General features: G+C 43.2%; 6 protein-coding genes across 6 annotated transcripts in view; 1 reads left to right on the top strand and 5 right to left on the bottom strand.

Annotated features, from left to right (window-relative positions):
- Positions 1 to 2,272, top strand: part of JTB (jumping translocation breakpoint) — a 4,380-nt gene extending 2,108 nt beyond the window's left edge. The window contains exons 2-5 of the mRNA XM_073609214.1: positions 669 to 718; positions 805 to 887; positions 1,102 to 1,181; positions 1,732 to 2,272. Of these exons, the coding sequence (XP_073465315.1) occupies positions 669 to 718; positions 805 to 887; positions 1,102 to 1,181; positions 1,732 to 1,888 (370 nt within the window). The 3' untranslated portion in view covers positions 1,889 to 2,272. The remainder of the gene's footprint in view (positions 1 to 668; positions 719 to 804; positions 888 to 1,101; positions 1,182 to 1,731) is intronic.
- Positions 2,273 to 2,656: 384 nt separating this feature from the next.
- Positions 2,657 to 11,757, bottom strand: LOC141116786 (cocaine- and amphetamine-regulated transcript protein-like). The gene is made up of 4 exons (XM_073609215.1): positions 10,964 to 11,757; positions 7,898 to 7,981; positions 7,838 to 7,841; positions 2,657 to 5,638 (listed from the first exon to the last, which is right to left on the bottom strand). Exons 1-4 carry the CDS (start codon positions 11,075 to 11,077, stop codon positions 5,532 to 5,534), a joined length of 309 nt encoding a protein of 102 aa, XP_073465316.1. The 5' UTR covers positions 11,078 to 11,757; the 3' UTR covers positions 2,657 to 5,531.
- A 2,959-nt stretch (positions 11,758 to 14,716) lies between these two features.
- LOC141116783 (cocaine- and amphetamine-regulated transcript protein-like) lies at positions 14,717 to 19,763 on the bottom strand. The gene is made up of 3 exons (XM_073609213.1): positions 18,677 to 19,763; positions 17,886 to 17,966; positions 14,717 to 16,932 (listed from the first exon to the last, which is right to left on the bottom strand). The coding sequence occupies exons 1-3, from the start codon at positions 18,836 to 18,838 to the stop codon at positions 16,825 to 16,827; spliced, it is 351 nt and encodes a 116-aa protein (XP_073465314.1). The 5' UTR covers positions 18,839 to 19,763; the 3' UTR covers positions 14,717 to 16,824.
- A 5,709-nt stretch (positions 19,764 to 25,472) lies between these two features.
- Positions 25,473 to 44,044, bottom strand: CREB3L4 (cAMP responsive element binding protein 3 like 4). The gene is made up of 10 exons (XM_073609212.1): positions 43,795 to 44,044; positions 39,351 to 39,550; positions 35,467 to 35,734; positions 34,200 to 34,330; positions 34,038 to 34,124; positions 29,574 to 29,680; positions 29,424 to 29,492; positions 29,225 to 29,309; positions 29,037 to 29,136; positions 25,473 to 26,369 (listed from the first exon to the last, which is right to left on the bottom strand). The coding sequence occupies exons 2-10, from the start codon at positions 39,519 to 39,521 to the stop codon at positions 26,050 to 26,052; spliced, it is 1,338 nt and encodes a 445-aa protein (XP_073465313.1). The 5' UTR covers positions 39,522 to 39,550; positions 43,795 to 44,044; the 3' UTR covers positions 25,473 to 26,049.
- Positions 44,045 to 54,647: 10,603 nt separating this feature from the next.
- On the bottom strand, positions 54,648 to 63,337 carry LOC141116677 (leucine-rich repeat and immunoglobulin-like domain-containing nogo receptor-interacting protein 4). The gene is made up of 2 exons (XM_073609068.1): positions 62,933 to 63,337; positions 54,648 to 56,783 (listed from the first exon to the last, which is right to left on the bottom strand). The coding sequence occupies exons 1-2, from the start codon at positions 63,335 to 63,337 to the stop codon at positions 54,876 to 54,878; spliced, it is 2,313 nt and encodes a 770-aa protein (XP_073465169.1). The 3' UTR covers positions 54,648 to 54,875.
- A 9,668-nt stretch (positions 63,338 to 73,005) lies between these two features.
- Positions 73,006 to 115,302, bottom strand: LOC141116781 (nuclear receptor ROR-gamma-like). Its single transcript, XM_073609211.1, has 10 exons — positions 115,030 to 115,302; positions 84,460 to 84,545; positions 82,666 to 82,807; positions 81,170 to 81,595; positions 80,893 to 81,014; positions 80,558 to 80,690; positions 78,159 to 78,266; positions 77,209 to 77,319; positions 76,953 to 77,062; positions 73,006 to 76,314 (listed from the first exon to the last, which is right to left on the bottom strand). The coding sequence occupies exons 1-10, from the start codon at positions 115,034 to 115,036 to the stop codon at positions 76,168 to 76,170; spliced, it is 1,392 nt and encodes a 463-aa protein (XP_073465312.1). The 5' UTR covers positions 115,037 to 115,302; the 3' UTR covers positions 73,006 to 76,167.
- Between the last annotated feature and the right edge of the window lie 28,877 nt (positions 115,303 to 144,179).

Here is a 144,179-nt window from a genome sequence, read left to right as displayed (position 1 = left end):
TCCCATGTATTAGTGTCCCCCCCGGGGTGTCCCATGTATTGGTGTCCCCCCCCGGGGTGTCCCATGTATTGGTGTCCCCCCCCGGGGTGTCCCATGTATTGGTGTCCCCCCCCGGGGTGTCCCATGTATTGGTGTCCCCCCCCCCCGGGGTGTCCCATGTATTGGTGTCCCCCCCCTGGGGTGTCCCATGTATTGGTGTCCCCCCCCCCCGGGGTGTCCCATGTATTGGTGTCCCCCCCCGGGGTGTCCCATGTATTGGTGTCCCCCCCCCCCGGGGTGTCCCATGTATTGGTGTCCCCCCCCCGGGGTGTCCCATGTATTGGTGTCCCCCCCCCGGGGTGTCCCATGTATTGGTGTCCCCCCCCCGGGGTGTCCCATGTATTGGTGTCCCCCCCCCGGGGTGTCCCATGTATTGGTGTCCCCCCCCCCCCCCGGGGTGTCCCATGTATTGGTGTGTCCCCCCCCCCCCGGGGTGTCCCATGTATTGGTGTCCCTCCCGGGGTGTCCCATGTATTGGTGTCCCATGTATTGGTGTCCCCCCCCCCCCCCAGTGTGTCCCATGCATTAGTGCCCCCCCCCGGTGTGTCCCATTGGTCATCCCCCCCCCAGTGTGTCCCATGTATTAGTGTCCCCTCAGTTTTGGGTAATTATTATTCATTTCCTCTCAGGTGGGCGGAGTCATCTCAGGTTCAGGAAGGAAGCCCGCCGGGGGAATCCGGTAAGTGTTGCGCCATGTGGGGTGTTGGGCGGTCTCCGGTGGCGGCGGGGCGCTCCTCTCACCTCCTCCCATCTTGTGTGTTGCAGAGACCCCGGCGGTGACCCCGTGTTGGAGGACCGAGGAATTCACCGTCTCCAAAGATTGCTACAACTGTAACCAGTTTGATACGGTGAGTGTCCCTCCGAGGCTCCGCCCCCCTGGTGCTTCCTCCACCCTCCCATCTGCACTGTAGATCCCGTATGGGGAGTGTCTTCAGGGCGATGGGCGGGGCTGTGTGTGATCAGCTGACCTGTGGTGGAAGTTTTGCTCAGCGGGCCCCACCTACAGCGCTCCCCCCCCCCCCCATCCCCCACATGTAATGACGGTTTCTCTTTCCCTTCCAGAAAGCGGTCAGTCAATGCGTCGTCACCGGATTCATCGAGCAAGTCAGCTGCAGCCCCTCCAAGAAAGTGGAATACAAGAGGTAAGAGAGTGGGGGATGGGGAGGGGGCGGAGCTTAGAAGGAGCCATTATGGCCTATTGGGAAACGGCTGCAGTTCTGTGTACCAATCCGCTGCAAAGGAGAGTTGGAGGGGGTGGGGCCACCAGCCAAAGGCACTAAGACGGTGGAATATGGGTGGAGCTGTCTATGGCTCCGCCCAGTGCAGTCCCAAAGCTGACATTTAGTGAGGGAACCTTTTTGGAGGTTATTTTAGACTGTCAGCTCTTCTGCCAAGCGGCGCATCCAGAAACAGAATCACGGCTGAGCCGCCAGTCTCGAGGGCGGGATTTCCTGTGGCATTAAAGACAACCTGTCTGGGTAGATGTACAGGAGGAGCCTATGCTGATTCTGGGCGGGGCACTCTGAGCAGGGGTGGGGCACTGTGGGGGCGGGGCATATGTAAATTTAATCCTGATGACACTACTTTTACTCTCGGAAGTGAAGATTAGAGGGGTTGTCGTCCTGGGGGGGGGGGGGGGGGGGCGAGGTATTATTTGATGCTCACTTTGATATTGTCTCCGCCCTCTTTCAGCTGCCGCTCAGTCGCCATGGAGAAGAAGGTCTTCTGGGAGTTTGTGGGGATCATGATGGCGGCCGCCGTGGTCATGGCGTTGGTGGTGGTGATTCGGCAGAGGATGCTGGACCGGAGGGCCCTGGAGAAAGTGCGCAAGCAGATCGAGTCCATCTGATTGTCGGTGCCGGACGCTCGGGCTGCGGACTTTTCCTCGCCGTTATAGAGGAGGGACACGCCCATCTTCTGACCAATCCCATTCCTGGAGCTGCAGCAGTGATATTTCAGTTATGAGTGGAGCCCCCTGCTGGCTTCCTCTATGTCTGAGGACTCCAACGGTGACCCCTCCCACCTTCATCCCCAGGGTTGTCACCAATGAGGGGTGTCTAGGGCCTCTTCACCAGGGGGGGCCCAGACTTCTCCATCAGGACTCCGAGGGGGGAGGGGGGTAAATTGGACACTTGTTCTGTGATATTTGGACTTTCAATGTATTTATTATAGAAACTGATACAGCGTTGAAGTTTTATATTTTTAGGAAAATAAAAAAATACTTTTCATTTTATTATTTATTTCTTAAACACATTTCTTCATGTGATCGTTCCCAGCCAATGTAGTGAAAGCTCCCAGTGTGGGGTCATGTGATCGCTCCCAACCAATATAGTGAAAGCTCCCAGTGTGGGGTCATGTGATCGCTCCCAACCAATGTAGGAAAAGCTCCCAGTGTGAGGTCATGTGATCGCTCCCAGCCAATATAGTGAAAGCTCCCAGTGTGGGGTCATGTGATCGCTCCCAGCCAATGTAGTGAAAGCTCCCAGTGTGGAGTCATGTGATCACTCCCAACCAATGTAGTGAAAGCTCTTAGTTTAGGGTCATATGAACGCTCCCAGCCGATGTGGTGAAAGCTCCCAGTAGTGTGGAGTCATGTGATTGCTCCCAGCCAATGTAGTGAAAGCTCCCAATGTGGGGTCATGTGGTGAAAGCTACCAGTGTGGAGTCATGTGATTGCTCCCAACCAATATAGTGAAAGCTCCCAATGTGGAGTCATGTGATTGCTCCCAACCAATATAGTGAAAGCTCCCAATGTGGAGTCATGTGATCGCTCCCAGCCCATGTACTGAAAGCTCCCAGTGTGGAGTCATGTGATCGCTTCCAGTGTGGGGTCATGTGATCGCTCCCAGCCCATGTAGTGAAAGCTCCCAATGTGGGGTCATGTGATCGCTCCCAACCAATGTAGTAAAAGCTCCCAGTGTGAGGTCATGTGATCGCTCCCAGCCAATATAGTGAAAGCTCCCAGTGTGGGGTCATGTGATCGCTCCCAGCCAATATAGTGAAAGCTCCTAGTTTAGGGTTACGTGATCGCTCCCAGCCCATGTAGTGAAAGCTCCCAGTGTGGGGTCATGTGATCACTCCCAACCAATGTGGTGAAAGCTCCCAGCGTGGAGTCATGTGATCTCCCAGCCAATGTAGTGAAAGCTCCTAGTGTGAGGTCATGTGATCGCTCCCAACCAATGTTGTGAAAGATCCCAGTGTGGGGTCTTGCCTATTTTTGCCTGGGTGCCACAGTCCCACTGACACCAATGATTTGGGGGCTATTCTCACCTCTGGGGGCCACTATTCCACTGACACCAATGATTTGGGGGGGCGGTCTTGTCTGGGTGCCACTAACACCAATGATTTGGTTGCTATTCACCCCTGTCCGACAGACACCAGTGATTTTGGGGCCACTATCCCACTGACACCAGTGATTTGGGGGCCACTATCCCACTGACACCAGTGATTTGGGGGCCATTTGTTATCTATAGTGACTTCCCTTTGATCCGTATTTCCCTTTCCATACTTCTATAACATTTTTTTCCCAGTTGGGCCATAGAAGGTTCTGGAAGAATGTACCGGGCCCCAGTCTCACTAAAGTTGGTGAATAATGATGACACCATGAAAGCGATTGGACTGCCGTGGATAAATTTACCGTCTTGTGTTGGGTTGAGTTATCCAATTGATCATAGTGATAGATTATTGATCATGCAGTGAATAGATACGGTGTATACTGTGGGTGAAATAAGTATTTGATCCCCTATCAATCAGCAAGATTCTGGTTCCCAGGTGTCTTCTATACAGGTAACGAGCTGAGATTAGGAGCACTCTCTCTTAAAGGGAGTGCTCTTAATCTCAGCTTGTTACCTGTATAAAAGACACCAGTCCACAGAAGCAATCAATCAGATTCCAATCTCTCCACCATGGCCAAGACCAAAGAGCTGTCCAAGGACGTCAGGGACAAGACTGTAGACCTACACAAGGCTGGAATGGGCTACAAGACCATCGCCAAGCAGCTTGGTGAGAGGTGACAAAAGTTGGTGTGATTATTCGCAAATGTAAGAAACCCAAAATAACGGTCAATCTCCCTACAAGATCTCACCCCGTGGAGTTTAAATGATCATGAGAACGGTGAGGAATCAGCCCAGAACTACACTGGAGAATCTTGTCAATTACTTAGCTGGGACCATAGTCACCAAGAAAACAATTGGTAACACACCACGCTGCGGAGGACTGAAATCCTGCAGCCCCCGCAAGGTCCTCCTGTTTAGGAAAGCACATGGACAGGACCATCTGAAGTTTGCTAATGAACATCTGAATGATTCCGAGGAGAACTGGGGGAAAGTGTTGTGGTCAGATGAGACCAAAATCAAGCTCTTTGGTTTCAACTCAACTCGCCGTGTTTGGAGGAGGAGGAATGCTGCCTATGACCCAAAGAACACCATCCCCACCATCCAACATGGAGGTGGAAACATTATGCTTTGGGGGTGTTTTTCTGCTAAGAGGACAGGACAACTTCACCGCATCAAAAGGGGCGATGAACGGGGCCATGTACTGCCAAATCTTGGATGAGAACCTCCTTCCCTCAGCCAGGGTATTGAAAATGGGTCATGGATGGGTCTACCAGCATGACAATGACCCAAAACACATGGCCAAGGCAACAAAGGTGTGGCTCAAGGGGAAGCACATTAAGGTCCTGGAGTGGTCTAGCCAGTCTCCAGACCTTAATCCTATAGAAAATACGTGGAGGGAGCTGAAGGTTCGAGTTACCAAACGTCAGCCCGGAAACCTTCATGACTTGGAGAGGATCTGCAACAAGGACAAAATCCCTCCTGAGATGTGTGCAAACCTGGTGGCCAACTCCAAGAAACGTCTGACCTCGGTGATCACCAACAAGGGTTTCTCCACCAAGTACCAAGTCATGTTTTAGGAAGGGGGTCAAATACTTATTTTCCCTCACTGTAGATGGACAGAACCTTCCCGTGTATGGCGGGGATATCATTGGATGGTCCATGTGTCTCCTCTCCCCCCCCCATAATAATCGGCTCTCTGTGCCCCTTTTATCTCAGGTGGATTGTTTATACCACCAATGATAATCCCCTCTTATCACACATTCTACAGATTTATCATCCTCATCTCAGACGTCAATGATACAAAGTATTTATTTCCTCCTCTACAATAATCCCCCCCGCAGGGCGGACACCATCATCGCTCCTCTACAATAATCCCCCCGCAGGGCGGACTTCATCATCGCTCCCATCAGAAGCCTCATCCGTATCAGATTAGCGCTCCGGAGATCAGCTCACCCGGCTGGATTGTCTTCTCATTCATGGCCGCCCCCTGCCCCAGGGCTACGTCTCCGGAGATTGGCGGCTGTTGGGGACGCTGTCTCCGATCGCTGATAAGCGGAGCGTCTCGGTCCGTGCGCTCGTCTCTCTTCCAACATGGCGGAAAGTTCTGTAAACTTCACGCAAGTTGCAGAAGAAGCGTGGGGCCGGCCGCCCCCCGTCTCAGAGGCATCTAAGGAAGAATTGGTTGCAGACGCTTCGTCTGGGGCAGTCGCAGAGCTTTCCGATCCGAAGTCCGCGCTTTACCGCGCATGCGTCTCCATGATGCACTGCGAAAGAGAAGGCGTGCCAGCGAACGTTAGCTGTGTGGTGATGTCATAGGAAGGGCGCTACAATGTTCTCTGTACAGCGCTGTGGTATATGTCAGAGCTATATAAATGTATAATAATAATAGTGTGTGACGGTGGGGGAGGGGACATTAGAGTGTAAGCTCTTCTGGTACAGAGACTGATGTGACTGTGGGGGGAGGGGACATTAGAGTGTAAGCTCTTCTGGTACAGAGACTGATGTGACTGTGGGGGGGGGGGGGACATTAGAGTGTAAGCTCCTCTGTACAGAGACTGATGTGACTGTGGGGGAGGGGACATTAGAGTGTAAGCTCCTCTGTACAGAGACTGATGTGACTGGGGGGGAGGGGACATTAAAGTGTAAGCTCTTCTGGTACAGACTGATGTGACTGTGGGGGGAGGGGACATTAGAGTGTAAGCTCCTCTGTACAGAGACTGATGTGACTGTGGGGGGAGGGGACATTAGAGTGTAAGCTCCTCTGTACAGAGACTGATATGACTGTGGGTGGAGGGGACATTAGAGTGTAAGCTCCTCTGTACAGAGACTGATATGACTGTGGGGGGAGGGGACATTAGAGTGTAAGCTCCTCTGTACAGAGACTGATGTGACTGTGGGGGGAGGGGACATTAGAGTGTAAGCTCCTCTGTACAGAGACTGATGTGACTGTGGGGGAGGGGACATTAGAGTGTAAGCTCCTCTGTACAGAGACTGATATGACTGTGGGGGGGGGGGACATTAGAGTGTAAGCTCCTCTGTACAGAGACTGATATGACTGTGGGGGGAGGGGACATTAGAGTGTAAGCTCCTCTGTACAGAGACTGATGTGACTGTGCGGGGAGGGGACATTAGAGTGTAAGCTCCTCTGTACAGAGACTGATGTGACTGTGGGGGGAGGGGACATTAGAGTGTAAGCTCTTCTGGTACAGACTGATGTGACTGTGGGGGGAGGGGACATTAAAGTGTAAGCTCTTCTGGTACAGACTGATGTGACTGTGGGGGAGGGGACATTAGAGTGTAAGCTCCTCTGTACAGAGACTGATGTGACTGTGGGGGGAGGGGACATTAGAGTGTAAGCTCTTCTGGTACAGACTGATGTGACTGTGGGGGGAGGGGACATTAAAGTGTAAGCTCTTCTGGTACAGACTGATGTGACTGTGGGGGAGGGGACATTAGAGTGTAAGCTCCTCTGGTACAGAGACTGATGTGACTGTGGGGGAGGGGACATTAGAGTGTAAGCTCCTCTGTACAGAGACTGATGTGACTGTGGGGGAGGGGACATTAGAGTGTAAGCTCCTCTGTACAGAGACTGATGTGACTGTGGGGGGAGGGGACATTAGAGTGTAAGCTCTTCTGGTACAGACTGATGTGACTGTGGGGGGAGGGGACATTAAAGTGTAAGCTCTTCTGGTACAGACTGATGTGACTGTGGGGGAGGGGACATTAGAGTGTAAGCTCCTCTGTACAGAGACTGATGTGACTGTGGGGGGAGGGGACATTACAGTGTAAGCTCCTCTGTACAGAGACTGATGTGACTGTGGGGGGAGGGGGGAGGGGACATTAGAGTGTAAGCTCCTCTGGTACAGAGACTGATGTGACTGTGGGGGGAGGGGACATTAGAGTGTAAGCTCCTCTGTACAGAGATTGATGTGACTGTGGGGGAGGGGACATTAGAGTGTAAGCTCTTCTGGTGCAGAGACTGATGTGACTGTGGGGGGAGGGGACATTAGAGTGTAAGCTCCTCTGTACAGAGACTGATGTGACTGTGGGGGGAGGGGACATTAGAGTGTAAGCTCCTCTGTACAGAGACTGATGTGACTGTGGGGGGAGGGGACATTAGAGTGTAAGCTCCTCTGTACAGAGACTGATGTGACTGAGGGGGGAGGGGACATTAGAGTGTAAGCTCCTCTGGTACAGAGACTGATGTGACTGTGGGGGGGGGGGGGGGGGAGGGGACATTAGAGTGTAAGCTCTTCTGGTACAGAGACTGATGTGACTGTGGGGGGAGGGGACATTAGAGTGTAAGCTCCTCTGTACAGAGACTGATGTGACTGTGGGGGGAGAGGACATTAGAGTGTAAGCTCCTCTGTACAGAGACTGATGTGACTGTGGGGGGAGGGGACATTAGAGTGTAAGCTCTTCTAGTACAGAGACTGATGTGACTGGCTCAGTGATCTCTGTACAGCACTGCGGTATATGTCGGAGCTATATACATGTATAATATTTGGGAGGTCTCGGCTCACCTTGGGCATTTGGTTCAGTTTGGACTCCCATAGGATTCCTCTCTTGGATTGGAGTTTTTCCAGGACATCCTGAAGCTCCAGGAGCTGCGGACAGACAGAGGGACATTTATTGATCTGGTACAGAAGGGAGATATCATACAGTATAAATCATATACATGGAACCCGGAATCTGATCAATTCATTCAATATTATAATAATAAACGAACAAGAATTACATGAAATAATACAATGCGGAGGTTCTGATTGGTTCTCTCGTTAGAGGCGGGGTCAGACACTTTGTGAGGCTGTCAAGAACGAGGTTTTTTTAGAGATACATTGATTATTGATGATAGGTGGAACAATTGATATGTGTATAGTAATATAGATTTATAGATATGTTGATTGATTAAAGATAGACTGATTTATAACAGGGAGGTTGATAATTGATTGATAATATGATAATAGATAAATGATATTAGATTGATAATTAATTGATTAAATATAGGTTGAGAGATTATAGATTGATAATACGTTAAATTATGCTGATTGATTAAAGATAGACTGATAGATTTATAATAGTCAAGTTGATAATAGATTGATCCAATATAATAATAATAGATAAACAATATTAAATAAATTATTAATTGATTGATTAAAGATAGAGTGAGAGCAAATAGATTGATAATAAGATACAATTATGCTGATTGGTTAAAAATAGACTGATAAATGTATAATAGGGAGGTTGATAATAGATTGATCCAATATATTGATAATAGATAAACAATATTAGATTGATAATTAATTGATTAAAGATAGATTTGAGAGATTAATAGATTGATAATAAGTTAAATCATGCTGATTGATTAAAGATAGATTGATACATTTATAATAGAGAGGTTGATAATAGATTGATCCAATATATTGATAATAGATAAACAATAATATATAGATTATTAATTGATTGAGTAAAGATAGAGTGAGAGCAAATAGATTGATAATAAGATACAATTGTGCTGTTTGATTAAAAATAGACTGATAAATGTATAATAGGGAGGTTGATAATAGATTGATAATTGATTGATTAAAGATAGACTGATAGATATATAATAGAGAAGTTGATAATAGGTAAACAATATTAGTTTTGATGATTGATTAAAGACAGACTGATATATTTTTAGTAGTGACGTTGATAATAGATTGACAATACAATAATATGATAATAGATAAACAATATTAGATTGATAATTAATTGATTAAAGATAGATTGAGAGATTATAGATTGATAATAAATTAAATTATGCTGACAGATTTATAATAGTCAAGTTGATAATATATTGATTCAATATATTAATAATAGATAAATATTAATCGATTATTATTGATTGATTAAAGATAGAGTGAGAGCAAATAGATTGATAATAAGATAAATTATTCTGATTGATTAAAAATAGACTGATAAATGTATAATAGGGAGGTTGATAATAGATTAATAATTGATTGATTAATGATAGACTAATAGATATATAATAGAGACATTGATAATAGATTGATAATTGATTTATTACAGATAAACCGATAGATTTATAATAGAGAGTTTGATAATAGATTGATAATACAATAAACTGATTAAAGATAAACAATATTAGTTTTGATGATTAATTAAAGATAGATTGAGAGATAATAGATTAATAACAAGATAAATTATGCTGATTGATTAAAGATAGACTGATCTATTTTTAGTAGTGAAGTTGGTAATAGATTGATCCAATAAAGTGACGAGAGGTAAACAATATCAGGTTGATAATTGATTGATTAAAGATAGACTGATAGATTTAGGCAGATAATAGATTGACAAAACAATGAATTGATGACAATATTAGATCGATAACTGATTCATTAAAGACAGATTGAGAGATAATAGATTGATAGTAAGATAAATTATGCTTATTGATGAAAGATAGACTAATAGATTTATAATAGAGAGGTTGATAATAGATTGATAATATAATAAATTGATAATAGATATGCGATATTGGATTGATAATTGATTGATTAAAAATAGAGTGAGAGCTAATAGATTGATAATAATATTGGTTGATGGATATGCTGATTAATTAAAGATAGACTGATATATTTATAATAGAGAGGTTGATAATAGATTGACAATACAATAAATTGATAATGGATAAACAATATTAGATAGATTATTAATTGATTGATTAAAGATAGATTGCGAGCAAATAGATTGATAATAAGATAAATTATGCTGATTAATTAAATCTAGACTGATACATTTATAATAAAGAGGTTGATATTAGATTGATACAATACATTGATAACAGATAAACAATATTAGATTGATAATTGATTGATTAAAGATACCTTTGAAATAATTTGAATAGTGAAGTTGATAAAAGATTGAAACAACAAACTGATAATCGATATACAATATTAGATTGATAAATTGATTGATTAAAGACAGATATTAGCTTGATCATAGGATAGATTGATAATAATAATAAAGATTGATTGATATTAAAAATAGACTGATAGATAACAGGCCTTATAATAAACACATTGATTCTCGATTGACTGTCGATAGATTTCTAGATATTTTGATAACAGTTTGAAAATAGATTGACAAAGTGACGATAGAAAGACCAATTGATAGATTATAGATCGGTAGATAGACTGTAACGGGTTGTCCCATATTTCTGCTGGGTCTCGGTACATATAACCAGTGAAAGTATTTCGTTTTTTTAGGTAGAAACCAATCAGAAAAACAAACAAAATGATAAAAAAAAGTTATTTTTGGGGTCGCCGGGTAATTCTTCTCCACATCCAGATGTTGGCGCTGTGATTGATGAAGGACGGCGGGGTACAGAGACACCCCCAACACACAACGACCACCTATGGAAATCCAGGTCCTCTCTGTTGCTGGGCAGGTTAGTTTGTTTTTTGTTCTGCCCCTCCCCCCCCCCCCCCTGCGTTATTTTGGCTCCAGTTTTCGGGTCGCTCTTCACCATTCGAGAAACACTTGAAAACAAAGTAACATTACAAAGCGATAAATATATAAAATTCTCTCACCAGCTCTTTCTCGCTGCCCCGGGGATTGGCCCGCGTCTTGGCGAACGCCAGGAAGGCGAGCAGAGAGGCGATGAGGCACAAGGACAGGACCGGTGACCGATGCGGGGAGCTCATGGCTGCTGCGGGGACGATGGAGGGGACGGTCCGCGGTGTCGGTGAGCTCGTCCAGTCAGTGACGGAGATTAGGTGGGACGCGGCGGGTGATAAACACTTGGCGCGGGGGGGTGGCACGTCGGGTCACTAAGCCGTAAAAGAAAGAAAACCTAAATGACTTCAGCTGATCTCTGGAGAAAATCCCGGCTCTGATGTCATTGGTGGATCACGTTACAATGTTGCATTTTGTTTTTAAGACTTTCCAAATAGTAACTGCGAGAGATCCGAGGATACGAGATTGATAATATAATATTATCATTCGATCGGCCATTTCGGGGCCAAATTCTAGCCAATGGGAAGAACTCCAAGTTATTGGGGTTTTTTTTCCTGTCTGTGACCCCATCATGGAGATTTTCCCTGTACAAGGAAAGGGTTGTCACCTGGAAGGCACAGACACCAATGAAAACCTTGTCAGAGGTTGTAGCCCCTCCCATCTCTGTCCCCATTGGAAGGATTTCTCCCCCCCTGTCATTTCACATGTCAGGCTGTTTATGGGGCTCCAATTGTGTGAACAGTCATAAACATGTGGAAGGATGGAAAAATGAGGCCCCTCCCCCTCAGCATCTCATTGGTGGAGGCGGGCACAGTCTTAAAGCAGGGCGGAGACAGGCACCGGATTATTTTGGGGGTGTGGCTTAGGAGATCAGCTAGTTTGCATATTAGCTCCTCCCACACTCAGGTTCTTAAATAGTTCAATATTAATGTTTATAAACAATATTACTTTGTATCTCTCCATCTCCTGTCTGATCAATGTTTATAAACAATGTTACTTTGTATCTCTCTATCTCCTGTCTGATCAATGTTTATAAACAATGTTACTTTGTATCTCCTGTCTAAACAATGTTTATAAACAATGTTACTTTGTATCTCTATCTCCCATCTGATCAATGTTTATAAACAATGTTACTTTGTATCTCTATCTCCCATCTGATCAATGTTTATAAACAATGTTACTTTGTATCTCTTTTTTTGGAAATGTTTTTGCTCCAGTTCTTGATGGAATCTCCTGTATATAAATGTTGGCCCCGCCCTCTCATCCCATAATGCAATGCGCCCCCCTGCAGTGTCCTATTGAGGGACGGGAGGCGCATTGCGCTGCAGTTTGAGGCCGAGATTTGCACACTCTTCACCAGCGCCAGCCGGACGCAGAGGGTGAAATGTAATTGGTGGCGCCTTCTTCATTCATCCTGAAATAAATCCCCTGAATTGGGGGGATGATGGTTACAAATTGTATTATCATTTTTATTAAGTTCCCCCCGCCGCCAGTGCGCCCAGACAGCGGTCAGACGCCGCCGCCGCCATCCGCCTTCCATGCAAATAAAGAATAAGATTAAGGAGCGTCTTGGATATCGCCGTATTATGCCGCCCGTCTGAGGAGCCGGTCATCTCCGAGGCGTCCGCGCCATTCATCAATCTGAGAAAATGACATCCTATCGTAACGCAGCAGACGGCGGCGGATAGACGCAGGAAATGTCCTCCCATCACCATCAGTTATTTCTAAATACTTTCACCAGAGACCTTTGTGCGTTTGTTTTTTTTTACGGCGAGACCGCCCGCAAAACTGATAAAACCCGCTTTATGGCAAAATTCAGCAGGCCTTTTCACAGTGCCCCTGGGCAGACCTACAGTTCCTCATCACCTACTTGAGCCGCGAACATTGTGCAGGACGCTGCGAGGGCGTCGTGCGATTGGTTCCTATTTTTTTGTGAATAAAGTCCATCTCTTTTTTTTTTTTTTTTTTTTTTTTTTTACGTAAGCGCCCTCGCAATTTCTATTTATATTTGAACGGCTGCGAAAACACGTGGATTTATTTTTTATTTTTAACCTAATCGCAAAGACAGCGAAATTTCCAACCGAAGAGATCTAATCAGCCTAATAGGCAATTTCACCGGCTGTGAATGGCGGCCGTTTGGCGTCATTGCTCGTAGCGTTCCGAGGTGACGGTTACATAAGAGACTAATTTGCGAGTCGCTCACCTCGCCGCGCTCTCTAATCACTTCCACCGCGGATAAGCCGCAGATTATGTAAACGGATTACAGCCGGCCCACCTACCTGCAGGCCAGGAACCCACAGAGGTCACCTAGCGCCCTCTGGTGGTGGTCTCATTTTAGTTTTCACATTCAGTAATAAAAAAACTAATATATCAGAAAGACACATTGTAATCATTTTATCTTATTAAATCTAATTAAACCATGGCAACAGTATTCACAAGAAAATATTATTATTCTATGTTATAAAATTAATAATAAATAGAATTAAAAACAAAAGAAATAACGATTTATATATATATATATATATATATATATATATATATATATATATATATATATATATATATATATATATATATATATATATATATATATAAAATAAATAAATAAATAATGAATACAACAGGACTTTCTGATATATTGGGGGGAAAAAAATGAATATATCAGAAAAACACATTGTAATAGAGAAGAAGCAGAAGAAAAAAGAGAAAAAATATAAATAATATAAAAATATTATTATTCTATTTTATAAAATTAATAATAAATATAATTAAAAATAAAATAAATAATGATTTTATATATACATATATATATATATATATATATATATATATATATATATATAAATAATGAATACAAAATGTCTTTCTGATATATTGGAGAAAAAAAACTAATATATCAGAAAGACACGTTGTAATCATTTTATCTTATTAAATCTAATCTTCTCCTTTTTACAACCATGGCAACAGTATTCACAAGATAGAAAAGTATATAAAAAATATATTATTCTATTTTATAAAATGAATAATAAATAAAATTATAAATAAAAGAAGTAAATGAAAAATAAGTAGATACAAAATGTATCTATGGAATACAACATGTCTTTCATATATTTTGGAGGAAAAAAACCTTATATATATATATATATATATATATATATATATATATATATTATAGTATTATGTTATTAAAATGTATTAAAATATTATTCTATTTTATAAAATGAATAAAAGAAATGATTATATATCTATAGATCTATCTATAGATAGATCTATAGATCTATCTATATATAGATATAGATATCTATCTATATATATATATATATAGATATCTATATATAAATAAATAAATAAATAAATAATGAATATTTTTAATTCTATTTATTATTCATTTTATGAAATAGAAAAATAATATTTTTTATTATATCTTTCTATCTTGTGAATACTGTTGCCATGGTTGCAGAGAGGAGAATATTAGAATTTAATATATATATATATATATATATATATATATATTTATATATTATTTAATATAATTGATATATATTCTCTTTTTTTTTTTTTACTGAATGTGAAAATGTGGTGCCTCGCACTTCGTCTGCATGTAGATATATTTATATGACACATTGTAATCATTTTATTTTAATAAATCTAATATTCTTTTCTTTGCAACCATGACAATATTATTCATAAACTATATTAGATTGTAAGCTAGCATTATCCTGTGTGATAATAATAAAAATATATATGAAATGAATACAATAATATTGTTTTATCTTATAAAATTAATAATCAAAAAACAAATATATATATAAATAAGACACAAAAGAAGGAGAATGGCGGCACTTCCAGCGTAAAAGATTCTTGCTTTATTATAAATCCATTAAAATCGAGGACAAGACATACACATGCAGCTCATGGAAAAGTCAGCAAACGCATTTCATACACCTGTGATTAATCATTGCCCCGTGTCTTATTTATATATTTGTTTATTTATTTATTTTATTATTCATTTTATGATATATCATATTTATTTATTATATATTTTATATCTTGTTTATACTGTTGCAGTGGTTGCAATGTATCTTTCTCTGCCCTGCAACCATGGCAACAGTATCCACAAGATATAAATGATATAATAAATAAGTAAAATAATATTATTTTACATTATAAAATTATTAATAAAAATAATTAATAATAAAAGAAAGAAAAGAAGTATATAAATAAGACAGATTGTAATCATTTTATCTTATTAAATTTAATTTCTATGCCCTGCAACCATGGCAAAGGTATTCACAAGATTATATAATAAACAAGTAAAAGAATATCATTTTATAATATAAAATTAAAAATAAATTGAATTAATAATTAAAGAAAGTAAAAAGGCAAATATATATGCAAGACAGATTGTAATAATGTTATTTTATTAATTTAATTTTCTCTTTCCTGCAACCATGGTAACAGTATTCACAAGCTATAAAATATATAATAGGCTCAACTATGGAAATGACATCACAGGAATGTGTATATAGTTCTGCTGAAGCCAATCAGTAATGAGAGTCACCACATTCAGACAGAAGAGACTTTTCATCTTTATTGTGTTCTAGTTATACAAATCATCATATAAAACAATTGGGGGACGCTCAGACACAGGTGGGGAGACAAGGGGGTGGGGCTTCTGTCATGGGGAGGGGAGACTGATCATCAGGGGGTGTGGCCTCTGTCATGGGGAGGGGAGACTGATCATCGGGGGTGTGGCCTCTGTCATGGGGAGGGGAGACTGATCATCAGGGGTGGGTCCTCTGTCATGGGGAGGGGAGACTGATCATCGGGGGTGGGGCCTCTGTCATGGGGAGGGGAGACTGATCATTGGGGGTGGAGCCTCTGTCATGGGGAGGGGAGACTGATCATTGGGGGGTAGAGCCTCTGTCATGGGGAGGGGAGACTGATCATCAGGGGTGGGGACTCTGTCATGGGGAGGGGAGACTGATCATCAGGGGGTGGGGCCTCTGTCATGGGGAGGGGAGATTGATCATCAGGGGTGGGTCCTCTGTCATTGGGAGGGGAGACTGATCATCGGGGGTGGGGCCTCTGTCATGGGGAGGGGAGACTGATCATTGGGGGGTAGAGCCTCTGTCATGGGGAGGGGAGACTGATCATCAGGGGTGGGGAGACTGATCATCAGGGGGTGGGGACTCTGTCATGGGGAGGGGAGACTGATCATCGGGGGTGTGGCCTCTGTCATGGGAAGGGGAGACTGATCATCGAGGGGTGGGGCCTCTGTCATGGGGAGGGAAGACTGATCATCGGGGGTGTGGCCTCTGTCATGGGGAGGGTAGACTGATCATCGGGGGTGGGGACTCTGTTATTGAAGGTCTAAGTATGGCAAGGGCCCGTCAGGATTCCAGGAGTGTTGGGCAGCAGAGGAGAGTGCCAGATCCTGGGGCAGCAATAAATAAAATAAGTATTTTTACTTATCTCCCCCCCACATAGATTAACAACCATTTAACCAATGCAGTGGGGGATGGGGTGAGGGGGGACCCTATTGCATGGATAAATGTACCGGGAGGCTTTATATTAGTGGCCCCTATTCATCTAGCGGCAATAACACACAAAACGCACTGACGGCATGCTAAAGTGACCTCTCATGCAATATTACTATATGTCACTTTGGCTTGCCGTTTGCGCCGTTCCTGCGTGATGACCCGAGGACAATGTCACCTGAAAAAAAGGGGGCTAATTACAGGGGATTCTGGGAACATATAATCTAGGGGTGGGGGTAGGGTTTGGAAACGCACGTGGTTGTCACATGAACACCGGTGGGGGTCGGATGGGGTTTGGGTGGGACGGTAAGTCACAGGGATGGTGGGACCGGCGCGGAGTACAAGGCGGTGTCGTCACAAGGGCGGCCGTTGACCCCGCCCATGGGTGGGAGGGGCTAGTAACACCGCAGCATGAATGAGCTGCAGGAAGCTCCTCGCAGGCAGTCACACAACTTCCCGATCCGCGGGCCGTGCTTCATGGCGCAACGTTCCCCGACGTCACACTGCGAGAGAGAGAGAGAGACAGAAACACAATGAGGGGGCGCCATGTCCGTCATCATACAGAGATCTGATTGGACAGGAATCCCAGGGAACTACAGACCTCCTGTCTGCCATTATCCATCCGCTCACACACTTTTACATAATAAATAATATTATATTTAATTTAAAGTACAATATTCTTTTATATGTTATTTTTTATTATCCTTTAATTTTATTTTTTCCCCTATAATATCATACAAATTGTTCTCTGTTTCCCATCAGGGAGATTTCCCTTCACTTCCTGTCCAGAAGTCACAACAGGAAATGATGAGAGGAAATCTCTGCAAAGTGAAGGAAATCCCCTCCTGGTTGTCACCAGAACAGGTGTCCCCATTGATAGATTTCCTCTCTATTCCTGTCTCGGTGACAACCCAGAAAATCTTGAATTTTGCCTTCATATTTAGTGCCGGTACAATGGTCAGCGGAACAAATATAGAGGAGGAATCCTCCAATTGGGGAAACACACAACAATACGCAAGTGACATCACAAAATTATTTTACTTGCATGTGTATGAATTCAGAATTTTTTTTATTTCAATTATATATATATATATATACATATACATATATACACATACATACATACACCCTGAATAATAATAATAAATATATACATACTCTGTATTATAATTATATATATATATATATATATATATATATATATATATATATATATATATATATATATATATATATATATATATACCCTGTATAATAATTATAAATATATACCCTGTATAATAATAAATTATATATATATATATATATATAAAAATTTATTATTATTATCATTATTATTATACAGGGTATATATATATATATATATATATATATATATATATATATATATATATATATATATATATATATATTATGGTGACAAAATGCTGTGGATAGAAATGTCTTTGCCTCTCACCCGGGGTAGCTGGCTGGCTTTCTTCTCCAGACTCAGACCTCTGTCCTGGTTATAGTCCAGCAACTCTCCGAGGGCCACCGCCTGAAAAAGAGGGGACACCAATGACAGCCTGAGGACCACCGAACACTTTGTGCCCCCCCCCCCCCCCCCAAGAGGAACTAGGGCGCCATCTAGTGTGCAAAATTGTAAGTGGCAACTGATGGGTGAGATGTAGTAAGAGCGATGTTCTGCAGATCTCTAGAGAGGTCAGTGATGGGATAATCTGCAGAATATATCAATATGGATCTGTCAGGAGGGGGAGGGGAGGGAGCGATGTTCTGCAGATCTCTAGAGAGGTCAGTGATGGGATAATCTGCAGAATATATCAATATGGATCTGTCAGGAGGGGGAGGGGAGGGAGCGATGTTCTGCAGAACTCTAGAGAGGTCAGTGATGGGATAATCTGCAGAATATATCAATATGGATCTGTCAGGAGGGGGAGGGGAGGGAGCGATGTTCTGCAGATCTCTAGAGAGGTCAGTGATGGGATAATCTGCAGAATATATCAATATGGATCTGTCAGGAGGGGGAGGGGAGGGAGCGATGTTCTGCAGATCTATAGAGAGGTCAGTGATGGGATAATCTGCAGAATATATCTATGGATCTGTCAGGAGGGGGATGGGAGGGTGCGATGTTCTGCAGATCTCTAGAGAGGTCAGTGATGGGATAATCTGCAGAATATATCAACATGGATCTGTCAGGAGGGGGAGGGGCTGATGGAACACACAGTATACATATATATATATACTCACCAGGCTGTTGGGTTGGAGGGGGAGATCATTGGGAGATCCTGGCAGTTGGAAGTCTTCTGATTTCCCGGGAAGGATGAGGGAGGACAGGCACAGGGCGAGCAGTAAGGTGGGTGTTCGGGGTGTCAGGTAGGTGGGTGAGGGGGGTGGTCTCCTGGTGTCCATAGCAGGGTGTGCAGTGTCAGGGTGAGATCTCTTCTCCTAATATTGGTGACTAGAACCCAGCTTATATGTAGTAGGGAGGTCCCTGTGTGCTCCTCCCCCCCCCCAGACCCCCAAACTGACCCCCATTATTACATCTCCATCAGTGTTCCTCTCCTATTCCTCCTCACTTTATCCATCTCTCCCTCATCTTATATCTACCTTCTTTCTTTCTTTCTCTCTCTTTTTTTTTCTTTTACTTTTTTCCTTTCCTTTTCTTTCCTTTCTTTCATCTCTCTTCTCTCTTTTTTTTTTGTTTTTTTCCCTTTCATTTTCTCTTTCTTTCTTTCTGTCTTTCTTTCCTTTCATTTTCTTTCTTTCCTTTTTTTTTTCTTCTTCTCTTTTCTTTGTTTTTTTTCTCTTTCTTTTTCTTTCCTTTCTTTCTCTCTTCTCTGTTCTTTTCATTTTTTTCCTTTCCTTTCTCTCTTTCTTTTTTACTTTCTTTCTCTTTTTTTTCCTTCCCTTTATATATACACCCTGTATAATAATTATAAATATATACCCTGCATAATAATAATGTTAATATTATTAAAATTAAAATAAAAATTATAATATAAATATATATATACCCTGTAATAATTTTAGAATAATATATAAATATCCTGTATAATAATAAAACTGTATAATAATTATTTTCTTTCTTTCCTTTTTTTTTCTTCTTCTCTTTTCTTTGTTTTTTTTCTCTTTTCTTTCCTTTCCTTTCTTTCTCTGTTCTTTTCATTTTTCCCTTTCCTTTCTCTCTCTTTCTTTTTTACTTTCTTTCTCCCTTCTTCTCTTTTCTTTCTTTTACTTTCCTTTTCTTTCTTTTTCTCTTCTTCTCTTTTCTTTTTTTTTTTTTAATTTCTTTTACTTTACTTTCTTTCTCTCCCGCCCCCCCAGCCTCCCCTATGCTTCCTTCTCCTTCTTTCGCCTCTTACCCCCCCCCCCCCCCATGTCAAATTGTTGGTTCCAGTATCCATGATCTCTGTCTATAATACAGAATATACAGTATGTGGGTATTTCTATGTGGAATGTTCCTCTCAGAGAAGTGTGTGGGGTGGTGAAGGGTTAAGGTGGAGGTGATATGTACAGGTGTGTGGGGTGGTGAAGGGTTAAGGTGGAGGTGATATGTACAGGTGTGCGGGAAGTGTGTGGGGTGGTGAAGGGTTAAGGTGGAGGTGATATGTACAGGTGTGCGGGAAGTGTGTGGGGTGGTGAAGGGTTAAGGTGGAGGTGATATGTACAGGTATGCGGGAAGTGTGTGGGGTGGTGAAGGGTTAAGGTGGAGGTGATATGTACAGGTATGCGGGAAGTGTGTGGGGTGGTGAGGGGTTAAGGTGGAGGTGATATGTACAGGTGTGTGGGGTGGTGAAGGGTTAAGGTGGAGGTGATATGTACAGGTGTGCGGGAAGTGTATTAGGTGGTGAAGGGTTAAGGCAGAGGTGATATGTACAGGTGTGTGGGGTGGTGAAGGGTTAAGATGGAGGTGATATGTACAGGTGTGTGGGGTGGTGAAGGGTTAAGGTGGAGGTGATATGTACAGGTGTGCGGGAAGTGTGTGGGGTGGTGAAGGGTTAAGGTGGAGGTGATATGTACAGGTGTGCGGGAAGTGTGTGGGGTGGTGAAGGGTTAAGGTGGAGGTGATATGTACAGGTATGCGGGAAGTGTGTGGGGTGGTGAAGGGTTAAGGTGGAGGTGATATGTACAGGTGTGCGGGAAGTGTGTGGGGTGGTGAAGGGTTAAGGTGGAGGTGATATGTACAGGTATGCGGGAAGTGTGTGGGGTGGTGAGGGGTTAAGGTGGAGGTGATATGTACAGGTGTGTGGGGTGGTGAAGGGTTAAGGTGGAGGTGATATGTACAGGTGTGCGGGAAGTGTATTAGGTGGTGAAGGGTTAAGGCAGAGGTGATATGTACAGGTGTGTGGGGTGGTGAAGGGTTAAGGTGGAGGTGATATGTACAGGTGTGCGGGAAGTGTGTGGGGTGGTGAAGGGTTAAGGTGGAGGTGATATGTACAGGTGTGCGGGAAGTGTGTGGGGTGGTGAAGGGTTAAGGTGGAGGTGATATGTACAGGTGTGCGGGAAGTGTGTGGGGTGGTGAAGGGTTAAGGTGGAGGTGATATGTACAGGTATGCGGGAAGTGTGTGGGGTGGTGAAGGGTTAAGGTGGAGGTGATATGTACAGGTATGCGGGAAGTGTGTGGGGTGGTGAGGGGTTAAGGTGGAGGTGATATGTACAGGTGTGTGGGGTGGTGAAGGGTTAAGGTGGAGGTGATATGTACAGGTGTGCGGGAAGTGTGTGGGGTGGTGAAGGGTTAAGGTGGAGGTGATATGTACAGGTATGCGGGAAGTGTGTGGGGTGGTGAAGGGTTAAGGTGGAGGTGATATGTACAGGTATGCGGGAAGTGTGTGGGGTGGTGAGGGGTTAAGGTGGAGGTGATATGTACAGGTGTGTGGGGTGGTGAAGGGTTAAGGTGGAGGTGATATGTACAGCTGTGCGGGAAGTGTGTGGGGCGGTGAAGGGTTAAGGTGGAGGTGATATGTACAGGTGTGCGGGAAGTGTGTGGGGTAGTGAAGGGTTAAGGTGGAGGTGATATGTACAGGTATGCGGGAAGTGTGTGGGGTGGTGAAGGGTTAAGGTGGAGGTGATATGTACAGGTGTGGGGTGGTGAAGGGTTAAGATGGAGGTGATATGTACAGGTGTGCGGGAAGTGTGTGGGGTAGTGAAGGGTTAAGGTGGAGGTGATATGTACAGGTATGCGGGAAGTGTGTGGGGTGGTGAAGGGTTAAGGTGGAGGTGATATGTACAGGTGTGCGGGAAGTGTGTGGGGTAGTGAAGGGTTAAGGTGGAGGTGATATGTACAGGTGTGTGGGGTAGTGAAGGGTTAAGGTGGAGGTGATATGTACAGGTGTGCGGGAAGTGTGTGGGGTGGTGAAGGGTTAAGGTGGAGGTGATATGTACAGGTGTGCGGGAAGTGTGTGGGGTGGTGAAGGGTTAAGGTGGAGGTGATATGTACAAGTGTGTGGGGTGGTGAAGGGTTAAGGTGGAGGTGATATGTACAGGTATGCGGGAAGTGTGTGGTGTGGGGTAGTGAAGGGTTAAGGTGGAGGTGATATGTACAGGTGTGCGGGAAGTGTAAGGTCCGGGAGGTAAGCTCCGCTCTGCTGACTACAATAGAGGGTGTGGGGAGATCACCGGAGCCAATCTGCAATCCAAGCATTGTTAGATTCCAGATTGTTTACTGTACAGTGAGGGGAAAAAGTATTTGACCCCTTCACAAAACATGACTTAGTACTTGGTGGAGAAACCCTTGTTGGTGATCACAGAGGTCAGACATTTCTTGTAGTTGGCCACCAGGTTTGCACACATCTCAGGAGGGATTTTGTCCTCTTCAGATCTTCTCCAAGTCATTAAGGTTTCCAGGCTGACGTTTGGTAACTCGAACCTTCAGCTCCCTCCACATATTTTCTATAGGATTAAGGTCTGGAGACTGACTAGGCCATGTGCTTCTCCTTGAGCCACTCCTTTGTTTGCCTTGGCCGTTTGTTGTGGGTCATTGTCATGCTGGAATACCCCTCCACCACCCATTTTCAATGTCCTGGCTGAGGGAAGGAGGTTCTCACGCAAGATTTGGTGGTTCATGGCCCCGTCCATCGTCTCTTTGATGCGGTGAAGTTGTCCTGTTCCCTTAGCAGAAAAACACCCCCCAAAGCATAACGTTTCCACCTCCATGTTTGACGGTGGGGATGGTGTTCTTGGGGTCATAGGCAGCATTCCTCCTCCTCCTCCAAACACGGCGAGTTGATGCCAAAGAGCTCGATTTTGATCTCATCTGATCAACAACACTTTCACCCAGTTCTCCTCTGAATCATTCAGATGTTCATTAGTAAACTTCAGACGGACCTGTCTATGTACTTTCCTGAGCAGGAGGACCTTGCGGGCGCTGCAGGATTTCAGTCCTTCACGGTGTAGTGTGTTACCAATTGCTTCCTTGGTGACTATGGTCCCAGCTGAGATCAATGAGAAGATTCTCCCGTGTAGTTCTGGGCTGATTCCTCACCGTTCTCATGATCATTGAAACTCCACAAGGTGAGATCTTGTATGGAGCCCCAGACCGAGGCAGATGGACAGTTATTTTGTGTTTCTTCCATTTGTGAATAATCGCACTAACTGTTGTCACCCTCTCACCAAGCTGCTTGGCGATGGTCTTGTAGCCCATTCCAGCTTTGTGTAGGTCTACAATCTTGTCCCTGACATCCTTGGACAGCTCTTTGGTCTTGGCCATGGTGGAGAGATTGGAATCTGATTGATTGCTTCTGTGGACAGGTGTCTTTTATACAGGTAACAAGCTGAGATTAGGAGCACTCCCTTTAAGAGAGTGGTCCTAATCTCAGCTCATTACCTGTATAGAAGATACCTGGGAACCAGAAATCTTGCTAATTGATGGGGGATCAAATACTTATTTCATTCATTAAAATGCAAATCAATCTATAACTTTTTTTAAATGTGTTTTTATGGATATTTTTGTTGTTTTTCTGTCTCTCACTGTTATAATAAACCGAACAATAAAATTATAGACTGATCGTTTCTTTGTCAGTGGGGCAAACATACAAAAACAGCAGCCGTTCAAATACTTTTGATACTGTAGGTACAATCAGACTGGTGTCTTTACAGTAAAGGCAGTTACAGTTTAAATCCTTTATAGTAGTGGAAAACATAGTTAGAGTTCTTCACTGTTATGCCGCGTACAGACGATCGGAATTTCCGACAACTAAACCGTGGATTTTTTTCCGACGGATGTTGGCTCATACTTGTCTTGCATACACACGGTCACACAAATGTTGTCGGAAATTCCGAACGTCAAGAACGCGGTGACGTACAAGACGTAGAACGAGTCGAGAAAAATGAAGTTCAATAGCCAGTGTGGCTCTTCTGCTCGATTCCGAGCATGCGTGGCACTTTGTGCGTCGGAATTGTGTACACACGATCGGAATTTACGACAACGGATTTTGTTGTCGTAAAATTTGAGAACCAGCTCTCAAACAGTTGTTGTTGGAAATTTCAACAGCAAATGTCCGATGGAGCCTACGCACGGTCGGAATTTCCGACAACAAGCTTACATTTGTTGTCGGAAATTCCCATCGTCTATACATGGCATAAGAGTGAACGGACTACAGCTTATTTATTCTGAAAAGCCAAACTGTGACTTACTCTACCAGTAATAACACTGCCACTTACAGTATTTCACAAAAGTAAGTACACCCCTCACTCAGATTTCTGTAAATATTTTCTTCTATCTTTTCATGTGACAACACTGAAGAAATGACACTTGTCTACAATGTAAAGTAGTGAGTGTACAGCTTGTATAACAGTGTAAATTTGCTGTCCCCTCAAAATAACTCAACACACAGCCATTAATGTCTAAACCGCTGGCAACAAAAGTCAGTACACCCCTAAGTGAAAATGTCCAGACTGGGCCCAAAGTGTCAATATTTTGTGTGGCCACCATTATTTTCCAGCACTGACTTAACCCTCTTGGGCATGGAGGTCACCAGAGCTTCACAGGTTGTCACTGGAGTCCTCTTCCCCTCCTCCATGACGACATCACGGAGCTGGTGGATGTTAGAGACCTTGCGCTCCTCCACCTTCCGTTTGAGGATGTCCCACAGATGATCAATAGGGTTTAGGTCTGGAGACATGCTTGGCCAGTCCATCACCTTTAACCTCAGCTTCTTTAGCAAGGCAGTGGTGGTCTTGGAGGTGTGTTTGGGGTGGTTATCATGTTGGAATACTGCCCTGCGGTCCAGTCTCTGAAGGGAGGGGATCATGCTCTGCTTCAGTATGTCACAGTACATGTTGGCATTCATGGTTCCCTCAATGATCTGTAGCTCCCCAGTGCCGGCAGCACTCATTAGCCCCAGACCATGACACTCCCACCACCATGCTTGACTGTAGACAAGACACACTTGTCTTTGTCCTCCTCACCTGGTTGCCCCCACACACGCTTGTCACCATCTGAACCAAATAAGTTTATCTTGGTCTCATCAGACCACAGGACATGGTTCCAGTAATCCATGTCCTTAGTCTGCTTGTCTTCAGCAAACTGTTTGTGGTCTTTCTTGTGCATCATCTTTAGAAGAGGCTTCCTTCTGGGACGACAGCCATGCAGACCAATTTGATGCAGTGTGCGGCGTATGGTCTGAGCACTGACAGGCTGACCCCCCACCCCTACAACCTCTGCAGCAATGCTGGGAGCACTCATACGTCTATTTCCCAAAGACAACCTCTGGATATGACGCTGAGCATGTGACCTCAACTTCTTTGGTGGACCATGGCGAGGCCTGTTCTGAGTGGAACCTGTCCTGTTATACCGCTGTATGGTCTTGGCCACCATGCTGCAGCTCAGTTTCAGGGTCTTGGCAATCTTCTTATAGCCTAGGCCATCTTTATGTAGAGCAACAATTCTTTTCTTCAGATCCTCAGAGAGTTCTTTGCCATGAGGTACCATGTGAAAAGTAGTCAGGATGTGGATTATTTACTGTAAAGGTAAGCTGGGTCTATTTAAACATATAAGTAAAAGCAATTTAAAACATTTTTTTTTTCAAGAAACGAGACAACTGAAAACATAAAAACTACCTTTTATTAAAACATTTAACATATTTAAAATCCCAGGAGATATCGTCTGACCCTCCCAAAAAATATATAATGATTAGTCATATAAATAATATAAAATAATTCTCTGAATATCAGGAAGATCCAGTCCATCAGGGGTTAAGAAGTGCAAGAAGCGGGAGGCGGTGGCTCTGTCAATGTAAACAGGCGTGACGGTCCTTTACACTCGGACTCTGATCAAAACATAACTAGAAAACGAGGAAATGGTTCCCGTAGAAAAGGGGCGGGGTGAAAAATAATCACAGTCAATTTTTTCTGCTGAGCCGCCAATTTCTCAAATCAACAAGTAAGGAAATGTGTATTTTTCGGGACCTTGCCCTTAGAAGTTGTGCATTTTTTGGGGTGCACATATCACAGCCGGTTGTTTATTTTTGAAGGGTGTACCGCAACCCCCCCGTGACCTGATAGTTTTGTGTCCGCCTCCTCCTCCCCTCCTTGGTCGTGTAGCAGTGCGTCATCTAATTGTAACGTCGTCCAATCACAGCTTGCATTGAGTGTCGCCAGGTAAGTTTCTGCCTTTTGCTTGGTCATATCTCATCGGACCGGGCCGTCTTAGAAGGGCCTTTCTCCGCAGAGCCCCCTCCTCTGTGGAACTGTAATATGTCTTTCTGTCCAGGGGGAGGAGATTCCAAGGGGACCAGCTCCTCGGGGGCTGGTCTCTCTGGGCTCATCCCGGAGCCTCTCTTTTCTGAGCCCACCTCTTCCTGCTTAGTGGGACGTGGAATGCCAGTGAAAGCATCCCGAACCTTCTCTTCCAACTGGAGTTCAGGTGTTGGACTGTCCGATAGCATGGGGGTCTCTGTGACCTCCGAGAAGCCTCCTTTGTTCAGAATGTTCCTGGATATTACTGCGAATATTGTAGAAAAAAACATTTCTTTCATTCCATAAAATCTATTTTCTGTGTTTGTAGGAAGAAAGAGGAGAAGGAGAAAGAAGATAACGAGAAAGAAGAGGAGAAGGCAGAGGAGATGGGGAAGGAGGAGAAGGAGGATTCTTCTCCTTCTCTTACTAATCCTTCTCCTTCTCTTACTAATCCTTCTCCTTCTCTTACTAATCCTTCTTCTTCTGCAGAAGAAGGAGAGGTAGGAGAAAAAGAAGGAGAGGAAAGAGAAGAAGATGGAGAAGGAGAAGAAGGAGGAGAAGGAAAAGAAGGAGGCTTCTTCTCCTTCTCTTACTAATCCTTCTTCTTCTACAGAAGAAGGAGAGGTAGGAGAAAAAGAAGGAGAGGAAAGAGAAGAAGGAGGAGAAGGAGAAGAAGGAGGAGAAGGAAAAGAAGGAGGCTTCTTCTCCTTCTCTTACTAATCCTTCTTCTTCTGCAGACAAAGGAGAGGTAGGAGAAAAAAAAAGGAGAGGAAAGAGAAAAAGAAGGAGAAGAAGGAGGAGAAGAAGGGAGGATGGAAGGGGAGGAGGAGACAGAGATGATGGAGGAGGAGAAGAAGAATAATGAGGAGGAGAAGGAGGAGAAGAAGGAGAGGATGGAGGAGGAGGAGATGAAGGAGAGAATGAAGGAGGATGAGCAGAAGACAGAGAGGATGGAGGAGGAGAAGAAAGAGAAGGATGAAAAGAAAGTGAAGGAGAAGAAAGAGGAGAAGAAGGAGGCTTCTTCTTCTTCTCTGACTAATCCTTCTTCTTCTGCAGACAAAGGAGAGGTAGGAGAAAAAGAAGGAGAGGAAAGAGAAGAAGAAAAAGGAGAATGAGGAGGAGAAGGAGAGGATGGAAGGGGAGGAGGAGAAGGAGAGGATGGAGGAGGAGAAGAATAAGGAGGAGGAGAAGGAGATGATGGAGGAGGAGGAGATGAAGGAGAGAATGAAGGAGGATGAGCAGAAGACCGAGAGGATGGAGGAGGAGAAGAAGGAGAAGAAAGAGAAGGATGAAAAGAAAGTGAAGAAAGAGAAGAGGAGGAGAGAAAGGAGAAGGAGGAGAAGAAAGAGAGGATAGAGGAGAGGAAGGAGAAGAAAGAGAGGAATGGGAGGAAAGAGAAGAAGAAGAAGGAGGAGGAGAAGAAGGGGAGGAGGAGAAAGAGAAGGAGAAGAAGGCTTCTTCTCCTTCTCTTACTAATCCTTCTTCTTCAGAAGGAGAGGTAGGAGAAAAAGAAAGAGAGGAAAGAGAAGAAGAAGGAGGAGGATATGGAGGGGAGGATGGAGGGGGAGGAGGAGAAGGAGATGATGGGGGAGAAGAAGAAGAATAATGAGGAGGAGGAGAAGAAGGGGAGGATGGAGGAGAAGGAGAAGAAGGAGGCTTCGTCTCCTTCTCTTACTAATCCTTCTTCTTCTTCTGCAGACAAAGGAGAGGTAGGAGAAAAAGAAGGACAATGAGGAGGAGAAGAAGGGGAGGATGGAGGAGAAGACGAAGGAGAGGATGGAGGAGGAGGAGGAGATGAAGGAGAAAATGAAGAAGGAGCAGAAGACAGAGAGGAGGAGAAGAAGGAGAAGGAGAAGAAAGAGAAGGATGAAAAGAAAGAGAAGGAGGAGAAGAAAAACAAAGAGAAGGAGGAAAAAATGAGAGAAAGGAGAAGAAAGAGAGGATAGAGGAGAAGAAGGTAAGGAAGGAGGAGGAGAGAAGAAAGAGAGGAATGGGAAGAAGGAGAATGAGAAGCAGAAGGAGGAGAAAAAGGAGAAAGAGGAGAAGGAGAAAGAGAAGGAGGAGGAAGAGAAGAAGTAGGAGGAAGAGATGAAGGAGGAGAAGAAGGGGAGGAAGGAGAAGAAAGAGAGGAATGGGAGGAAGAAGCAGGAGAAGAAGGAGAAAGAGGAGAAGGAGAAAGAGAGGAGGAGGAAGAGATGAAGGAGGAGAAGAAGGAGAGGGGGAGAAGAAGGAGGCTTCTCCTTTTCTTACTAATCCTTCTTCTGCAGAAGAAGGAGAGGTAGGAGAAAAAGAAAGAGAAGAAGGAGAAGGAGGAGGAGAAGAAGGGGAGGATGAAGGGGGAGGAGAAGACAGAGGAGAAGGAGAGGATGGAGGAGGAGGAGATGAATGAGAGAATGAAGGGGGAGGAGCAGAAGACAGAGAGGATGGAGATGAAGAAGGAGAAGAAAGAGAAGAAGGAGAAGAAAGAGAAGAAGGAAAACAAAGAGAAGGAGGAAAAGAAGGAGAAGAAGCAGGAGGAAGAGAAGAAGGAGAGGAAGAAGAAGAAGGAGAGGAAGGAGTAGAAGGAGAAGTAGGAGTAGGAAAAGGTCCATTATTATGTCCATAAAATATTTTGTTTGTGTTTGTAGTCATATGGCTACCTTACTGAGGGGCAAGACTCCCAATTTCTTAAACCGTTATATTTTAAGCATTTTGACTTTTTTTTTTAACTGAGCGTGTTGCTGAATCACTCCCACATTGAAAAATAGGAAATGGTTTGAATGTTTAACAAGTTTCCCTTTTAGCCTTATGTGAATATTCAGCTGGTGTGCAGGGAATGTTGAGGACTGACTGCTGCAGATCCCAGCACCTAACACATCATATAAAGAGGAAGTTTTCCCAGGTAAGTACTCACAATGACAGCGATGGGATTTTTTTTTAGTGGTGTACTTACCTCCAGTGGGTGTGTAGGTGGCCTTGTCACTGGCCGCGACCCCGGAGCGCAGTGGGTAGTAGTTAGGGTAGATCAGCAGTGCCAGGGAGAAGAAGAGAATCTGGAATAGAGTGTCAGCTCTGTGAGCAGCACACACGGTAAGGCGAGGTAGGGAGGGACACGGGAGGGGGGGATTAGATGGGACGTACCAGGACGCAGGTGCCAGTCTGCGCGGCCTTGTTGGACGTCTGCTTGATGAGGGTTTGTAGTTTGCGGAGCTGGGTGATCAGGGATCTGCAAACAGAGATAGTCATTGTCATCACCATCATACTGATCCTCAGCTTCCTCCTCCACAAATAGCCACCATCATACCCATCACCTGAAGTGGCCACATGTGTCTCTACTCACATATTGTGCTTCTCCAGTTCCAGAACCTTCTTGTGCAGTTCTTGATTCTGCGCAGAACACGCGGCTACCCTGCAATAAACAAGACATTATTTATTCCCTCTTTGTGGCCATCACACCTCCATCCTACTAGCCTGTCTACATGCTACTCACCGGCTCTCCAGCCCATCAATATATTCCTTCTTGCGTCTCCGACTATCCTGAGCTGACTGCTTGTTCCTAATCTTCCTCCGCACCTTCTTCAGGATCCGCTCTTCGGCCTGCAGGGTTGAGGAAACAATTTATGTCAGAAGTTCTCTTTTATGCATACGATGGCCATTTCTACAAGTCTGATAATTCATTCAAACAGTATAGATCTTTGTTGATTCAGAGTGAACCAAATTCCAACACGTTTCCGGGGTCAGCCCCCTTCATCAGGGCCACAAAATATGAAAGAAAGGATGAAAACCATGTACCAGTATCTGCACCAGATGTTTTAACCTAATGAACAAAGCTGGCAGTTGTTGTTCACAGTCAACTGAGCTTGTTCTGTAATGTTTTGTATCTTCTCTGAGCCACATAATCCCATCCTTGGTGTTGGGAAGTCTGCACAGGTGTCGACTCCTTGAGTCACATGACTGAAGGTGTGAACTATTATCAACTAGCTAAGGTAGAGATGTTAAAATGGCATTTTATGTGGAACACAGATGGTGTTGAAGGTCTCCACTCCCGTTCATGGATGGTTGTTCCAGTATGACGTTGATGACCTCTGTTATGCCCTTTGCCAACCATCTGTCCTCTGCGTCCAAAATATGCTCTTCACTGTCCTTGAAAAAATGTCCCTTTTCCTTAAAGTGTAGGAAACATCTTGACCTGTAGAATTTGCCGTTCTTTGCTGGGTCATTTGTTGGTTGAGAGGACACCAAGGATGGGATTATGTAACTGGTTCCACAATATCCCCTATCCCGTTCTTGGACAACCAACATCTACCTTGACATTCCATGACAATTGGACCAAAGTGTCTGTGCTACCTGTGTGGATATAAATCCTGGGATATATTTAATATCTCGACTCGGGCTACTACAGCCATATGACTTGAAGGATTGACACCTACGCAGACTTCCCAAAACCAAGGTTGGGATTATGCTGTTTGAAGAAGCTACAAAATGTCTTCAACTTAACAGAATGTGTTCAGTTGATTGAATCCAACTATTACCAGTGAAGCCCTTAAGGTTAAAACGTCTGGTGAAAATTTGAATAAATGTTATCTATCCTTGCGTTTATGATTTGTATCCCTGATGAAGGGAGCGGACCCCAGAAACGTGTTGGCATTTGGTTCATTCTGCTGCTACTACTAGATATACCATGACCTGGGGAAATGAGAACCTTTACTGGCCTAAAGGGCTTTCTTACTGGAAGGTGAAGACTGGTTCTTCAGTACAAATGTAAATTACATTGATAAATATTGATTATACAGTATCTTTACATTATTATACATTATTAGATTTAATTTTCTTGTGTGAATAGCTATAAAAACGTCATTTTATTTATTTCTGATGAACAAAGCCAACATAATTTGGTGTCAAGAAAAGCTCCCTTCATCAGGACCGCAACTCATGAAATAATGGATAACATGCAGGGGGAACGTGGGGGCACCTCCAACACAAAATGTGTGTACTGGCAAAGGGGCTGGGGTGTGTTGAAGGGTCAATGGATGCTGACTGCTGATGATCTATTGTTGCTAGGGGCTGTAGTGTTGCTGGAGGGATTATTGCTGGAGGAATCTACCATTGTGGGGGGAGCTATTGTTGCTGGTGCAGTCTTTTGCTCTAGGGATCTTATGGGGGGTCCACTGTTGGGGGGGTCTATTGATGCTGGCTGTTGGGGGATCTATTGTTGCCAGCAGGGATCTTTTTGTTGCTGAGGCAGACCTATTGTTGCTGATGGGGATCTGTTGTTTCTGGGGGTGTATTTTGTTCCTGTAGGAAGTTCTACTGTTGCTGGGAAGGATCTGCTGTTGCTGGGTGGGTGGGTCTATTATTATTAAACAATTCCATACAAAAAAACCTAACTCCACAAAATAATACTTGGTTCTGTCTTCTCTAAAAGGAGCGGTATTAGGAGGTAGATAGGGGGAAAAGACCAGGAACGGTGCTCAGAGGTAGGTCAGGGTGGAGAGAGTACTTGCACCTATTTTTTGAGGAAAAAAAGCCATGATAACACATATTATGTATATAACATGTATGTGGTATTGAAATGGAAGGAGATGAAGGAGAAGGGGAAGGAAGAGAAGAAGGAGAAGAAAAAGATGGAGGAGAAGGGGAAGGAAGAGAATAAAAAGATGGAGAAGGGAAAGGAAGAGATGGAGAAGGAGAAGAAAAAGAAGGAGAAGAAAGAGAAGGAAAAGGAGAAAAAAGAGAAGGAGAAGAAAGAGATGAAGAAGTGGAAGGAATGAAGAGAAGAATGAGATGGAGAAGAAAGAGAAGGAGGAGAAAAAGAAGAAAGAGATGGAGAAGGAGAAGAAGGAGATGGGGAAGGAAGAGAATAAAAAGATGGAGAAGGGGAAGGGAGAGATGGAGAAGAAGTAGGAGAAGGAGAAGAAAGAGATGGAGAAGAAAGAGAAGGAAAAGGAGAAAAAAGATATGGACAATAAAGAGATGGAGAAAAAGGAGAAGAAAGAGAAGGAGATGAAAGAGAAGGAGGAGAAAAAAGAGAAGGAGAAGAAAGAGAAGGAAAAGGAGAAGGAGAAGAAAGAGATGGAGAAGAAAGAGATGGAGAAGACAGAGACGGAGATGAAAGAAAAGGAGGAGAAAAAAAGAGAAGGAGAAGAAAGAGATGAGATTGGGAAGAAGGAGAAGGAGATGAAGGAGAAGGGGAAGGAAGAGAAGAAGGAGAAGAAAAAGATGGAGGAGAAGGGGAAGGGAGATAATAAAAATGTTGAGAAGGGGAAGGAAGAGATGGAGAAGAAATAGGAGAAGGAGAAGAAAGAGATGGAGAATAAGGAGAAGAAAGAGGAGGAGATGAAAGAGGAGGAGAAGAAAGAGAAGGAAAGGGAGAAAAAAAGAGAAGGAGAAGAAATAGAAGGAGGAGAAAAAAAGAGAAGGAGAAGAAAGAGAAGGGAAGGGAGAAAAAAAGAGAAGGAGAAGAAAGAGAAGGAGGAGAAGGAGATGGGGAAGGAAGAGAATAAAAAGATGGAGAAGGGGAAGGGAGAGATGGAGAAGAAGTAGGAGAAGGAGAAGAAAGAGAAGGAAAAGGAGAAAAAAGATATGGACAATAAAGAGATGGAGAAAAAGGAGAAGAAAGAGAAGGAGATGAAAGAGAAGGAGGAGAAAAAAGAGAAGGAGAAGAAAGAGAAGAGATTTGAAAGAAGGAGAAAAAGATGAAGGAGAAGGGGAAGGAAGAGAAGAAGGAGAAAAAAAAGATGGAGGAGAAGGGGAAGGGAGATAATAAAAATGTTGAGAAGGGGAAGGAAGAGATGGAGAAGAAATAGGAGAAGGAGAAGAAAGAGATGGAGAATAAGGAGAAGAAAGAGGAGGTGATGAAAGAGGAGGAGAAGAAAGAGAAGGAAAGGGAGAAAAAAGGAGAAGGAGGATAAAAAAAGAGAAGGAGAAGAAAGAGAAGGGAAGGGAGAAAAAAAGAGAAGGAGAAGAAAGAGAAGGAGGAGAAAAAAGAGAAGGAGGAGAAAGAGAAGTAGATGAAAGAGAAGGAGGAGAAAAAAGAGAAGGAGAAGAAAGAGGAGGAGAAGAAAGAGAAGGGGAAGAAAGAGGAGGAGAAGAAAGAGAAGGGGAAGAAAGAGAAGGAGAAGAAAGAGAAGGAGGAGAAGAAAGAGGAGGAGAAGAAAGAGAAGGAGAAGAAAGAGAAGGGGAAGAAAGAGAAGGAAAGGGAGAAAAAAAGAGAAGGAGAAGAATGAGAAGGAGATGAAAGAGATGGAGAAGAAGGAGAAGAAAGAGAAGGAGACGGAGAAGGAGAAAAAAAGAGAAGGAGGAGAAAGAAATGGAGCAGAAGAAAGAGAATGAGAAGAAAGAGAAGGAGGAGAAAGAGAAGGAGAATGTATCAGATTTCACTCTATATTACATAATATAGACATGGAGTATATATAGAAGGGTCTTCACCTCCCGGTATGGATGTGGTGTTGGTTGAATCCGGTTTTAATACTGATTCATTTTATCTATACTTTATTTTATTATTTTTAGTCTTGATGAAGGGGGCTTTTCCTGGACCCCTGAATCGTGTTGTAATTCATTGTAAATCAGTAAAGTGAACTTTTAATACATGAAGTCTCCAATATTTCTTTTGGAACCTTTTGGCTATACTTCCTCCTCACTGATTAGATCCAGAATTTCTTTCTACTCCTGTGGAAACCGTATTTTCAGAGCCACCATATCCCAACTTTACCAGATCCCATCTCTCGGCACCTACAACAGGAACTCCAACCACCACACCCGATCAGGCCCCACATCAGATTCTTCAGACAGTATCGGGACAGAAGGATTATCCAGCCTGTTGTAACCCTTTGCCTTCCTCTACCTTAGCTGGTCTAAATTTAGAAGGCGGCACAAGACCGCAGTCTAGATACTCTGTGGATTTTTTTTACCGGTGAAGCCATATTTTCGCTCCATCTGGTAGGGTGTGCCGTACCTTGGTCAGTGGTAGGTTATTCGGCAGGGCCACCCCTTCCTGTGACAGCAGCCTCTTCTCCTCGTCAGTCAGGTGGAGCTCCGGGTACTGCGGGGGAGGTGAAGAATGAGACACACCGATCACCGAGGAGACACACTGGACAGACAGACCACCGGCACTTACCAGGGAGTCCATAGAGAGCAGGTCCGGAGAGGGCACCCGCATCGGCAGGGGCTTGCAGAGTCCAGCATGGAGGGATGGCAGTTCGTTCACGATGCAGCTCTCCGGAACCAGCACGGGAGACGGCCAATCCTCTGCCGGTACAAAAACACAACGCACTGAAAACAGTGGCAACCAATTCAGATAGATACTACCTCATTTCCTAGCTGAAGGACGTCCAGCATCATCTCGCTCTTTCCTCCCCAGCCTGACTGTCCCTAGCCCGACCCTTTTCGTTCGCTGGACTTCCAATCATGGAGGCTCAGTATCACATGTGGGCGTTCCCTATGCCAATACAGCTTATGTAAGAAACGCCCACTCCTCCAGACTGAAACCCGCCCATCAGGGCATTTTGGTATTGGCATAACTCCTCCCACTGCTTGCATCAGGACTGAGGGCTCTTGAGAGGAGTACTGAGGGCGAGTGCTGGGATGTTTTCAGGAAGATATGTACAGCCCCTCCCACCAGCCATGATCTGCCTGCATTGCGTAGAGAACTACAGGGACCCAGTCATGACATCACTGGGACTAAAAGAAGGAATGGAATGAAAATGGATGGATTTTTATTTAAAATGTTGTTGATGAGGGGGACAAGAGAAGGGACAACTGGGGTTTGGGGCTGGTAGGAGTTTTGGGGTTTACCTGTCCCTGGACCCAGGGGACAAATGGCCCTAAAAATGACTTAAATCCAAAACTTGTATTTGGGTTTTGTTGGGCTAGAACCCCTGTATGTTTTTTTTTCTGTATCCCCCATAGGGAGATTTTCCTTCACTTCCTGTCCCAGTGACACAACAGGAAGTTGAAAGAAGTTTCTCTAAAGTGAATAGGGGAAAGGGGGGGGTTTGAAGTAATCCCCTTTAATTTGTCTCCGGAACAGGTGTCCCCGCTAGAAGATTTCACCCCTATTTCTGTCTTGGTGACAACAAGGGCTGGGCCTAGTCAGAAGAGGCGCCTACCTTGGGGGCTTTAGAAGGAGAGGGGGGTGCAAAAAAGAAAAGGACCTGCAACCTATGCTGTTGAAGTAGTTCACATCTCTTTAGGGAGGGGGCGCTCTTTGGCCGTGATAAAGGAACCTTGTTCTGGCTTTGGTGACAACTGTAAATAGAATGGGTTAATCCCACTATTGGGGACACAGCAATAAAAGGCTTACTGGGGGTCTAACCCTTTGCCACTCCATTGAAAACCAAAGAAAAGTCCCATTGCACCCCCCCCACCACCACCACCACCGTTACCTAGTTGGATGGATATGACGCTGCTCATCTCGCCATGCACTTTGCGCTCCTCCATGGCGCCGATATCGTACACCAGCTCGTACACCGGGGCGGGCGCAGACAGGGGGGCGCCGTTTTCGTGGCTCATGGGGGTCTCCGGCCGGGGGTCGTCCGAGAACCCGCTGTCGCTCTCTGGCGATTCGCTGGCGGCCGCCTCGGTGCTGTAGACATCGTTGGGATTAATCATCATCTGCAGGTAGTCGTCGGCGTCCTCCCGCTCGCTCAGGCCCTGCAAACAGCAAAAAAGAGAGAGAGAGCGCGGCGGTTACCCCGGCGCCCAAGGAGAGCGCCAGACAAGTTTATTAAAGATGGAACATTTCATTCGATAAATTTGAGTCGAGTGACAATATATAAAAACAAAAGAAGGTGCAGCTGAGATCGCTTCCTGCCCAGACGCCGGCGGATTGGTGCCCCTTGGCGGCGGTCTCCTTTAATCACGTGGTCGGTCGTATGGAGAGATCCTGGTTTTTGGCGGCGGCTGTGCGGGTCAGTACCCGGATCCGTGTCGTGTGTACACACTCTTGTCTGGAGGTGTTTGCGTAGGCGGCCATGCGAGACTGATAGCGCTTTGTGTTCGCCAAACGCTAACGAGCTTTATAAAGGCTTATAGCGATCAGCGGCGGCAATTGATTAGACTTTGTAAACACGTCGGTGATAAGCCGTGGCGGTAGGCGGACATCGGCGGCGTCCAGGATGTGGTCTTGGCAAGGGGACGCTATCAGATGCCAAACAACAAAAAAAAAACAAAAGGACCTGCCGCTCAAATTCACGCCGTCTGTATTACCAAATCTTATTATTCAAAAAAAGTCCACTTTTCCTGCTACGGATCCAGAAACGCTGCGCCAAACTTAGTCATGTGACCTAAAGCCTAGACGACCCTCAACAGCATCGCCAGGGCTCTATTTATTAATCTGCGTGTAAATTCATTCTGTGCAAATTGAGAAAATTGTTACATTTATTTGCTAATTCCCTCTAGCGTTCTCTAGAATTGATACATTGTATCTCATGTTACAAAGATGTATGTGTTCCCTATGCTCCTCAGCTCCATCTAGTGGCCATAATGTGGTATTTTACTACTGCCTATAATAAAAGAATGTTAGTTCAGAAGAGACCATAACCTAAAGAACATTCGTTTTTACCCAGTTGGTTACATCTATTGGCTAATTCCCTCTAGTGTTCTATAGAATCATTACTTTGTATCACTTGCCAAAAGAACATTTGTTTTTACCCAATTGGTTACATTTATTTGCAAATTCCCTCTAGTGTTCTCTAGAATGTTTTACATTGTTACAAAGATGTATGCATTTCCGCTCAGCGCCATCTAGTGGCCATAATGCAGTATTTTACTACTACCCATAATAAAAGAATGTTAGTTCATAAGAGAACATAGTCTAACTCTAAAGGGCATTTGTTTTTACCCAGTTGGTTACATTTATTGGATAATTCCCTCTAGCGTTCTCTAGAATTGTTACACTGTTTTTACTTGTTACCTATGTATTTCCTGTGTTCCTCAGTTCCATCTAGTGGCCATAATGTATATTTTTACTATAGCCCAAATTATAGGAAAATTAATTCAGAAGAGAACATAGTCTGAAAAAGACATTCTTTTTTACCCAATTGTCTACATTTATATGCTAATTCCCTCTAGGGTTCTCTAGAATTGTTACTTTGTATCACTTGTTACAAAGACCTATGTGTTCCCTGTGCTCCTCAGCTCTAGAATTGTTACATTGTTTCACTTGTTACCTATGTATTTCCTATGCCGCTCAGCGCCATCTAGTGGCCATAATGTGAAACATTACTACTGCCTAAAATATAGGGAAGTTCGATCATAAGAGAACATAGCTAAAAGAACATTTGTTTTTACCCAATTGGTTACATTTATTTGCAAATTCCCTCTAGCGTTCTCTAGAATGTTTTACATTGTAGCTCATGTTACAAAGATGTATGTATTTCCTATGCCGCTCAGTGCCATCTAGTGGCCATAATGCGATATTTTACTACTACCCATAATAAAAGAATGTTAGTTCAGAAGAGAACATAGTCTAACTCTAAAGGACATTTGTTTTTACTCAATTGGTTACATTTATTGGCTAATTCTCTCTAGCGTTATCTAGAATTGTTACATTGTTTTTACTTGTTACCTATGTATTTCCTGTGTTCCTCAGTTCCATCTAGTGGCCATAATATGGTATTTTACTACAGCCCAAAATATAGGAAAGTTTGTTCAGAAGAGAACATAGTCTAAAGGACATTCGTTTTTACCCAATTGGTTAAATTTATTGGCTAATTCCCTCTAGCGTTCTCTAGAATGGTTTACATTGTATCCCTTGTAATGTAATATATACATTGTATGTATTCCCTATTCTTCTCAGCGCCATATAGTGGCCATAATGCAGTATTTTACTACTACCTATAATAAATGAATGTTAGTTCAGAAGAGAACATAGTCTAACTCTAAAGGACATTTGTTTTTACCCAATTGGTTACATTTATTGGCTAATTCCCTCTAGGGTTCTCTAGAATCGTTACTTTGTATCCCTTGTTACAAAGACCTATGTGTTCCCTGCGCTCCTCAGCTCTAGAATTGTTACATTGTTTCACTTGTTACCTATGTATTTCCTGTGTTCCTCAGCACCATCTAGTGGCCATAATATGGTACTTTACTACTGCCCAAAATATAGGGAAGATTGTTTAGAAGAGAACATAGCCTAAAGAACATTCGTTTTTACCCAATTGGTTACTTTTATTTGCTAATTCCCTCTAGCGTTCTCTAGAATGTTTTACATTGTATCTGGTTACAAAGATGTATGTATTCCCTATTCTTCTCAGCTCCATCTAGTGGCAATAATGCAGTATTTTACTACTACCCATAATAAAAGAATGTTAGTTCAGAAGAGAGCATAGCCTAAAGGACATTTGTTTTTACACAATTTTTAACATTTATTGGCCAAATTCCCTCTAGCGTTCTCTAGAATTGTTGCAGTGTATCCCTTGTTACCAAGACCTATGTATTTCCTATGTTCCTCAGCTCCATCTAGTGGCCATAATGCGGTATGTTGCTACTGCCCATAAGAGAACATAGCCTAAAAAAACATACATTTTTACTCAATTGGTTACATTTATTTGTGAATTCCCTCTAGCGTTCTCTAGAATGTTTTACATTGTATCTCATGTTGCAAAGATGTACATATTCCCTATTCTTCTTAGCTCCATCTAGTGGCCATAATGCAGTATTTTACTACTACCCATAATAAAAGAATGTTAATTCAGAAGAGAACATAGACTAAAGGACATTTGTTTTTACACAAATTTTAACATTTATTGGCCATATTCCCTCTAGCATTCTCTAGACTTGTTGCATTGTATTCCTTCTTACAAAGACCTATGTATTTCCTGTGTTCCTCAGCTTAATCTAGTGGCCATAATGCGGTATGTTACTGCTGCCCATAAGAGAACATAGCCTAAAGAACTTTCATTTTACCCAGTTGGTTACATTTATTTGCTAATTCCCTCTAGCATTCTCTAAAATTGTTACATTGTATATCATGTTACAAAGATCTATGTATTTCCTATGCTCCTCAGCTCCACCCAGTGGCCATAATGTGGTATGTTACTACTACCCTATAATAAAAGAACAAGCACACAGCCTAAAGAACATTCGATCACAACGGAATTTGACCTACAGGACGTTCGTTTTCACCCAATTCGAAGGGAATGCACATGGGCCTCCAGAAGGCATTGTGGGTGTCAGATTTTATCAGAGACTGCCGCTGATAGGGCGTATTCAATGTCCGGGGGCGTGGCTACCTACATCCCACAATGCAATGCACGGGGACACTTACCGTCCTCGCGCTGATCTGCCATTCGTCGTACAGTTTCTCAGGCGGAAATCCGTGACCTTCGGACAGAGGGAAGGCGGCGGGGTCCGCCCCCGGAAACCCCTGCGGATGGAATAGATCGTCCTGAGCGTCAAACAGAGGCCCCAGGAGCAGCTCGGGTCTGGAAGAGTCCATGTTCCCTCAGGAGGGGTGAGAGATCAGCTCTGTAAGGAAGATGGGTGAGGGGTTAATGATTACCTCTAGAACATCGCTACAGCACTGCCACCCTCATAAACCAATCAGACTGACAGATAACACTGAGCCATGGCGCCAATGTTCTCTACGGAGGGAAATTCCTTTCCAGAAGAACGGCGCCATCCTTAGCCAGGCATCAAAATGACAAATTACTGAGTAACCCTAAAATGGTTTTCCCTGTATAAGAGTGCTGAGACACACTATATACACAACAGAACTATATATATCCCTATTACATAGTTATGCTCGACGCGTTTCGTAGACATAGCCTCTTCCTCAGAAGTCACCAATATCTATATATTTATTCAGGCGTCATCCGGGGTCACCATCTGCTTCCTGGACAGAGGTGCCGCTCAGAAATGGCCCAATCCCGTAAGTCCTGGTGTCTGTGCAGATCTTGTGTTCACAAATATCTGACACAGATCAGCCCCCTGCTGCTGCCTCTCATCCTATGACTGGCTACAAAGTTACAATGTACAGTCTGATCGCTGGGGGAGGGGAGACTGAGGAAATGTCCCCCCCCATATACACTTCACTGGAATGCCAACATCTAAACCAAAATCTACTTCCAGCAACATGGCCGGAGTCTTCTGTACTTTAGTGGTCTTGTGTGCTCTCCTTTACCACAGTCTCTAGCAGACCCCTTTACCTTGACCACCTTTTCTAGCAGTCTCTTATAGCAAGACCAGTCTATAGCGGACCCCCTTTACCTTGACCACAGTCTCTAGCAGTCTCCTGTAACCTGACCAGTCTCTAGCGGACCCCTTTACCTAGCAGTCTCCTGTGACATGACCACAGTCTCTAGCAGACCCCTTTACATTGACCACAGTCTCTAGCAGTCTCCTATAACCTGACCAGTCTCTAACAGACCCCTGTACCTTGACCACAGTCTCTAGCAGACCCCTTTACCTTGACTACAGTCTCTAATAGTCTCCTGTCACCTGGCCAGTCTCTAGCAGACCTCTTTACCTTGACCACAGTCTCTAGCAGTCTCCTCTAACCTAACCAGTCTCTAGCGGACCCCTTTACCTTGACTACAGTCTCTAATAGTCTCCTCTAACCTGACCAGTCTCTAGCGGACCCCTTTACCTTGACTACAGTCTCTAGCAGTCTCCTCTAACCTGACCAGTCTCTAGCGGACCCCTTTACCTAGCAGTCTCCTGTGACATGACCACAGTCTCTAGCAGACCTCTTTACATTGACCACAGTCTCTAGCAGACCCCTTTACCTTGGCTACAGTCTCTAGCAGTCTCCTGTCGCCTGACCAGTCTCTAGCAGACCTCTTTACCTTGACTACAGTCTCTAGCAGTCTCCTCTAACCTGACCAGTCTCTAGCTGACCCCTTTACCTAGCAGTCTCCTGTGACATGACCACAGTCTTTAGCAGACCCCTGTACCTTGACCACAGTCTCTAGCAGTCTCCTGTAACCTGGCCAGTCTCTAGCAGACCCCTTTACCTAGCAGTCTCCTGTGACATGACCACAGTCTCTAGCAGACCCCTGTACCTTGACCACAGTCTCTAGCAGTCTCCTGTAACCTGACCAGTCTCTAGCGGACCCCTTTACCTTGACTACAGTCTCTAGCAGTCTCCTCTAACCTGACCAGTCTCTAGCGGACCCCTTTACCTAGCAGTCTCCTGTGACATGACCACAGTCTCTAGCAGACCCCTTTACCTTGACCACAGTCTCTAGCAAACCCTTTTACCTTGGCTACAGTCTCTAGCAGTCTCCTGTCGCCTGACCAGTCTCTAGCAGACCTCTTTACCTTGACCACAGTCTCTAGCAGACCCCTTTACCTTGACTACAGTCTCTAGCAGTCTCCTCTAACCTGACCAGTCTCTAGCGGACCCCTTTACCTAGCAGTCTCCTGTGACATGACCACAGTCTCTAGCAGACCCCTGTACCTTGACCACAGTCTCTAGCAGTCTCCTGTAACCTGACCAGTCTCTAGCAGACCCCTTTACATTGACCACAGTCTCTAGCAGTCTCCTGTAACCTGACCAGTCTCTAGCAGACCCCTTTACATTGACCACAGTCTCTAGCAGTCTCCTGTAACCTGACCAGTCTCTAGTAAACCCTTTTACCTTGACTACAGTCTCTAGCAGTCTCCTCTAACCTGACCAGTCTCTAGCGGACCCCTTTACCTAGCAGTCTCCTGTGACATGACCACACTCTCTAGCAGACCCCTGTACCTTGACCACAGTCTCTAGCAGTCTCCTGTAATCTGACCAGTCTCTAGCAAACCCTTTTACCTTGACTACAGTCTCTAGCAGTCTCCTGTCATCTGTAAGGTTGCCACTTTTTTTTCAAGCCAAACCCGAACACTTTAGCAGCGCACAGTACATTTTTTTTGTTTTAGGCTGCTTTCACGCTGCAGCCGCCCGAGCGCTAGAGGTAAAGCGCCGCTCGTTTTAGCGGCACTTTACCGCTATTCGGGCAGTAGCGGGGTGCTTTTAACCCCCAAGAAGGGGTTAAAAAGGGGTTAAATGCTCCCGTGTTGCAGCCGCTTCGGAAGCGCTGCCCGTTCATTCCAATGGGCAGGAGCGGTGTATACAGGGGCGGTGTATACAGGGGCGGTGTATACAGGGGCGGTGTATACAGGAGCGGTGTATACAGGGGCGGTGTATACAGGAGCGGTGTATACAGGGGCGGTGTATACGGGGGCGGTGTATACGGGGGCGGTGTATACGGGGGCGGTGTATACGGGGGCGGTGTATACAGGGGGGTGTATACAGGGGGGTGTATACAGGGGCGGTGTATACAGGAGCGGTGTATACAGGGGCGGTGTATACAGGAGCGGTGTATACAGGGGCGGTGTATACAGGGGCGGTGTATACAGGAGCGGTGTATACAGGGGCGGTGTATACAGGAGCGGTGTATACGGGGGCGGTGTATACGGGGGCGGTGTATACGGGGGCGGTGTATACGGGGGCGGTGTATACAGGGGGGTGTATACAGGGGCGGTGTATACAGGGGCGGTGTATACAGGAGCGGTGTATACGGGGGCGGTGTATACGGGGGCAGTGTATACAGGGGCGGTGTATACAGGGGCGGTGTATACAGGGGCGGTGTATACAGGGGTGGTGTATACAAGGGCTGTGTATACAGCGCTCCTAAACCGCCTCAAAGATGCTGCTTGCAGGACTTTTTCTAACGTCCCGCAAGCGCACCGCCCCAATGTGAAAGCACTCTGGCTGTGACACTGGGGTGGCAGGGGAGGCAGTTCACAGGCTCTTTACAGGCGCTATTTCTAGCGTAAAAAATGCTGAAAACTGCCTTAGTGTGAAAGGGGTCTTAGTATACACTAGATCAGGGGTCTCCAAATTATGGCCCTCCAGTTGTTCAGGAACTACAATTCCCATCATGCCTTGTCATGTCTGTGAATGTCAGAGTTTTACAATGCCTCATGGGATGTGTAGTTCTGCAACAGCTGGGAGGGCCGTCGTTTGGAAAACCCTGCACTATAGGATTATAACAGACCTGGAACACCTTTTGAGCACTCCAAAAAGAATAGTAACAGTCAAGCCTTGTTCCGAGCCACATTCCTGCCTGAATAATGTGTCCAGGTTTCAAATGGACTGAAACCCGGACACATGATTCAAAACCTGGACTGTCCGGGTGAATCCCGGACAGGTGGCAACCCTAGTCGCCTGACCAGTCTCTAGCAGACCCCTTTACCTTGACCACAGTCTCTAGCAGTCTCCTATAACCTGACCAGTCTCTAGCGGACCCCTTTACATTGACCACAGTCTCTAGCAGTCTCATGTAACCTGACCAGTCTCTAGCAGACCCCTTTACATTGACCACAGTCTCTAGCAGTCTCCTATAACCTGACCAGTCTCTAGCAGACCCCTTTACATTGACCACAGTCTCTAGCAGTCTCCTGTAACCTGACCAGTCTCTAGCAGACCCCTTTACATTGACCACAGTCTCTAGCAGTCTCCTGTAACCTGACCAGTCTTTAGCAGATCCCTTTACCTAGAAGTCTCTAGTAAATCTGTCAGTGAGTGGGATTTGGGGATTATTAAGTTGGTTGATAACACCACCCCTGCTCGGCCCCCCTAATGCCCCCCTAATGCCCCCCCCGGATCCTTTTCACTCTCCTTCCTCCGGTTTGGACAGATCAGTGTACCTTCTTACCATTCTTGTCCCCATTTTTCGCTCCCGGGTCTCTATTTCTAGGCAGCAGAGCTGACAGTCTCTTGTGACACTGACCTTATCTGTAGGTATGGATCCCGAGGAGCATTCCTCTCCAGGGGGAGAGTAGGGAGCGTAGGGATCCTCGGCAGAGAGACGTCAGATTCCTCGCAGCGATGGATTAGAGCGCAGGCTTCCAGGATCTGGACATCCTGGAGGAGGCAGCCAGGGACCTCCCCTCCTCCGCCGTCTTCTCCTGTTTGGCAGGTTTGGTGGGTGTTCCCCTTCTCCGATCACACCTGTCACACAGGTAACTCTGAGCTGGGACTGGAGACCTGAGATTACAAAGGTGTGTCACCGCGGGGAAGGGGACAGGTGACACCGCGCCCGGGAGAGACTTAACGATCCAGATAACAGCCAATGATATTCAGCTAAAGACCGCCATCCTCTGACCGCTGAGGGGATATAACACACACAGCTCTGTCATCTTTAACTTATCAATCTATACCAGCATGCGAGTCCCTGAATCAGCCTTTTGCAGTCCCTGTACAGCAGAGCTCAGACTGGGGGGAGCAAGGAGCAGTACAAGGAGGCAGTCAGATCATGTGCTGATAAGGGGCATAGGAGGAGAGAGCAGAATGCCAGAGAGGTGAACTCATCGCTGTGCTGCTTCTCCTTTCACTGTCCAGTCACAGGTTGGGGGATAGTCCGGGGTGACCTGGGCTCAGGTGAAGTGGGTTGAATATTGCTGGTCATCAGACTGAGGGAACAAGAAGCAGCTCAAGGAGCCAATCGGTTCATGTGTTGATAGGAGGCATACTGATAGGAGTAGAGAGCAGAATGCCAGAGAGATGAACGAATCGCTGTTCTGCTTCTTCTTTCACTGTCCAGTCATAGGTTGGGGGCTGGTCCGGGATGACCTGGGCTCAGGTGAAGTGGGTTGAATAATGCTGGTCATCAGACTGAGGGAGCCAGAAGCAGCAGAAGGAGCGATTCGGATCATCTGCTGATGGGAGGCATGCTGATAAGAGAAGATTGCAGAATGCCAGAAAGATGAACTCATCGCTGTGCTGCTTCTCCTTTCACTGTCCAGTCACAGGTTGGGGGCTGGTCCGGGATGACCTGGGCTCAGGTGAAGTGGGTTGAATAATGCTGGCCATCAGACTGAGGGAGCGAGAAGCAGCAGAAGGAGCGATTCGGATCATCTGCTGATGGGAGGCATACTGATAGGAGAAGAGAGCAGTGTGACAGAGAGATGAACTCATCGCTGTTCTGCTTCTCCTTTCACTGTCCAGTCACAGGTTGGGGGCTGGTCCGGGATGACCTGGGCTCAGATAAAGTGGGTTGAATAATGCTGATCATCCAGTGGCAGAAAGAAGTACTGCGGGGGAAATCTAAAAAAGGGTTTTGACTTTAGATATACTTTAAGCCCTCCCTCCACCCTCCGGTTGTACCGGCTCCCCCCCCCCCCCGACTTAAATGGCTTCCTCTGGTTTCACCACACACTGTGAGCTTCTCACAATGTGCATTAGAAGCTGCAGCAAGTCAGATAGAGCCCCGCCCCATTTCCTGGCTGGAGGACATCCAGCATCATCTAGCCCTTTCGTTAAATTCAAGCGAGCGAACGTAAGAGGTGACATTTTTGCATGAGTCAAGAAGGAAGTATAAAAATTATTTTTTTCCTCCCTAAGTAATGAGGAAGCGTGGGCTGTACCAGTCCTGATCTGAGATAAGGCGTGTGATTGGGGGCCAGGGGGAATGCGGGAGGATGAGCCAGCAGAGATTTCCTCCTCTGATATCGTTTTATGGACAATGTAAGAGGAAGAGAGAGAGAGACGATCGTATTCACAAGAATCTTCCTGCTCAGAAAACAACGATTGAAGTGGAATTCCAGGTGGGGGGTAAGATCCCCCTCCTGGTCTGTGGTCATACAGGGATATCCATGGCTCTGTTATAAGAGCCGTACATCCTGGAGAAAGGGGGGTATTTATCAAAAATGTGCCGTTCGTCCCTCACCACTGCAAGTAAATTCATTTTGTGTAAATAGGGCAAAATCGAACGTTCTCGGGAGTTCGAATGTTGTTCATTGAAATAAATTAAATCAGGAATGTCGAAAAAAACCACTAGATGGGGCTGATGAGCACGCTTATTGATACTCAGCTCCATCTAGTGGCCATAAGAGGTCATTTTCCCATTCACACCATTTTTTTTTTTTTCATTTACTGAATAACATTCGATCTGCGTGGAATGAGAACATTCGAGTTTGCCCCCGTTCACACAGAACAAATTTACATCCAATTTAGACGGACGAGCAGCTGTGGAAATTCTTAACTTATGAACCGGTAATGGAAAATGTGTGTTGCTCGGGCTACAAAGGGAGAGGAATCCTGAGAATCCACCACCCCTTGTTCTGGCCCTGCTGCCTTGACAACCAAGTCCCTGCAATGGGCTGATCTCAGCAGCATTAGTTGTCAGCAGCCCCCTGGTGGCTTCTCTGTAGAAGTGCAGCATTCAGATATAATGGTGGCTCAGCCCTTCTTGTTTTATTGGAAACAACAGGAATATAAAACAGGAAATGACATCATAACCTTGTAGTTCTACATTACAAGTTACAGTCATAATTAAAAAAAAAAAAACACTACCACCTAGTGGCGGGAGCCCAGGCTGAGACTGCTATTCATTCCAATACTAGTGTCATTCATTCCAATACCTGTCAGGCCCCTCCCACAGCTCTGCTCTCTCTCCTTGTGCAGGGTGATTGGTCATGTCTCCGCCCCCTCCTGTATTTTTCTGTAGTGGGTGGAGCCTATCAGGACCCTCCCACAGCTCTGCTTTTTCTCCTTGTGCAGGGTGACTGGTCTTGTCTCCGCCCCCCTCCTGTAGTTTTCTGTAATGGGTGGAGCCTGTCAGGCCCCTCCCACAGCTCTGCTCTCTCTCCTTGTGCAGGGTGATTGGTCATGTCTCCGCCCCTCCTGTATTTTTCTGTAGTGGGTGGAGCCTATCAGGACCCTCCCACAGCTCTGCTTTTTCTCCTTGTGCAGGGTGACTGGTCTTGTCTCCGCCCCCCTCCTGTAGTTTTCTGTAGTGGGTGGGGCTATGGTTGCCACCTCATCCCTTTAAACCTGAACACATATTAATTACACAGGTTCAGTGGCTGATTAAGGTGGTAATTAAACTCAATTGGTGGCTTATCAGAACCTGTGTAATTCAAAGGTGTTCGGGTTTAAAGGGATGAGGTGGCAACTCTAGGTGGGGCCTGTCGGGCCCCTCCCACAGCTCTGCTCTCTATCCTTGTGCAGGGTGACTGGCCTTGTCTCTGCCCCCCTCCTGTATTTTTCTGTAGTGGGTGGAGCCTATCAAGCCCCTCCCACAGCTCTGCTCTCTCTCAATGTGCAGGGGGAGTGGTTTTGTATCCGCCCCCTCCTGTAATTTTGCGTGGTGGGTGGAGCTTGCTGGGACCCGCCCACAGCTCTGCTTTCTCTCCTTGTGCAGGGGGACTGGTCTTGTCTCCGCCCCCTCCTGTATTTTTCTATAGTGGGTGGAGCCTTTCAGGACCCTCCCACAGCTCTGCTCTCTCTCCTTGTGCAGGGTGACTGGCCTTGTCTCCGCCCCCTCCTGTAGTTTTCTGTAGTGGGTGGAGCCTGCTGGGCCCCTCCCACAGCTCTGCTCTCTGTACAGCACAGTGATGATGTCACGGCTACATCTACAAGGTAATATCTGGGTTTGTAAAGACATTTGGTGGATTTATATCCTTTTGTGGTTGTTGAGAAAGTTTTTCTGTCCGGAAGTTCGGCTTTAAAAACAAAACTTGGGAGTCCCTTGTAAAGGGGCCCCGGCATGTGGGCGGAGCTGGGAACACAGAGAGATGAATGTAGATGTAGGCAGCCAATAGAAGCTCCAGGGCTGAGCCTCTCGCTGGGTCTCCGGGAGGGAGAGAAGGAAATGTAGAGTTCTGGTCATCCTGGTTGTATTGTGTTGCCGTCTATTTCAGGAGGTGCACACGTGATGGAAGGTCTGACTTCATAGAACACAGCCAGCAATCAGGACTAAGATTGGTGTCCCCAGGGGAGGCCACAAGCCCGGGGGGTGTGAAGTCTCCAAGGTGCTGCCCTCCCCCATGGGACGGACGGAGACACCTGAGCCTCGTGTGGGGCGTACAACGTGCGGCTCAGCAGGTTCCATTGTTATTGTAGTTTGCATTTCATATTCTCTATTGTCCTGTGTGTGGCTGTGCCGGGTTTAATTCAGTGTCTTTCCGTCTTCATCACACACCTTATTATGGGATCAGTGATGTCATCACCGGGTCTCTGTGCTTCTCTATGCAATGCAGGCAGATCATGGCTGGTGGGAGGAGCTTCCTGAAAACACCCCAGCCCCCCAGGCCTCAGAACACCTCTCGAGAGTCCCTCAGTCCTGATGTAAACAGTGGGAGGAGTTATGCAAATATCAAATGATGGGCGGGTGTCAGTCTAGAGGGGTGGGTGTTTCTAGACAGGTTGTATAGGTAACGCCCACAGGTAATGCCGAGCCACCATGATTGAAGGAAGTGAAATCCAATTAAAGGGGCGGGGCCAGTGAGGCTGGGGAGGAAAGCGATAGATGATGCTGGACGTCCTCCAGCCAGGAAATCAGGCGGGACTCTATCTGACTTGCTGCAGCTTCTAATGCACATTGTGAGAGGCTCACAGTGTGCGGTGAAATCAGAGGAAGCCATTTCAATCCGGGGGATGAGCCGGTACACCCGGAGGGTGGAGGGAGGGTATAAAGTATATCTAAAATCAAAACCCATTTTTAGATTTCCCCTGCAGTACTTCTTTCTGCCACTAGATGATCAGCAATATTCAACCCACTTTATCTGAGCCCAGGTCATCCCGGACCAGCCCCCAACCTGTGACTGGACAGTGAAAGGAGAAGCAGCACAGTGATGAGTTCATCTCTCTGGCTTTCTGCTCTCTCCTCCTATCAGCATGCTCCTTATCAGCACATGATCCAATTGGCTCCTTCTGCTGCTTCTTGCTCCCTCAGTCTGATGGCCAGCATTATTCAGCCCACTTCCTCTGAGCCCAGGTCATCTCGGACCAGCCCCCAACTTGTAAAAGGAGAAGCAGCACAGCAATGTGCTAATCTCTCTGTGACTCTGTTCTCTTCTCCTATCAGCATGCCTCCCATCAGCACATGATCCGAATCACTCCTTCTCGCTCCCTCAGTCTGATGGCCAGCATCATTCAGCCCACTTCATCTGAGCCCAGGTCATCCGGGACTATCCCCCAACCGTTGCAGTCCAGGGGGAGGAGCCAGTACACCCGGAGGAGGGGGAGTCAGATTTTTTATTATGATTTTTGTTACATTGTATTGTGTGTGTTTGATTAATATTCCTTTCATCTGTATGAAGTCAGTTACAACAATCCGGCAAGTATATATAAAAAAAAATCTGCTAACATTTCTTATTTTACCCAGAGTGCACCAGGATTCATTTTTATTAACTCTTTCTTTTCCCTTTCTTTCTGTTTTTAATTATCAATATTAATCATAAAAAGGAACAAAAAAAAAAAAAAAAAAAAAAAAAAACAACAACCTTATTTCATTTGTGAATATCTTTGCTGTGCTTTTTATACTATAAATATTTTTATTTACATTACAGATATATTGTTAGTAATTTTATTATTATAATAATATATAATAATCATCAGTTCCAATTATTAATAAATAATTATAATATATTATATTAATAACTATTAAAAATTAATTAATTACAATGAATTAGTAACAAATAATACATCTATATTATTATTATTATTGTTATTATTATTATATGATATACTTTATTATTATAATTGTATCCATATTATTTTATTCAATTATTATTCCTAATAAGATCAATAATTATTATTATATGATCTATATTATTATACATATTTATTTATATATCGCCAACATACTGTATATAAATTAGAATAATGATGATAATAATTATAATAATAATAATTATTATATAATAAAATATATTATTAGAATTGTAGGTATATTATTCAAATGTATTATTATTATTATTTTTATTATTATTATTATTATTATTAATAATACTGTATATAAATTAGAATTCATTATTAATAAATAATGATGATAATAATTCTAATAATAATAATTCTTATTATTATATAATAAAATATATTATTAGAATAGTGTGTATATTATTCAAATTTATTGTTTTTAATAATAATAACTATACTGCAAAAAAAAAAAAATCGAATTCATTATTAATAAATAATAAAAATAATTATTGTTATTATTATTAATAATAATGTATATAAATTCGATTTCATTATTAATAAATAATAATAATAATAATTCATTATTAATAAATAATGATGATAATAATAATTCTAATAATAATTCTTATTATTATATAATAAAATATATTATTAGAATTGTATGTATATTATTCAAATGTATTATTTTTAATAATAATAACTATACTGCATACAAATTCGAATTCATTATTCATAAATAATAATAATAATAATTATTATTATTATTAATTATTATTATTAATAATACTGTATATAAATTTGATTTCATTATTATATATATATATATATATATATATATATATATATATATATATATAATTTTTTTTTTTTCAAATATTTTTATTTAAACCACCAAAAGGGGAGCCCAGGTCACCACAGGAACAGTATAAAACAAATACATTACATACATCACAGTTGCATAGGAATAAGACAATGTATATCAGAAGGTTTAAGGTGGAATTTATGCAACAGTGTCACTGATAATATATTATTATAATTGTATGTATTATTATTATTATTATTATTATTATTATTATTATTAATAATAATAATAATAATAATAATAATAATACTACACTGCATATAAATTTGAATTCAATATTAAGAAAAAATAATAAATATTTTATTATTCTAATTTATTCTAATTATTCTATTATTCTAATTATTCTATTATTCTAATCATTCTAATCTCATTCTAATCTAATATTATTTACTATTTATTTGAGAATAAAATCACTAAATTGAATGTCATAAATACGCAAACTGGGATAAAAACATTGTTTATGATCTTAATGATAGAAGAACTCAACCACATCTATGGGGCACACCCACTTTTAATAAGCCACACCCACTTTTTTTGGCATGGACCGCTGCATGCGGCATCATCACATGGAAGATATGGGGACAACACAAACTTGGTAATGTGACGCAGCAGGTGTGGTCAAGACTGCGCATGCATGGGTGTGACAGGTCCTCTTTAATTCTGCAGAACATTTGGCCCCGCCTTTATGGAAACCAAAAATACGATGGAATTCTCTTCTATATATAATACAATGAGATGGTAATGGATGAAGATGGCCTCTATTATATGTAGGATCTAATCACCTTTAATCCCTCATCATCATCATCATCATTATATAACTGGATTAGCTGCTATTTGGGGAACTGGGTCCCGCCTGTCCTGGGCAGAGATACCTTGATTAGGAATTTAGGTGATCTATGCCCCGCCCACACATCTCCTACCACTGGTGTCTTGCCGAGAATGTTCCCTCGGCGGATAAGTTCCCCCCCTGCGCAGTACATACTACTCTCAGCCGCCGGAGATAGCCGAAGCTCAAATGCTTCAATCAGCTGTACACGGCGCCTGCGCTCTGAGTCCAGGTTCCTTCCCCACCATCCAAGTGAACCTAGAGGGGGAATCTAAAAGTGCCGAGCGCAGCGAGGCCGTGCCCGAAGCGTGGCGAGCGAAGCGAGCCCGCGAGGGGCCCTCTTACAGGCGCCGTGTACAGCTGATTTTCACCTATTCCACTTCGGCTATTTCCGCAGATACCTACTGCGCAGGCGCAGTAGAGGGGGAACTTATACGCCGAGCGGAGCTTTCTCGGCAGAACACCGGAACCAAACACTCCCCCCCCCACACGCAGTGATGTCACAGTTGATGGTGAGCAATACCAGGATCCGTTTCCACGCTGGCTGTCATGCTGATCTGTTGGCTTCAATATTTTCTGGAACAAGCGTGCAGATCACTCCGGTGTTCCTGATCGCCGCGCTCGCTCCAGTTCAGTGCGTTTGAAAATGGCTGCCTATGACTTCCATACTTTCTGAGGGGCATCAGCAGTTTTTTTTATAACAGTAAAGTAATCAGATATAAAGATTTGTTCCAGAGATACTTTTCCTCCCATCAGCCTGATATATAGAATGCCAACACGAACCGAAATGTAATTCCGCCCTTCCGAAAATGACCACTAGATGGAGACAAAGCCCTAAATTAGATGCTTCATTGAAGTGACTGGTTTAAAAAGAAATTCTACCCAGGCATGTATTCTGAACTCATAAATGTCCCTTCTATTGCTCTCAGCCTCCTCCAGATCTCCAGATTCCTTATTTTTTCACTGCTGTGATGTGACTTCCTGTTAGAGGGTGGCGACGTTCGTCCAAAATGGTCTCACTGTACGTAGGAACATAGCTACCCTCTCTTTCCCACTCCCGAGTAGTGTTGGGCGAACAGTTTGAGCCGAGTAAAAGTTCGGCCCGAACATCGCCCGATTGCCCGTTTGGCGAACCCCCGAATTTGGTGCCCGTCCGGATGTTCGGTCGTTGACATCACAAGGGGGCTAGGCCACCAGGTAACGTCACCAGGTGGCCCCGCCCCTTACCTATTTATCAACTGTCAAACGACAGAGCATGCATTCGGCGGTTAGCCTTCCATGGGGGCGGAGCAGTTTATTTTTCTTTCTTTCTTCAGGTCCAGTGGTGGCGGCGGGCGGCGTGAATGACAATGGATCTACATGGGGGGGTTTCACTGTTTTTCTATTTTTTGGGGGAATTGTCAAGAACTGCCTTCTCTCTTTATTTCTGACACTTTTTTTGGTGAATGAGTAGGGGTACAATGTACCCCTACTCATTCACGTAGGAGGGGGGGCAGGATCTGGGGGCCCCTTGCTAAAGGGGGCTTCCAGATTCTGAAAAGCCCCCCACAACCACAGCCCATGGTTGTTGGGAACAGGCTCTTGTCCATATCATCATGGGGACAAGGTGCTTTGGGGTGGGGGGGGCAGAGCTCCCTGGCCCAAAGCAACCCCCCCATGTTGAGGGCATGTGGCCTGATATGGTTCAGGAAGGCGCCCCCCCACCCATGTCCTGACCTGCCAGGCTGCATGCTCGGATAAGGTTCTGGTATGGACTGTGGGGGGTCACCACGCTGTTTTTTATGTTTTTTTTGGGTTCTCCTTAAAATCTATACCAGACTAGAAGGGCCTGATGTGGATTGGTTGGGACCCCACGCCGTTTTTATTTAACATTTTTGTATCGCCCGCAATGGTATTGTATTTCCGGCAATTTAAATGTCATTTTTATATTTATAAATGTCAGTTTTGCTGCAGCAGGTTCTGTACATGGTACAGATGCTCCACTTTACAGGCAGACTAAGGGGACCCCCAGTAGTAGTTTACAGAAGGAAGATAAAAATAAGCTTTCTTTTCAGCACACAGGAAGTTACGAGGACACTGGATTTTTTGGCAGAATCAACTGGTATTTTTTGCAGAAAACTAAAGCAGACACCACATCTTCAAACTGATTATCTCCAATGCATTTTTTTTTATTAAAGACATTTTAATTATAAGCAATCATTTCAAATATAAAATCCAGTCTTCCAGTTTTGTTTTTATCCATAAATAAACATCCTACGCCTCAGGCATGAAAATAAATGACATTAAGTGGAAGGACCGTCTACCTCTATTATGTGACAGTGATTTTCCTGCTAGTGGCACCATAATCAGTGTTATTATAAGATTTTTTTTTCTTTTAATGAAAATTTATTTTTTAAAGCTTATAAAAAAAATTAATTAGCACTGAAATAATGATCACATGGCTGTCTCCATAAATAAAACCATGTTATTATTTTTTTTTTTTTAAAGTAAATTTGCCTTAGGATTAGGGATAGGAGGACAGCAATCTGCATAGCAAACTTTGAGGTCGATGGCCCCATGGCAACAGTAGGACAATGTCATTGATGTAACATGGCCCCATGGCCACAATAGGTCAATGTCATTGATGTAACATGGCCCCATGGCCACAATAGGTCAATGTCATTGACATAACATGGCCCCATGGCCACAATAGGTCAATGTCATTGACGTAACATGGCCCCATGGCCATAATAGGTCAATGTCATTGACGTAACATGGCCACAATAGGTCAATGTCACTGACGTAACATGGCCCCATGGCCACAATAGGTCAATGTCATTGACGTAACATGGCCCCATGGCCACAATAGGTCAATGTCATTGACATAACATGGCCCCATGGCCACAATAGGTCAATGTCATTGACGTAACATTGCCCCATGGCCATAATAGGTCAATGTCATTGACGTAACATGGCCACAATAGGTCAATGTCATTGACGTAACATGGCCCCATGGCCACAATAGGTCAATGTCATTGACATAACATGGCCCCACGGCCACAATAGGTCAATGTCATTGACGTAACATGGCCCCATGGCCATAATAGGTCAATGTCATTGACGTAACATGGCCACAATAGGTCAATGTCATTGACGTAACATGGCCCCATGGCCACAATAAGTCAATGTCATTGACGTAACATGGCCCCATGGCCCTAATAAGTCAATGTCATTGATGTTACATGGCCCCATGGCCATAATAGGTCAATGTCATTGACGTAACATGGCCCCATGACTATAATTGATCAACATGGCCCCATGACTATAATAGGTCAATGTCATTGACGTAACATGGCCCCATGGCCATAATAGGTCAGTGGCATTGACACTAATATGGCCATGTGGTTATATTAGGTCAATGATGTCACAAGTATTCCCACCCCTTTGTGTATGTGCAGCTGAGGAGTGGAGAATGGCCTGGTCGCATTTGATTGGGCTAGCACTGGCAGCTCATTTCAGAGTTCTGCCAAACTTGGGTTCAGACCAACCAAAGTGCATCCCTAGTTCTGATATAGTTTTATACTCTAAGCCCCTAACTCCAACCATATTTTCTTTGAATATTTGGTCCTTCCTAGAACTGTAGGTCATATCGTCTGCACAGATTGTCATTGTCCTTCTTATGATTCATCACCATCTCTATTCCAGTCTATATTATACACCGTCAGATGAGTTTCATGGTGAATTTATTGTCCTCCGGTGATGAACTTGCCCGAGAAGTCCTGGGAATATAATCTATGTTAGCTGTGTGTTTGATATTTCCGCGTCCACGGCTCCAGAGGAAGATGAAGATGAAGCAAAGCGTCACAGAACTGATGAAGGGAAGGATTCCCCCAGCCGTGATAACGGCCAGAAGATGACTGTGGACAATGGGGAGGGGAGAATAGACTGTGCTGCTGTTGAATGGTGAGACCTCCAGGTGAATCCAGGCAGAGTCATTCCCTGCAAGGTTGGTAGCCAGGCAGAGGTAATCCCCCGTGTCTAAGGTTTGCACTGGAAGAAACTGGAGGGAACCTTCTGGTAGGATGGTGATTCGGCCCTCTTGTTGCTCCACCGGTTTTGATGGTTGTGATGTATTGGTTGTTCTCCATTTTTGAGAATCTTTTACTAACTGCACTGACTCTGTTACCTTCTCTGTAGAACCTAGTGCATGTTGAGGGAGTTCTGTATCTGGGCCATCAAGGTGTGTGGATTTTGTGTCCATGGACCATGGAACTTGTGGTAGCACCCACAGCGTAGAGGGTTCAGGTACGCCCTGACTCTGACAGCTGATAGTCAGCCTGTCGCCCTCCTGCACCCTGAACTCACGTGGACCTTGTCCTATTATCTTGGGTGGTTGGCAGGTAAAAAACTCTGGGCATAGCAGCTCTGAGTGGTCTGGGATAACCATCCCCTTCAACGAGTCAGGAGCTGAGCACACTGGTGGCCTTCCTCCAAAATGGATTTTATGGTGCAGGAGCCAACAAAGACGGCAGTCGCACGACAAAATGGTTCCAGAAAGTAACAAAGTCTCCAGGACACCAGGGGGAGGGAGGGCATTTTCTTCTACCCATCGAATCGGATTGTCTGAAAGATCTAACACACGGAGGTGGTCCAGGCCATGAAAAGCATTGGAAGGTATAGAACTAAGTCTTCCACCAGACAACCGTAACTCCTCCAACCTTTTCAGATCACAAAAACACCCTTCAGTAAGGAAAGAAATGGGATTTTGCGAGAGGTCTAACCTACGTAGGTAGACCTGAGACCTCAGTGCTTCCTCTGGGACTGACCTTAGGTTGCAGTTTGTTAGTGATAGGGAGGTAAGATTGAGACTAGTCAGACTGTGTGCTCCAAGGTTTGCAAGAGAAGGCCAATGGTCTATATCTAGTACTCTCAAGGATGGCATGTCTGAAAACGAGAGATCACGTAGAACTGTGCTGGTCACTCCACCCAGTCTTAGTTCAGAAAGCTGGGGCAGGGAAGCCAGAGCCAGAGAAGGTACACTGCCCAGTTTGGTTTTCTCCAACCCCAGTCTCTGCAGTAGTGATATCCCCAGGAAGGCTGCGGGAGATATGAACAACAGAGGGTTGTCGCTAACCTCCAGGTGTCTAAGCTCCTGCAGGCCACGGAAAGTCTGATCCAGCAAGATGACCAACTGGTTTGCTCTGATATCTAACCAATTAAGTCCTGGCATTCCCAAAAAGACTCCTGGAGACAGAAGCTTGAGCTGATTGTGGTGCACCAACAGGATGCGCATTTTTGTCAGGCCGCTGAAGGCTCCAGGTTCTATGCGGGATAGCTGGTTGTGGCTCAAGTCTAGTTCCTGGAGATCCTGCAGGTGGGAAAAGGTCCCGTGCTGAACTGACCTGATCCGGTTATAACTTAGATCCAAGAAATGGGAAGAGCGGGGGATCTCCACTGGAACCAAGCTGAGAAGACGATGTTTGCACAGGGTGGCGTTGTCGTGAGATGGGCAGTCGCATGTAGGAGGACAGCAGATGCATGACTTTCTGAGCAAGATCCCAATAGTCACCAACAGGACCACCGGCTTTAATGTTAAGTTCAGTCTCTGGGTATACTTGCTTGTCCCCATCTTCACACAGAGCACATGGAGGGAGCATGGGCCGGAGTACTCATAATGTGTAGCTGTGCTCTATCGATGATGACACAGACCTGGGGGTTCAATAACAGAGAGATTTAGACATCATGTTCTAATATAGAAGCACATACCTTGTCTTATCTTAAAGCATGACTTTTAACCGGTAATCATGATGACATTGGTCCAGCACTGGGCAGCAGGCGGGTACAGGCAATACTCCCATACCAGGCCCCATCAGGTCAGCAGGGGGTTTGAGCGCTTTAACCTATGTGTCATTTATTGTCTGTGTATGGCCAAATTGTTAGTTGTAACCCATTTATGGTCAGCCTGTCCCCCATAGCCGTTCGTAGCCAGTCTGAGCCCCATGATGAATAATGGCCAGGTTGACCCCTATGGCCATTCTTGTCCAGCCTGCCTCTTATGGCCATTCGTGGCTAGTCTGAACCCTATGGCAATTCATGCCTAGACTGACCATCATGGCCATTAATGGATAGCTTGCCCCCATGGGCATTCTTAACCAGCCTGTCCCCCATAACCATTCATGGCCAGCCTGAGCCTCATGATGATTAATGGCCAGAGCTTGACTCCTTGGCTATTCATGGCCAGGCTAGCGTGCCCTGGACATTCATAGCTAGCTTGAGCCCCGTGACAATTATTGGCCAGATTAACCCTCATGGCAATTCATGTCTATTTGTTTCCCCATTGTCATTCTTAGCCAGCTTGACTCCCATGATCATTAATGGCCAACCTGAGCCCCTTGACACTTAACAACCAGATTGACCCTTATGGCTATGCGTGGCTAGTTAGAACCCCATGGCAACCCCCATGGGCATTAAAGGCTAGCCTACCCCCCCCCCCCCCGGCTATTCATGGCTAGCCTGAGCTCCATGACAATTAATGGCCAGATTGACCCTCGTAGCCTTTCCCAATAGCCTTTGTTGGCCAGCCTTACCTCCATAATCATTAACAGCCAACCTGAGCCCTGTGACAGTTAATGACCAGATTGACCCTCATGGCTAGTTTGAACCCTATGGCAACCTCCATGGGCATTCATGACTAGCCTGTCCCTTATGGCCATTCATGGCCAGCCTGACCCCCCATGATCATTACTGACCAGGCTGGTCCCCACTAGCCATTCATGGCCAGTCTGCCCCCATGGTCTTTAATGGCCAGCCTGAGCCCCAGGGTGAATAATGGCCAGATTGACCCGATGGGCATTCATGGTCAGCTTGTCCGCTGTGAACATTCAAGTCTAGCCTGTCCACCTCTCTCTGGTTTCACCACTCATCCTGCTGCCTATGCAGTGTCCTGTCACCCTTCCAAAAAGGAAGCTTGATGCCCCATAACCATCCCCCATAATATGTGCATCCAACTTGGTTGCGTATCGTGCAATTTGTTTGGCCCTGGGCTGGTGGAGGTCTGTGAGGAAAGGCTTTACAGGTCCACATTACTTTTAATGTCAGCCCTACTGACCAGGGAGCAATTTTGTAATTTCTGATAATTAAAGAGACAGTATTTTCCAAGCACTTATATCTTTAGTATTATCACCTCCTTTACTTTAATCATTTTTCATGATAATTTATTTTTATTTTCATTCCAGTGACACCGGTTTTCATGTTCAGGAACATGTATGTGAGAGTTACAGCTTGTACTATGCTATGCTAATGACTTGCACAACCTGCTCATATATATATATATATATATATATATATATATATACCTATTGTATTGTATTGTATTTTATAGCCTGTATCATTGGTGCTCTGTGTAACATAAACAACTGCCATGTTTTTAATTTTTACTTTTTTTTTCATTGCTGGTTACATACAGTGCCATGAAAAAGTATTCATATCCCTTGAAATTTTCCACATTTTATCATGTTATAACCAAAAACGTAAATGTATTTTATTGGGATTTTATGTGATAGACCAACACAAAGTGTCACATAATTGTGAAGTGGAAGGAGAATGATAAATGATACAAATAAATATGTGAAAAGTGTGGGGGGGGGCATTTGTATTCAGCCCCCTTTACTCTGATACCCCTAACTATAAAATCTAGTGGAACCAATTGCCTTCAGAAGTCACCTAATTAGTAAATAGAGTCCACCTGTGTGTCATTTAATCTCAGTATAAATACAGCTGTTCTGTGAAGCCCTCAGAGGTTTGTTAGAGAACCTTAGTGAACAAACAGCATCATGAGGGCCAAGGAACACACCAGACAGGTCAGGGATAAAGTTGTGGAGAAGTATAAAGCAGGGTTAGGTTATAAAAAAAATCTCCCAAGCTTTGAACATCTCACAGAGCTCTGTGCAATCCATCATCGGAAAATGGAAAGAGTATGGCACAACTGCAAACCTACCAAGACATGGCCGTCCACCTAAACTGACAGGCCGGGCAAGGAGAGCATTCATCAGAGAAGAACCAAGAGGTCCATGGTAACTCTGGAGGAGCTGCAGAGATCCACAGCTCAGGTGGGAGAATCTGTCCACAGGACAACTATTAGTCGTGTTCTCCACAAATCTGACCTTTATGGAAGAGTGACAAGAAGAAAGACATTGGTGAAAGAAAGTCATAAAAAGTCCTGTTTGTAGTTTGTGAGAAGCCATGTGGAGGACACAGCAAACATGTGGAAGAAGGTGATCTGGTCAGATGAGACCAAAATTCTACTTTTGGGCCTAAAAGCAAAACTCTATGTGTGGAGGAAATCTAACACTGCACATCACCCTGAACACACCATCCCCACCGTGAAACATGGTGGTGGCAGCATCATGTGGTGGGGATGCTTTTCTTCAGCAGGGACAGGGAAGCTGGTCAGAGTTGATGGGAAGATGGATGGAGACAAATACAGGACAATCTTAGAAGAAAACCTGTTAGAGTCTACAAAAGACTTGAGACTGGGGTGGAGGTTCACCTTCCAGCAGGACAACGACCCCAAACATACAGCCAGAGCTACAATGGAATGGTTTAGATCAAAGCATATTCATGTGTTAGAATGGCCCAGTCACAGTCCAGACCTAAATCACATTGAGAATCTGTGGCAAGACTTGAAAATTGCTGATCACAGACGCTCTCCATCCAATCTGACAGAGCTTGAGATATTCTACAAAGAAGAATGGGCAGAAATGTCCTCTCTAGATGTGCAAAAGCTGGTAGAGACATTCCCAAAAAGACTTGTAGAGAAAGGGGGTTCTACAAAGTATTGACTCCGGGGGGCGCCATACAAATGTCCCCCCCACACTTTTCACATATTTATTTGTATCATTTATCATTCTCCTTCCACTTCACAATTTTGTGCCACTTTGTGTTTATCACATAAAATCCCAATAAAATACATTTACGTTTTTGGTTGTAACATGACAAGATGTGGGAAATTTCAAGGGGTATGAATACTTTTTCAAGGCACTGCAACAGTGCTGCTGATCTCCTGCATCCTCTTTGCAACCACTTCATGTCTACGTCCACTCCAGCAGTGGCTGCTTTCTGGTGCAACCACACTTATAAATATAAAGGAATCCCCCCCGCCCCCCGCTCAGCCGTATACCCTTTAGTTATTACCATTTTTGGTGTAACTCGTACTGTGACCATATCTGGATAGAGGTCTGAGATGAGGTGGATGTCCTGGGACAGTTGGCACCTCTGGGGCAGGTTTCCTGACGGTGACCATCGCAATGGACCATGCCTGTGTAATGAAATGGCCACCTGTAGCCCGTGTGACACGGTGACAACGCTGAAACACAATTGGGAGACAGGGAGAGAGCGTTGTCACCCACTTACAAGAAGGACCTTCATGGCGGAATCACCAGGGATTGAAAATGTCTAGTCGACGGGTGGGCAGAAGAGGTGGCCACCTTGGGCGCTTCAGCAGGAGGGGGGGGCAGCAATCAAATATGCAGCCTGAAGTAGTTTGAAGCTTCCGCTTTATGTTCTAGCATTGCTTGACACCCCCCCCCCCCCCCTCTAAGGCTGCATTTACACCTGAGCTTAGCATCTTTGAGCCCTTTTCTGGCTTTTTTTTTGCGTGTTTTTATACAGCGTTTTTGCGCTTCGGCGTTTTTTTTTATTAGCCAATAGAGAAAACTATCATCTGTTGCATCATTTGTTGCTAGGTATTTCAGCTTTTTTAGTTTTTCCACTAGCTTTTTTTTTGTAATTCTTTTTATTAATTTGTTATTGTTTTTTTTTCCGTTAGGGTAAGGGGTTAGAGTCAAGGTTAGCATTAAGGTTTTTTTTGTTAGGGTTAGGGTTAGGGTGTGAATAATACTACTACTACTACAAATTACAATAATAATAAAATAAATAATAATTATAATGATAATAAATTAATAAATAAATGTAAGATAAATACAAAAATAAATAAAAATAATCATAAATAAATAATAAATTCAATAAATAAATACTAAGTAATAATAAATAAATATTTAACCCCTAACCTTTACCCTAACCCTTAAAAAATAAAATAATAATAATAATAATAATAATAAAAGAATAATAAATAACTAAATACCCTAACCCTAACACAAAATAAATAAATACATTATTATTATGATTATGATTGTGATTATTATTATATATTATTATTATTATTACAAATAGTAATTTATTTTTGTTCAAGTTTGGGTGTTTAAATATTATTATTTTATTATTAATATTATTATTATTATTATTATTAATAGTAATGTATTATTTTTGTTCAAGTTTGGGTGTTTAAATATTATTATTTTATTATTAATATTATTATTATTATTATTATTATTATTAATAGTAATTTATTATTTTTGTTCAAGTTTGGGTGTTTAAATATTATTATTTTTTTATTATTATTATTATTATTATTATTAATAGTAATTTATTATTTTTGTTCAAGTTTGGGTGTTTAAATATTATTTTTACTATTATTATTATTATTATTATTATTATTAATAGTAATGTATTATTTTTGTTCAAGTTTGGGTGTTTAAATATTATTATTTTATTATTAATATTATTATTATTATTATTAATAGTAATTTATTATTTTTGTTCAAGTTTGGGTGTTTAAATATTATTATTTTATTATTAATATTATTATTATTATTATTATTATTATTATTATTATTATTATTATTATTATTAATAGTAATTTATTATTTTTGTTCAAGTTTGGGTGTTTAAATATTATTATTTTATTATTATTATTGTTATTATTATTCCTATTATTCTTATTATTAACAATAATATTAATAATAACAATAATAATAATAATTTATTATTTTTTAAGGTTACTGGTTATTGGTTAATTATTATTTATGTATTATTACATTATTAATTTATTTTATTTATTTATGATGATTTTTAGTTATTTGTGTATTTATTTTCCATTTATTTGTGGGAATAAAAACGTGGCAAAAATGCTTGAATCTGCCTGATACGAGCTACAAGAAAAGCTCCAGAACTTTTTTGAGCTTCAGGCGTTTGGATTCAGGTGACTTGGAGTGGAGATGTGAATCGTCTCCATAGAGAATAATTGATTTTTTTCTCCTCCAGCGTTTTGGAGGTTCAAGCTACAAAACGCTGAGGTGTGAAGGGGGTCTGACTTCATCTACAGGTCTTACCTCCATATTTCTGAGTTGGCTCTCCTCCTCCAGTGACTTCAGTGGGTTCTCCGCCGTTCTCTTTGCATTATCTGCGATGTGATCTTTCCATGTGCCCCTCCTGGCGAGCGTTCACCTTCTTTTTTTTTCGTGTCACAGAAGCGGAGAGGAGAAAGTTGCTGTCATCCTCTCCTTAACTGGGTTTTCTGTTGCCACCGGAGTGAAATCTTAGCATTCCTCCTGCTGAATATTTCATCTGCTAATTTGGTTGGATCCTGGCTGACGGACGGGTGGGCGCGGGGCCGTGACACCAGAGGGAAAAAATTATGAAAAGGACGAGATGAGGTTTCCGGCACGCTGGACTGAGTTGTGATCAAAGATCAGCCGAGCCGCATCTCTGAGCCGCAGAAAGAAATACTCCGGAGAGCGACCTTGGAGCGGGACGGAGGGGTCGTTTGGAGGCTATTTATAGCTGGAACTAGACACCAGGAATACTTTAGAAGACTACAAAGGGGCTCATCTATCATGGGGGGGGGTCATCATCTTCTGTGCCCCGGGTTATGGTCAACACCTGGGAGGGGTCATCTTTTTCTGGGCCCCGGGGTATGGTCAACACCTGGGAGGGGTTATCTTCTTCTGGGCCCCGGGGTATGGTCAACACCTGGGAGGGGTCATCTTCTTCTGGGCCCCGGGGTATGGTCAACACCTGGGAGGGGTCATCTTCTTCTGGGCCCCTTGGTATGGTCAACACCTGGGAGGGGTCATCTTCTTCTGGGCCCTGGGGTATGGTCAACACCTGGGAGGGGTCATCTTCTTCTGGGCCCTGGGCTATGGTCAACACCTGGGAGGGGTCATCTTCTTCTGGGCCCCGGGCTATGACCAACACCTGGGAAGGGTCATCTTCTTCTGGGCCCCAGGCTATGGATAAAACTCGGGAGGGGTCACCTTCTTCAAGGCCCTGGGTTATGGTCAACATCTGGGAGGGGTCATCTTCTTCTGTGCCCCGGGCTATGACCAACACCTGGGAGGGGTCATCTTCTTCTGGGCCCCGGGCTATGGTCAACACCTGGGAGGGGTCATCTTCTTCTGGGCCCCGGGATGGTCAATACCTGGGAGGGGTCATCTTCTTCTGGGCCCCAGCCTATGGTCAACACCTAAGAGGGGTTATCTTTCTCTGGGCCCCGGGGTATGGTCAACACCTGGGAGGGGTCATCTTCTTCTGGGCCCCGGGCTATGACCAACACCTGGGAAGGGTCATCTTCTTCTGGGCCCCAGGCTATGGATAAAACTCGGGAGGGGTTATCTTCATCTGGGCCCTGGGCTATGGTCAACACCTGGGAGGGGTCATCCTTTTCTGGGCCCTGGGCTATGGTCAACACTTGGGAGGTGCCATCTTCTTCTGGGCCCCAGGCTATGGCCAAAACTCGGGAGGGGTCGACTTCTTCTGGGCCCTGGGCTGTGGCAACATCAGGGAGGGGTCATCTTCCTGTGGGCCCCAGGCTATGGTCAACACCTAGGAGGGGTCATCTTCTTCTGGTCCCTGGGCTATGGTCAACATCTGGGAGGGGTCATCTTCTTTTGTGCCCCGGGCCATGACCAACACCTGGGGGGGATGATCTTCTTCTGGGCCCCGGGCTATGGTCAACACCAGGGAGGGATCATCTTCTTCTGGGCCCCAGGCTATGGTCAGCACCCGGGAGAGGTCATCTTCTTCTGTGCCCCGGGCTATGGTCAGCACCTGGGAGAGGCCATCTTCTTCTGTGCCCTGGTCTATGACCAACACCTGGGAGGGGTCCCGAAAAATGCAGCTAAAACACCGCAAAAAGCGATTGGTGCTTTAGCGCTGTTTTAGCGGTGCTTCAGTGTGAAAGGGGTCTAACTGTAACAATCAGCTTGCATCCTCCACCATCTGCTGTATGATACCCAGAACTGCAACTGTGTTGTTACATGGTATCTGCACACCTGACCTCATTTAGGAGGGCTTAAATGGTGTTCAGAACATTCAGCGATTGCACGATCGAAGGTTTGTCTTGCTACCTGTCTAGTTATTCTATGATTTCATATTTTTTTTGTTATCAGTTTACATTTACCTTGTTTTCTGCTTTTGCCTGCCCCGACCTCCATCCTATCAGTCTGCGAGACTGTACTGCGTTCAGTACCTTACTGTCCAGTTACATCTCACCTTTTAACTTGCTACAAAATTACAACTTACAGCACAAGTGATCACAGGGGGCGAGGGGGACTGAGCAAATGCTTTATCTTGCCTGCTGCAGACTGATGATATGTATTTCTACTGCTACTATGTATGACAGCTTCCTATCTGTCAGTGGTTGCTAAGGAAGCAATGGCTGCCGGCAACCGCCATATCCTTAGCAACTATTGACATCACCACATATTTCTAACTGTCAGTGGCTGCTAAGGAAGCAATGGCTGCTGGCACCCGCCATATCCTTAGCAACTAGTGACATCACCATGTATTCCTATCTGTCAGTGGTTGCTAAGGAAGCAGTGGCTCCCGGCACCCGCCATATCCTTAGCAACTAGTGACATCACCACGTATACCTATCTGTCAGTGGCTGCAAAGGAAGCAATGGCCACCGGCACCCGCCATATCCTTAGGAATACTTGGTGATGTCCCTAGTTGCTAAGGATATGGCGGGTGCCGGAAGCCATTTCTTCCTTAGCAGCCACTGACAGATAGGAATACGTGGTGATGTCACTAGTTGCTAAGGACATGACGGGTGGCGGCAGCCATTGCTTCCTTAGCAGCCACTGACAGATAGGAATATGTGGTGCTGTCACTAGTTGCTAAGGATATGGCAGGTGCCGGCAACCACTGCTTCCTTAGCAACCACTGACAGATAGCAACTAGTGACATCACCACATATTCCTATCTGTCAGTGGCTGCTAAGGAAGCAATGGCTGCCGGCACCCGCCATATCCTTAGCAACTAGTGACATCACCACGTATTCCTATCTGTCAGTGGTAGCTAAGGAAGCAGTGGCTGCCGGCACCCGCCATATCCTTAGCAACTAATGACAACGACCTTGTTTTCTACTTTTGCGTGCCCCAACCTCCATCCTCTCAGTCTACGAGCGTTCGGTACGTCCTTTTCAGTTACATCTCACCTTTAAGGCCTGATTCACATCTATGGAATTTTTAGTGCATTTCAGTTTTGCAGAAAACGCACTACAGTCCATGTAACATGGTTTCCTATGGGTCACGTTCACATCTCTGCATTTTATTGAAAAGGGCCAGGGACCTTTTTTTTGTTTTTGTTTTTTGGTTCCATAAACTTCAATGGATTTAAAAAAAAAACGTGTATTTAAAAACGCAAAATGCACCTGGATTATGCAAACTGTGGCCTGCATAGGTGTGAACCAGCAAGCTGTGAGCCTAGAAAGCAGCTCTGTCCCTGGAAAGGAGAAGGCGAGCCTATTATCATTGTAGAGATCCAAGCCGTGTGCATTACATCCCTCACAATGCCAGCCGGAGAGCGTTTCCCGAGTCGCAGCAATACTGCAGTGAGTGAGGCGCCATTGTCGGGTTCCCTGGGACCTGATGATTGAGATTTCTCGAGGAAAACCCTCAGATTTTTTTTTGTGCTGTTGACATTCATTCCTAATGATGACCTCACACACCTTGCTGATGGACACCGGCTGCAATGCATTCTACACTTCCATGCGTTGTGCTGTATTGTGTTAAAAAATAGAATACAGGCTTTTTATTTTATTTATTTTCTGAAATTTCATCATTTAAGCCGGTGGTCTCCAAACTGCGGCCCATGTGTGTGTGTGTGTGTGTGGGGGGGGGGGGGCGACTTTTAATTCCACTGATGCAGACACTATTCCTCCCATTGATACCAATAATGGGGCACTATTCCTCCCACTGATACCAATGTTGGGACACTATTCCTCCCACTGATACCAATAATGGGGCACTATTCCTCCCACTGATACCAATGATGGGGCACTATTCCTCCCATTGACACCAATGATGGGACACTATTCCTCCCACTGACACCAATGATGGGGCACTATTCCTCCCACAGATACCAATGATGGGGCACTATTCCTCCCACAGATACCAATGATGGGGCACTGTTCCTCCTACTGACACCAACCATGGGGCACTATTCCTCCCACTGATACCAATGATATCACCATGTATTTCTAAGGATATTGTAGGTGCTGGCAGCCGCGGCTTCCTTGGCAACCACTGACAGATAGAAATACATGGTGATGTCACTGGTTGCTATCTGTCAGTGGTTGCCAAGGAAGCGGTGGCTGCCAGCATTCGCTGTATCCTTAGCAACCAGTGACATCATCACGTATTCCTATCTGTCAGTGGTTGCTAAGGAAGCGGCGGCTGCCGGTACCTGCCATATCCTTAGGAATAGGTGGTGAAGTCGCTGGTTTCTATCTGTCTGTGTTTGCTAAAGAAGCGGTGGCTGCCAGCACTCGCTGTATCCTTAGCAGCCACTGACGTCACCACCTGTTCCTATCCGTCAGTGGTTGCAAAGGGAGCAGTGGCTACCAGCCCCCGCAATATCCTTAGCAACCAGTGACCTCACCACGCAAAAATCTGGCAATGACACTGACATCACCCCCTCCCCTGTAAGTGTTGGGGGCCCAGGAGAAGTAATTTAGTGTGAGTCAGCGGCAGTTGTCTTCCAACACAGCCTGTATATACATGGAGCAGATGTCATGCTGCTAATGTGTCACGTATCTGATTACACAGAGGAGGCGGCGGACGACACGCGGAGGGAGTGTAGCGAGCGGATTGAAATGAAAGGAGATTATCACCAGTTCAGTGACAAGGGAGTAACACAATCTGTAGAGTCACGGCTTCCCAGAAGTAAGATCCTGACTTCCCGTCTGATGGACTACACAGGGTCCCCGCCCTTTAAATGCATCAGAAACCGATTGATCCGCAGAGATCGGGGCGAGCAGAGAACCCTCGTTCAGTGTAGACATTCCCCACCACATCTTCGCCCCGAGAGGCGGACATTTCCCAATGCATGGGTTCTCATTCTTAGGTGCTGGTTGCCTGGCTGTCATGTCTATCCTCTGGCTTCAGTCGCTGACCCAGAGCGAGTACGCAAGGAAGGATTTCAGACTTTCTCCATCTTCATGGCGGCCTCCATGCCTCTTCTTCTAGTAGGGAAAAGTTGACTTTAAAGTGCCAGGGTGACAGCACAGGAGCGCAATGAGGAGAGCGTTGTCACCCCATTACAGGAAGGGACTGAAAACGATCTTCATGACAGGATCACCAAGGATTATTTATTGAACATTGTAGAATGCCAGAGAGAGATGAGCTCATCACTGCGCTGCTTTTCCTTTCACTGTCCAGTCACAGGTTGGGGGCTCGTCCGGGATGACCTGGGCTCAGGTTGAATAATGCTGGCCCTCCAGACTGAGGACATCTAGTGGCAGAAAGAAGTACTGCAGGGGAAATCTAAAAAACGGTTTTGATTCTAGATAGACGTTAAATCAGACCTCCGGCTTTCCCTTCAGTGTTGCACAGACGTACAGGCTCCTCCCCCTGGACTGAAATGGCTTCCTCTGATTTCACTGCACACTGTGAGCTTCTCACAACGTGCATTAGAAGCTGCAGTGAGTCAGATAGAGCCCCGCCCCATTTACTGGCTGGAGGACGACCAGCATCATCTAGCCCTTTCCTCCCCAGCCTGACCCTTTCATTCATTGGATTTGAGTTCCTTCAATCATGGGGGCTCAGCATCATATGTGGGTGTTGCAAATGTAGCCTCCCTAAGAAAGCGCTCTCCTCCAAACTATCAAGGCCTGTCCAGCATCATCTAGCCCTTTCCTCCCCAACCTGACTGTCCCTGACCCCCGCCCCTTTAATGCATTGGATTTCAGGATCACGTGGGCGTTACCTATGCAAATGTAGCCTGCCTAGGAACACCCAACCACCAAGGCATTTTTATATTTGCTTAACTCCTCTCACTGCTTACATCAGGGCTGAGGGCTCTTGAGGGGAGTACTGAGGGCAGGGTGCTGTAACGTTTTCAGGAAGCCATGTACAGCCCCCTGCCAGCTCCTCCCACTAGCCATGATCTGCCTGCATTGCATAGAAAAGCACAGAGACCCAGTAAAGACATCATTGGGTCTAAAATAAGGTGTGCAATGAAAATCAGAAAGGCTTTATTTAAAAATGTCTGGGGGTGGAGGGAAGAACCAGAGAAGTTCATTTTATGGTACTTTAAGTGTATGTCTTTTTTTTTTTATATATATATATATATATATATATATATATATATATAAATTATGTTTATTTATCTTATTTTATATGTTACTTTATATTATTTTTATACGTTTAATTTATAATAAATGTTATATTTTATTATGTTATGCTATAGAGTATATTTATTGTATTTTTTTATAATCTTTTATATGTTTAATTTTTAATATATAAATTATATATATTATTTTATGTGTTATTATATGTTGTATGTTTATTTTAAGATATTTGATATCATTTTTTGTATGTTTTTAGTTTTTAATTCTATATTTTATTATATATATATATATATATATATATATATATATATATATATATATATATATATATATATATATATTCTAATTTTATGCATTTTTTTTATTTTTTAAGTTATTTTATATTATTTTATAGGTTTCATTTTTAATACATAAATTATATGTTTTATTTTATATGTGACGTTATATGTTTATTTTATGTTATATTATTTTTATATGTTTTAGTTTTTAATATATGCAAAGTATATTTTATATGTCATTATATATTATTTTTATAGGTTTCATTTTTAATATATTATGTTTTTTTTTTCTTTTATATGCAGTGTTTTATGTTTATTTTCTGTTATCTTATATTATTTGTATATGCTTTTAGCTTTTATATGCATTGTATATTTTATATGTCATTATATATTATTTTTATAGGTTTAATTTTTAATATATAAATTATATGTTTTTTTTTTAAATATGTGATGTTATATGTTTATTTTATGTTATCGTATATTATTTGTATATGTTTTAGTTGTTTAATATATGCATTGTATATTTTATATGTCATTATATATTATTTTATAGGTTAAATTTTTTATTTATAAATTATATATATTATTTTATGTGTTTATTATATGTTATATGTTTATTTTAAGATATGATATGTCATTTTTATATGTTTTAGTTTTAAATTCTATATTTTCGTGCTATTTTATCTTATGTTATATGTTATTTTATATTAATTTATATGTTTCATTTTTAATATATATTATATATAATATATAATATATAAATATATATATATATATATATATATAGATATATATATAGATAGATATATCTATATATATATCTATATATATATAGATAGATATATATAGATATATCTATCTATATATATATAGATAGATATATCTATATCTATCTATATATATATATATAGGGGTTTTCTATGTTATCTTATATTATTTGTATATGTATTCATTTTTAATATATGCATTGTATATTTTATATATTTATGTTATAGGTCTAATTTTTAATATATAAATTATATTTTATATATTTTATATGTTTATTTTATATGTTTATTTTATGTTATCTTATATTATTTGTATAATATTTTTGTTTTTTTTTATATATGCATTGTATATTTTATATGTCATTATATATTATTTTTTATAGGTTTAATTTTTAATATATATATATATATATATATATATATATATATATATATATATATATATATATATATATATATATATATATATATTTGTTATTTTATTGTATATGTTATTTTATATTATTTTTATAGGTCTAATTTTTCATATATACATTCAAATATGTTAATTGGTCAAGTGACAATAAAATGAACTTCAAGCAGTGAAATTTTTTTTTTTTAAATGCTTCTTTCATGTTTCTTATGGAGAAGAATAGCCAAGTAACGTCTGTAGAGGGGAGGATCTCCATCCAGAAACTTTGTTCCATTTTATCATTTCATTTTTTGTATCTTTAGTTACCTTCTCTGTGATATAAATATAAAGTGTAGGTGGTACCTGTACTGGGGGTTCCGGATGGAACGTCAGGGGATGAGGGGTCCATTCTTAGATGTGACTTGGTTCTGCGTGGAACTCTGCGTCCGTCTGTCCCGGTGGCGGTCCTGGCGCTCCGGTTTTATGTCCTTAGAGGAAGGTGACTATTGCCAGGAGGAGCGTGTGACGGACATCTGGAGAGCCTGCTTCATGCTGAGACAGACATGCTACACCTAAAAAATCATCAATATTTCATTCCCTCTGCCCTGACTGAAAGGGGAAGAAACGCCGAGGACCACGCTGAGATCCACTCATGTGAGACCGCTTCTCCGGGCCTGGAGACCAGCTGGGGGCAGACCGACTCCCTACCCCCACCCCCACCCCTACCCCCGTGTGCCTCACCTCTGCCCCGTGCCTCACCTGGCACAGGTGGGATTTAAAGCAGAACTCCGTCCTTGCCTTCAGTCTTGCACAGTTGTACCGGCTCCTCTCCTGGACTGAAATTTTACTACTCTGATTTCACCGCACACTCTGAGCTTCTTACAATGTGCATTAGAAGCTGCAGCACAGACAGAGCCCCGCCTCATTTCCTGGCCAGAGGATGCCCCTGGCCCGCCCCTTTCACATAAAGATTTTCGATCGTGGAGGCTCAGCATCACATGTGGGTGTTACCTATGCAAATGTTATGAAGCCCTGTGAATGCAGCACTCGTGGTATTGTATGGACCATTTATTGCTGATCACTGGCTCTGACTGTTCATGGACCGCATCTTCTGCTTCCTTGTTGGTTGTTGTATTTTGCGTTATAATATCTTACTGGTGTTGTCAATGTATTGCTAAAATATAGGAGTGTGTGTTGAAGTTTTGGCACAGGTCTTGGTAGTGGCATTATCAACAGCTTGGTCTTTAAACTGGCAGAGATCTTGGTGGTGGCATTGTCTACTTCTGGGTCTTTATACTAGCACAAGTCTTGGTAGTGTCGTGTTCTCCAATGGGCCTTTAAACCGGCACAGGTCTTGGTAGTGGCGTGTCATATAGATGGGTCTTTAAACTGGCACAGGTCAAAGTGATGGCATTGTCGACAGATGCATCTTTAAACCAGCACAGGTCTTGGTGGTGGAAGTGTCTACAGATGGGTCTTTAAACTGGTACAGGTATTGGTAGTGGTATTGTCTACAAATAGGTGGCATCGTCTACAGTTGGGTCCTTAAATCAGCACAGGTCTTGGTAGTGGCATGTTCTACAGATGGGTTTTTAAACTGGTACAGGTCTTAGTGATGGCATTGTTTACAGATGGGCCTTTGAACCGGTACAGATCTTGGTGGTGGCATTGTCTGCGTCTGGGTCTTTACACCGGAACGGGTCTTGGTGGTGGCATTGTCTACAGATGGGTCTTTAAACCAGCACAGGTCTTGGTATTGGCAATATCTACAGATGGGTCTTTAAACCAGCACAGGTCTTGGTGGTGGAATTGTCTACAGATGGGTCTTTAAACCAGCACAGGTCTTGGTATTGGCAATATCTACAGATGGGTCTTTAAACTAGCACAGGTCTTGGTGGTGGCATTGTCCATGGGTCTTTAAACCAGCACAGATCTTGGTAGTGGCATGTTCTACAGATGGGTCTTTAAACTGGCACCGGTCTTGGTAGTGGCATGTTTTACAGATGGGTCTTTAAACTGGCACAGGTCTTGGTGGTGGCAATGTCTACAGATGGGTCTTTAAGCTGGCACAAGTCTTGGTAGTGGCATGTTCTACAGTAAGGTCTTTAAACCGGCACAGGTCTTGGTGGTGGTATTGTCTACAGATGGGTCTTTAAACTGGCACAGGTCTTGGTGGTGGTATTGTCTACAGATGGGTATTTAAACCGGCACAGGTCTTGGTGGTGGTATTGTCTACAGATGGGTCTTTAAACTGGCACAGGTCTTGGTGGTGGTATTGTCTACAGATGGGTCTTTAAACTGGCACAGGTCTTGGTAGTGGCACTATCTACAGCTTGGTCTTTAAACCGTCACAGGTCTTGGTAGTGGCATTGTCCACAGGTGGGTCTTTAAACCAACCACAAGACCCAATAGAAGGACTGCCAACCATTAATGGTTTTCAGTCTGAATCTTCTTGGGAAGCGAAGCGAAGGTACCATGGCGAGAATTAAGTATCAACACGTCAATAAAACTTCTGCAGGAATGATTGTTTTTTTTTTTTAGTTTAGGATAGAGTAGGGAATGGGCAAAATAGAACGTTGTTCCATGAAGAGCTCTGAGTAGGAAACTGCCCTAACAGCAAAGCATGCTGGGTAATGGACACTTTTTTTTTGCAGTTGCTTAATGTACCAACTAAACACGTCCTTCCCTCGTACCTTCACTGCTCCGCAGTCCCATTTAGCATTACGGGATAAACGCTTCGTGTACGTTGTAAGTGACTTGCCGTCATAGGTACAAGCCTACAAAAGGGTCACATTACTGTCAACATTACAAAGTTACAGCGGTCTTTTATAGTGTAACGGGAGTCCAATCTCACTTCCCACCAATACATTTACAATGTCCTATAGTAACGTGACACGAGCAGAGCTCCGCGCCGGCGTGAAGTCAATGCTGCGTGCTATACCATGTACATGCCATTCATTTTATTATACAAAGACACAACTGGATACATACATATAGCTTATTATCAAGGAGCCAGGTACAACTTGTTCATAAAAATAAAAAAATGTGTTTAATCGCTTCCAAGGGTGGGACTCTACCAAAGAAATATGTTTCCACCTTAAAGCCAGTACACCGGGTCACTCTCTTGGCAGACCAGAAGCTGGCCCAGGGCTCAATCTGTGCCCTAACCACCAGTACCATCCAACCAACTATCCAAAGGAATAAAAACAACGACACTCCTTAAAGCTCAACCCAGGTGTAACTTTATGTGTTTGACCAAACAGACACAGAATCCCCATCTTGGATCTCCCCACTGATGCATTTCACCTAAATACTGGGCTTTATAGTTAAAGACCACAATTAGGTTTTTATTTTAAGCCCAGTTTTGGGTCTGCTTGTCCAAAGCATTAAAGGTTCACAAGGGTTGGATTTTAAGAGTGCCACTGGCTTTTCTCCTTTCTAGGACTCTACTAGTTGAGGCAAACAAATCCCAAGACTATCTTCGATAGTAATGGGTCTGTATATGGACTGCCCCAAGGGTTTGAGGCCGATGGATATCCTTAGTCTAAAGCTGAGCCTACGGCTTCATAAAATCAGATTACTTAGATATAAATATATTGGCAACCATGTTCTGCATCTATTCTAGGGCCAATTTGGGTAGAAGGTTGCTGAAGGTGTTTCCACTATGGTAGTCATCCAACAGTTTGCCAATATAACCCAATGGCATCTACTGTCTGTGGTGGCTTTGTAAAGGTTCAGTTTAAATCTAATTATGGTTACTATTCATCCAAATGTTGGGCAAAGAAACATCATGGTGAAAGTGGCTTTTTTGGGCAAATGATTGGTAACCAGCACAAACACAATGGGAAACTTGGAGGGTTTAAAATCGAGAGATCTTTCCCACCAGTTGGAAAGTGGGACATGTTCCACAAAGTGATTATTGAAGTTCATATTATCTTTTTAGCTTTAATTCTTTATTGTGTGTGTGTGTTTTTTTTTTTAATTTTTAGATTACGTTTTTTGCTACAATTTTGGGACCTGGTTTGCTCCTTTACAGGTGCTTCATAATTGTCTCATATACCAAAAAGAGTTGAATAAATATTTAAAAACTATAAAAATAAAGCTTGTATTAAAGAATAGACATACCTTTAGTTAAAATACACAACATGGCCCCACCCTCTTCTACTTTCCAAGTGCCCCTATTGGTCCTTTAATCTGATGGACAGCCTTTCTCGACAAGAAGTGGGCTAAGGGAGTTTCAGAGGGCAAGGCTAAGCTCAACTTATACAAGAGAAGTGGAGATGTTCATGTAACTTTATATACCTGGATCTAGTCTCAAGCATTCACACATTTGAATAATTCTCATAAATTGTCAAATCCAGCATTTCTCAACCAGGTTCCATGGAGCCCTTGGGTTCCTCCAGAAGTTGCTGGGGGTTACTTGAGCTGTGGCTGATTGACCTTCTATCTGTTGGTGCCACCATAGTTTCGGGGTCATCACCACTTGGCAAAGTCAACATCAGGGTTGCATTCTTCCTACTGACCAACAATTTAAGGGGCGTTTTCACAATTGTCCCCCAATGAACTTGCTTTAGTAAGGGTTCCCCAAGGCTAGAAAATTATTTTAGGGGTTCTGCTGGAGGCTGAGAAGGTCATCACCACTTGGCAAAGTCAACATCATGACACCAATTATCTTTTTAGCTGTCTGTAAGGGTAGAATTCCTCCTACTGACCAGCAATTTAAGGGGCATTTTCACCATTGTTCCCCAATGAACTGATTTTAGTAAGAGTTCTCCAAGGCTAGACATTTTTAGGGATTCCTCTAAGATTGAGAAGGCCATCAACACTTGGCAAAGTCAACATCGTGACACCAATTATCTTTTTAGCTGTCTGTAAGGGTAGAATTCTTCCTACTGACCACCAATTTAGGGGGCATTTTCACCATTGTCCCCAATAAACTGGTTTTAGTATAGGTTTCCTAAGGCTTGAAAATTATTTTAGGAATTCCTCAGAGGTTGAGAAGGTCATCACCACTTGGCAAAGTCAACATCGTGACACCAATTATCGTTTTAGCTGTCTGTAAGGATAGCATTCTTCCTATTGGCCACCAATTTAAGGGTGTTTTCACAACTGTCCCCCAATTAACTGGTTTTAGTAGGGGTTCCCTAAGGATAGGAAATTATTTTAGGTGTTCCTCTGAGGTTGAGAAGGTTGAGAAAGACTGGTCTAATACAATCTTTCTCCACTAGGATTTTGTGGAACTCTAGGAGTTCTCTAAAGGTTGCCAAGAGGTCCTTGAGCAACTTCTGCCTCTTGGATATCAACAATGATTGTTTTAACCATCTGTAAGAGGGGTAGTCTTCTCTGTGGCCCTCACAATAATGTACTGTGAAATTTTGATGTAGTAATTATTAGCAGGGGTTCACTGAGCCCAGAAAGTCATTTTGAGTGTTCCTTCATGTTAAAACGGTTGAGAAAGACTGGTCTAATATAATTTTTTCCAAGGATTTTCAGCTCCATCTAGTGGCCATAATGCGGTAGTATCCTAAAAATACCTCAATCAGGAAAATATTGCATGATGATCACTAGATGGAGCTGACGATAAAAGAAAATAAACATATTAGACAAACTACAGGGGTTATTCGGTATGGTTGTGCAAATGCTTGAGACTTTTTTTTTTTTTGTAAATAGCCCCCTATGGCATCCACATTTTTAGTATTTTCAGTGTAAATTCCCCAGGCTTATAATTGGTTGAAATTTAGAGCAATGAATAGTGATCACGGATATGGGCTTATACTGATAATTAGTGAAGAGTTCTAAAAAGTTACATTGTATATGCTCTGGGTTGCTGCCCAAATCCCTACCAGAAGGTCATGTAAGGTCCATGAGGCTATAAAGCCTTGTCTTTCCAATTCTAATGTTTAATGCTAGTAATTACAAGTCCTTATAACATCAAATGTCTACTGAGTAGGGTTGAAGTGGTCTGAGGACAGTTGAAGAGCCCTTCACATAACTCTGAGGATTCCTGGACGACGTTGGTGGCTCTCCGGAACACGCTGTCCTCCAGGGACATGGTGATGGCAGGGAAAAGGGATGGCAGCGAATAGGAGGAGATGTCTATTGTCCTCTCAGGAACTTTCTGGTTCGGAGATGAACAGCTCCTTGTAGAGCGGGGGGAACCTCTCCCACGCTATGCCCGGGTACATCTGTCGGAAGATGTTCAGTTTTTCCAGGTGAAGCTGGCAAATCCCAGACAGCCCTTCCTTGTGCGGGAGCTGAAAAAGGCCAATCGGCAAACAATTAGCAAAAACATGAAAAAACTAAAACGATTAAACCAAAAAAGTTTGTAAATACGGAGACAAAGCAAGAAGTTCAGCGGTGATAAAGAAGATAGATGTGCAAATTGTAAAAAGACGGTGTAGACAGATGTAGTACTGGAACAGGGTTGTCCAGCACCCAAGGCAAGGATCCAAAACTGTGCCCCCCTCCCCCACTGGTAATAAATGCCATTGAACGGGTGTACCACCCTGTGTCTAGTCTTCATCAACTTACATGGTAGTTAAATGGTAGTCTGTATAGCATTATGGAATATGTCAGCATTATATAAATAGAAGAAAAAAAAAATTAAAGGCCAGTAAGCCACATACCATGGGGTTGAGCCTAGAATACAATATATCTAAAGCCAAAACTTTTTTATTTTTATTTTGCCATGTGTGCCCTATTGAAGAGATTTCTCTTCACTTCCTATCCCGGAGACACAACAGAAAGTGAGAGGACATCCCATCTTAGCTGTTGCCGGAACAAGGTTATGAAAACAAAAAGAACATAATTGTGAGGTTACATAGACACCACTGAAGCCTTCACAGAGCTCTAGACATGAGTTAAGATTCATAGAGACCTCCAATGTCCTCACCTTGCTCATAATCCCCTCCCGATGGGTCCTCCGCAGTAAATGTCTGAAGGCCAACTGTAGCTTTCTGTGAAGGGTCTCCACCTTCTGCTTGTCTTGTAGCCAGGGCCGACCTAAGGAAAGTTTACATTTCATTCCTAAAGAATCCCGAGGAAAATGTGAACAGATACAGTATAATGTCTGGATTTTCATCTCATATATATTCATCTAGGCAGTGGTTTTCATTAGACGGTTTAATGGTCAGAAGACTTGGACTTACTGGGATCCAGCAGCGTCATGGCACTGTAGAAGGCCATTTCATGTTCGGAGAGGTTGAGAGCTCCCAGGATATGGCAGAAATCAAACATGGTGCTGATGAGATCGATGCACCCTGCAGAAAGAACATATGGATGTGACCTTGGTTCTACTACGTAGACCAACCATTCTCAACCAGGGTTCCTCCTGAAATTGACCTTCTATTTCATGGTGCTTGCATAGTTCCTGGTTCAATACTACTTGGCCACTTGGCCCAGCCAGTTGCAATAACCTTTTTTACCTTTCTATAAGGATGGTATTCTGACCACCAATAAATTGACTATAGTGGGGTTACCCAAGACCTGAAAATTATTTTATTATAATTATTAAAGGGTTTCCCCTGGAGTATGAAAAGGGTTTAGGAGGGCTATGATGTTTCTAAAGGTCTCAAGGCTTTCAGCCTTTCCATTCTGCCCAAAACCTAAAAAAAATGCCTTGGCTGCATTTGGACTTGGACAACAGAAAGCCAACCCCTCTCTTTTAATGCTTATGTTGTCTCCCATCGATTATATGCTTACGTTATTGTCATTGTATTGCATTTTACTGTTAATATTGTGTATCTGTTGCCATCTAGTGGTGATGCACAGCCACAGCTACTTGTTTATTCGTACTCTTGCTCTATTACATTGTCCCCCCCTCTTGTTCATGCTAGTTAGTGCAGTTTTTTGGGTTAGAACCTCCCTGCTTTTCTTGTGTTTCTGTAACTACCTGAGGAAGTAATTGGGGTTGATTTACTAAAACCAGCGTGCAAAATCTGGTGCAGCTTTGCAATCAGCTTCCAGGTTTTTTTTTTTTTTTGCCAAAGCTTAACTTAACTGCGTTAAACTGTCTGTGAATTCTACTGAATCAGCAGGTGGCCATACTATGTAGACAGATCAAGATCTATGGAGATATGTCAAAGCATTTTGCTCTTACCCAAAGAATGGAAGAGTTCCAGTTGAGCGTATTTGCCTTCAAAGTAGACCGTGTTATTGTAACAGTTAAATGCTCGGCTCATTCTTATAAGCAGCAGCTCCATGGCACCTAGAAGACAACAAAAAGAGACCTCATTTAGGCTCTGTGAGGTCCACATAGGAGACAAGACCTACAATGAATGTTTAGAAAATTATATCTGTGACGTACCAAAATGCCTGACCATCGCACCTATATGAGCTTCATTAATATTCCATTCCAAAACCATGGACGTTAAGGTTGAATCTCCCACCCCTCCCCTTTGTAGCAATAAGAGCCTAAACTCTTCTGAGGAGGCTTCCTATAAGATTTCAGGGGCTGACTGTGGGAATTTGGGCCCATTTTTAAGGTCAGGTGCTGATGTTGGATCAGAAGACCTGGCTCATCCCAAAGGTGTTCAGTAGGGTTGAGGTCAAGGCTCTGTGTAGGATACTCGAGTTCCTCTACACCAAACTGGTAGAGGTAGAAAAAAGAGGGAGCACCCAATATCCAATGAAATGCAAGTCGATAGGTGGATTTGAGGTTGTTTATTGAAAGATGCAACAAATGGTCAAGCCAACACGTTTCGGGAGAAAACAAAACTTCCCCCCTTCCTCAGGGCTGCTGCTGTTTGCTGATGGTGAACGGGGGAAAGATCCCAAACAAGTGTGTCTGTGACACCAAGATCGGAATGATCTATGTTTGCTGTGTTTGCATCTATACTGCTGCTGCAAACACAGCGGACACAGATCATTCCGATCTTGGTGTCACAGACACACTTGTTTGGGATCTTTGCCCCGTTCACCATCAGCAAACAGCAGCAGCCTTGAGGAAGGGGGGGAGTCTTTTGTCCCCCAAAACGAGTTGGCTTGACCATTTTTTTGCAAATTTCAATAAATTCACTTCTCGACTTGCCTTTTATTGGAATTTGGGTGCCCCCTCTTTTTCTACTTCTACTAGTACATGCAGAAACAATCTCAAGGCCGTACCCAAAGGCAGCAGCCCAGGCCCCCAAAAAAGGCTCACCACCTCCTTCCGGTGTAGAGGGGCAGAAAGTATCAGAAGAGAACTCTTCCAATCTCTTCCTAACCATTGACCTACAACCGACTGAATCAGTCCATCATGATCTCCAACCCTACAGAAGCTACCTCCACACCAAACTGGTCATTTTTACCCATAATTTCTGTCCATTAGTGAGAGCAGGTACCGATGTTGAATGAGAAGCTTGTGTGCCTAACGTTGGGGACCAAAAAAGATCTGGCTCACCATCAGCATTACAATTCATCCCAAAGGTGTTCAGTAGGGTTGAGGTCAGGGCTCTGTGTAGGACACTTGCATTCCTCCACACCAAACTGGTCACATCATGTCTTTATTGAGCTGGCTGTGTACACAAGGGACAGTCATGGGGGAACCGAAAAGGGTCTTCACCAAACTGTTACCACAAGTTTGGAAGCGCACAATTGTCTACAATGTCATTGTATGATGGAGTATTACCAATACCCTTCACTGGAGACACCTGTTTTTTGGGATGGGGTCCACATACCTTTGCCCATACATGTATGTAGTATTTTTTGGAAGATATCTATGATGTACAGCAGGGGTCTCCAAACTTTCTAAACAAAGGGCCAGTTTACTGTCCTTCAGACTTTAGGGGGGGTGGACTAGGGCCAGTGGGAATAAACAAAGCCCCATCATTGGTGTCAGTGGGAGAACTAGTGCCTCATCGTTGGTGTCAGTGGGAGGACTAGCGCCCCGTCATTGGTGTCAGTGGGAGGACTACTTCCCCATCGTTGGGGTCAGTCAGTGGGAGGAATAAAGCCCCATCATTGGTGTCAGTAGGAGGAATAGTGCCCCATCATTGGTTTCAGTGGAAAAGATAGTGCCCCATCGCTGGTGTTAGTGGGATTAATAGTGCGCCATCACTGGTGTTAGTGGGAGGAATTGCGTCCCATTGTTGGTGTCAGTGAGAGGAATAGTGCCCTATCGTTGGTGTCAGTGGGAGGAATAGTGCCCCATCGTTGGTGTCAGTGGGAGGAATAGTGCTCCATCATTGGTGTCAGTGGGAATAATAGTGCCCCATTGTTGGTGCCAGTGGGAGGAATAGTGCCCCTATTGTTGGTGTCAGTGGGAAGAATAGTGCGTCGTTACTGGTCTTATTGGGAGTAATTACGCCCCATTGTTGGTGCCAGTGGGAGGATTAGTGCTCCATAGTTGGCTTTAGTAGGATTAGTGCCCCATAGTTGGTGTCAATGGAAGGAATTATGCCATATCATTGGTGTCAGTGGGAGGAATAGGCACGCAAAGGGCCACATCCGGCCCCTGGGCCGAAGTTTGGAGACCGCATTTAAGGGCCACTTGGAAGACGATGGTGAAAGTTCCATTACCTGCTTTTAGGAGTACAATCTGGTCATTCGGATTCAGGTCCATGAAGCCACTAAGCCGTTTGGCAAACTCCACAATATACTGGATGGCATCGGTGACGTGGCATACGCAGCGCTCCCACATCTGGTCCATAGGCTGCTCAAAGACAGAGAAACATAGGACATATATGTTAACTCTTTGAAACCTCTAAAGAGATATGGGGTTTGGTTTCTTCAGTTTGACAAAATTTAATATTTTGCATGTTCCAGGGTGCTAGGAATTTGAAGATTCGTTTTTTTCTACACTGGTTACCATTTCTGGAGATAGGGAACATATGAAGAGGTTAAATTTAACTTGCCCTGTGGTGAAAGCTTTGCAACTCTGCCGTAGAGAAGGTTTCCCATCGCAGGACATGGAGGTTCTCTTGTCTGAACTGGCATGTTTCTTGGTGGGCAAGCACTACGTTCTGCGTCAAAAGCTCTGGGGATTGGAAGACCAAGCAAGGAAAATGAATGATCCACAAAGAGGTTGTGAAGGACACAAATGATCAGCAAGGAGCAACATCTCTAAATCTTAAGGGAGTATGACATTTTAGAAGCATCGATTGTACCTCCAAAAAGTTTTGATGTACTCACCAAGCTCTGTCGCTGAAATGACGCACTCTGGAAGTAAACAGCTGCTGATGATGTTGCCGTAGGACTCCACACCCTGGAACACGGTTGGTCTTGTGTGCTCCAGGTGAAGCTGTTGCTCTCTGAGGTAGCTTTTTCGAAGAAAGACTTCTGAATGTGTCTTTTCTGGAGTGTTGGAATGGTGGACAAGGGGGTCCTTCTGCAACTGCATTCTGGGTGCTGAACAGGAGCGTGCGGAGCAGGAAGAATCCCACCTGCCGGTCCATAGGGAATGCGGGATGGTATGGCCCAGTTCGGGAGATGTTGACGTTGGTTGATCCATCTGAGGTTCTGTCTTCTGTAGACTTGAAGGCCCCTCCCTTTGAAGTTTCTGCACCTCGGCCTGGATGATATCATGCTGCTTCTTGGACATTCGGCCAAATTTTACAGCTATAATGGAAATTGAAAACATTTAATTAACCAAAAAAAAAAAAGCAAATCCACCATAATAGCGTTCCACTTTTGTTTTCTGGAATGCATCCAATACTAAAATCACAACTCTAGTACACATCTTTGTCTATGGATATCCATGACCATAATGGGCTTCAGTCTATATCAATAGGTTCCTCCTCTCTGCCCACCAGACATGAAATTCCATGATATGCCTCTTGTGGTCCTACAGAAGTCTATTATGGGATGGAACATATATTCTTAGGACACTCTGGAGACCCAAATTTGCCGGACTCTCCACCTCAGACATAAACAGAGTGGAGGCAAAGCAAACAACGAGCCAAGCCTGATGTGTGTGAGGTGGATGTCCTATCTTTGAAGGCCTTTTTTGTTTTTCATTCTCATATGCTTTAAGCCAAGTCACCTTACCTCTACCCTCATGTCCGTTGTGTACCAGCCTCTGGGTAACCAATGACTCTTAGTCTACCCAAGAGCATCCAGTGTCAGCCAGTGACCCCCCAGTGTGCCGATGTGTGCTTCGATGAGCAACACGTGTCACCGGGTAACCCCAATGGGATCCTGTGCGCTCTCTGTCTCCGGTGCACCCCACGGCATTCTGTGTCACCTAGTGACCCCAGTGCACCCCTTTGTGGCTGAAGTGCACCCCAGAGTATCCTGTGACCCCAATGCACCCCTGTGTGCTCTCTGATTTTAGTGCACCCTAGAGCATCCCAGTTCACTCCTGGAAGCCTTGTGACTTCAAGAGCACCCCAGGCTATGCTGTGTCATCTATTGACCCTTAGTGGACCTCTGTGACATTAGTCAGAAGTTCTAACCCTTCCCCATTCTACTAAAGAAGGGGTCATTCGTTCTTTTTTTGTCTGTGTCCCCATTGAAGACATGCACCATCACTTCCTGTCCCAACAGGAAGTGAGCAGAAACTTTCCAAATGTGGATGCAGGTGACAATAAAAACCTTTGACCATTCCCAGGTCTATGCAAAGCATAATGGATCTTTTGGCTGCAGTGGAGATCCACTCTTGGCTCAAAGTGTTTTGGTCTCCATCTTACCATCCCGTGACATGCCCAGGGACAGGCACTTCTGCAGGCGGCAGTGCTGGCACCGGTTCCTGTTGGATCGATCGATCTGGCAGCTCTGTTGCTGACTGCAGGAATAGATCGGCTTCCCCTGCTGGCTCCTCCGGAAGAACCCCTGCCGGGACATTACGAGAGAGAAGTGAGAAGAAGCTGCCACTTTGTCACTAACATTTGTTTTCTATCCACCCCCCAACTTCCTCATCAACTGTCCGTCTGGAGACCATCAACCATCATTTTTATTTATTTTATTTATTTTTTATATATTTTATTTATTTATTGTTTATTTTTATATTTTATGGTCAGGACTAAAAATAAATAGATGATTATTAATACATTCATAAATTAAATTAATAATATTAAATTAATAAATAAAAAAATAAATAATAATAAATAAAAAGAATAAATATTTAAGTCAATTTTTTTTTGTAGTTTTGGATGGAGTGGAGAAGGATTAGAACCCCTATCAGTTTTTATTGCTGTCCCCATCTAGAGACATCAACCATCATTTTTTTATATATTCATATATTTTATTAGACGGACTAAAAATAAATAAATAAATTATTGTTATTAATAATAAATAAATAAATAAAATTAATAATATTCAATTAATAAATAAAAAAGAAATAATAATAAATAAACAAAATAAAAAAATATTCAAGTCCAATTTTTTTTTTTTTTTAGTTTTGGGTGGAGTGGAGAAGGATTAGAACCCCTATCAGTTTTTATTGCTGTCCCTGTCTGGAGATCTCAACCATCATTTTTTATATATTTATATATTTTATTAGACGGACTAAATATAAATAAATAAATGATTAATAATAATAAATTAATAAATACAATTAATAATATTCAATTAAGAAATAAAACAATAAATAATAATAAATAAAATAAAAAAATATCTGAGTCCAATTTTTTTTTTTTAAGTTTTGGATGGAGTGGAGATGGATTAGAACCCCTTTTTTCTGTTTTTATTGCTGTCCCCATCTGGAGACCATCAACCACCATTTTTATTTACTTTTTATATATTTATAAATTTTATGGTCAGGACTAAAAATAAATACATTTATCATGAATAAATATTAAAAATAAATAAATTATTATTAATAATAAATTAATAAATAAAATAATAATAAATTATTAAATGAAAAAAATAAATAATAAAAAAAATATTTAAGTTCATTTTTCTTTTTTTAGTTTTGGGTGGAGTGGAGAAGGATTAGAACCCCTAACGGTTTTTATTGCTGTCCCCGTCTGGAGACCATCAACCATCATTTTTATTTATTTTTATAATTTTTATATATTTAATGGTCATGACTAAAAAGAAAAAAATAAATTATTATTAATAATAAATTAATAAATAAAACTAATAATATAAAATCAATTAATGGAAAAATAAATAATAATAAATAAAATAAATAAATATTCAAGTCCAACTTTTTTTTTTTAGTTTTAGATGGAGTGGAGAAGGATTAGAACCCCTATCAGTTTTTATTGCTGTCCCCATTTTAATAATAAATTAATAATATTAAATTAATAAATTAAAAAATAAATAAAAAGAAAATAAATATTCAAGTCAATTTTTTTGCCCCCCCGTGGAAGGACTCACTTAAAGGGAGGCAAGGGCTGGGTGAGAAGGGATGTTGGCTAACCCTAGTGCTCTGAATATCCTTTGTCAGATAGCAAATGTTTATTTGCCAAACAAAGATTGGATGTGTATAATAAAATGAAAAACCTATAAAATGGAATAATGCCCTCTTGTCCCCTCACCTTACATCCTTCGCAGGTGATGACACCATAGTGGATTCCGGAGGATTTGTCCCCGCAGATCTTACAAGGAATGATCTCGATTTGTGCTGCCAGAAGAAAAACATAAAAATGACTTCCATGCAACAAAGTTATAACGATGTAACAGAGAGACCCCAATGTGTCCCCATTCAGGAATAGGGATGGATCAAAGTCCCTTGCTGCAGAAAATTGGGTATCTAAAAAATGGGTATTGACATGTTTGGTATCAATTTACTCGATGCAGTCCAATCTTTTTTTATATTGTACCTAAAAATTGGGTGTTTACATGTTTGGACTGCATCGAATAAATAAATACCAAACATGTAAATACTCAAATTTTAGCTACAATATAAAAGATTGAGTCGCATCGAGTAAATAGATACCAAACATGTCAATTCCCAATCTTTAGGTACGATATAAAAAAACCATTGGGCTGCATCGAGTAAATAGATACCAATCTTTTATATTGTAAATAAAAATTGGGCATTGACATGTTTGGTATCTGTTTACTCGATGCAGTCCAATCTTTTTTCATATTGTACCTAAAAATTGGGTATTTACATGTTTGGTATCTATTTACCTGATGCAACCCAAACAAGTAAATACCCAATTATTAGGCACAATATGAAAAAAAGATTGGGTTGCATCGAGTAAACAGATACCAAACATGTCAATGCCCAATTTTTAGGTACAGTATAAAAGATTGGGTCGCATTGAGTAAATATTTTTTATAAGGTAGCTGTTGACATGTTTGGTATTTATTTACTCGACGCAACCCAGACTTTTTAAATCTTACTAAAAAAAAATTTAAAAAAAATTGTATAAGATTATGTTTGTTTGCACAATTTTTTTTCCTGAAAATATGCATTTGATAAATACCTGTGCGGATATCGTGCAACATAAAAAAAAAATTACAACTGCCATGGCTTTATTCTCCAGGGTCTCTGCCTTCAGAATATACAGTGGTGACGGAAAGTATTCAGACCCCCTTACATTTTTCATTCTTTGTTATATTGCAGCCATTTGCTAAAATCATTTAAGTTCATTTTTTTCCTCATATTGTACACACAGCACCCCATATTGTACACACAGCCCCCCATATTGTACACACAGCACCCCATATTGTACACACAGCCCCCCATATTGTACACACAGCCCCCCATATTGTACACACAGCCCCCCATATTGTACACACAGCACTCCATATTGTACACACAGCACCCCATATTGTACACACAGCCCCCCATATTGTACACACAGCCCCCCATATTGTACACACAGCCCCCCATATTGTACACACAGCACTCCATATTGTACACACAGCCCCCCATATTGTACACACAGCCCCCCATATTGTATACACAACACCCCATATTGTATACACAGCACCCCATATTGTATACACAACACCCCATATTGTATACACAACACCCCATATTGTACACACAGCCCCCCATATTGTATACACAACACCCCATATTGTACACACAGCCCCCCATATTGTATACACAACACCCCATATTGTACACACAGCACCTCATATTGTACACACAACACCCCATATTGTACACACAGCACCTCATATTGTACACACAGCACCCCATATTGTACACACAGCACCCCATATTATACACACAGCACTCCATATTGTACACACAGCCCTCCATATTGTACACACAGCACCCCATATTGTACACACAGCACCTCATATTGTACACACAGCCCTCCATATTGTACACACAGCACCCCATATTGTATACACAACACCCCATATTGTATACACAACACCCCATATTGTACACACAGCCCCCCATATTGTATACACAACACCCCATATTGTACACACAGCACCTCATATTGTACACACAGCCCTCCATATTGTACACACAGCACCCCATATTGTACACACAGCCCTCCATATTGTACACACAGCACCCCATATTGTACACACAGCACCCCATATTGTATACACAGCCCCCCATATTGTACACACAGCACCCCATATTGTACACACAGCACTCCATATTGTACACACAGCACCCCATATTGTACACACAGCACCCCATATTGTACACACAGCACCCCATATTGTACACACAGCCCCCCATATTGTACACACAGCCCTCCATATTGACAGAAAAACACAGAATTGTTGACATTTTTGCAGATTTATTAAAAAAGGAAAACTGAAATATCACATGGTCCTAAGTATTCAGATCCTTTGCTCAGCATTTAGTAGAAGCCCCTTTTGATCTAATACAGCCATGAGTCTATTTGGGAAAGATGCAACAAGTTTTTCACACCTGGATTTGGGGATCCTCTGTCATTCCTCCTTGCAGATCCTCTCCAGTTCTGTCAGGTTGGATGGTAAACGTTGGTGGACGGCCATTTTTAGGTCTCTCCAGAGATCCTCAATTGGGTTTAAAGGGGTTGTAAAGGTATTTTTTTTATTTTTTAAAAATAACAAACATGTTATACTTACCTTCACTGTGCAGCTCGTTCTGCACAGAGTGGCCCCGAACCTGCTCTTCTGGGGTCCCTCGGCGGCTGTCTCAGCTCCTCCCCGCAATAATTAACCACCTTAATGTGAGCTCCCTCGCATGGTGGTTAGTTATTGCGGGCGCGCTCCCGTGATACAGCCGGCGGCTATAGCCGCTCGCTGTATCACTCGGCCCCGCCCCCCAGCGCGCCGCGTCATTGGATGTGATTGACAACAGCGCAAGCCAATGGCTGCGCTGCTTCCAATCCATCCACTGTAGCCAATCAGCGGCCAGGCTGAGCAGCGGAATCGAGGATATGAACGAGCAGCCGAATTTCGAGGGGTCAGGTAAGTAAAACGGGGGGGCTGGGGACGGCGGTATGGTTAGTAGTTTTTTCACCTTAATGCATAGAATGCATTAAGGTGAAAAAATTTTTACCTTTACAACCCCTTTAAGTCAGGGCTCTGGCTGGGCCATTCAAGAACAGTCACGGAGTTGTTGTGAAGCCACTCCTTCGTTATTTTAGCTGTGTGCTTAGGGTCATTGTCTTGTTGGAAGGTAAACCTTCGGCCCAGTCTGAGGTCCTGAGCACTCTGGAGAAGGTTTTCGTCCAGGATATCCCTGTACTTGGCCGCATTCATCTTTCCCTCGATTACAACCAGTCGTCCTGTCCCTGCAGCTGAAAAACACCCCCACAGCATGATGCTGCCACCACCATGCTTCACTGTTGGGACTGTATTGGACAGGTGATGAGCAGTGCTTGGTTTTCTCCACACATACCGCTTAGAATTAAGGCCAAAAAGTTCTATCTTGGTCTCATCAGACCAGAGAATCTTATTTCTCACCATCTTGGAGTCCTTCAGGTGTTTTTTAGCAAACTCCATGCGGGCTTTCATGTGTCTTGCACTGAGGAGAGGCTTCCGTCGGGCCACTCTGCCATAAAGCCCCGACTGGTGGAGGGCTGCAGTGATGGTTGACTTTCTACAACTTTCTCCCATCTCCCGACTGCATCTCTGGAGCTCAGCCACAGTGATCTTTGGGTTCTTCTTTACCTCTCTCACTGAGGCTCTTCTCCCCCGATAGCTCAGTTTGGCCGGACGGCCAGCTCTAGGAAGGGTTCTGGTCGTCCCAAACGTCTTCCATTTAAGGATTATGGAGGCCACTGTGCTCTCAGGAACCTTAAGTGCAGCAGAATTTTTTTTGTAACCTTGGCCAGATCTGTGCCTTGCCACAATTCTGTCTCTGAGCTCTTCAGGCAGTTCCTTTGACCTCATGATTCTCATTTGCTCTGACATGCACTGTGAGCTGTAAGGTCTTATATAGACAGGTGTGTGGCTTTCCTAATCAAGTCCAATCAGTATAATCAAACACAGCTGGACTCAAATGAAGGTGTAGAACCATCTCAAGGATGATCAGAAGAAATGGACAGCACCTGAGTTAAATATATGAGTGTCACAGCAAAGGGTCTGAATACTTAGGACCATGTGATATTTCAGTTTTTCTTTTTTAATAAATCTGCAAAAATGTCAACAATTCTGTGTTTTTCTGTCAATATGGGGGGCTGTGTGTACAATATGGGGTGCTGTGTGTACAATATGGGGGGCTGTATGTACAATATGGGGTGCTGTGTGTACATTAATGGGGGAAGAAAATGAACTTGATTTTAGCAAATGGCTGCAATATAACAAAGAGTGAAAAATGTAAGGGGGTCTGAATACTTTCCCTCCCCACTGTATATACTTTTCAGGGGGGTTTACAGTAATTTCTTGCAAAAAAAAATGCAAATTTTAACATGTGCAAAAAATGAATAAATAGGCAAGAATTTTGGGCCGGTTCACACCAGTTTCAGTCCAGTGCGTTTTTTTTTTTAACCTGCATCATAAACGCACGCATGGGGTTTTCTATGTATTCCAATGGCCTCAGTCCGTTTCAGAGTATTCAACAAAATGAGAACCGGCTGCATTTTTTTTTTCCCTGTATGGAACATACACAAAAAAAAAAACAAAAAACGCAGGGGAACGCATGTCAACGCACCAAAAAAAAAAACGCACATTTTCCTGGATTTTGCAAGTGTTAAAATAAAAAAAAAATAAAAAAGAGGGGAAAAAAAATGGAACGCATTGAAAAGACATCAGAAATGCGTGTACAATGCGTATGCAGAGACACATCCGGAGCGCACAAATTGTGTAAAGCGGCCATAAAGAAAGTCAAGTCGCAACAAAGTTTGTCAAATTTGATACTTTTGTTTCCATTGATTTCTGTAGAGAATTTTTCCCATGAAGTTGCTGCGCTCTGCAATGTTTTTTTTTTTTTTTTTTCTTCATCATGTTTTGAATTTTTTGCAATTTTTATAAATATTTATTTTTTTCTCTTCTTTTATTATCTGTTTATTGTCTCAGATAATAAACAAACTCTTTAAACGTCATTAACGTTGTATCCTTCCTTTTTTTTTTTTTTTTTTTAGAAGTACTCATTTTTGAGTTGATCGGTTTCCACTTGACGCCCGCGCTGCCGGGTTCCCAGGGTCGTCCGTCCGGTCCCGCTGAGTCGGCACATCTGCGCGGAAAGCACCTTATTTTTACCCCCGGGGCGGAAAGTGTTAAGACTGAAAGTGTCAAAGCCTCCGACACAACAAAACGGTGACGAGAAGCTCTCGGCAAAAGTCGTGTGCCAACCAACCGCCGCGCTTCCCACCTGCTGCAAAACCTCAGACATCCGGACCCGGCTTACTCACCGCCGGCTCCGGAGGTTCGCAGCGCTGTTTGGCGTCGTGGTCGGCGATTCGCAGCGCCTGCGCTGGGAGCTGTGTATGGTGGGAATGGTACAATTAGGAGACGGGAGGTCTTCGGTGGGAGGGGGGGGAGGGGATTGCACAACAATGACCCTGACTTAATCTGAAACTGTTACAAAATGAGTGGGCAGGAGTGTCTATTTTCCACAACCTTAAAAAAATTTGCATTGGGGGGGGGGGTCATGTGACCTGTCATGATTTGCATAAACTCATTTTTTAACTCATTCATCATCTGATTTTATTTTGAGATGTTATCAATACGTGGGCACCCGGAAAAACGCGTAGCCTTCCAGAAAAATTTGGTTTTATATTTATTTCTATTTATTTATTTTCATATATATTTATTTTACATTTACATATTTATATTTATTTTATTATTAGTATATATATATCTATATATATCTCTATCTATATATATATCTAGATATATATATCTAGATATATATATAGATAGAGATATATATAGATATATATAGATATAGCTATAGATATAGCTCTATCTATCTATCTATCTATCTATCTATCTATCTATCTATCTATCTATCTATCTATCTATCTATCTATCTATATATATATATATATATAAATATAAATATAAATATATATGCACCCGGAAAAATGCGTAGCATGTCGCCGATTGACAATAAATCTGGTTTGACCGTTTTGCCTTCCAGACAAATTTGGTTTTACTTTAATTTCTATTTATTTATTTTCATATATATATTTATTTGATATTTACGTATTTATATTTTATAATAATATTTTATATATTTATTTTATATTTATATTTTATATATTTATTTTTACATATTTATACATATTTACATTTACATATTTATATTTAGCATGTCGCCGCTTGACAATAAAGCTGGTATGACCGATTTGCCTTCCAGAAAAATGTGGTTTTATATTTATTTCTATTTATTTATTTTCATATATATTTATTTTATATTTACGTATTTATATTTGTTGTATTATTTTTATATATATATATATATATATATATATATATATATATATATATATATATGCACCCGGAAAAACACGTAGCATGTCGCTGCTTGACAATAGATCTGGTTTGACCGATTTGCCTTCCAGAAAAATTTGGTTTTATATTTATTTCTATTTATTTATTTTCATACATATTTATTTTATATTTACGTATTTATATTTTATATTTATATTTTACATATTTATTTTATATTTACATATTTATATTTAGCATGTTGCCGCTTGACAATAAATCTGGTTTAAATGACTTGCCTTCCAGAAAAATTTGGTTTTACATTTATTTCTATTTATTTATTTTCATATATATATTTATTTTATATTTACGTATTTATATATTTTTTATTTATATTTTATATATTTATTTTCTATTTATATTTTATACATTTATTTTACATTTACATATTTATATTTAGCATGTTGCCACTTGACAATAAATCTGGTTTGACTGATTTGCCTTCCAGAAAAATTTGGTTTTATATTTATTTATTTCTATTTATTTATTTTCATACATATTTATGTTATATTTACTTTTTTATATTTTATATATTTATTTTATATTTACATATTTATATTTAGCATGTCACCGCTTGACAATAAATCTGGTTTGACCGATTTGCATTCCAGAAAAATTTGGTTTTACATTTATTTCTATTTATTTATTTTCATATATATATATATATATATATATATATATATATATATATATATATATATATATATATATATATATATATATATATATTTATTTTATATTTATGTATTTATATTTTATAATTTTATTTTATATATTTATTTTATATTTATATTTTATATATTTATTTTATATTCACGTGTTTATATTTTATATATTTATTTTATATTTATTTCTATTTATTTATTTTCATACATATTTATTTTATATTTACGTATTTATATTTTATATATTTATTTTATATTTACATATTTATATTTAGCATGTCACCGCTTGACAATAAATCTGGTTTGACCGATTTGCCTTCCAGAAAAATTTGGTTTTAGATTTATTTCTATTTATTTATTTTCATATATATTTATTTTATATTTACGTATTTATATTTTATATTTATATTTTATATATTTATTTTATATTTACATAGTTATATTTATTTTATTATTTATTTACATTTATGTTATTTATATGTATATATATATATATACACCCGGAAAAACACTTAGCATGTCGCCGCTTGACAATAAATCCAGTTTGACCGATTTGATTTCCAGAAAAATTTGGTTTTAGATTTATTTCTATTTATTTATTTTCATATATATTTATTTTAATATTTATATAAATATATTTTTTTTTTTTCCAAATATAAATTTTTATTAATGTCCAACATGGGCTAAGACAATAAGTACAAACATATATCTTACAGTGCTTACTAACAGGCCTCATGTGATTTGCTGACATGGTGATCACATGATCCGGAGTTGCAATGATTGGGTGATAGCAGAGATGGGGGTGGGGATAGGAGCGCGCGCATGTTGGCACACCTGTGCACCCACCTGGATGTAAAGGGGCATTGAGATTCCATCTGCCAGCAGCGGGCACGGTGGGGAATGTTCCTCTGCAGATCTCTCGGCTCTTCAGAGGGATACAAACCGTTCACCACCAAGACACAAATCAGCACTAGAACTGCCTGACACTGTACTTATATTATCTCCCAGAATCCTCTGCTCATGGGTGGGGGTGGGGGGCTGGGGGGGCTTCTGCCCCACCAGCTTGTCAGGCTTTGTGCAATACCTTTGGGTCTAACATGTTTCAGGCACTGGGGGCAGGGCGAGCTTCAGGTCTGTCCCTTTGAAAGTATTTAGTTATATCGGTTCTAGAAGTGCAAAAAAAAAAATCCCTGTTGATCCCGCCAGAAATCCAGGGAGCCGATTGGCTTTCTGTGCTGCTTCTTATCTGCTACATTGTTCATGTGGAATGCCCCCCAACCCCCCATTCATATGTTGGAGCAGAGAAGAGGGGGAGGTGTTCTGTAGTCCTGTTTTAGAATGACAACGCTCACTCACTGCACTGTACCTACAAAGAAGCGTCTTTTTCACACTAGGGCAGGACTACAGAATGCTTTATTAATCCCAAAGGGAAATCGGGACTATAGAACACCTCCATCCATGTACTGGAGAACAGGAGAGGGGGAGGGTGTGTAATGGTCCTGGTCCTAGCATGACATCGCTGACCCTCCATGGATACAGTATGGTGAGGAAGCATTGTCACCCTAGGATAGGACTACAGAACACCTCCCCCTGTATTCAGGAGAGGGAGATGTTCTGTAATCTTAATCCTAAGGTGGCGATGTTGTTCCTCCATAGATACGGTACAGGGAGCAAACATTGTCACCCAGCACTATAGAACACCTCCCCCCTATGTTCTGGAGAAGAGGAGAGGGGGACGTGTTCAGTAGTCCTGCCCTACGGTGATCACATTGACCTTCCATAGATACAGTGTGGTGAGTGAGCACTGCCTCCCTAGAATAGAACTATAGAACACCTCCCCCTATATTCAGGAGAGGGGGAGGGGTGTTCTGTAGTCTTGTCCAAAGGTGATAATGCTGTTCTTCCATAGATACGGTACAGTAAGCAAACACTGTCACCCTAGGGCAGTACTATAGAACACCTTCCCCTATGTTCTGGAGAAGAGGAGAGGGGGAGGTGACCTGTAGCCCTTTCCTAGGGTGACAACGCTCGTGCGTGGAGAAGCATTGTTTTCACCTTAGGAAAGGACTATAGAACACCTTCATCTATATGCTGGAGAAGAGGAGAGGGGGGAGTGTTCAGTAGTCCTGGCCTAGGGTAACAACATGGACCTTCCATAGATAAAGTACGGCGAGTGAGTGTTGACGCCCTAGAATAGGACTATAGAACACCTCCCACTATATTCAGGAGCGAACTATAGAACGCCTTAATCTGTGTTCTGGAGAAGAGGAGAGGGGGTGTTCTGTAGTCCTGTACTAGAGTGACCACACGGACCCCCCATAGATAAAGTATGGTGAGTGTTGACATCCTAGAATAGGACTATAGAACACCTCCCCTTATATTCAGGAGTGGACTATACAACACCTTAATCTGTGTCCTGTAGAAATAAAGAGAAGAGGGAGTGTTCAGTAGTCCTGCCCTAGGGTGACAACACAGACCCACCATAGATAAAGTACGGCGAGTGAGTGGTGACACCCTAGAATAGGACTATAGAACACCTCCCACTATATTCAGGAGCGGACTATAGAACACCTTAATCTGTGCTCTGGAGAAGAGGTGAGGGGGTGTTCTGTAGTCCTATACTAGAGTGACAACATGGACCCTCCATCGATACAGTATGGTGAGTGCTGTCACCCTAGAATAGGACTATAGAACACCTCCCCCTATATTCAAGTGAGAATGAGTGTTCTGTAGTCTTGTCTTAAGGTGACAATCCTGTTTCTTCATACCTATGGTACAGTGAGCAAGCATTGAACACCCTAGGGTAGTACTACAGAACACCTCCCCCCCGTGTTCTGGAGAAGGGGAGGTGATCTGTAGTCCTCCATGTCATGACATAACATAATCCTGTTACTGGCGGGATCAATAGATGACATCGGGTGTGAGATCTGCGTCTATTTTGGGGATTTTTCCGTTGAGAACGTTCGTCCTCTCATCTGATTGAAGCCGCGTTATTTGCGTCCCGTGGCGGCGGCTCCCCTCCAGGTGTACAGAAGAAGATTTACAAATCTCACATCGAACGTTGGAGAAGAGGAGAGAAAAAGCTGCAGCTGTGCGCTATATCCGTCCTCGATCGCTCTTCAAAGGAGACCAGATGCTGGCGGGAATATTACCCCCCCCCTCGGTGCGCGGCCCTCGACTCTTCTGACACTTTTTGTAAAAATCTGTATTATTTGCTGGGAAATCACTTGGAACCCCCAAACATGATATATATATATATTTTTTTTAGCAGAGACCCCAGAGAATAAAATGGCGATTGTTGCAATTTTTTATGTCACGCCGTATTCTTTTCAAACGCAATTTTTTGTGGAAAAAATGCACTTTAATGAATTTGAATGCAAAAAAACACACAGTACACGGTATAGCCCAATTTTTTTGTACAATATAAAAGATAGAGGTTACGCCGAGTAAATAGATACCAAACATGTCACTCTTTATAATGGCGCCCGCTCGTGGAATGGCGACAAACTGCGGTACTTTAGAATCTCCAGAGGTGACGCTTTTTGTTTTACAGGTGACGAGTTTAGAGCTTCTGCGGGCGAGTGCGGAGGGGCGGGGCGCTTTACATTGTTTCTTATTCATTTTATTTTTTATTTTTACACCGTCCCTTTTCATTTCTCTTTTTTATCACTTTTCGGACACAACTGATCACAGATCAGGGTAAAGAGCCAATCAGAGCAGCTCATTATTATGTGACCAGCTGTGTCCAATCACAACTGATCACAGTGTAAACAGGATTCACCGGTTATCAGCATTCCTCCCCTCATTCTTACAGTGTGGGAGGAGAGACGGTACATCGGGGGCAGCTACACTGATCATCGGGGTCCGAAATATCAGAGCAGCCGCATCAGTGACCATCAGTCATGCCCATCAGTGTTCCATATCTGTGCCACCTCATCACTGCTCATCAGTGCTGCCTCATCAGTGCCCATCACTGCTCATCAGTGCTGCCTCATCAGTGCAGCCTCATCAGTGCCCATCAGTGCTGCCTCATCAGTGCCCATCAGTTCTGCCTCATCAGTGTCACCTTATCAATGCACATCAGTGCAGCCTCATCAGTGGCAATCAGTGCCCATCAGGACTGCCTCATCAGTGCCCATCAGTGCTGCCTCATCAGTGCCCATCAGTGCTGCCTCACCAGTGCCCACCAGTGCTGCCTATCAGTGTCACTTTATCAATGCACATCAGTGCAGCCTCATCAGTGCCCATCAGTGCCCATCAGGACTGCCTCATCAGTGCCCATCAGTGCTGCCTCATCAGTGCCCATCAGTGCTGCCTCATCAGTGCCCATCACTGCTCATCAGTGCTGCCTCATCAGTGTCCATCAGTGCAGCCTCATCAGTGCCCATCAGTGCCCATCAGGACTGCCTCATCAGTGCCCATCAGTGCTGCCTCATCAGTGCCCATCAGTGCTGCCTATCAGTGTCACTATGTCAGTGCACATCAGTGCAGCCTCATCAGTGCCCATCAGGACTGCCTCATCAGTGCCCATCAGTGCTGCCTCATCAGTGCCCATCAGTGCTGCCTCATCAGTGCCCATCAGTGCTGCCTATCAGTGACACCTTATCAGTGCCCATCACTGTCACCTCATCAGTGTCCATAAGTGCTGCCTATCAGTGCCACCCCATCAGTGCAGCCTCATCAGTGCCCATCAGTGCTGCCTCATCAGTGCCCATCAGTGACCATCAGGACTGCCTCAACAGTGCCCATCAGTGCTGCCTCATCAGTGCCCATCAGTGCTGCCTATCAGTGTCACTATGTCAGTGCACATCAGTGCAGCCTCATCAGTGCCCATCAGGACTGCCTCATCAGTGCCCATCAGTGCTGCCTCATCAGTGCCCATCAGTGCTGCCTCATCAGTGCCCATCAGTGCTGCCTATCAGTGACACCTTATCAGTGCCCATCACTGTCACCTCATCAGTGTCCATAAGTGCTGCCTATCAGTGCCACCCCATCAGTGCAGCCTCATCAGTGCCCATCAGTGCTGCCTCATCAGTGCCCATCACTACTGTCTCATTAGTGCCCATCAGTGCTACCTATCAGTGTCACCTCATCAGTGCCCATCAGTGCTGCCTCATCAGTGTCCATCAGTGCTGCCTCATCAGTGCCTCCTCATCAGTGTCCATCAGTGAAGCCTCATCAGTGCCCATCAGTGCCACCTATCAATGCCCATCAGTGTCGCCTCATCAGTGCCTGTCAGTGCTGCCTCATCAGTGTCCATCAGTGCTACCTCATCAGTGTCCATCAGTACTGCCTCATCAGTGCCTCTTCATCAGTGCCACCTCATCAGTGCCCATCAGTGCTGCCTCATCAGTGCCCATCAGTGCTGCCTCATCAGTGCCTCTTCATCAGTGCCCATCAGTGCCACCTCATCAGTGCCCATCAGTGCTGCCTCATCAGTGTCCATCAGTGCCCACCAGTGCTGCCTCATCAGTGTCCATCAGTGCTGCCTATCACTGCCACCTTATCAGTGACCATCAGTGCAGCCTCATCAGTGCCACCTCATCAGTGCCTATCAGTGCCACCTATCAGTGCCCATCATTGTTGCCCTATCAGTGCCCATCAGTGCCACCTATCAGTATCCATTAGTGAAGGAAAAAAATTACTTATTTACAAAATTTTAAAACAAACTAACAAAAACCTATTCCCCCCCCCCCCAAATTTTTGGTCTTTTTTCATTTATTTAGCAAAGAATAAAATCCCCCAGTGGTGAGTAAATACCAACAAAAGAAAGCTCTATTTGTGTGAAAAAAATGCTAAAAATGTCATATGTGTACAGTGTTACATGACCGCGTAATTGTCATTCAAAGTGTGACAGCAGTGTAAACTTGGCCATCAGCAGGACAGTTTTATTAGGGATAGAAGGTCTAACAGTTATAATGGGGAAGAATTGGCTAAATACTAGAGACTTGTGGGGGGGGGGTTTACTGCAAGAAATAGGAGACCGCAGATGACCTAGCAGTGTAAAAATGTTTTAATGATCAAGGTTGGCCAAAATTATTTAGAGACAAAGCACAATGTTTACGCTTTACTACAAGATTTAAGAGAATGCAGTTGATGTGGCAGCATAAAACTTGGCCAACAGCAGGGCCGTTTTAATGGGGATAATAGGCCTAACTGGTATATGCCTAGCTTTTACTGCCAGACCCGGCCTTTTCTGGCACTTTATGTTTACACTTTAATTCATTTTAATGCAAATTAAAAAAAACACAACATATAACTTAATTTTTTGGATAAAATATAAAATATGATGTTACGCCGAGTAAATAGATACCTAACATGTCACGCTTTAAAATTGTGCACACTCGTGGGATGGAGACAAGCTACGGTACTTAAATATCTCTATAGGCAACGCTTTCAATTTGTTTACAGGTTTCCAGTTTAGAGTTACAGAGGAGGTCTAGCACTAAAATTATTGCTCTGGCTCTAACGATCGCAGCGATACCTCACATGTGTGGTGCGAACACAGTTTACAGATGCGTGCGCAACTTATGTATGCGTTCACTTCTTTTTTTCATTATTATTATTATTTTAATTTTTATTTTATTTTTAATTTTTATTTTTACACTGTCACTTTAATGTTTTTTTCTTTTTTTGATGACTTGTAAACATCCCTTGTAATAGAAATAATAGATGACAGGTCCTCTTTGTGGAGAGATCTGCGGTCAAAAAGACCCCCAAATCTCTCCTGTACCTTTTAAAAGCAAAAGATAAAAATATATATATATATATGTGTGATCTTTTGTTTTAAAAAAAATTAAAATTGTCTACTTCTGCCCTAGACCGGAAGTGATGTCATGACCGTCACTCCGGTCCTCCAAGACCATAGAGGCGGTCACAGATGATCTAGGATGTGCATCCCAAAGCTCAAACATCTTTGTGTGTGTGGGGAAGTGTACGGTGTCAGTAGAGCAGAGGACGGTGTCAGTAGAGCAGTGGATGGTGTCAGTAGAGCAGTGGACGGTGTCAGTAGAGCAGTGGAAGGTGTCAGTAGAGCAGAGGATGGTGTCAGTAGAGCAGTGGACGGTGTCAGTAGAGCAGTGGACGGTGTCAGTAGAGCAGTGGACGGTGTCAGTAGAGCAGTGGATGGTGTCAGTAGAGCAGTGGAAGGTGTCAGTAGAGCAGAGGACGGTGTCAGTAGAGCAGTGGATGGTGTCAGTAGAGCAGTGGACGGTGTCAGTAGAGCAGTGGACAGTGTCAGTAGAGCAGTGGACGGTGTCAGTAGAGCAGTGGAAGGTGTCAGTAGAGCAGTGGACGGTGTCAGTAGAGCAGTGGACGGTGTCAGTAGAGCAGTGGACGGTGTCAGTAGAGCAGAGGACGGTGTCAGTAGAGCAGTGGATGGTGTCAGTAGAGCAGTGGACGGTGTCAGTAGAGCAGTGGACGGTGTCAGTAGAGCAGTGGACAGTGTCAGTAGAGCAGTGGACGGTGTCAGTAGAGCAGTGGAAGGTGTCAGTAGAGCAGTGGACGGTGTCAGTAGAGCAGTGGACGGTGTCAGTAGAGCAGTGGACGGTGTCAGTAGAGCAGAGGACGGTGTCAGTAGAGCAGTGGATGGTGTCAGTAGAGCAGTGGACGGTGTCAGTAGAGCAGTGGACAGTGTCAGTAGAGCAGAGGACGGTGTCAGTAGAGCAGAGGACGGTGTCAGTAGAGCAGTGGACGGTGTCAGTAGAGCAGTGGACAGTGTCAGTAGAGCAGAGGACGGTGTCAGTAGAGCAGTGGACGGTGTCAGTAGGGCAGTGGACTGTGTCAGTAGGGCAGAGGACGGTGTTGGTAGAGCAGTGGACGGTATCAATAGGGCAGTGGACGGTGTCAGTAGAGCAGTGGACAGTGTCGGTAGGGCAGAGGATGGTGTCAGTAGAGCAGAGGATGGTGTCAGTAGAGCAGAGGATGGTGTCAGTAGAGCAGTGGATGGTGTCAGTAGGGCAGAGGACGGTGTCAGTAGAGCAGAGGACGGTGTCAGTAGGGCAGTGGATGGTGTCAGTAGGGCAGTGGATGGTGTCAGTAGAGCAGAGGATGGTGTCAGTAGAGCAGAGGACGGTGTCAGTAGAGCAGTGGACGGTGTCAGTAGGGCAGTGGACGGTGTCTGTAGGGCAGTGGATGGTGTCAGTAGGGCAGTGGACGGTGTCAGTAGGGCAGTGGACGATGTCAGTAGGGCAGTGGACGGTGTCAGTAGGGCAGTGGACAATGTCAGTAGGGCAGTGGACGGTGTCAGTAGGGCAGTGGACGATGTCAGTAGGGCAGTGGACGGTGTCAGTAGGGCAGTGGATGGTGTCAGTAGAGCAGTGGACGGTGTCAGTAGAGCAGAGGATGGTGTCAGTAGAGCAGAGGATGGTGTCAGTAGAGCAGTGGACGGTGTCAGTAGGGCAGTGGACGGTGTCAGTAGAGCAGTGGATGGTGTCAGTAGGGCAGTGGACGGTGTCAGTAGGGCAGTGGATGGTGTCAGTAGAGCAGTGGACAATGTCAGTAGAGCAGAGGATGGTGTCAGTAGAGCAGTGGATGGTGTCAGTAGGGCAGTGGATGGTGTCAGTAGAGCAGTGGATGGTGTCAGTAAAGCATAGCTGTTTGCTTTTTAGGCCAAAAAGTTCAATTTTGGTCTCCTCTGACCAGATCACCTTCTTCCACATGTTTGTTGTGTCCTCCACATGGCTTCTCACAAACTGCAAACAGGACTTCTTATGACTTTCTTTCACCAATGTCTTTCTTCTTGTCACTCTTCCATAAAGGGCAGATTTGTGGAGAACACGACTAATAGTTGTCCTGTGGACAGATTCTCCCACCTGAGCTGTGGATCTCTGCAGCTCCTCCAGAGTTACCATGGACCTCTTGGCTCTTCTCTGATGAATGCTCTCCTTGCCCGGCCTGTCAGTTTAGGTGGACGGCCATGTCTTGGTAGGGTTGCAGTTGTGCCATACTCTTTCCATTTTCCGATGATGGATTGAACAGAGCTCCGTGAGATGTTCAAAGCTTGGGAGATTTTTTTTATAACCTAATCCTGCTTTATACTTCTCCACAACTTTATCCCTGACCTGTCTGGTGTGTTCCTTGGCCTTCAAGACGTTTGTTCACTGAGGTTCTCTAAGAAACCTCTGAGGGTTTCTCAGAACACGCACAGGTGGACTGTATTTACTAAATTAGGTGACTTCTGAAGGCAATTGGTTCCACTAGATCTTAGGGGTATCACAGTAAAGGGTGTGCCATACAAATGCCCCCCCACACTTTTCACATATTTATTTGTATCATTTATCATTTTCCTTCCACTTCACAATTATGAGCCACTTTGTGTTGGTCTATCACATAAAATCCCAATAAAATACATTTACGTTTTTGGTTGTAACATGACAACATGTGAAAAATTTCAAGGGGTATGAATACTTCAAGGCACTGTACTACGTGGTTTTTTTTTTTTATTTATTTTTGGTCTACACCAACGTAGTATCTCTCCGTCATTGAGACATTTTGTAGCAGTAGACAGATTTGGCCGGGTTTGAGGTTTCCAGGGGAAGAAGAATCTGGGGCAAGGTGTTGCGGATGGTTAGCCGGGGGCCGGGGTGCGCGCACAGCTCTTTCCAATCGGCGTACAGGCGAGCGTTGCCCGGACAGGATATTTCACAAGACTCGCCACCCCCGGCAGGCGTTGTGTAAGTCTAGGTTTTTTCCGTGGGTGTCGCAGCATCAAAGCGTCGAGAGAACGAGGTGCGAATCTGAGTCAGCAGAGGCCAACCTGCCGAGCGATATTACTCAAGAGTCGCTGAGAGCCCCGAGCTGACGGTAACTCTCCCTTTTATCTGCCAGTTCCTACCGGGAACACAAAAGGTCAAGCTTTCCCAACCTTTACTGCCAGGTAGTTCACCTACTGCGGGGGGCCCCGGGGGCCCCCGACTGTCCCAGCCGGCCCACGGGGCTCGTATTGAGAGATAAGGAACGGTAAATGGCAATCACATGGGTTTGCTGATAAACGCAATACATAATATGCAAATAATATGAAAATCTGTCTACCCATGGAAAACAATCCCCCGCAACAATGTTTCTATAATCTTACCGAACATTGAGGAGATGATTTACATAAAGCTGACCACAAAAAAAAAAAAAAAAAATACAAATACAGTAATATAAGGAAAAAAAAAAATAAATATATATATATATATATATATATATATATATATATATATATATATATATATATATAAATAAAAAATAAAAATGTTAAAAAATAATATTGAAAAAAATGATAAAAATAATATAATAAAAATGATAAAAATAAAAAATGCAAATGTTAAAGAATAATATAATAAAGATAAAAAAATAATATAATAAAAATGCTAAAAAATACTATAATAGAAATGCTAAAAAAATATAATAAAAACAAAAAATACAAATACAGTAATATAAGATATATATTATATATATATATATATATATATATATATATATATATATATATATATATATATATATATATATATATATATATATATATTCTTATATTACTGTATTTGTATTTTTTGCTTTTATTATATTTTTTTAATATATATATATATAAATACGGTAAATGGCAATCACATGGGTTTGCTGATAAACACAATATATAATATGCAAATAATATGAAAATCTGTCTACCCATGGAAAACAATCCCCCGCAACAATGTTTCTATAATCTTACCGAACATTGAGGAGATGATTTACATAAAGCTGACCACAAAAAAAAAAAAAAAATACAAATACAGTAATATAAGGGAAAAAAAAAAAAAATATATATATATATATATATATATATATATATATATTAAAAATAAAAATGATAAAAAGTAATATTTAAAAAAAATGTTAAAAATAATGTAATAAAAATGCTAAAAATAAAAAATGCAAATGTTAAAAAATAATATAATAAAAATAAAAAGGATAACAAAAAAAATAATAGAATAAAAATGCTAAAAAACAATCTAATAGAAACGCTAAAAAAACAATAAAAATAAAAAAATACAAATGTTAAAAAAATAATAGAATAAAAATAAAAATATTATAAAAATAATATAATAAAAATTATAAAAATAAAAAATACAAATGTTAAAAAAAAACATAATAAAAATAAAAAAGATAAAAATAATATAATAAAAATAAAAATGATAAAAAAAATAATATAATAGAAATGCTAAAACCGTATTAAAATATTTTAAGTTCAACATGTATGATGACGTGTCTTGTTGTGTTTTGTTCTGTTTGTTTGTTTATTAAGAAATTTAATAAAAAGATTTATTAAAAAAAAAAAAAAAAAAGGAAATGCTAAACAAATTCATAAAAATAAAAAATTCAATTGTTAAAAAATAAATATAATTTTAAAAAATGATAAAAATAATATAATAAAAATTTTTAAAAATGATAAAAATAATATAATAAAAAAAATGCAAATGTTAAAAAAAATGATATAATAAAAATCTCTGAGCCGGCATTTCAGTCCAGGAAGTAGAAAAATCTTTACAAAGGAAAAGTCTTATAGAAATCTATGTACACAAAGCTGGAGCTCCCCTTTATGTTACCAAATACTATATAGATCTTATTTTTGTTTGCTGTAAATTGCCCCCCCCCATCCCCGCAGCAGGTGCTGAAATTTAACTGTTTGACACCTTTTATGTGCGCGATCGATTCTCCGCACTGATAACATCCCCCCCACAACAAAGAGGCAGGTGACACATGTACAGGGGGGACCCCAACCCCCGGGAGCACTGGGGGTGTCACCACACAGACAGTCCCCCCCCCCTCCTGACAGATCCATATTGATACAGTGCCTTGAAAAAGTATTCATACCCTTTCAAATTCTCCACATTTAGTCATGTTACAACCAAAAACGTAAATGTATTTTATTGGGATTTTATGTGATAAACCAACACAAAGTGGCTCATAATTGTGAAGTGGAAGGAAAATGATAAATGATACAAATAAATATGTGAAAAGTGTGGGGGGGCATTTGTATTCAACCCCCTTTACTCTGATACCTCTAACTAAGATCTAGTGGAACCAATTGCCTTCAGAAGTTACCTAATTAGTAAATAGAGTCCACCTGTGTGTAATGTTATCTCAGTAATCTCAGTATAAATTCAGCTGTTCTGTGAAGCCCCCAGAGGTTTGTTAGAGAACCTTAGTGAACAAACAGCATCATGAAGGCCAAGGAACACACCAGACAGGTCAGGGATAAAGTTGTGGAGAAGTATAAAGCAGGGTTAGGTTATAATAAAATCTCCCAAGCTTTGAACATCTCACGGAGCTCTGTTCAATCCATCATCTGAAAAGGGAAAGAGTATGGCACAACTGCAAACCTACCAAGACATGGCCATCCACCTAAACTGACCGGCCAGGCAAGGAGAGCATTCATCAGAGAAGAGAGGTCCATGGTAACTCTGGAGGAGCTGCAGAGATCCACAGCTCAGGTGGGAGAATCTGTCCACAGGACAACTATTAGTCGTGTTCTCCACAAATCTGACCTTTTATAGAAGAGTGACAAGAAGAAAGACATTGGAGAAAGAAAGTCATAAGAAGTCCTGTTTGTAGTTTGTGAGAAGCCATGTGGAGGACACAGCAAACATGTGGAAGAAGGTGATCTGGTCAGATGAGACCAAAATTCAACTTTTTGGCCTAAAAGCAAAACGCTATGTGTGGGGAAAACTAACACTGCACATCACCCTGAACACACCATCCCCACCGTGAAACATGGTGGTGGCAGCATCATGTGGTGGGGATGATTTTCTTCAGCAGGGACAGGGAAGCTGGTCAGAGATGATGGGAAGATGGATGGAGACAAATACAGGACAATCTTAGAAGAAAACCTATTAGAGTCTACAAAAGACTTGAGACTGGGGTGGAGGTTCACCTTCCAGCAGGACAACGACCCGAAACATCCAGCCAGAGCTACAATGGAATGGTTTACATCAAAGCATATTCATGTGTTAGAATGGCCCAGTCACAGTCCAGACCTAAATCACATTGAGAATCTGTGGCAAGACTTGAAAATTGCTGATCACAGACGCTCTCCATCCAATCTGACAGAGCTTGAGATATTTTACAAAGAAGAATGGGCAGAAATGTCCCTCTCTAGATGTGCAAAGCTGGTAGAGAAATCCCCAAAAAGACTTGTAGAGAAAAGGGGTTCTACAAAGTATTGACTCCGGGGGGCGCCATACAAATGCCCCCCCCCCCCCCACACTTTTCACATATTTATTTGTATCATTTATCATTTTCCTTCCACTTCACAATTATGTGCCACTTTGTGTTGGTCTATCACATAAAATCCCAATAAAATACATTTACGTTTTCGGTTGTAACATGAGAAAATGTGGAAAATTTCAAGGGGTATGAATATTTTTTCAAGGCACTGTATACTGCAGATTATTCCATCACTGACCCCTCTAGAGATCTGCAGAGCGTTGTTCCGTTCCGTCCCATTTAACATCATATATATATATATATATATATATATATATATATATATATATATATATACAGTATATATATATATATATATATATATATATATATACACATTTCGGATCTGTTAGACTGGATGTGAGTAATTGTTACTTTTTGTTTCATACTGTGTGTGTTCCGGGTTCTGTTGTCGGTTTTCTCCCCAATAACACAGAATGGAAAGTGAAATCACTTTCTTACAAAGTAAACAAAATAAACCAGAGAAGTCTTTGTTCTCCAGGGACGGCACACGTAGAACACCAGCCGGGGATCATGCACAGAGCTATGTCTCAGCCAATCAGAGGGATGTGACCACACAGACCATAAAATGCAGGCTGTGGTCACCCTGCAGGACACACTTCAAAATCATCAGCTTCCTGAAGACATGGGGAAGCTCATGGTGTGCTTGGAGATACAGGGCAAACAGGGTTGCAACTGGAGACAGAGACATGAAGCACAGGAGACAGAGACATGAAGCACAGGGGGGCGCACTTGGAGACATACGGTGCACAGGGACATACTTGGAGATATAGGGTGCACAGGGACATATTTGGAGACATAGGGTGCACAGGGGCATACTTGGAGATATAGGGTGCACAGGGACATACTTGGAGATATAGGGTGCACAGGGACATACTTGGAGACATAGGGTGCACAGGGGCATACTTGGAGATATAGGGTGCACAGGGACATACTTGGAGATATAGGGTGCACAGGGGCATACTTGGAGATATAGGGTGCACAGGGACATACTTGGAGATATAGGGTACACAGGGACATACTTGGAGATATAGGGTGCACAGGGACATACTTGGAGACATAGGGTGCACAGAAGCATACTTGGAGATATAGGGTGCACAGGGACATACTTGGAGATATAGGGTGCACAGGGACATACTTGGAGATATAGGGTGCACAGGGACATACTTGGAGATATAGGGTACCCAGGGAAATACTTGGAGACATAGGATGCACAGGGACATACTTGGGGATATAGGGTGCACAGGGGCATACTTGGAGATATAGGGTGCACAGGGACATACTTGGAGATATAGGGTGCACAGGGACATACTTGGAGATATAGGGTGCACAGGGACATACTTGGAGACATAGGGTGCACAGGGACAGACTTGGAGACATAGGGTGCACAGGGACATACTTGGAGACATAGGGTGCACAGGGGCATACTTGGAGACATATGGTAAACAGGGGCATACTTGGAGACATATGGTGAACAGGGGCATACTTGGAGACATAGGGTGTATAGGGGCATACTTGGAGATTTAGGGTGTACAGGGGCATACTTGGAGATATAGGGTGCAGAGGGGCACACTTGGAGATATAGGGTGCACAGGGACATACTTGGAGACATAGGGTGAACAGGGGCGCACTTTAAGATATAGGGTGCACAGGGGCATACTTGGAGATATAAGGTGCACAGGGGCGTACTTGGAGATTTAGGGTGCACAGGAGTGTACTTGGAGATATATGGTGCACAGGGGCGTATTTGGAGGTATAAGGTGCACAGGGGCGTACTTGGAGATATAGGATGTATATATACCCCCCTTAGACATCATATAATTATTACTATAAATATTAACCATAAGTCCGATACTTCGATTGTACATGACCCCCATCGTCTTCCCAAATGGTCTCCAACCTTTTTTAACCCTTTTGGTGGTGACACTATGGGCAAGCGGGCAACCTTCTCCACATTCTTTGGTCAACAAAATAGAATAATACATATATACAATTTTCTCCAGAAATTAAAAAAAAAAAATATATATATATACATATATATATATATATATATATATATATATATATATATATATATATATATATAATTATTTATTACTCCTCACCCCCCCCCCCCCCCCGATCTAGCTCTTTTCAATATGGGTATGGAAACTGCCCTGTCATATTACGGAACAACAGTCACCCAAGTTCTGTTGGTGGCCACACAGGCCAATGCCAGAATATGGGTGAAATGCCAACACCCCCAATGCTACCGAGGTCCTTGGCAATGTGAACCTACATAACTTTTGTCTAGAAAAGATAAAGAATGCGTCCTTCCACCGATGCATGGTAGTGATGGACCTCCAGGCCCACAAGCCATGTCACATTCTATGGATGATCGTTCTGAAATCTCCAATTGGTCCTCCAGCCGTGGATTCCGTTGGTTGTGTTCCTCCTTTGAAATCTGCTCCTTAATAAGCCGCTACTATGTATTTTATTGCTACTTTTTATACTCTACTCTCTACTCTGGATCATATCAACTCAACATGAACAAAGATTTATATCTCTCTCGTACTTTAGTCTCAGTGCCACGTCATCTCATAACACTGATGCATTATTTCTAATGTGCCGGGCCCTCTGATTCCTCCTGTATTCTAACTGTACTGTCTGCCCTCATGTTGTAAAGTGCTGAGCAAACTGTTGGCTCCATATAAATCCTGTATAATAATATTAATACTTAATGATATTTTGCATACTATGTACGTGTTAATGGCGCAATGTTATAACTCCGCCTTTTATTAACATTGTATTTTATTGTTGTTTTTTTCATACTTTATATTATATCAACTCAACATGAACAAAGATATAGATCTCTCGTGTACCTTCATCTAAAGTGCCACGTCATCTCATCACGCCGATGTATTCTTTGTGTTTTTCATACTACTGTGTACCTGTCAACGGCGTGATCTTATAAAGTTACGCCCCCATTGAATGTACCGACTACGACCCTGTTTTTATCTGATTACTTCAAAAAAACTTTAGTAAAGAAGTATTGAGACCCAAAGGTTACGTGACTCATATGTTGAGCCGGTGTTCACTGAAAACCTGATTATTTCAGGTGATAATTTTCAGAGAATGGCATAACCCAGAATTACATTAACCTCCATCAGAAACATGGAGAGGTGGGAAGTTTTGATGCTGCTAGTCTGATTATTGTTATTCTATTTTTAATGTTCTCAAAATGTAATGAAATATTTTTAAAAAATTATAAGAAAAAAAAAAAAAAACTGCAGATTATTCCATCACTGACCCCTCTAGAGATCTGCAGAGCGTTGTTCCGTTCCGTCCCATTGAACATCATATATATATATATATATATATATATATATATATATATATATATATATATATATATATATATATATATATATGTATATATATATATATATATATATATATATATATATATATATATACATATATATATATATATATATATATTTTTTTTTTTTCCTCCTTTGAAACCATATAATAATTACTAGAAATATTAATTAGAATAACAATAATATATTATAATAATAGCATTAAAAATAAAATAATAATAGCTATATATATATATATATATATATATATATATTTTTTTTTTTTCCTTTGAAATCATATAATAATTACTATAAATATTAATTAGAATAACAATAATATATATTATAATAATAGCATTAAAAGTGAAATAATATATATATATATATATATATATATATATATATATATATATAATTTTACTTTATAATATATAACCCTTTCGTGACTAAGCCTATTTTTGAAATTTGGTGTTTACAAGTTAAAATCCGTATTTTTTGATAGAAAATTACTTAGAGCCCCCAAACATTATATATATATATATTTTTTAAGCAGAGAATCTAGAGAATAAAATAGAGATTGTTGCAATATTTTATATCACACGGTATTTGTGCAGCGGTGTTTTAAACGCAAATTTTTGGGAAAAGGGACATTTTCATGAATTAAAAAAAAAACAAACAGTAAAGTTGCCCCATTTTTTTTGTAAAATGTGAAAGATGATGTTACGCTGAGTAAATAGATACCAAACACGACACCCTTTATAATTGCACACATTCGTGGAATGGCGACAAACTACGGTACATAAGAATTTCCATAGGCGACGCTTTAAATATTTTTACGGTTTCCAGGTTAGAGTTACAGAGGAGGTCTAGTTCTAGAATTATTGCTCTCGCTCTGACGATCGCGGCGATACCTCATATGTGTGATTTGAACACCGTTTACATATGCGGGCGTGACTTCCGTATGCGTTTTCTTTGCTGCGCGAGCTCATGGGGACAGGGGCACTTTAAAAAAAAATGTTTATTTATTTTTATATTTATAAATTTTGTTTAAAAAAAAAAAATTTGATGACTTTTATTGCTGTCACAAGGAATGTAAACATCCCTTGTGACAGTAATAGGTGGTGACAGGTACTCTTTATGTAGGGATCGGGGGTCTAAAAGATCCCCGATCCCTCCTTTGCACTTCAAAGTATTCAGATCGCCGAAAACGGTGATTCTGAATACCGTGTATTTTTTTTAAAACCGGCGCCATTGGCCGCCGAGTAAACGGGAGGTGACGTCATGACCAATCGGCCGGAGGTGGCCGATTGGTCATCGGGCCTCCTGATGGAACGGGAGGCCCGGTAAGAGCGGCGGGAGGCGGCGGGATATATATATATATATATTATATATATTATAATAACAGAATAACAATAATATATGTTATAATAATAGCATTAAAAGTAAAATTATATATGTACATATAATTTCTATGGAAAATTTTCTATATTTATTGTTATTTTTAATGCCCTTTTATATATATATATATATATATATATATATATATATGATATATATATAGATAGATAGATAGATAGATAGATAGATAGATAGATAGATAGATAGATAGATAGATAGATAGATAGATAGATAGATATTGAAATATATATATAAAAATATATATAAAAGGGCATTAAAAATAACAATAAATATAGAAAATCTTCCATATAAATTATATATATATATATATATATATATATATATCTATATATAAAAGGATATATATATATATATGTATATATATCCTTTTATACACACTTAAACAGCTGTGAGTGTTCATCCAAAAGACAAGTTCAGCAATCCAGCCTGTGAAACATTCATTCTAAAAGCAAATAAGCATCTAAATACCAATAACACACTGGAAAGGTATACAACAGAGATACAGAAAAACACCCTAATCCAAAAAAAAAAAAAATAAAAAAAAAAATAAAACAACCTAATCAGAAGGTAGTATATCTGTAAACAAGGTTTCAAGCCTTTTAGATTACTAAAATGAAAAAATGAAAAAAAAAATACACTTTGCATTTAAAAATAAAGATAACAGATTGCAGATTTGATAAATTGTTACTAAAGGCACGTCTTCAAATTATTATTATTCAGTGTTTTTTTTTTTTTCTACGTGATCTCAATGTTTTCATGTCAGGTGTTGAGGTTGGAAACATTTTTGGATGAGTAAAAAAAGATTCTTCTCTTACCTCCTTTACATTGGCCTTTCTCAGCCCTCACACCCTGTACATGGCTTTGTTTTTTTAGGTATTTTAGTAACAAACCAGCAAATCAGTTTTTGTTTTATACGTGTAAGAAAATAATAATGATAATAATAATAATAGGGATATTTAGGTTTTCTAAGAGGCACAAAATGGATTTGACAGCAACTTTTTTGAAAATAAAATGAAGCTGGCAATTGTTGTTTTTTGTTGTCTTTTTTTAAAATTGTTTATAGATTTTAAAGATAAACTCTATGGTCGTTTTGTCTGTTATAAAAAGCTTTATATTTTGACTCTTGGAATTGTTTACTATGCTTTGTTTTACACAAGCTGCAAACAATGACTTTATTGGAGGATTTAATTAAAAAAATGTATTTTAAAATGACAATGTTTCCTTTAGACATTAAATACAATTTTAGACTCGATGGGACATTTGGTCTTTTTTTTTTTTCCGCCGTTCTTTTTCCGTGTCTCTTGTTCGGAAGCTTACCAGCATACAGTATATCCAACCCCAGTGTTTAAGGACAAGTGAGTAAAAAAAATTAAAAATAAATAAAAAATAAAAAAAAAATTCAGCTGTGAATTGTTAAATAAATAATTTTCGCTAAAATGCAACTGTGTTTCAGTTCAAACGTCCAATCACGTGCGAGGGACGTTGCTTTTTTTCTTTTTTTTTTAAGCTGCCCAGGCTGTGATTGGTTGCTGGAAGAAAGCACAAGAGGGGAAATTACATCTGAATCAAGTCTTCCCCCCAATTCTAGAGAAATCTCAGCTATCACCACGTTGTCGTAAAAAAAAAACAAAAAAAAACAAACAAAGCCCTATGGAATGGATACAAAGGCAACCCTGTATTCATTTCAATGACCCAATCATGTCCAATTTAAAAAAAAAATTCTTAGACAGGATTGGGTGTTCAAAGTCAACAAAAATTTACCAAACCTAATTTTGTAAAAATGTTTTTATTTTTATTTCTCTTAGACAGGATTGGGTGTTCAAAGTCAACATAATTTACCAAACTTAATTTTGTAAAAATTAAATATTTTTTTTAATTCTTTAGTAAATCAACCCAACCACTTTATAGGCCAATGGGATTATTGATTTATGATAGCCACTTGACCTTCGGAAAGGTTTCCCCCTTCATGACCAGACCATTTTTTTTGCTATGCTGCGCTGCGGTGCTTTAACTGATAATTGCGCGGTCATGCAACACTGTACCCAAAAAAAAAAAAAAATTATATCATTTTTTTCACACAAATAGAGCTTTCTTTTGGTGGTATTTGATCGCCACTGGGTTTCTTTTATTGTTTATTATATAAATCAATATTATTATTTTTATTATATAAATGAAAAAATACCAAAAAATAAAAAAAATGTACTTTCTGCTATAAAACATATCTAATTAAAAAAAAAATCAAATTTCTTTATAAATGTATTCTGTCTTTAATAAAAAAAAATATATATTACTTTATATTGAATTTAAAGTTTGTTTGTTTTTTCTTACATATATACAAACAAAGCACATCACAAATACCTATACGGAACAAAACAAAACAAACAAAAAATAAAAAATAAATAAATAATCATAAAAAAAAAATTATATAAGTGTATATTGATTGGTTTGTGTGAAAGTTAACTACTTGACCTCTGGAAGGTTTTACCCCCCCCCCTTCATGACCAGGCCATTCAGCACTGCTCTACTTTAACCGGTAATTGCGCGGTCATACAACGCTGTACCCAAATTCGATTTATATAATTGCTGCTGCTTTTACCAACAGATCCCTTTGTTTCTTTTCCCTGTTTTGCAGGGATGAGAAACAGAGAGATCGTTCTCTCTCTGTACAGAGCCCTGTGTTGATTGTCAAAACAGAGCTCCGGGCTGTGACTGGACAACAGCCGATCAGCAGGTCCCAGCCGTGAATTATTGGGCTGTGACCTGCTGACAAACTCCGCTGCGTACAATCACATAAAAAAGACGAATCTTCACCCCCAGCAAGAAATCTGAATAGTTCTCTAAGGATATAGAGCCCTGGTGCCCAACCTGCAGCCCAAGGGCCACATGTGGCCCCTTTGGTATAGGATGTGTGGCCCTCAGACCTCAGCGGTCTATAGTGGGAATGTTGAATTGCATTGACCTCTACCAGCCTCGTGTAACATGTTCCCGATATGGTCTCCTGCAGCCGGTCCCGGGACAGGTTCTTCTAGGATGCAGAACTGCGCTCCCTGTGTCCATTCTTTGACCCCTGGCTCCGCTGTGCCCAGGGCAGCTGCCCCTCTTGCCCCCCCCCCGTCCCGGCCCTGTCTGCAGCATATCCCCAGCCTTTCGCTGTTGTTGAACTACAAGTCCCATGAGGCATTGCAAGGCCTACAGGTAAAAGGATGACCCCCAAAGGTGGAGGCATGATGGAACTTGTGGTTCTGACCCTCATTTCCTCTATTAGTCTGACAGTTCTCTCCAGCATAACATATATTGAACATTATGTGTGGCCCTTTGGTAATGTTAGGGGCCACATTCGAGGCCCTCTTTGACAAACACTGATATAGGGAGCCTTGAAGTGATACTTTCTATTGGATAACTAAGACCACCCAATCTTTCCGGATCCACCAGATCCCACGGGCCTTTTACATTTCATTATAGAAGTTGTACAATGCCGGAGGAAAACTCCCGGAAGGTCCCATCTTTAAACATTTAGGATTCCTTAGTGGATCCTAAAGGGATTGCCTTCAACCCCCAAACTTCTGCTACCAGCTGATGGCTGACAGGTGGAGGACTCCAAACTGCCGATTGAAGGGGGACTCCACACTGCTCTTTGGATGACCTCACTGCTCATGGGATGACCACACTGCTCATGGGATGACCACACTGCTCATAGGATGAAGAACTGGACAGACATCAGAAGAAGACCAGAAACTCTTGTTACAACGTTTCTTCTTATTCCTTCGTCTTGTTATAGGCAGAGCTGAATTCGGTTTATGATCTTATCTGTGTTATATGACCTCAACCCCCCCCCGCTGAACGTTCCTCCACCTTTCATCTCCCCATCACATCTCTCACAACGTTCGATGTGTCTTTACTAAAAACACGACTTCTCTACGTGTCTGCCGAAATCCCCCTTTCACCTGTACCGTAGTGGGGGCCGTCTGATACTCCCCTCTACACGTCTGCCAAAACCACTACCGAAATCCCCCTTCTACCTGCACCATACCCCCCCATCCCGGGGGAGGGGGGCTTCCAATCCCGTGTCTGGGGTAGTAGAGGAGTGACTGGGGGGGGAGGGGAGGCCTGTTACTAATCTGCAAAAAGATTCAATCGATTTATAAATACTGAGAAGATACAAAGAGTGCGAAATATAACAAAAAGGAAACCGGAAATACAAAGTTATCAGAGGAGCCAACAGCAGGAGATCGATTTACAGTAAGACTACATTTCACCTTCATTACTTTTTTGTTCATTTTTTTAATTTTTATAAATAAATGTGGAATGAATTCTGTGGTTTCCAATCATTCCGTAAAGTGAAAATTCCAAATGTTTCCTGTGATCTCCATTATTAGCGACGAGGTGTCCCCCCTCCCCCCCACATAACAATCACACTTTACTATTGTCTATAGAAGTTCTATCTATTATCTATATCTATCTATCTATCTATCTATCTATCTATCTATCTATCTATCTATCTATCTATCTATCTGTAAATATATTATCTTTTTTCATTATTTTTTTTTCTTTCTTTCCTTTTCTATCTTCCTTTCCTTCTTTTTGTGTTTATTTCTTTCTTTTTTTCTCTCTCTCTCTCTTTCTTTTTCTTTCTTTCTTTCTTTCTTTCTATCTTTCTTTTTGTCTTTCTTTCTTTTCTACTCCCCCCCCTCTCTATCTGTTTGCTATCTTCTTCATTCCTTTCTTCCTTCATCTTTGCTCTTTCTTTCTTTTTTTCTTTCTTTCCTTCATTCTTTCTCTCTCTCTATCTGTTTGTTATCTATCTTCTTCCTTCCTTCTTCTCTTTCTTTCTCCCTCTCTCTCCTATCGTCTTCATTTCTTCCCTCCATCCTTTTTCTCTTTTCCTTTCTCTTTCTTTTTTTACTTTTCTTTCTTTCTTTCTTTCTTTCTCTCTTTCTTTCTTTCTCTCTTTCTTTCTTTCTTTCTTTCTTTCTTTCTTTCTTTCTTTCTTTCTTTCTTTCTTTCTTTCTTTCTTTCTTTCTTTCTCCCCCCCTCCCTCTCTCAATATCTGTTTGCTATCTATCTTCTTCCTTCCTTTTCTCTTTCTTTCTCTCTCTCCTATCTTCTTTCTTTCTCGCTTCTCTCTTGCCTTTTCTCTTTTCTTTTCTTTTCTTCTCTCTCTCTATTTGCTATCTAACCTTTTCTTTTTTTCTTTCTCTCTCTTTCTCTCTCTATCTTCTTCCTTCCTTCCTTTTTCTCCTTATTTTTTTCTTTCTTTCTCTCACTATCTTTTTACTATCTGTCTTCTTTCTTTCCTTTTCTTTTTTCTTGTCATTTCTTTTTCTCTCTCTCTCTCTCACACTATCTTTCTGTTTCCTATCTAACTTCCTTCTTTCTCTATCTATCTATCTATCTATCTATCTATCTATCTATCTATCTATCTATCTATCTATCTATCTATCTCTCCTCCAAGAACCCCCCCCCCGGGATTCTCATTCTGATAGAAATGTGTGCGTTGTCACCGGTGATGTCGATCGGGGTGACAGATAAGAATAGAAGTGATGTGGTGATAGAATAGCATTGTATAGTGAGGGCCACTTACCTCTCATGGCTTGGCTTGCTGTGCTGGTGGCCCTGAACCCCCCCGGTGTGTCCAAGCTGACATGTGGGTCCCGGGTGACAGGTGATATTCTGCGCTGCCACCGGCCCAGCAGCCAATGGGGTTCAGGGGGGGGGGCTGGGTTTCCTCACCACAAACTACCAATGACTAAACACATTTTAAACTTCGGAGGTTGTCTACCTATGGGGAGATGTGGGGCCCCCTACAGGTGAGCGTGGGAAGTGAGACATGACAGGTCCTCACAGCTGTGTGCCGAGTCTCATCACCTCCCGTATAATCAGATGAAACAAAACAATGATAAGAAGTGTGGCGGGAGCCGAGAGCGGGCACGATGCACAGCTGCACATAATATATATATATACTGTATATATCACACACAGCGATGACATCTGCTGATACTTTTTTGTTTTCTGACCTTTTAAATGTCAAACTTTCCCCTCATGTTCCGGGCTGCAGATCTACAAATCTACAAATCTGAGTGTCATTGATTGGTGGAGATAAAGAGGACCCGTCTATAGTCCCCGACACGTCCCAATACACAGCAACAGGATCATTGTTCAGGAAAGCTCCACCCCTTTATCATTAAACAGCTGCCCCTTAGCTCCAATCAGTGACTTTACCTAGACTAGTATGATGTCATCAGTCTGCTGCAGGCAGGAGAAGGCATTTCCTCAGTCTCCCCTCCCCCAGTGATCAGACTGTACATCATAACTTTGTAGAAGGAGGAGGAGGCATTTCCTCAGTCTCCCCTCCCCCAGTGATCAGACTGTACATTGTAACTTTGTAGAAGGAGGAGGAGTCATTTCCTCAGTCTCCCCTCCCCCAGTGATCAGACTGTACATCGTAACTTTGTAGAAGGAGGAGGAGTCATTTCCTCAGTCTCCCCTCCCCCAGTGATCAGACTGTACATCATAACTTTGTAGAAGGAGGAGGAGTCATTTCCTCAGTCTCCCCTCCCCCAGTGATCAGACTGTACATCGTAACTTTGTAGAAGGGGGAGGAGTCATTTCCTCAGTCTCCCCTCCCCCAGTGATCAGACTGTACATTGTAACTTTGTAGAAGGAGGAGGAAGCATCTCCTTAGTCACCCCTCCCCCAGTGATCAGACTGTACATTGTAACTTTGTAGAAGGAGGAGGAGTCATTTCCTCAGTCTCCCCTCCTCCCCCCCAGCGATCGGACTGTACATTGTAACTTTGTAGAAGGAGGAGGAAGCATCTCCTTAGTCTCCCCTCCTCCCCCCAGTGATCAGACTGTACATTGTAACTTTGTAGAAGGAGGAGGAAGCATCTCCTTAGTCACCCCTCCCCCAGTGATCAGTCTGCTGCAGGCAGGACGAAGCATTTCCTCCCCTCACCCAATGATTAGACTTTGTAGCAAATCACAAGGTGAGAGGCTGCAGCAGGGGCTGAACTGTGTCAGACATTTGTAAAGTGGATGGTGACCCTGGATGATGCCTGAACAAAGATGGTACCATCCTATTGGAGAGAAAGGCAGAGGAAGGCATTGTAAGGGGTATCATTTTTATGAAACTTATCACATCGGGTTTGCTTTAAAGGGAATGCGCGGCCCTGTTATATATATTTTCATTCCCATGTATTATGTTCATATTTGATCAATGATGTCTTCCAGGATCCCTGACTGTTGGTTTACATTCAGCAGCTGGGGGGGGTAACCTGGTGATGTCATTGACCAAATATGGTCATGACCTGATTTGGTGAACAACGTATCCTGGGATCCCGGCTGTTTGTTTTCATTCAGCAGCCGAGGATCCTTGGTAAAGTAATTGACCATATTTAATCAATGAGTTCTCCTGGGGTCCTCGGCTGTTTGCTTACTTACAGCAGTTGAGGATTCCCTGTGATGTTATTGACCGTATATGCTCATGACCATGTTTGGCTAATGACGTATCCTGGGATCTCCAGCTGTTTGTTTACATTCAGCAACTGAGGATCCTTGGTGATGTCATTGACCACATTTGGTCATGACCATATTTGGTCAATGACATCTCCTGGGCCTACCAGCTGTTTTCCATGATGCCATTAACCGAATATAGTCATGATGATATTTGGTGAACAACGTATTCTGAGGTCCCTGGCTGTTGGTTTACATTCAGCAGCTGAGGATCCTTGGTGATGTCTTTGACCATATTTGGTCATGACCATATTTAATCAATGAGGTCTCCTGGGGGCCCCAGCTGTTTGTTTGTATACAGTAGTCAGGGATCCTTGATGGTGTAATTGACCATATTTTCTAAACAATGTTTTGCTGGATCTCCAGCTTTTTGTTTGCATACAGTAGCTGTGGATCTTGGGTGATGTTATGGACCACATTAGGTTGTGACCATATTTGGTCAATGATGTCTTGCAGAATCCCTGGCTGTTGGTTTACATACAGCAGTTGGGGATCCTCTCTTTTATATCTTTGGCTACATTTGGTCTTGACCATATTTGATTAATGACGTCTCCTGGGGTCCCTGGCAGTTTGTTTGCATACAGTAGCCAGGGATCCTTGATGATGTCATTAACTACATTTGGTCATCATGACCATATTTAATCAATGAGGTCTCCTGGGGGCCCCAGCTGTTTGCTTACATACAGCAGTTGAGGATCCTCTGTGATGTTATTGACCGTATATGCTCATGACCATGTTTGGCTAATGACAAATCCTGGGATCCCTGGGTGTTTGTTTACATTCAGCAACTGAGGATCCTTGGATAAGTGGTGGACCACATTTGGTCATGGCCATATTTGGTCAGTGACATCTCCTGGGCCCACCTAGCTGTTTTCGGTGATGTCATTAACCCAATATAGTCATGATCATATTTGGTGAACAACGTATTCTGAGGTCCCTGGCTGTTGGTTTACATTCAGCAGCCGAGGATCCTTGGTGATGCCTTTGACCATATTTGGTCAAGACCATATTTAAACAATGACACCTCCTGGGGTCCCCGGCTGTATGTTTTTTATACAGGAGCCAGGGATCCTTGATGATGTCATTGACCACAATAGGCCAAGACCATATTTGATCAATGACACCTCCTGGGGTCCCAGACTGTTTGTTTGCCTACATGAGCCAGGGATCCTTGATGATGTCATTGACCACATTAGGTCAACACCATATTTGGTCAATGACATCTCCTGTTTTCTTGCATACAGTAGATGAGGATCCTCGGTTATATCATTAACCAAATAGAGTCATGATCATAATTGGTGAACAACGTATAATTGGATCCCCAATTGTTTGCTTACATACCACAGCTGAGGACCCTCTGTGATGTCATTAACCGTATGTGGTCATAACCATATTTGGGTAATGATGTACCGTGGGATCCCCAGGTGTTTGTTTACATTCAGCAACAGAGGGTCCTTGGTGATGTCATTGACCACATTAGGTCAAGACCATATTTGATCAATTACATCTCCTGGCCCCGCCAGCTGTTTTCCATGATGCCATTAACCTAATATAGTCATGATAATATTTGGTGAACAACGTATTCTGAGGTCCCTTGCATTTGGTTTACATTCAGCAGCTGAGGATCCTTGGTGATGTCTTTGACCATATTTGGTCATGACCATATTTAATCAATGAGGTCTCCTGGGGGCCCCAGCTGTTTGCTTACATACAGCAGTTGAGGATCCCCTGTGATGTTATTGATCATATATGCTCATGACCATGTTTGGCTAATGATGTATCCTGGGATCCCCAGGTGTTTGTTTACATTCAGCAACTGAGGATCCTTGGTGATGTCATTGACCACATTTGGTCATGACCATATTTGATCAATGATGCCTCCTGGGGTCCTCAGCTGTTTGTTTGCATACAGCAGCTAGGGATCCTTGGTGATGTCATTGACCGTTTATGGTCATGACCATATTTAATCAATGAGGTACTTTGGGATCCCCATGTGTTTGTTTACATTCAGCAACAGAGGATCCTTGGTTAAGTCATTGACCACATTTGATCATGGCCATATTTGGTCAATGACATCTCCTGGGCCCACCTAGCTGTTTTTCGGCGATGCCATTAACCCAATATAGTCATGATCATATTTGGTGAACAACGTATTCTGAGGTCCCTGGCTGTTGTCTTACATTCAGCAGCCGAGGATCCTTGGTGATGTCTTTGACCAATATTGGTCAAGATCATATTTGATCAATGACACCTCCTCGGGTCCCAGGTTGTTTGTTTGCATACATGAGCCAGGGATCCTTGATGATGTCATTGACCACATTAGGTCAAGACCATATTTGGTCAATTACATCTCCTGGGCCCCCAGCTGTTTTCTTGCAAACAGTAGATGAGGATCCTCTGTGATGTCATTAACCAAATATAGTCATGATCATAATTGGTGAACAACCTATAATAGGATCCCCAGCTATTTGTTTACATACAGCATCCGAGGATCCTTGGTGATGTCATTGACCATATTAGGTCGTGACCATATTTAGTCACTGGCATTTCCCAGAATCCCCAGCTGCTGGTTTCCATACAGTGAACGAGGAATGGGGCAAACAGGCCAATTTTGGCTGGTCAACCAACAGTGAATGGGCCGGCTCCAGGTGGAAGCCACACCCAACCCGAATCTCATCCCCGGACTCATCGCCTTTAATAATTCTTTCATTTTTTAGAAAAAACAGTTACAATTAGGTGACTATAAATAAAGATTGCGGGGTGCTCCCGCCATTCCCCCTTCCCGCACCCCTCATCAGCTGCTCATCCCCGGAGTATATATAGACACATTGTGGCAGCACCTGCCCCATCTACAGCGCAGATGTCAGGCGATGGGGCCTCAGTGGTGGCGAGCTGCCCGCCCCGCGCCGCGCATCCCCAGGACAGGTGCTGAGATGTCAGACTAACAGCTCAAAACTTCACACCTTACAAAGTGTTAACCACACAGAGAAGACATGAAAACCATCCTCACCGCAGATGTTCTCCCAGAACGGCTTACACAGCAAACTGAGCCCGAGCAACCTGACATGACAGACACACCAAGCAACATGCCTACCGAGGAACAGATACCGAGAATTACACCCGACATACAGGACAAGAGAAGTAGTACTGTGCAGAGTCCATACATACAGAATAAGAACAGATACCAAGAATTACACCCGACATACAGGACAAGAGAAGTGGTACTGTGCAAAGTCCATACATACAGAATAAGAACAGATACCGAGAATTACACCCGACATACAGGACAAAAGAAGTGGTACTGTGCAGAGTCCATACATACAGAATAAGAACAGATACCGAGAATTACACCCGACATACAGGACAAGAGAAGTAGTACTGTGCAGAGTCCTTACATACAGAATAAGAACAGATACCGAGAATTACACCCGACATACAGGACAAGAGAAGTAGTACTGTGCAGAGTCCATACATACAGAATAAGAACAGATACTGAGAATTACACCCGACATACAGGACAAGAGAAGTAGTACTGTGCAGAGTCCATACATACTATGTATGTCGGGTGTAATTCTCGGTATCTGTTCTTATTCTGTATGTATGGACTCTGCACAGTACTACTTCTCTTGTCCTGTATGTCGGGTGTAATTCTCGGTATCTGTTCTCATTCTGTATGTATGGACTCATGTAGCGCCCCCCCCCCCATCCCCCGCACGGTGTGCAGGGCGCCCCTCTTCCTGCGGTCGGAAAGGAGAGTGATTGAGGGCAGGAGATGGAGTTGGCAGTTATTGTGGTCACCTCGGAGACGCTCTTTTCAGCACGGACAGGTTAGACGGCTCAGGCTCCTCGGCGTCCAGAAGATTACTCAACCCGGCTCACCTCCACGGTGACACTTCCTCTGAGCCCACCACACGGCCCCCCGGACACCCACCTCACCTGCATTGCGTAAACCTGAGTCAATCTCTCGGTAAGATCGCTGATAAGCGACCGCCTGACCCTCGTTTAACCCGTTCCCTGCCTGGCTCTGCAACTAAGCTCCCTGGACCACCAACCAGAAGAAGAGCCTTTCCAGGGTCCCTCCACCCAGAACGGGCATTCAGTTTATTTTTGTCATCAAAAGAGGTTCCCACCATCCCTGCTGGGCTCTTTAATTACTTAGTATATACAATAAAAATTGCAGCATGAGGAGTGAGAAGACACCAAGATGAACGGGACTTATGGCAGGGAGATCTTACTGCTGGAGCACCCATCGTAGTCCTGAGATACAACATATGGGTGGAGTGCCAGGCTGCCATTGGATACAGTTGTTATGGGGCACCGCGCTTCACTTTGGAATGTGCACAGGATGCCACATAGGCAGCAGAATGAAGGGTGGACAAGCTAGCCACAAATGGCCCCAGGAAACAGGCTTGCCATGGGGGACAGGCTAGCCATGAATGGCCATGGGGGACAGGCTGGCCTTTAATTTCCATGGGGGTCAAGCTGGGCAAGATATGACCACAGGGAACAGACTGGCCTTTAGTTGCCATTGGGGCAGGCTGGCCATGAACAGCCATGGGGGTCAGGCTGACCTTTAATTGCCATGGAGGTTAGACTGACCATGAATGACCATAGGGAACAAACTAGTAATGTATGGCTATAGGGGACAGGCTGGTTATGAATAGCCATGGGGAAAATCTGGCCTACTAATAGACATGGGGGACAAGCTAGCTAAGAATGTTCATGGAGACAGGCTGGCCTTTAATTTCCATGGGGGACAGGCTGGCCATGAATGGCCATGGGGGTGAGGCTGGCCATGAATGGTTATAGGGGTCAGACTGGCCTTTAATTTCCATGGGGGTTCAGGCTGACCATAAACAGCCATGGGGCGCAGGCTTGAATATAGTAGAAAACGCCTGCAGTAATTCCCCGAGGTGGTGATCGGTCGGTGTACTGGCTTGTAGTGTCCTCCTAGCACTCAAGCAAAGATGTAGATAAAAGAAAGCCGGAAGCTCGATCTTCCACAATGAATATGGATCCAGGTGTGGTACAGATTAATACAGGGCTTACGCGTTTCGGTGTGTAGCCTTAGCCATAGCCTGGGGGGGCAGGCTGGTCATGAATGGCCATGGGGATCAAACTATCCATGAATAGTCATGGGGACAATCTGGCCTATAAATAGACATGGAGGGCAGACTGGCCATGAATGGTCATGGGGCCAGGCTGGCCTTTAGTTGCCATGGGGGACAGGCTGGCCATGAATGGTCATTGGGGACAATATGGCCTTTAATTACCATGAGAGTCAGGCTGGCCATGAATGGCAGGCTGGCCTTTAATTGCCATGAGGGATAGCCTGGTCATAAATGGCCATGGGGGACAAGCTGGCCATAAACGGCCAAAGGGGACAGGTGGGCCATAAATGGTCATGGAGGACAGGCTGGTCATAAATGGCCATGGGGGGGCAGGCTGGTAATTAAATAGCCATGGAGGTCAAACTAGCCATGAACAGCCATGGGGGACAGACTGGCTATGAATACCAATTGGGGACAATCTGGCCTATGAATGTCTATGGGGACAGGCTAGCCATGAATGGTCATGGGGGTCAGACTGGCCTTTAATTGCCATGGGGGTTCAGGCTGGCCATAAACAGCCATGGGAGGCAGGCTGGTCATGAATGGCCATGGGGATCAAACTATTCATTAATGGCCATGGGGGCCTATGATAGGGACAAACTGGTCATTAATGGTCATGGGGCCAGGCTGGACTTTAGTTGCCATAGGGATCAGGCTGGCCATAAACGACCATGGAGGACAGGCTGGCCATAAATGGTCATGGGGGGACAATATGGCCTTTAATTACCATGAGGGTCAAGCTGGCCATGAACGGCAGGCTGACTCCTTTGTTATCTTGGCTGTGGGCTTAGGGTCGTTGTCCTGTTGGAAGATGAACCTTCGCCCCAGTCTGAGGTCCAGAGCGTTCTGGAGCAGGTTTTCATCAGGGATGTCTCTTTCCCTCGATCCTGACTAGTCTCCCAGTTCCTGCCACTGAAAAACATCCCCACAGCATTATGCTGTCACCACCATGCTTCACTGTAGGGATGGTATTGGCCAGGTAATGAGCGGTGCCTGGTTTCCTCCAGACATGAAGCTTGCCATTCAAGCCAAAGAGTTCAATCCTTGTTTAATCAGACCAGAGGATTTTGTTTATCATGGTCTGAGAGTCCTTCAGGTGCCTTTTGGCCAACTCCAGGCGGGCTGTCATGTGCCTTTTACTGAGGAGTGGCTTCCATCTGGCCACTCTACCATACAGGCCTGGTTGGTTGATGCTGGAGCTCTGTGAGAGTGACCATCAGGTTCTTGATCACCTCCCTGACTAAGGCCCTTCTCCCCCAATCGCTCAGTTTGGCCGGGCGGCCTGCTCTAGGAAGAGACCTGGTGGTTCCAAACTTCTTCCATTTAAGGATGATGGAGGCCACTGTGCTCATTGGGACCTTCAATGCTGCAGAAATGTTTCTGTACCCTTCTCCCTGTCTCCGAGGTCTACAGACAATTCCTTGGACTTCATGGCTTGGTTTGTTCTCTGACATGCACTGGTAACTGTGGGACCTTCTATAGACTGGTGTGTGCCTTTCCAAATCATGTCCAATCAACCAAATTTACCACAGGTGTAGAAACATCTCAAGGATGATCAGTGAAAACAGGAGGCACCTGGGCTCAATTCTGAGTGTCATGGCAAAGGCTGTGATACTTATGTACATGGGAGGAGCCTGTGATACTTATGTACATGGGAGGAGCCTGTGATACTTATGTACATGGGAGGAGCCTGTGATACTTATGTACATGGGAGGAGCCTGTGATACTTATGTACATGGGAGGAGTCTGTGATACTTATGTACATGGGAGGAGCCTGTGATACTTATGTACATGGGAGGAGTCTGTGATACTTATGTACATGGGAGGAGCCTGTGATACTTATGTACATGGGAGGAGCCTGTGATACTTATGTACATGGGAGGAGTCTGTGATACTTATGTACATGGGAGGAGCCTGTGATATTTATGTACATGGGAGGAGTCTGTGATACTTATGTACATGGGAGGAGCCTGTGATACTTATGTACATGGGAGGAGCCTGTGAAAAACACAGAATTGTTGACATTTTTGCAGATTTATTAAAAAAGAAAAACTGAAATATCACATGGTCCTAAGTATTCAGACCCTTTGCTCAGTATTTAGTAGAAGCCCCTTTTGATCTAATACAGCCATGAGTCTTTTTGGGAAAGATGCAACAAGTTTTTCACACCTGGATTTGGGGATCCTCTGTCATTCCTCCTTGTAGATCCTCTCCAGTTCTGTCAGGTTGGATGGTAAACGTTGGTGGACAGCCATTTTTAGGTCTCTCCAGAGATGCTCAATTGGGTTTAAGTCAGGGCTCTGGCTGGGCCATTCAAGAACAGTCACGGAGTTGTTGTGAAGCCACTCCTTCGTTATTTTAGCTGTGTGGCCATTGTCTTGTTGGAAGGTAAACCTTCGGCCCAGCCTGAGTACTCTGGAGAAGGTTTTCATCCAGGATATCCCTGTACTTGGCCGCATTCATCTTTCCCTCGATTGCAACCAGTCGTCCTGTCCCTGCAGCTGAAAAACACCCCCACAGCATGATGCTGCCACCACCATGCTTCACTGTTGGGACTGTATTGGACAAGTGATGAGCAGTGCCTGGTTTTCTCCACAAATACCGCTTAGAATTAAGGCCAAAAATTCTATCTTGGTCTCATCAGACCAGAGAATCTTATTTCTCACCATCTTGGAGTCCTTCAGGTGTTTTTTTAGCAAACTCCATGCGGGCTTTCATGTGTCTTGCACTGAGGAGAGGCTTCCGCCGGGCCACTCTGCCATAAAGCCCCGACTGGTGGAGGGCTGCAGACATGGTTGACTTTCTACAACTTTCTCCCATCTCCCGACTGCATCTCTGGAGCTCAGCCACAGTGATCTTTGGGTTCTTCTTTACCTCTCTCACCAAGGCTCTTCACCCCCGATAGCTCAGTTTGGCCGGACGGCCAGCTCTAGGAAGGGTTCTGGTCGTCCAAAACGTCTTCCATTTAAGGATTATGGAGGCCACTGTGCTCTCAGGAACCTTAAGTGCGGCAGAATTCTTTTTGTAACCTTGGCCAGATCTGTGCCTTGCCACAATTCTGTCTCTGAGCTCTTTCAGGCAGTTCCTTTGACCTCATGATTCTCATTTGCTCTGACATGCACTGTGAGTTGTAAGGTCTTATATAGACAGGTGTGTGGCTTTCCTAATCAAGTCCAATCAGTATAATCAAACACAGCTGGACTCAAATGAAGGTGTAGAACCATCTCAAGGATGATCAGAAGAAATGGACAGCACCTGAGTTATATATATGAGTGTCACAGCAAAGGGTCTGAATACTTAGGACCATGTGATATTTCAGTTTTTCTTTTTTAATAAATCTGCAAAAATGTCAACAATTCTGTGTTTTTCTGTCAATATGAGGTGCTGTGTGTACAATATGGGGTGCTGTGTGTACAATATGGGGGGCTGTGTGTACAATATGGGGTGCTGTGTGTACAATATGGGGGGCTGTGTGTACAATATGGGGTGCTGTGTGTACAATATGGGGTGCTGTGTGTACAATATGGGGTGCTGTGTGTACAATATGGGGGGCTGTGTGTACAATATGGGGTGTTGTGTGTACAATATGGGGGGCTGTGTGTACAATATGGGGTGCTGTGTGTACATTAATGAGGAAAAAAATTAACTTAAATGATTTTAGCAAATGGCTGCAATATAACAAAGAGTGAAAAATTTAAGGGGGTCTGAATACTTTCCATCCCCACTGTATGTGCAAGGGATTTTTTCTTTTTTTCTTTTTAATACATTTTAAACAAACTTCTTTCACATTGTCATTATGGGGGATTGTTTGTAGAATTTTGAGGAAAATAATGAATTTAATCCATTTTGGAATAAGGCTGTAACATAACAAAATGTGGAAAAAGTGAAGTGCTGTGAATACTTTCCGGATGTGCTGTATACTCCATGTATCCTCTATGTATTTTGTTTGTATTCTCCGTGTATCCTCTAGAGTGCCTTGAAAAAGCATTTATACCCCTTGAAATTCTCCACATTTTGTCATGTTACAACCAAAAATTGGGATTTTATGTGATAGACCAACACAAAGTGGCACATAATTGTGAAGTGGAAAAAAAATGATAAATGATACAAATAAATCTGTGAAAAGTGGGGGGGGGGACATTTGTATGGCGCCCCCCGGAGTCAATACTTTGTAGAACCCCCTTTCTCTACAAGTCTTTTTGGGGATGTCTCTACCAGCTTTGCACATCTAGAGAGGACATTTTTGCCCATTCTTCTTCTTTGTAAAATATCTCAAGCTCTGTCAGATTGGATGGAGAACGTCTGGGAACAGCAATTTTCAAGTCTTGCCACAGATTCTCAATGTGATTTAGGTCTGGACTGTGACTGGGCCATTCTAACACATGAATATGCTTTGATGTAAACCATTCCATTGTAGCTCTGGCTGGATGTTTCGGGTCGTTGTTCTGCTGGAAGGTGAACCTCCGCCCCAGTCTCAAGTCTTTTGTAGACTCTAATAGGTTTTCTTTTAAGATTGTCCTGTATTTGGCTCCATCCATCTTCCCATCAACTCTGACCAGCTTCCCTGTCCCTGCTGAAGAAAAGCATCCCCACCACATGATGCTGCCACCACCATGTTTCACGGTGGGGATGGTGTGTTCAGGGTGATGTGCAGTGTTAGTTTTCCCCACACATAGAGTTTTACTTTTAGGCCAAAAAGTTGAATTTTGGTCTCATCTGACCAGATCACCTTCTTCCACATGTTTGCTGTGTCCTCCACATGGCTTCTCACAAACTGCAAACAGGACTTCTTATGACTTTCTTTCACCAATGTCTTTCTTCTTGTCACTCTTCCATAAAGGTCAGATTTGTGGAGAACACGGCTAATAGTTGTCCTGTGGGCAGATTCTCCCACCTGAGCTGTGGATCTCTGCAGCTCCTCCAGAGTTACCATGGACCTCTTGGCTCTTCTCTGATGAATGTTCTCCTTGCCCGGCCGGTCAGTTTAGGTGGACGGCCATGTCTTGGTAGGTTTGCAGTTGTGCCATACTCTTTCCATTTTCTGATGATGGATTGAACAGAGCTCCGTGAGATGTTCAAAGCTTGGGAGATTTTTTTTATAACCTAACCCTGCTTTATACTTCTCCACAACTTTATCTCTGACCTGTCTGGTGTGTTCCTTGGCCTTCATGATGCTGTTTGTTCACTAAGGTTCTCTAACAAACCTCTGAGGGCTTCACAGAACAGCTGTATTTATACTGAGATTAAATGACACACAGGTGGACTCTATTTACTAATTAGGTGATTTCTGAAGGCAATTGGTTCCACAAGATTTTAGTTAGGGGTATCAGAGTAAAGGGGGCTGAATACAAATGCCCCCCACACTTTTCACATATTTATTTGTATCATTTATCATTTTCCTTCCACTTCACAATTATGTGACACTTTGTGTTGGTCTATCACATAAAATCCCAATAAAATACATTTACGTTTTTGGTTGTAACATGACAAGATGTGGGAAATTTCAAGGGGTATGAATACTTTTTCAAGGCACTGTATGTATCCTCCATGTATTTTCAGTGTATCCTCTATGTACACTCCATGTATCCTCTGTATTTCTATCTGTCTTTGTATTGAAAATTTCTTTCTCACTTCCTGTCTGTTGTCACCAGGACAGTGTCAGTAGTGAGTATGGGGGGAGGGGTACAAGATCTGAAGTTGTGGGGTCTGCTGGTTGCCCCCAGACATTGTGTATGAGATATATGGTACATTTGTAGGATTATCTGGCTGTGTTTAGCTCAGAGAGAAGACTCTTGTCATATTATGTGTGGACCTGGACGTGTTTTATTGGGGGGGGGGGGGCTGAGTATTGCTGAGAGATAGACTCTTAGTTGGCAGCTCTAGTGACAAAGCCACAGATGTACCCTGATAACATTGGGGGGGGGAGCTGGCCACATCCTCCACTCTATACACCACCATTGTCTCTCATCTGTCATACCGCCTGTCCGAGGAGGAGCAGGGCATGCTGGGTAAGGACACACCGCATGTTCTCTACAAACCTCAGATTCACAGAAATACCTCCGAGAGGTTCAACTGCCCATCCGGGGGAAGAGGACCTGTCATTAAATCCCACCGCACACCAAATGTCAGCATTGCCCAACCACATCACAACTTTTTAGCACAAAATAAACTTTTTAATTTTTATCGTAAATAAAAATAAAAAGTCACCAGCTTCATTATAACAAATCGAGGCGCGGATGATGCAATCTCTGGTGTCATTGTGGGGGTTTCACATCATTAGAGACTGCAGTGAGACGCAACATACCTAGGCAGGGCACCGATGGCGTCATTTCTGATGTATCCTCTATGTACTGTATGTATACTCCATGTATCCTCTATGTACTGTATGTATACTCCATGTATCCTCTATGTACTGTATGTATACTCCATGTATACTCTATGTACTGTATGTATACTCCATGTATCCTCTATGTACTGTATGTATACTCCATGTATCCTCTATGTACTGTATGTATACTCCATGTCTCCTCTATGTACTGTATGTATACTCCATGTCTCCTCTATGTACTGTATGTATACTCCATGTATCCTCTATGTACTGTATGTATCCTCTATGTACTGTATGTATACTCCATGTATCCTCTATGTACTGTATGTATCCTCTATGTACTGTATGTATACTCCATGTATCCTCTATGTACTGTATGTATACTCCATGTCTCCTCTATGTACTGTATGTATACTCCATGTCTCCTCTATGTACTGTATGTATACTCCATGTATCCTCTATGTACTGTATGTATCCTCTATGTACTGTATGTATACTCCATGTATCCTCTATGTACTGTATGTATCCTCTATGTACTGTATGTATCCTCTATGTATCCTCTATGTACTGTATGTATACTCCATGTATCCTCTATGTACTGTATGTATACTCCATGTATCCTCTATGTACTGTATGTATACTCTATGTATCCTTTATATACTGTATGTATACTCCATGTATACTCTATGTACTGTATGTATACTCCATGTATCCTCTATGTACTGTATGTATACTCCATGTATCCTCTATGTACTGTATGTATACTCTATGTATCCTTTATATACTGTATGTATACTCCATGTATCCTCTATGTACTGTATGTATACTCCATGTATCCTCTATGTACTGTATGTATACTCCATGTATCCTCTATGTACTGTATGTATACTCTATGTATCCTTTATATACTGTATGTATACTCCATGTATCCTCTATGTACTGTATGTATACTCCATGTATCCTCCATGTATCCTCCATGTATGCCCTATGTACTGTATGTATACCCCATGTATCCTCAATGTATCCTCTATAAATCCTCTATGTACTGTATGTATCCTCTATGTATCCTCTATGTACTGTATGTATCCTCAATGTATCCTCTATGTATCCTCTATGTACTGTATGTATCCTCAATGTATCCTCTATGTATCCTCTATAAATCCTCTATGTACTGTATGTATACCCCATGTATCCTCTATGTATCCTCTATGTACTGTATGTATCCTCTATGTATCCTCTATGTATCCTCTATGTACTGTATGTATCCTCTATGTATCCTCTATGTACTGTATGTATACTCCATGTATCCTTTATGTATCCTCTATGTACTGTATGTATCCTCTATGTATCCTCTATGTACTGTATGTATCCTCTATGTATCCTTTATGTATCCTCTATGTACTGTATGTATCCTCTATGTATACTCTATGTACTGTATGTATCCTCTATGTATCCTCTATGTACTGTATGTATACTCCATGTATTCTAATGCCGCGTACACACGGTCGGACTTTTCGTCTACAAAAGTCCGACGGACCAAATCCGGCGGACAATCCGATCGTGTGTGGGCTTCACCAGACCTTCAGCGGACTTTTCCAGTCACAAATCTGGCGGACTTTAGATTTGAAACATGCTTCAAATCTTTACGTCGTAACTCCGCCGGACCCAGAAATCCGCTCGTCTGTATGCTAGTCTGACGGACAAAAACCCATGCTAGGGCAGCTATTGGCTACTGGCTATCAACCTCCTTATTTTAGTCCGGTGTACGTCATCACGTACGAATCCGTTGGACTTTGGTGTGATCGTGTGTAGGCAAGTCCGGTCATTAGAAAGTCTGTTGAAAGTCCGCCAAAAGTCCGTCGAAAGTCTGTCGGAGGGGCTGTCGGACTTTTGTAGCTGAAAAGTCCGACCGTGTGTACGCGGCATAAGTGTATCCTCTATAAATCCTCTATGTACTGTGTGTATCCTCAATGTATCCTCTATGTATCGTCTATGTACTGTATGTATACTCCATGTATCTTCCATATATTCTCTATGTATTCTCTTTGTATCCTCTATGTATTCTCCATGTATCCACTATTTATACTCTATGTATCTTCCATGTATCCTTTATGTATCTTTCTTGTATCCTCTATAAATCCTCCATGTAATCTCTATGTATCTCCTACATATCCTCCATGTATCATCTACGTATCTTCCATGTACAGTGCCTTGAGAAAGTATTCATACCCCTTGACATTTCCCACATTTTGTCATGTTACAACCAAAAACGTAAATGTATTTTATTGGGATTTTATGTGATAGACCAACACAAAGTGTCACATAATTGTGAAGTGGAAGGAAAATGATAAATGATACAAATAAATATGTGAAAAGTGCAGGGGGGGCATTTGTATGGCGTCCCCCGGAGTCAATACTTTGTAGAACCCCCTTTCTCTACAAGTCTTTTTGGGGATGTCTCTACCAGCTTTGCACATCTAGAGAGGACATTTCTGCCCATTCTTCCTTGTAGAATATCTCAAGCTCTGTCAGATTGGATGGAGAGCGTCTGTGATCAGCAATTTTCAAGTCTTGCCACAGATTCTCAATGTGATTTAGGTCTGGACTGTGACTGGGCCATTCTAACACATGAATATACTTTGATCTAAACCATTCCATTGTAGCTCTGGCTGGATGTTTCGGGTCGTTGTCCTGCTGGAAGGTGAACCTCCGCCCCAGTCTCAAGTCTTTTGTAGACTCTAATGCCGTGTACACACGAGCGGACTTTATGGCAGACTTTGCCCGGCGGACGGGATTTCGTCAGACAATTCAATCGTGTCTGGGCTCCAGTGGACTTTGTTTTCTCAAAAGTTGGACGGACTTAGATTTGAAACATGTTTTAAATCAATCCGTCGAAATCGAGTCCGGTCGAAAAGTCCGCTCGTCTGTATGCTAGTTCAACGGACAAAAAGCCACCCTAGGGCAGCTATTGGCTACTGGCTATGAACTTCCTTGTTTTAGTCCGGTCGTACGTCATCACATACGAATCCATCGGACTTTGGTGGATTGTGTGTAGGCAAGTCCGTTCATTCAGAAAGTCCGTCGTAAAGTCTGTCGAAAAGTCCGCCGAGCAAAGTCTGCCGTAAAGTCCAGTCGTGTGTACGCGGCATAACAGGTTTTCTTCTAAGATTGTCCTGTATTTGGCTCCATCCATCTTCCCATCAACTCTGACCAGCTTCCCTGTCCCTGCTGAAGAAAAGCATCCCCACCACATGATGCTGCCACCACCATGTTTCATGGTGGGGATGGTGTGTTCAGGGTGATGTGAAGTGTTAGTTTTCCCCCACACATAGAGTTTTACTTGAATTTTGGTCTCATCTGACCAGATCACCTTCTTCCACATGTTTGCTGTGTCCTCCACATGGCTTCTCACAAACTACAAACAGGACTTCTTATGACTTTCTTTCACCAATGTCTTTCTTCTTGTCACTCTTCCATAAAGGGCAGATTTGTGGAGAACACGACTAATAGTTGTCCTGTGGACAGATTCTCCCACCTGAGCTGTGGATCTCTGCAGATCCTCCAGAGTTACCATGGACCTCTTGGCTCTTCTCTGATGAATGCTCTCCTTGCCCGGCCGGTCAGTTTAGGTGGACGGCCATGTCTTGGTAGGTTTGCAGTTGTGCCATACTCTTTCCATTTTCCGATGATGGATTGAACAGAGCTCCGTGAGATGTTCAAAGCTTGGGAGATTTTTTTATAACCTAACCCTGCTTTATACTTCTCCACAACTTTATCCCTGACCTGTCTGGTGTGTTCCTTGGCCTTCATGATGCTGTTTGTTCACTAAGGTTCTCTGACAAACCTCTGAGGGCTTCACAGAACAGCTGTATTTATACTGAGATTACATTACACACAAGTGGATTCTATTTACTAATTAGGTGACTTCTGAAGGCAATTGGTTCCTCTAGATCTTAGTTAGGGGTATCAGAGTAAAGGGGGCTGAATACAAATGCCCCCCCCCACACTTTTCACATATTTATTTGTATCATTTATCATTTTCCTTCCACTTCACAATTTTGTGCCACTTTGTGTTGGTCTATCACATAAAATCCCAATAAAATACATTTAAGTTTTTGGTTGTAACATGAGAAAATGTGGGGAATGTCAAGGGGTATGAATATTTTTTCAAGGCACTGTATCCTCCATGTATCCTCTATGTATCCTCCATGTATCACCTATGTATCCTACATGCATCCTGTGTGTATCCTCCACGTATTCTGTATGAATCCTCCATTAATCTTCTATGTATCCTCAGCAAAGACACGACAAAAATGAAGAACCCATTAAAAGATAAATTAATAAAACCAGCATTTGCTGCAATGTTCACCTCCAATCCAGAGGTTCCCCCCCCTTCCCCCACTGCACTTCCTTTCTGCCACTAGATGTCCTCAGTCTGATGGTCAGCATCATTCACCCAGCTTCCTCTGAGCCCAGGTCATCCTGAACCTGCCCTCAGCCTGTGATTAGACAGTGAAAGGAGAAGCAGAAGACGGATGAGCTCATCTCTCATGTCATTTTGCTCTCTCCTGCTATCAGCATGCTACTTGTCATCATATGAACTGATTGGCTCCTTCTGCTGCTTCTTCCTCCCCCAATCTGAGCTCTGCTGTACAGGGAATGGAAGAGGCCGAGTCACATTCAGGGACTTTCACTGTTTGTATAATTAAGTTGTGTGGATTTTTTTTTTTTTTGATTTTGCAATAATGAAGTGAATTTTATTTGACCGATAGGATTTTTTTTGCGTCTCTCAGGATGAATCGCGTCTTCTCCGTGAATTCAGCGCCGTCTCAGGATTTCCTGCACAGAGTTCCGCCTTGGAATCCATCCGAGATCATTGAACCCGGCCCAGCTGGCAATCACAGCGCCTTCCGGGAACATTATCTTCTCCATCGAGCAATTAATTAAAAGTTCACTTGGATCCCTCGCTGTTCTGGCTGCTTCTGTTAATTGAGATTCTTGTAACTGATCTCCAATATCAGCGAGAACACAAAACCCGATCCGCCACGTCACCGGATCCACCGCGCCGATCGCTCCCCGACAACCCAACACCGCGACAAAGCCGGCCGACTGTCCAAACCAGGGGGGGAGGGGTACCCCGATATAAGATATATAGGAGTGACATCACCGCTCCCCAGATATAAGATATATTATAGAGGAGTGACATCACCGCTCCCCAGATATAAGATATATTATACAGGAGTGACATCACCGCTCCCCAGATATAAGATATATTATAGAGGAGTGACATCACCGCTCTCCAGATATAAGATATATTATACAGGAGTGACATCACCGCTCTCCAAATATAAGATCTATTATACAGGAGTGACATCACCGCTCTCCAGATATAAGATCTATTATACAGGAGTGACATCACCGCCCTCCAGATATAAGATATATTATACAGGAGTGACATCACCGCCCTCCAGATATAAGATATATTATACAGGAGTGACATCACCGCCCTCCAGATATAAGATATATTATACAGGAGTGACATCACCGCTCTCCAGATATAAGATATATTATACAGGAGTGACATCACCGCCCTCCAGATATAAGATATATTATACAGGAGTGACATCACCGCTCTCCAGATATAAGATATATTATAGAGGAGTGACATCACCGCCCTCCAGATATAAATATATTATACATGAGTGACATCACCGCTCTCCAGATATAAGTTATATTATACGGGAGTGACATCACCGCTCTCCAGATATAAGATCTATTATATAGGAGTGACATCACCGCTCTACAGATATAAGTCGGGGGGGGTATATCATGTATGTTGCAGTTTGGGGGAGGGGTCAGTAGTAGATCTGTCCAGTGGCGCACAGGTTGGTGGAAGCGGCGTACACTCGGCGTTATCTCGGCAGCCATCTCTCTCTCTCTCTCTCTCTCTCTCTCTTGTCCGTGTGAAGCACGATGGAAAATGAAGTTGGGTTCTCTCGCCTCTCACCACCACAGACGTAGTCACACGACAGAGGAGGGAAACCACAGACCCTTCCCCCCCTTTACTTCTCAGACTCACATCACCACTTTCCCCCTTTCTAAGCACAATCGTGTCCCCAGGAAACCTGTCTGGGGGGTGGGGGGGCGGCGGTGGTAAGGGGAACTGGCTCTTCCCAGACTACAAATGCTAAAAATGGCATTGCCACCCTTACCGGCATTAAAGGGGCACTCCGCCACCCAGCCAGCCAAAGGCTGAAAATAGTGACAAATAAAGCCTACTTATGTTTTACCTTCCCGGGATTCGTCTGAATTCAGGGGACTCCCCAAATTCTAACCTAACACCAGACTCACACCCTTCCCATCATACCTAAACCCTCAAACCTAAACCTGACCCTTCACCCCCAAACCAAAAACTGAACCCTTAACTGGAGACATAAACTTCACGATCTCCCTAAGTCTTAACCTTCACCCCGACACTAACCCCTATATATAATCCTCTACCATAAACCCCAACCATAACCTTCACCCCAAAACTAGCCCCTATACATAATCCTCTACCATAAACCCCAACCATAACCTTCACCCCAAAACTAGCCCCTATACATAATCCTCTACCATAAACTCAACCATAACCTTCACCCCGACACTAACCCCTCTACATAATCCTCTACCATATACCCAACCATAACCTTCACCCTGACACTAACCCCTCTACATAATCCTCTACCATATACCCCAACCATTATCCTTAACCTGAACCCTGACACTAACCCCTCTACATAATCCTCTACTATAAACCCCAACCATAACCTTCCCCCCAACACTAACCCCTCTACATTATCCTCTACCATAAACCCAACCATAGCCTTCACCCCGACACTAACCCCTCTACATAATCCTCTACCATAAACCCCAACCATTATCCTTAACCTGAACCCCGACACTAACCCCTCTACATAATCCTCTACTATAAACCCCAACCATAACCTTCCCCCCAACACTAACCCCTCTACATTATCCTCTACCATAAACCCAACCATAAACTTCACCCCAAAACTAGCCCCTATACATAATCCTCTACCATAAACCCAACCATAACCTTCACCCCGACACTAACCCCTCTACATAATCCTCTACTATAAACCCAACCATAACCTTCACCCCGACACTAACCCCTCTACATAATCCTCTACCATATACCCCAACCATTATCCTTAACCTTCACCCCAACACTAACCCCTCTACATTATCCTCTACCATAAACCCAACCATAACCTTCACCCCGACACTAACCCCTCTACATAATCCTCTACTATAAACCCCAACCATAACCTTCACCCCGACACTAACCCCTCTACATAATCCTCTACCATATACCCCAACCATTATCCTTAACCTTCACCCCAACACTAACCCCTCTACATTATCCTCTACCATAAACCCAACCATAACCTTCACCCCGACACTAACCCCTCTACATAATCCTCTACCATAAACCCCAACCATTATCCTTAACCTGAACCCCGACACTAACCCCTCTACATAATCCTCTACTATAAACCCCAACCATAACCTTCCCCCCAACACTAACCCCTCTACATTATCCTCTACCATAAACCCAACCATAACCTTCACCCCAACACTAACCCCTCTACATAATCCTCTACCATAAACCCCAACCATAACCCTTAACCTTCACCCGAACACCAGACTTACACCCTTCCAATCATACCTAAACCCTCAAATCTAAACCTGACCCTTCACCCCCAAACCAAAAACTGAACCCTTAACTGGAGACATAACCTTCACGATCTCCCTAAGTCTTAACCTTCACCCCGACACTAACCCCTATACATAATCCTCTACCATAAACCCCAACCATAACCCTTAACCTTCATCCCGACACTAACCCCTCTACATAATCCTCTATCATAAACCCCAAACATTATCCTTAACCTTCACCCCGACACTAACCCCTCTACTATAAACCCCAACCATAACCTAAAACCCGAACCCTGAAACTGATCATAGCACCTATCCTTACCTATCCCTCTAAATTCTAAACCCAACCCCTATACATTATGCTCTACCATAAACCCAACCATAACCCTTAACCTTCACCCCGTCACTAACCCCTCTACATATTCCTTTACCATAAACCCCAGCTATAACCCTTAACCTGAACCCTGAAACTGAGCTTAGCAAATGACATAACCTTAGCTAACCCCCTATACATAATCCTCTACCATAATCCTAACCATACCCTAAAACCTGAACCCTGAAACGTATACAAGCACATAACCTTAACCACCCCTCCAAATCCTAACTCTAACCCCTATACATTATCGTCTACCATAAACTCCAACCATTACCCTTAACCTGAACCCAGAAACTTATCTTGGCACATAACCTTAGGTAACGATCTAATCCTAACCCTAACCCCTATACATAATCCTCTACCATAAAGTCTAACCATAACCTAAAACCTGAACCTTAAAACTGATCTTAGCATGTAGCCTTAGCTAACCCTCGAAATCCTAACCCTAACCCCTATACATTATCCTCTACCATAAACCCAACCATAACCCTTAACCTGAACCCTGAAACTTATCCAAGCATATAACCTTAGTTAACCCTCTAATCATAATCTTAACTCCTATCCATTGTCCTCCGCCAAAAACCCACAACTATAACTCCCTAACCTGAACCCTGAAACTTATCTTGGCACATAACCACAGCTAACCCCCTAATCCTAACCCTAACCCCTAAATACCAATGGACATCCAGATTAGCCGAGGGCAGATCATAGGACGAGGCCTCATCCTACACTAGAGTAGGGGCGGCCTGTCCAATAGAGGCAACCCCTATATGCAATGGATAGATTCATGCAATCTATCCACGGCCACCCCTTTCAGGACACCCGGCATTTTTTTTTAAGCACCTGATTAGGCTCCAATAGGCTTCAAAATAGGGTGGGTTCGGGTCGCATAGAATGCGCTCTGATCCCACCCAGGTGTGTTACAACAGCGAATGAACATTCGCTGTTGAAACACTGATCCTCAATCTGGCCAATCAGTAGCGGGTGTGAGACCCATTTTCCGATTGGCCGAAAAGGGAAGACTCCCGATTGGCGGGAGGAAACGGAAGCCGCCGCCGCCACCATCGCCATGAAGACCCATGGAGAACAGGAGAATGGGAGGCCGCAGGTGATGGAGTAAGTGCTACAGACCGACAGACTGGGGGGGGCATACTGTTTGCCACCCCCACCCCAAAAAAAAATTTCACCGGCCGCCACTGCACTAGAGTAGTGATAAGTAGCCACGTGAAGGTTAGCTTAGTGCAGGGGTGTCCAAACTTTTTTCAAAGAGGGCCAGGTTTGATGAAGTAAACGTGCGTGAGGGTCCACCATTTTGCCTGACATTCTTTGAACCATTAAAATTTGGTCTAAGTGTGTTTTCATCCGAGCACTAATACACTGCCCATCAAGAATTATCTTGCCTTTGTGGCTGTGTGTGGTGAAGAGATGAGCTTGGGTGTGTTATCTGGATATATATATCTTTTGTGGCCCCCAACGGATCCCCGAGCGCCGCTCAGGACTAAGGATGAGCTCACATGTGTTATTTGGATATACCGTATTTATCGGCGTATAACACGCACCTTCACTTTAAGAGGGAAATTTCAGGAAAAAAAGTAAATTTTAAATAAAGAGCTGTGAAGAAAAATAAGGGTCAGTGCCCATCAATGCAGCCTCACCATTGCAATCAACACAGCCTCACCTGTGCCATGAATGCAGCCTTACATGTGCCATGAATGCAGCCTCACATGTGCCATGAATGCAGCCTCACATGTGCCATGAATGCAGCCTTACATATGCCATGAATGCAGCCTCACATGTGCCATAAATGCAGCCTCACATGTGCCATAAATGCAGCCTCACACGTGCCATGAATGCAGCCTTACATGTGACATGAATGCAGCCTTACATGTGACATGATTGCAGTCTCACATGTGACATGAATGCAGTCTCACATGTGACATGAATGCAGTCTCACATGTGCCATGAATGTATAGGAGCAGTATAGAAAGGGGAGCAGAGATGAGTGGTAGACAATGGGGGTGCAGAGGGGAGCAGTATAGAAAGGGGTGCAGAGGTGAGTGGTAGACAATGGGGGTGCAGAGGGATGCAGTATAGAAATGGTTGCAGAGGTGAGTGGTAGACAATGGGGTGCAGAGGGGAGCAGTATAGAAAGGGGTGCAGAGGTGAGTGGTAGACAGTGAGGTGCAGAGGGGAGCAGTATAGAAAGGGGTGCAGAGGTGAGTGGTAGACAATGTGGTGCAGAGGGGAGCAGTATAGAAAGGGGTGCAGAGGTGAGTGGTAGACAAGGGGGTGCAGAGGGGAGCAGTATAGAAAAGGGTGCAGAGGTGACTGGTAGACAATGGGGTGCAGAGGGGAACAGTATAGAAAGGGGTGCAGAGATGAGTTGTAGACAAGGGGGTGCAGAGGGGAGCAGTATAGAAAGGGGTGCAGAGGTGACTGGTAGACAATGTGGTGCAGAGGGGAGCAGTATAGAAAGGGGTGCAGAGGTGAGTGGTAGACAGTGGGGAGCAGTATAGAAAGGGGTGCAGAGGTTAGTGGTAGACAAGGGGGTGCAGAGGGGAGCAGTATAAAAAGCGGTGCAGAGAGGAGTGGTAGACAGTGGGGTGCAGAGGGGAGCAGTATAGAAAGGGGTGCAGAGGTAAGTGGTAGACAAGGAGTTGCAGAGGGGAGCAGTATAGAAAGGGGAGCAGAGATGAGTTGTAGACAGTGGGGTGCAGAGGGGAGCAGTATAGAAAGGGGTGCAGAGATGAGTGGTAGACAAGGAGTTGCAGAGGGGAGCAGTATAGAAAGGGGAGCAGAGATGAGTTGTAGACAGTGGGGTGCAGAGGGAAGCAGTACAGAAAGGGCTGCAGAGGTGAGTGGTAGACAGTGGGGTGCAGAGGGGAGCAGTATAGAAAGGGGTACAGAGGTGAGTGGTAGACAGTGGGGAGCAGTATAGAAAGGGGTGCAGAGGTGAGTGGTAGACAGTGGGGTGCAGAGGGGAACAGTATAGAAAGGGATGCAGAGATGAGTGGTAGACAGTGGGGTGCAGAGGGGAGCAGTACAGAAAGGGGTGCAGAGGTGAGTGGTAGACAGTGGGGAGCAGTATAGAAAGGGGTGCAGAGGTGAGTGGTAGACAGTGGGGTGCAGAGGGGAACAGTATAGAAAGGGATGCAGAGATGAGTGGTAGACAGTGGGGTGCAGAGGGGAGCAGTACAGAAAGGGGTGCAGAGGTGAGTGGTAGACAGTGGTGTGCAGAGGGGAGCAGTATAGAAAGGGGTGCAGAGGTGAGTGGTAGACAGTGAGGTGCAGAGGGGAACAGTATAGAAAGTGGAGCAGAGCTGTGTGGTAGACAGGTGGGGTACAGAGGGGAACAGTATAGAAAGGGGTGCAGAGATGAGTGGTAGACAGTGGGGTGCAGAGGGGAGCAGTATAGAAAGGGGTGCAGAGGTGAGTGGTAGACAGTGGGGTGCAGAGGGGAGCAGTATAGAAAGGGGTGCAGAGGTGAGTGGTAGACAATGAGGTGCAGAGGGGAGCAGTATAGAAAGGGGTGCAGAGATGAGTGGTAGACAGTGGGGAGCAGTATAGAAAGGGGTGCAGAGGTGAGTGGTAGACAAGGGGGTGCAGAGGGGAGCAGTATAGAAAAGGGTGCAGAGGTGACTGGTAGACAATGGGGTGCAGAGGGGAACAGTATAGAAAGGGGTGCAGAGATGAGTTGTAGACAAGGGGGTGCAGAGGGGAGCAGTATAGAAAGGGGTGCAGAGGTGACTGGTAGACAATGTGGTGCAGAGGGGAGCAGTATAGAAAGGGGTGCAGAGGTGAGTGGTAGACAGTGGGGAGCAGTATAGAAAGGGGTGCAGAGGTTAGTGGTAGACAAGGGGGTGCAGAGGGGAGCAGTATAAAAAGCGGTGCAGAGAGGAGTGGTAGACAGTGGGGTGCAGAGGGGAGCAGTATAGAAAGGGGTGCAGAGGTGAGTGGTAGACAAGGAGTTGCAGAGGGGAGCAGTATAGAAAGGGGAGCAGAGATGAGTTGTAGACAGTGGGGTGCAGAGGGGAGCAGTATAGAAAGGGGTGCAGAGATGAGTGGTAGACAAGGAGTTGCAGAGGGGAGCAGTATAGAAAGGGGAGCAGAGATGAGTTGTAGACAGTGGGGTGCAGAGGGAAGCAGTACAGAAAGGGGTGCAGAGATGAGTTGTAGACAAGGAGTTGCAGAGGGGAGCAGTATAGAAAGGGGTGCAGAGGTGAGTGGTAGACAGTGGGGTGCAGAGGGGAGCAGTATAGAAAGGGGTGCAGAGATGAGTGGTAGACAAGGAGTTGCAGAGGGGAGCAGTATAGAAAGGGGTGCAGAGGTGAGTGGTAGACAGTGGGGTGCAGAGGGGAGCAGTATAGAAAGGGGTACAGAGGTGAGTGGTAGACAGTGGGGAGCAGTATAGAAAGGGGTGCAGAGGTGAGTGGTAGACAGTGGGGTGCAGAGGGGAACAGTATAGAAAGGGATGCAGAGATGAGTGGTAGACAGTGGGGTGCAGAGGGGAGCAGTATAGAAAGGGGTGCAGAGGTGAGTGGTAGACAGTGAGGTGCAGAGGGGAACAGTATAGAAAGGGGTGCAGAGGTGAGTGGTAGACAGTGGGGTGCAGAGGGGAGCAGTACAGAAAGGGGAGCAGAGATGAGTTGTAGACAGTGGGGTGCAGAGGGGAGCAGTATAGAAAGGGGAGCAGAGATGAGTTGTAGACAGTGGGGTGCAGAGGGGAGCAGTACAGAAAGGGGAGCAGAGATGAGTTGTAGACAGTGGGGTGCAGAGGGGAGCAGTATAGAAAGGGGTGCAGAGATGAGTGGTAGACAAGGAGTTGCAGAGGGGAGCAGTATAGAAAGGGGAGCAGAGATGAGTTGTAGACAGTGGGGTGCAGAGGGAAGCAGTACAGAAAGGGCTGCAGAGGTGAGTGGTAGACAGTGGGGTGCAGAGGGGAGCAGTATAGAAAGGGGTACAGAGGTGAGTGGTAGACAGTGGGGAGCAGTATAGAAAGGGGTGCAGAGGTGAGTGGTAGACAGTGGGGTGCAGAGGGGAACAGTATAGAAAGGGATGCAGAGATGAGTGGTAGACAGTGGTGTGCAGAGGGGAGCAGTATAGAAAGGGGTGCAGAGGTGAGTGGTAGACAGTGAGGTGCAGAGGGGAACAGTATAGAAAGTGGAGCAGAGCTGTGTGGTAGACAGGTGGGGTACAGAGGGGAACAGTATAGAAAGGGGTGCAGAGATGAGTGGTAGACAGTGGGGTGCAGAGGGGAGCAGTATAGAAAGGGGTGCAGAGGTGAGTGGTAGACAATGAGGTGCAGAGGGGAGCAGTATAGAAAGGGGTGCAGAGATGAGTGGTAGACAGTGGGGTGCAGAGGGAAGCAGTGTAGAAAGGGGTGCAGAGGTGAGTGGTAGACAAGGGGGTGCATTATAGAAAGGGGTGCAGAGGGGAGCAGTATAGATAGGGTGCAGAGGTGAGTGGTAGACAGTGGTGTCCAGAGGGGAGCAGTATAGAAAGGGGAGCAGAGGTGAGTGGTAGACAGTGGGGTCCAGTATAGAAAGGGGAGCAGAGGTGAGTGGCAGACAGTGGGGTGCAGAGGGGAGCAGTATAGAAAGGGGAGCAGAGATGAGTGGTAGACAGTGGGGTGCAGAGGTGAGCAGTATAGAAAGGGGTGCAGAGGTGAGTGGTAGACAAGGGGGTGCAGAGGGGAGCAGTATAGAAAGGGGTGCAGAGGTGAGTGGTAGACAGTGGGGTGCAGAGAGGAGCAGTATAGAAAGGGGTGCAGAGGTGAGTGGTAGACAGTGGGGTGCAGAGAGGAGCAGTATAGAAAGGGGTGCAGAGGTGAGTGGTAGACAGTGGGGTGCAGAGGGAAGCAGTATAGAAAGGGGTGCAGAGGTGAGTGGTAGACAGTGGGGTCCAGAGGGGAGCAGTATAGAAAGGGGAGCAGAGGTGAGTGGTAGACAGTGGGGTCCAGTATAGAAAGGGGAGCAGAGGTGAGTGGCAGACAGTGGGGTGCAGAGGGGAGCAGTATAGAAAGGGGAGCAGAGATGAGTGGTAGACAGTGGGGTGCAGAGGGGAGCAGTATAGAAAGGGGAGCAGAGGTGAGTGGTAGACAGTGGGGTCCAGAGGGGAGCAGTATAGAAAGCTCCCCGTCAGAACTTTGCTTTTTAAATCTAGTTGTTTGTATAAACTTTTAATAAACTGGCCAGATCGTTCTGCACTATTGGAGTATCTTTTTCTTTTTCTGGGGTTATTTGTGGCCAATTCTTTGCTGCATTCTGTGGTCAAGTCCTAGCTGCACCCCGTTTGGAAGCCCCTCTTGGCTTGCCATAAAAGATACCTGGAGAACACCTGGAGATTATTGGTGAGGATATCATCTGGACCCACATATTTCTACTGAGCCTGTTTTGACCCCCCTGAATAAGGGTGGTCGCAGGCTGTCCGGTAAGCCTCCAACTTTTATCCCTTGGTGGTGGGCAACAGCTGCGGCGGAACACTGAACCAGATTCTGTGTTGGAGTGTCACTACGCTTTGGGACCTGTTCTTTGGATTTTTTTGGGACTGTTTATATATTCATTCTAATTTCTTTTTCATGTGCGATCACTAAGCATTAGGATTTATTAGCACTATTAGTGATTAGATGTCTTGTGTTGATATAATATATTTTTCATTCATTTTGCTGTCACATTGGTTCATTTTATTCACCTGAAGTTTGCCACTTTTACATTTACTCTCATATCACTTCTTGTTTTTTAAATATATGCAGGTGCACTTGATTAATCTCTAGTGTCACTATACATGCACTTGATCATTTTAGACTGAATGTTATATGGTCTTTATTCACTAGTCACTTTATTTACACATTTATGGGCCCCGTCCACTTGCATATATCATTATATGCGTATTTTTAGTCCAGCGCTACACTATTTTATCTATTGTTCATTTTGTGTGCCCTTGTATTGGGGTTATTGTGTTTTAGCTGCAGGACTCACTTCACGTTGTTCAGTTTTTAAATTGAACACCGAGCGCAATTCCCCCCCCCCCCCTCCCCTTTCCTTTTTATCTATTATAGTATAGAAAGGGGAGCAGAGGTGAGTGGTAGACAGTGGGGTGCAGAGGGGAGCAGTATAGAAAGGGGTGCAGAGGTGAGTGGTAGACAAGGAGGTGCAGAGAGGAGCAGTATAGAAAGGGGTGCAGAGGTGAGTGGTAGACAGTGGGGTCCAGTATAGAAAGGGGAGCAGAGGTGAGTGGTAGACAGTGGGGTCCAGTATAGAAAGGGGAGCAGAGGTGAGTGGCAGACAGTGGGGTGCAGAGGGGAGCAGTATAGAAAGGGGTGCAGAGGGGAGTGGTAGACAGTGGGGTGCAGAGGGGAGCAGTATAGAAAGGGGTGCAGAGGTGAGTGGTAGACAGTGGGGTGCAGAGAGGAGCAGTATAGAAAGGGGTGCAGAGGTGAGTGGTAGACAGTGGGGTGCAGAGGGAAGCAGTATAGAAAGGGGTGCAGAGGTGAGTGGTAGACAGTGGGGTGCAGAGGGGAGCAGTATAGAAAGGGGTGCAGAGGTGAGTGGTAGAGAAGGAGGTGCAGAGAGGAGCAGTATAGAAAGGGGTGCAGAGGTGAGTGGTAGACAGTGGGGTCCAGTATAGAAAGGGGAGCAGAGGTGAGTGGCAGACAGTGGGGTGTAGAGGGGAGCAGTATAGAAA

Source organism: Aquarana catesbeiana, linkage group LG13 (genome assembly GCF_042186555.1).
Source record: "Aquarana catesbeiana isolate 2022-GZ linkage group LG13, ASM4218655v1, whole genome shotgun sequence".
NCBI classification, from domain to species: Eukaryota; Metazoa; Chordata; class Amphibia; order Anura; family Ranidae; genus Aquarana; species Aquarana catesbeiana.
Note: the sequence above shows the minus strand (reverse complement) of the source record. Positions and strands in the feature narration are given on the sequence as shown.

Excerpts from the sequence above, each read along its gene's own strand:
- LOC141116786 (XM_073609215.1), bottom strand. The coding sequence starts at position 11,077 with ATGAGCTCCCCGCATCGGTCACCGGTCCTGTCCTTGTGCCTCATCGCC. Across the intron at positions 7,982-10,963 it reads GGGGCAGCGAGAAAGAGCTG|CTCCTGGAGCTTCAGGATGT; the intron begins GTGAGAGAATTT and ends GTCTGTCCGCAG.
- LOC141116783 (XM_073609213.1), bottom strand. The coding sequence starts at position 18,838 with ATGGACACCAGGAGACCACCCCCCTCACCCACCTACCTGACACCCCGA. Across the intron at positions 17,967-18,676 it reads CCCTCCAACCCAACAGCCTG|GCGGTGGCCCTCGGAGAGTT; the intron begins GTGAGTATATAT and ends CCTCTTTTTCAG. Across the intron at positions 16,933-17,885 it reads AAGCCAGCCAGCTACCCCGG|TGTGACGTCGGGGAACGTTG; the intron begins GTGAGAGGCAAA and ends TCTCTCTCGCAG.
- CREB3L4 (XM_073609212.1), bottom strand. The coding sequence starts at position 39,521 with ATGGACTCTTCCAGACCCGAGCTGCTCCTGGGGCCTCTGTTTGACGCT. Across the intron at positions 34,331-35,466 it reads CGTCATATCCATCCAACTAG|AGGATTGGCCGTCTCCCGTG; the intron begins GTAACGGTGGTG and ends TTGTACCGGCAG. Across the intron at positions 29,310-29,423 it reads GAACTGGAGAAGCACAATAT|ATCCCTGATCACCCAGCTCC; the intron begins GTGAGTAGAGAC and ends CTCTGTTTGCAG.
- LOC141116677 (XM_073609068.1), bottom strand. The coding sequence starts at position 63,337 with ATGTTGACCATAACCCAGGGCCTTGAAGAAGGTGACCCCTCCCGAGTT. Across the intron at positions 56,784-62,932 it reads AAAAAGATGACCCCTCCCAG|ATGGGGACAAGCAAGTATAC; the intron begins GTGTTGACCATA and ends CTCTGTGTGAAG.
- LOC141116781 (XM_073609211.1), bottom strand. Across the intron at positions 81,015-81,169 it reads CATTTCAGCGACAGAGCTTG|AGCTTTTGACGCAGAACGTA; the intron begins GTGAGTACATCA and ends TCCAATCCCCAG. Across the intron at positions 80,691-80,892 it reads TGCAAAGCTTTCACCACAGG|CCTATGGACCAGATGTGGGA; the intron begins GCAAGTTAAATT and ends GTCTTTGAGCAG.